Source organism: Ixodes scapularis, unplaced genomic scaffold, assembly GCF_016920785.2.
Source record: "Ixodes scapularis isolate PalLabHiFi unplaced genomic scaffold, ASM1692078v2 PGA_scaffold4__175_contigs__length_147842914, whole genome shotgun sequence".
Taxonomy (NCBI): domain Eukaryota; kingdom Metazoa; phylum Arthropoda; class Arachnida; order Ixodida; family Ixodidae; genus Ixodes; species Ixodes scapularis.
In genome coordinates, this window is record NW_024609879.1 from 90,695,959 (window position 1) to 90,840,137 (window position 144,179).

The 144,179-nt window shown below is 44.6% G+C and overlaps 1 protein-coding gene across 1 annotated transcript; it reads right to left on the reverse strand.

Annotated features, from left to right (window-relative positions):
• Positions 1–9,829: 9,829 nt before the first annotated feature.
• On the reverse strand, positions 9,830–120,887 carry LOC8023303 (glucose dehydrogenase [FAD, quinone]-like). The gene is made up of 11 exons (XM_040223565.1): positions 120,755–120,887; positions 38,480–38,682; positions 34,800–34,989; positions 32,415–32,546; positions 28,907–29,028; positions 26,144–26,314; positions 23,305–23,458; positions 22,567–22,730; positions 21,424–21,601; positions 11,871–12,093; positions 9,830–9,992 (listed from the first exon to the last, which is right to left on the reverse strand). The coding sequence occupies exons 1-11, from the start codon at positions 120,885–120,887 to the stop codon at positions 9,830–9,832; spliced, it is 1,833 nt and encodes a 610-aa protein (XP_040079499.1).
• Between the last annotated feature and the right edge of the window lie 23,292 nt (positions 120,888–144,179).

The following is a 144,179-nucleotide window of genomic DNA, read 5'->3' on the forward strand; positions in this document are numbered from 1 at the left end:
ATCCCTAAAACAAAAACAATTTGTTACGTTGATGCGCCGTTTACGCATGTAAGCTATTTACATAATAGTTGCAGCACTGAATATAGGACCAAATATAACAGTTATTTTTATCAAACATACATCCACAATTTGTGCAAACACAAAATGCACAAAAAGTTCGCGCCTGTCGATTTCCGCACAACACTCCGAGAGCCAATCGTTGCAACCTGCGAAGTCCTCTCAGCGAATGACGACGCGGAACATACGTTTAGACCAAGAAATGCAATCTGCGCTGTTACATTAAGCAAAGCAAGCGGGACGTTTTGCATTCCCTGATGTCGCAGACAGCATCTTTGGGTCTAACCAAATGTTCGGCATCCTCATTAGTTGAGCGGTGCCGTAAATTGCAGTGATTGGCTCTCAGAGTGCCATGTCCCTGGCCGGTCAAAAACAAAAACGTTTACAGCACCTATTCGCTCACGTTTATTGGGGCCATAAATACGGATACATTAGCTAATTAAAGCCCGGTAACATACGTTGTTACATTTACGAAGAGATTTCATTGCTCATTTCATTCGCGCTGTAAATTCGAAGTTCTGTTCTTGAGATCTTTCTGGCGGAAAGCTTGAACTCAGCATTTTGTCATATTATATATAGTCAGTATTGTAGTAATGAAATCAATGTTCGCTTCAAAAACGTTTTTTTCTTGTGTAGTTCAACATACAAGACTGTAAAATAATGTTTTCTTTTTTTGCAACGTGCTTGTTTGGACAACTCCAAGTTAAAATAGCATAAAAACAAATTTCAAACGACAAGTAGCTTAATTAATAAGAAGCCGCCCCCTGTCCTACTTATTCTGCCTATGCATCAAACAATTTCCGGCCATTTTAAGCACTACTGTACTTATAGCAATTTTCAAGATAAATTATAAATATTGCCTGATTAGAAGAAGTTTTACCTTGAAATGATAAACAGGCCGATTGCAGTTCGTTTTCAAAAAGCCACCAGCAGACGTCTCCAATCGTCCATGTGCTCATGTCCGCTGACATGTTGCAAGTGATGGCTAAGAGGAAAGGGAGGAAGGTACTTCCTTCTAGAGCTTCAAACCCAAAGGGAGAGGAGGTCAAACATTGTTCCGATCCGCCACTCGTACGAGCGAGTGTGGCACTCCCTCGAGCAACGAAACTAGATCCTACCGAAGAAAGGGTAAAAGCACAGGCGAGCTGGTGAAGAACTTCCATCGTAAACCGGAGACACGAAAAAATAAAAAAAACGGACAAAACAACAACAACTAGATCCTGTTGTCTCCAGTGACCTTCAGCGACCCATTCCTGTTCACCGCTAAGCTGACAGCGCGGTGGAAGCTACGTGCTTGCCGGACCAATTAGTCGCCTGGTTTTTATCACCTGACACCTTTCTCTGCGGTTGTGATCACATGGTGCAAGGCAGAAGGTTCACTGGTCAAACGAGCATGACGTTCCCAACGAACTGTCAGCCTAGTGGTGAGCAGATTAGCCCCCGAAACGTCGCTTTTGAACACATTACGGCTTATGTTCTGGGGTGCCGTTGAGCTGACTGAACCATGGTTCGCTGGCGAAGATAATATGCAGATGTCATCGCTTTTTCGTCCTTGTCTGCCAGGAAACACGGCGATCACGTCACCAAGCATGTCCGTCAGCCGCCGGTAAAATTGTTGGCAGTTCACTCTCTTGCCAAAAATAAACACAAAATAAACAAGAGCGAAATTCTCGATTCGGCGTGACACCTTCCGGCAACGGAAACAATCAACACACTGTGTTGAGCAACGCGTGTTGGCCTATTTGGTGGCTGAGCGACTTTTGTGCCGGCAGTACGACAACGCACCTAGATTCGATGATTCAGTGTCCGGTCAGTGACGTGTTTTTTATAGGAATTTATCAAAATAGAGGGCTTGGAAACAAGATTGAATGATAATCGAGCCTATTTTGGAACTCGAAGGAGAAGTGATAATAAATCAATCAGAGAGAGCGAATTGATGTCGCTGACAAAGAATTTTTCTTCCAATCGGAGCCACCTCCGAACCGTCGATTGCCATTTCTGAACAAATATTCGCTCAGTTAAGCGCCACGTCACGGAAATGCTGGGCGTGCAGGCGGCGCTTATCCCTTTTACACTAGAAATGGGAATCGAAAACATAGAACCAACCCAAAAACCGGAAAAATGGCCCCGGACCAAATTTTTCGAATAGAAAACTCGGACAAAATGGTTCAAATAAATTTTTTTCGTATTTTTTCTCGCTCCTTATTTTTATTAGCTTTAATTGGTACAATCCCAACATATAAAAAGATCAATATTCGTATAATGCAATGCATTTGTTTGTGAAATAAACATTTCATTACACAAAGAAACTAGTTGTAAATGTGTGCTACGTTTGGCTTCACTCAAAACGTCTTCTTGTAGCTCTTTTCAACAGAGCTAGAAGAGGGAACTCCTTTAAAGTAAAACATCAAGTTCACAAAATGTAACTGTACGGCATCAATTTAAAGCTTCGAGCGGGAGATCGGAAAGAGTCGTATCAAACAGTAAAATAGATTGTTGGGCTAGTTGGTTGATCGGCATAATGAAAAAGAATGCAAAATAAACGATACAAAGTCAAAGAAAAACACGCACGAGACAGGTGCCTGCCCTGTGTGTGTGTTTCTCCAACATTGTCGCGTCTATATTGAGCTTCTTTTTTTTTATAGTCTCTACAAAAGTTGCATTATAAGAGCATTGAATGTACTTAACAGAACTTCAGAGTAGCACCTTATTAAAAGATGAGTGTCTAAAAATCACTTGGGACCATTCTCTCCGGGATTGCACTTGGGACCATTTTGTCCGGGGCCGTTTCGTCCAGGGCCATTTCGTCCGAGGCCATTTGTTCTGCATCCTATCATGCCATATTGCTCGCGAAAACTACGAGAACAGCAACGACCACGTTTCTGTGTTGTTGTTTTTTCCTCATGCCATCCCATTCTCCTAACTCTTGGTGGGCGACCTCAAAGTAGCGAGCGGGGTTCAACGGCGGACGGAGCACTCATTTCTTACACTGCACATAAATTTGAACGCACAGCATATCGAAGTTTAGTTTTGCTTCACTCAAAACGCACTTATAGAATATGCCTATGGGATTATTTCGGGGTATCCTTCTAGACATAACTGCTCCTTGAAATCGAAAAACCACCATTTACAGACTGATTTATTTTTGAAGATAAAGATGACTGCAACACATCACTTGAACCTTCCGCGCAGCACGATTTTTGATGCCCCTCGCGGATGGGTCCCAACTCTATTTGTGCGGCTCGACGCGTGCCGCGAAACAATCAGAGGCGCCGTATTGGGAGACGGGTGGTGTCATGACTCATGACCACAAGCTAGGACAACTGCATTCTATACTAAAACAAAAAAACCAAAAAACGTTCCTCTGTTCTATTTTTTTTTTTTTCATTCACACGCGCAGTTATACGTATATTGTTTAAACACGAAAGCAAGTTAAAAAATAGCTTTTGTTACAAAAAAAACACGACGCCGCTTAATCACCGTATCACTCATTCATCGCAACATGCACTTTTTTGTGTGTGTTGCTCATTCATCGAAGTTTTGCACCTTTAAAAATTTGTATGCATTGTTTGGGGGTTGGGGGAAATAAACTACACAATCGATTTCCGGAGGTACAGATTTCTTCAAATAAACTTTAATTCAATGACCCGTTTGGTTTATACAAATGAGTACCTAAGAGTAGCTTTATACTAACATTTCTTACTAAATAAAACACGGCGAGCAGTTACGCTTGCAAACGAACGCCTGTGTTCAAACCGCTGAAGCAGGTGGCCCTCGAGTCAAAGGCATCGAAGCCTGTTTCATCTGTGGTCCGAGGCGAAGATTATCTCGGTGTGGTAAACAACACAACGCGACTTGGTAAATAACTACGACATTCCACCTCTCTAAGCTTTCAAGGACTTGACAGCTCGCACGGGCAGCTTTGTTTCCACAGAATGGCGCACCCAATTTCTCGCGTGCAAAGCCTTTCGAGCCTGGTCATTGTGTCCCTCTATCCGGTAGAAGACTTAAGTGACCTCCTTTTTCCAAAGATCGCTTTATCTCTTTCCTGGCTGCAACAAGAACCCTTTTCGCTCTCTCCAGGCCGGAAACTAGCTCTGCATTTCTTTTTTTACTTTGCGAGGGGTGCTTTTGGTTGAGAAAGCACGCTTCTAAAGGATCTTCCCCGAAATCGGTTCTTGTTTAGCGAAAAGAACCCTTTTTTGCTCATTTGGCTCCTTTTTTTCTGAGAGTGTACTTCGCTTTTTGCGAGTCAGGTTTTGCTCTGCTCGTAATTTGAGAGCTGTGCGGAGGTGATCGTTTGCCTAGTCGTGCATGATACATTCCATGACACTTTGGATCTCACGGGAAAGACGTTCTCTGTAGTAAAGCATCCACAGGGGGCTGTGAGTCGATGGACGCCCGTTATAACAATAGCCTATACTTGGTTTCAGCTTCAGCTTAGGTCCGAGCGTGGCCGTTGTTACGAGCCGAAGGTCAAATCAAAGAGCGCAAAAAGTGCAACGTCATGGCGTTCTCCGCTCTTGATAGGACGAGCCGGTGGAGGAGCACGATCTGAAAGACCGCGAACATTACTGGTCCTATCAACTGCGGAGAGCACGCCATGACGGTGTGCCTCTCTTGACGTTAGATTGGCCCTTCGGCTCGTAACATGGACCGCGCTCGGACCTAAGCTGAAACAAAGTATAGTCTTAGAATGGATGCTTGGGCGAGTTGGATATACATGTTGCAGGAGAAGCGCTAAAGTAGACTCACTCACCCTCACACTCACACTCATACCAGAAAAACGGTCATTCACGTCGCGCTGACTTTCAACTCAAATTGTATTTCCGTCTTCTTTCGTTTTTCTTTTACCCGTGTTAAATTTGTCACCTCACTTCTTTCTCTTCTGTACAAAACCATTAGCAATGTCTATCGCACATTACCTTCCAGATTCTAGATATAACAATTCTTTTTCCGTAAGCGTTATGGATGGACTACTAACACAGGTGTCACTCCTTTTTATGATGTTAGCTGCCTCTATTATCTCACGTGTTAACTGATGATGGTTCTTTCCGATTATGGTGCTATTTTTGAAGTCCGCGGCGCACCCACCGTCACGGCAGTGAATGCCCAAGAGTCCTGAGTTTGCTAATCGGGAGTTGTTGTTGTGTTCCCTTAATCTGACATTAATATATCTTCCAGTTTGTCCTATGTACTGTTTGCCGCATGATAGGGGAAAGGAATAAATCACTCCTTCTGTGCAAGGTATGTATGGGGTTCTGTGCTTTTTAGTGCAGACGGTATTAGTTTTTGGTGTGGCGTTAACTTTTTTACATAGGCCTGATAGTTTGATGGGGGCGGAAAAGACTACATCGATATTTACGCGATTCCCAATCTTCTTCAGGTTATGCGAAATGTTATGAATGTAGGGGATGACGTCTCTGGTTACTAAATCTTTCGCGTGGCTTGCGGGATGTGATTTGACCTTTTTTAATCTGTTTAAGGAGACTTTCGGCGACTGAAGTTAATATATGTGTAGGATATCCCGCACTTAGTAACCTAGATACTTGTCCTGTGAAGCTTGTTAGGCCTGAATGCGGGTAGGACTTGAAAATGGAGTTTTTGAAGCACTGATTAACTATGCCTCTCTTTACCAATTTGGAATGCGCTGGTTTTGCGGCCGAAACGCCCAAGAGCGAGTGCCATCAGCTTTTTGTACATGTAGGGGGGGGGGGGGGGGGGGGGGGGAGCGCCCTCAGCGTTTCTTTTTTTTTTTTTTTATCCTTTCGAGATATGAGTCCTGCATGGCCTGGCGACCCTTTCGGTGCCCCCCTATGAATGGCGCCCTGTGCGGCTGCACAGGTCGCCCACCCCAAAGGCCGGCCCTGCCGCATGTCGAATAGAAATCGATGAGGTCGTACCCAATCAATTTGTCGCTCAAAGTCACGACTCTGGATCACTGCCCGACCGTTTGCTTGGGAGAGCGGTTCTTTTACTTTTTATTCTTTCACCACCAAAGGAAAAACAACGGAATCGCCGTGCACGCGCTGCTCCGCAGCAGCAAGCACGGCACAAGGAGCGTGAGAGCGCGAACAGAGCGCTTCTGAAGCGCTAACAGAGCGCTGCTGAAGCGCTAACCGAGCGCTACGTCCCGCGCTAGGAAGCGCCACATGAGCGCTCCTTCGTGCGCTCACGTGGCGCTAACTTAGCGCTCCTCTGTATGTGTGAACCGGCCTTTATAGCCGGTTCACCTAACAGTCCATCGCACGCCTCACAGTCCATCGCACGAAGTACACAACGAGCACATGATGAAGTCCGAAGCACACCTTGAGCGCACGGCGCTCAGGCGGTGACACCACGCTCCCCCAGTGACATCATACTCCCCCATTGAGCAGGCGACGCGACCCCACCGGCTTCACGGCTTCCGCAATGAAGCATCTGCGTTGCTGTCCTTTTCCTCGTGTTTTATTTCTGAGGCGCGTCCGCTTTGACCTTGAGCGCACCCGCCGGCTCCTGTGACCAGGCATCTGCGTTGCTGTGCTTTTCTTTGCGTTTTTTTCTGAAGCGCGTCGGTCATTACCTTGAGCGGCGCGTGCTTGATGACGTATTTTTATGGCCATCTTTCGGGCACAACGCCGACGTTTTTTTTTTCGCGTAAAGGGACCTATAAAGCTTTCCCCAACAAGTCTGGCTGCCTGATCAACTTCTAGTTTGGCTGTTATGGATATGCAATGCCAGGCTATATGTCAAGTCCCCCGAACCGCGGCGGGGCATATTACGAACTTATTGCGAAAAGCGTCATGAGCCGAGCCTGCCGTCAAATTAAAGCACGGCAGGTGCCATGTCTACAATACATAAGTCCCGTTTGTTTCTAAACTATTTCGACACGCATTATGTTGCATATCCCGAATTATTTCGGAGTAAACTTCAATTGCAGCAGCCATTGTGCTCCTTGAACTGCACAGATATCACTGCAAAATGTGATTTTAGAGCCACCGGCGTAACCGTAAGGTCACGTGACTTCGGTCACGTCACGTGGCCCCCGGTGACGTCACGTGAGGTCACGAGGGTCACGCGACGTCACGAGGGTCATGTGATTTCACGGTTACGCCGACACCGCTCGGAAGGAGGAATCGCAGGCAGGATGAGGGGGTGAGGAGGAGGGAGGAGGGGTATACCCTCTCCTCAGTACCCTTCCCTCCTCCTCCTCAAGAGCTGCGCTCTAATTCGGCGTTACAGGGAGTTGTAAACGGCTTTCAGTTTTTTTTTTCTAAAAAGGTAATCACAAATAGAGCACCTTTCTTGCTTATTAGCTTGAAAAACGTGCCAAGTATCTTTAAACGTAATTCAATCACTTTTTCGAAGTACTTATACTCTACTCAAGATAGATTGTACTAAAAGCAACTTGACTACTCCTCTAAACAAATTTTCAAATGGTTATTTAGTACCTTATCTTAAATACTTTTGTTGTGTATTTGGCACAACACTGGATAATAGGTAATTGAATGAGATAAGACGTTTCCTTAAATTTAAGTACCTATAGCTTCAAAATAATTTTGTTACAACTAAAAATCATCTTTTTCAGCTCCAGGAAGTATTCACAAAAAGACAGTGCAAAATACCACCCAAGAAATTTTATTAGATACATCTCTGTTTAAAACAAACAATGCAATGCGTTTGTACAATGAAGGCTTTTGCAGTTTCAGTCTCGCGATTGTGGCACTATGTTGATGTGGAATGCAGTGTCGTCGTCTCCTATGTCCATTGCTGACGATGTTCAATAAATATTTTGGCCTTAACTAAAACAAAAAGTCTAATGCTGTCATTTTATATGCGTAATGGTTCATTTAGTTAGACGCACATGTTGCACATACGGGTAGAAACGGAGGGAGAGGAGGATATTTTAGAGCACTTCAGAACACCGAGCGCTGGTTGAAATGATTAGTGAATAGGCCCAAAAGGCCTTTATCTCTACTACTTTTTCGAACGCGTTCGAACGACGAATGCCGGCGTCCGGCACTCGATTTCGAAAAGGGAGTAGAGGCAAAAGAAGCTAGCGATTCGCGTCTACCTATTAATCATTCCAACCAAAACTCGGTGTTCTAATGCCCCTGCGTGACCTGATCTGTTCCTCTCCCTAGGTTCTCACCCATATTGTGTCAAATCGAACCAATGTAATTTTTGCTTAATTCAAATATCTAGTTTTCATACCGGATGAAACACATTTTACACATGTTGTTTACGCATATCTTGAAAGTTTTATATTTCCTTTTTTTTTTGGAGGAAACTGTTTCATTTTGAGTTAGTCAGCCTTTGATGCACATGGGACGATAGAACATTTCTATTTATATGTACGTTCGCTGCCAGATGACAATTTTATAAGCTCTAGCACAATTTAAAAAAAAAATCAGTGGCTTGCAGCTAATTGCGAGCGATGTCTGTGCTGTTTTGTTGTAATGTTATATAGTCTACTGTTGTCACTGAATGTACTGCAAGCGATGTCATATACTGCTAAGGCAAATATTCACTGTATTTTCAGTTATTCGAGCTATTCATTTTGTTGTGAACCGCACAGAACCGGCGTTTATTTATTGTCCCCCTAGATCTAATCTCTCTTGCTTATCTAAACAATTTTATACGAATCTAGGAATGACACCAAATGTCGAGTGCTTTTTCCAGTCCCTGGGGTTAACAAAACTGTCTCATTTAGGTTTACATTCAGAGTAGGGTGTCAAACTTTGACTTTTTCAATTCTCCAAGAAAAGTGACAGCTAGTTGGCCATATAAGTCGCGTGTGATGCAAATTTGAAGATGTAGTATTGTACATAATGGTCAACAAAGTAATCATTAAGAGGTTAGTAAATATCAAACCTACATAACATGAACAACACAATGACTTAGATTGCAAAACTGTGCTCCTCTGGAAAACCTTTTAAACAACATCATAAAGCTTCATATATCATTCGAGGTGCTTTTTCCTGGTTTTTGCAATCTTAATAAATCCTTTCACAGTGTAACCTTTTCCAGCAAAAGGGGGTATCATTTTTACTCGTGCCAGTCTTAAATATGTCATTAGGCCACAAAAAGTGCAACGTGATTTTCCATCTATAGCGATTTCATGGCACCCAAAAATACATCGCTTAAGAAAACTTAACTTATGTTGGCAGGCAAGTTGTGGATCTACATGAATAAAACGATAAAAGAGCATGCCGGTCAATTCATTGCTGCATACCCTATAAATATTCTGCACTTGGCTAAGTTTTGCAATAGAGTTTTGATTTTGGAAAAAGGAGGTTCCTTACAATGCTTAGTGTATTATAGAACAAACAACAGTTTCATGCAACCAGAAACAGGTTCAAACACCAAAACATTTCCCTCTAAAACAAAATGATTTTCTCATCACTTAGGTAGAAGGGCCTCCAATCACGTTCTTTATGTCAACATTAGCATAGAGTTAAATATACCTCCAGAATTCTAACAAATAATATCTATGAAAATTGAGTTAAACCTTCGTTATATCGCAACCATTTTTTGCCATATTATATGTGAGCACCCACATACAAGGCATTTGCGATTTGCGATTCATCGTACTCATTTTCGCAATAATCTCATGCACGCCAGATGCGTCCATTTGTTTTTCACTTTCATGTCTGGAAGTTCAGCAGACACAAGCACCTTTATCTTACTGTCCGCACTTGAGTCATGTCAGCAGACGTCGGCGCACATTGAGAACAGATCTTTGGCAAACAAGGACTCAGGTTTCCCGTAGCTTCCTACCCTACGGCTGATGTCACCTCTTCCTGCTTCCGAATAGGGAGTGGACGCTCCAGTCGGACTTAACAATGTCAGCACCCTTCTCTCCAATCATTATGGAGGGTGCATTTGTGTTCCCGGAAACGATGACAGGCATTATTGAAGCGTCTATTACTCGCAGCCCGCCCACACCTTTCACTCTGCAAAGAGGAAAACAGCTCATTGTAGAGAAGGTACACTTCATGTATGAGCATTCAATTATGAAACTTGCATTCCTCATATTATTCAAGTAATATTCTCATAAGCCAACCAGCGCCATTGTCAAAACAAGTACATAATAAGAATGTTTCACAACACCTGTCGTCTTTGCTTTTTACACAAGTTAGTTTTTGCAGATATATATTTACAACCGTAGTAAATAGATAGGAAAGAAAAATCATCATCGTTTTTTTTTTATTTTCTTTGGAAATTCTCTCTGAATGCCATTGGAAATGACAAATACACATTGTAAACTCTTTTATAGCCATTAACATTATAACTAAGTAAAACATGTGTTGTATAACACCACACATGGAACGTTTGCTTTGTATTTTACAGAAAATTAATATATATATATATATATATATATATATATTTGCTTTCTCTTATGAGACATCAACATACTTCTAACGCTGCTACGTTTTCTTGTGTTTAATTTAAAAAGTATGCTATAGCAGTAAAAACACCGCACTGGCACGGCGTCTATTTTTCAGGCTCAGCGACTCACAGGCAATATGGTATCCATAATATGGGTCGTCCACAATAAACGTGTTCCTGAAAATTTTTTTTAAGCGTGCCATCGCAAATTTTACCCTCAGGTAAGTTTATACTTCCAATCTCTAGCACACACAGTAGCAATGCAGCATTCTATGGGTTGGAAAGCAAGCACTGCAGGTACGTGATACCATTTGTTGGTCTCCTTATTCTGCCACACCTTTTCATTGAACATGCGCGTCTGTAACACAATGTCTCTTTGTCCTAACACGAGGAACAACACGGTGCACGAGCCAGTATAACCGTTTGTTTTGTAAAAGTATTTTCCCTCTACCAGGGTAGCCGAAAAATAAAACCGCTTGGCGACTTCAAAAGTTGGAAGAATATAAAATTTAAAAAAAAAAGCTGAAGGAGCATGACGGATAGCACCTTAAAAATGTGAGGCCAAGAAAAATTGAAATAAGTTATTCACGCACATAGCTCTGTGTGTGTTCTGTTGCTTCCGTCGTCTCCTTTTTTTGCTCAACTTTCCGGAATGATGAAAGTTCAATAGCTCGCATCTATTTTCAAATATATAAAAGCGCCAAAAACGACACGACAAAGAAGAGTGGATATAACACAAGGCGCAGTCTTTTTTGTACGTTTCTCTTGTTCTTGCGCAGTCTTGTACTGTCCACTCCCCTTTGACCTTGTCATTTTTTTAGCTTTTATATATATTACTATGAACCAACTTGCTTAAATTTCTACTTTGCCTTATTTTCTTTGCTATTTTCTAGGGCTGGAATATTGGTCGATTAACCTTACAACTAACCGATTAATTTTTTAATCGCGGTTAGTGTGTGTAGCCACTTAATCGGTTCGGCTCTGAGTTAGAAATTTTGAGGACAAGGTAAAAATTGGCTTAACTTAGGACGCATTCATTAATTTTAACAGGGAGAACTTAGTATTCTACGGCAATGAACTTTAGCAACCACTGCGATCAATATCGAGAGTGAATACAAGGTTTAAATAAGAATTTAGAAAGATTTATTTCTAAAATTTTATGCGTGTGTTGTTGTTGGTTTTTGTTTTCTTTTCTTTTTTTTTTGTTAGCGGTACGCAGTAAATATTATATGAGGCTGTACGTTCCAGCAAGGAAAAAGAAAAAGAGAATTGCATAGTTTTTATACTTTTTTTAATTATTATGCCTTAAAGTCACCCGGGCCAATTTATCAATCAATCAACTAGACTCGAGGGTAGTGATGAACCGGGTTATAACTTTTAATCGACGCCGAGGTTTAGGATTATTTCTATGGCGAGTCAATTATGTCCATCCTAACCGGTACCTGAGGTGAGGATCCACCACCGTGGTTGGATCCCAGGGTTGACCCATCTTGCACGTTCCAACAGGATGGTAGATGGTGTTGGTGAAGGTGCGAGCCATGCACGCCAGGTACTCGTCGCCCAGAAACTTGTAGTGGTCGCAACCAGGAAAGACTTTGTCCCACATTTTGACGCCATATTTTCTGAAGGCCGGTGCCTGTCCAACCGCTATTGAAAACTTCATTCCTGAAAATAAAATCAAGAACTTCCTCAGCGATACATTTTGGGAAACAGGCTTTGAGGAAATTCGCTCTGTAGTAACTACGAAAAAAAAAGTTTGTGCGCCATACGATGTTATTTGCTATGAGCTATTTAATTGATGAATTGAACGCTCGGGAAGAGGGACGTCCACGATTCCATTTAAATTAGAAGTCTGACTTATGAGTCATTCTGAATAATATTATAGGGAACACTACCCAAAAAACACTATACTATCCACCAACATCTGGAGGGTATTCGCAGAAAGTTAATTTGTTTACACTGCAAAAATTTTTTCCAAATGATTTTCAGCCCAGCGCTGCTAAAGAAAAAAAAATGTACAACGATCACCAACTAGCCCAGCTTTCAACCTTAGTACTAAAGAAAATGTGCAGGTTCGAGCGCTTTGAACGAGTTTTTTTCCCATTCCAATAAAACTTTTTTGGATGTAGCTGGTTCATTTCATCTAAAAGGTTAAAATCGCGAACTGAAACACAGACGAAATAAGAAACACGTACGGCAAGGACAGGCGCCTGTCCTTGTGGTACGTGCTCCTTGTTTCGGACCGTGTTTCAGTTCGCGCTTTTAAACTTTTAAATTTCTCCGTTCCACGCTTTGACATAAATTTCACTTAATACGACTATTATTTCTGCATGAAACTATCCAGCAACTTAATTTTTTTTTTGGTCATATACAGAAATTTAATGGAGCCGGTTACCATGGACTTCTTGATTTTGCATTTTCATTTTCTTTTATTATGAAAGAATGTAATTTGCAAAACTTAGTAAGTGTGGGGAAACCTTCTTTAATTATTTTTGTTCAGCATAAGAACACATTTTTCGTTAAATTTACTCTCATAGCAACCAGCAACAAATGTTCGAGTATGCATTCCAACAAAAAAAATATGTTGTTATGAGCACCATTTCTCAAAGTTTGATTCACTGGGCAGATTCTATGCCAGGTCATAAATTACTTGGTTCTGGGCGTGTGGTACCGCTTAAAATTGGGTCACAAAGTTGAAACGTGGAATGCGCCCCTTCTATATGGCTACAAACACTACCTCCAAATTTCACGCAGATTATATGAGCGGTTCAAAATTTTACAATCCCAAATGCTATTTTAAGTGGTTAAATTTCAGTACTTTTGCGGCGACAACAGGGGTGAATCATGTCATTGTTTATGGAAAGAATGCCGGAGTTCAAAGAGCAGGAGTGGTATTTGTCGTGATGAATCGTGCACGATGTAATTCTTGAAGACACTGCACTAGGTAACTATTGCAGAAATATTAGATAGGTCTTCGGTCTGCTTACTTAAAGCAAGTTCAAAGCTTCCATCTCCACAAGGTAATCAACGTTGTCTTTAAGATCTTTAAGATCAAAATAAAATATGTTGTATTCCTTAAGGAGAGTGTGTTTCATTTCAACACAATGCAATTGAAGAAATATCTGGTCACAACTGGAGTGTATTCCCAATTTACATATCACAATAGAAAATAACACAGTACAGAAAAGGAACATATAGGTTACCTTTGGAAGTATATCCCCTTTATTTATGATACAGGATGCCCAACGTAAATTGAGCTAATGTTAAAAAATAGTTCGATGCCTTTTAAGAAGACGAAACAAAAGGAACATATGTGTTTATTGTTTGGAGAAAGTCAGGCTTTCTTTTAAATTTTGCTCAATGAAAGAATCCATGACCTTTTAAAATATTCTATTTTCAACGAAAGTTACATTCATAAAGATGTATGGCGTCTTAATGGGCACAGTGGCATCGTCAAGATGGCGCCTCTCAACTAAACTTTGTGTTCATTGCCCAGATGCTACTTCCGCCGCTGCACCAGGATATGGGATTCAGCGAGCACTATAAAGCGGCATATCATCGCGGCGGCTTCGTCGTTCCAACCGATAACGCGCAACCAAGTGTGACGGATGGGGGCAGCTTTTGTTTTTGTGGAACCTCAACGGACATTTGGATTACCCGCGGCCAGTATCGACGGGGACAGAAGCTACTCCAGCGACGCTGGGAACTATAAAAGACTAACCACAACCTGCACTTCTTCGTGGGCATGGTGGCATTGTCGAGACGACGCTTTTTGACCACTTTGTGTTCATTGCACAGGTAGGGAAACAATATCCTTGTTGCCTTTGTAGTAACAATATTTGTCTTCCTCTGCTACCGTGCCCACAGAGTTATTTGCGTGTACTGCATGAATTTAGAATGTTGCCGAAAGACTACTTTTGTTGTGTGTTGACTTTGAAGCAAATCCCCGACCAACTGAACTAGAAAGGATACTGGAAAAACTAGATATTTTCTCGGCTGGCGTCAAGAAAAACAAACTGAGTCAGGCGGAAACAAAATCCAGACCAGAGACCATAGAGTTGCAAATTAAAAGCCATGAAGGTTAGAGGTCCGCTGTGAACGAAAACCCTGACAAGACAAAACAACTCGAATCTACTGTTGCATCACTCGTGCATAACATTTATGACATGGAAATTCGCAGTAGAAGAAATAATGTTATTATTTTTGGTCTTCCTGAGCTGGAAAACGGAGAGAGCAGCAAACTTGAAAGCGAGCAACAAAGGAGGTTCTTGAGGATAAACTATCCGTATACACCAACGGAATCGAATATATACATCGCCTGGGGAAAGCAACAAAGGGAAAAACTTGTCCAGTGATTCTCAAACTAAGGCGGAGGGCAAGTTCGTCTGCTTCTTGCGCAGGGGCTAGCGGTGACGTCACAACGCCGAGCCCTGATTGGCTGATCGCGACCCCCTATCTGAGCGCCGTCTGCTCCTTTGCAACGTCGTCTGCGTCTGTCTTACCTTTCCCGCGACTTTCGGAAGTGCAGGTCTTTACGAGCGAGCTCGACTTCGCCTTTCAGAAAGGGCAGACGAAATAACTCGAGCGGTACGTTGTTTTTGTCTAACCAGACGCGCACCAAGGACAGAAGTGAAAGAACTCACTGGCGAACTGTCCCGAGGTGCCGAGGTTTGTTTGCTAAGAACTGAGAGTGAAGGTGGTTAGTGTCCGCAAGTTCCCTCCCAAATACATTTTCCCTCCTTTCGTGTGCAGCGAGACTCCTCAATCTTTAACGGCGTCGGCGGGTTGGCGCGGTTGGCGCAGTTAACGTCGTCTGCTTTACGTCTGCTGGTCAAAGCGATGGCTGCTTTACCTTTCCTGCGTCTGTCGGAGATTCACCGTTTTCTCACCGGCGAGAACGCGGCCTTCCAAAGAGGCGAAAAGAAATAGCTTTCTTTTGGGGTGAAGGATTTGACTCTAGTTGCGAATGTCCAGGCGTCGTTTAAGAATTGTAACTACGCGGTAAAGATGACGCTCTCCGGTAAAAGTGATATTTTAGATTCATTGTGAGTGCCCTCGCGGGGCTGCAAAGTGCAGTCACATGGTGGCTACCGCACTTTACGCGGCTCTATATGGACTGTCCAAGACGGACCTTCCACAGCAATGGCTGCAACGCCCCAAGAGCAGCATGCCGCGTCAGATCGCTCGCTCAGGTAAGAAGTAAACGCCATGTTCATCGCTATGTTAAAACATTTAGTTGCACGAGTATCGTGAATGGTACCTCGCGTTTAATGAGTTGTTCAAAGATAATCAGCTAAGGACAGATGACAGCCGATATAGTGACTGTAAATAAACAAATGCGGCTGTGCAATCGGTACAGTGAGCACATCATAGCCCAAAAGTGCTTGATCGCTGCTTGTTGTCACAACTTTCTCGCTCGACTGTTGTCAGTTAGCGTATTGGGGTATGTATGTGTGGCATAAACCCAAGTGGCAAAAGTTTGAAAACCTGTGCTAATCTGTGGAAGAGAATCCGAGCAAGATCGATCGTACTACCCGAGTGGCATCAAACTAATTATCGCGGAAGTTATGTCGTAGACTCGTTGACACGGAGAAGTAATTATTGTTATAATGCAATTGAATCCAAAGGTGCAAGCGAGCTCTGCAAGAATGACGAAAATACTTCCCGGAGAAGGGGAACAAAGGACTAACAGAAATATTTTTTCAAGGCCGCGTTCCCGCCGGTAAAAAAGCGGTGAATATCTGACAGACGCAGGAAAGGTAAAGCAGCCATCGCTTTGACTAGCAGACGTAAAGCAGACGACGTTAACTGCACCAACCGCGCCAACCCGCCGACGCCGTTAAAGAGTGAGGAGTCTCGCTGCACACGAAAGGAGGGAAAAAGTATTTGGGAGGGAACTTGCGGACACTAACCACCCTCACTCTCAGTTCTTATTAGCAAACAAACCTTGGCGCCTCGGGGCAGCTCGCCAGTGAGTCCTTTGACTTCTCTCCTTGATGCGCGTCTTGTTAGACAAAAACAACGTACCGCTCGAGTTATTTCGTCTGCCCCCTCTGAAAGGCGAAGTCGAGCTCGCTCGTAAAAACCTGCCCTTCCGAAAGTCGCAGGAAAGGTGAGACAGACGCAGACGACGTTGCGAGCAGACGACGTTGCAAAGGAGCAGACGACGCTCAGATAGGGGGTCGCGATCAGCCAATCAGGGCTCGGCGTTCTGACGTCACCGCTACCCCCGGCGCAAGAAGCAGACGAACTTGCCTTCCGTATTGACTTCAGAGACAAGGTGAAAATTCTACATAAGTGTAATAAATTAAAATATGAACCATTACCTGTCAGTGATGACTACTTGAAACGAGTTCAAAGAATTCGAAAATAGAAAATGCTCGAAAGTGCGAAACCGAATAAGTTTGCCGGTGAAAAGGTCACGCTGATATACGACAAAGTTTAAAATAAACGGAAAATTGTAGATTTGGGGCGAGGTCGAAAACGATAAGATTTTAACATCTGGTATTGCAGTGGCTTCAAGTGCATGACTAAAGCGTATACCCATATCAATTATACTTGCGAATTTCGCCTATTCAAATTAAATGCGAGGAGCATCGTGAATAAAACTGATAAATTCGAAACTTCTACTTTTAATCTCGAACCTAATAGTGTATTAATCATCGAAACGTGGTTGTCGAGCAGCATACAAGATAGCGAAATCACGCCACCCAAATACGCAATCCTGCGCAAAAATAGGGGATCACGTGGCGGCGGAGTCGCGATTCTTGCTTGAAACGGGATTTCATGTACATTTCCACTCGATTCTCGGGGAATTGAAAGCTTATGGTGTAAAATGAGCTATTAGAACACTTGCTGTTTCATTGCTGTTGTCTACAGGACCCCAACACAACCCCAAAGTTCTTCCATAATATGTACGATTATATGTGTAAGAATCAACATGAGTACCAAGAGCATAATCGGAGGAGAATTTATTTTACCTTGTGTTGGTTGGTTCTCTTTAAAACAAAAAACATTATCTCATGGTATTAATATTCTTTCAGAACCATGTTTTCATTATAACCTAACTCTAATTGTTATGGAAAATACTCGTAATCAAGGCTCACACAATAAGTACTTGATTTGGCTTTTGTTAGTGATCAGTACAGAATCGACGTGTTAGATGGTATATCTGACCACGAAATTGTTTTTTGCTCTTTTAAAAAAAGCACTGTAGTTTCTGCTAGGCCGCAGGTTTCTGCAGTTCTGGACTATAGCATAGCAGACGACGTCGGCGTTCTGGATTACTTTGATATGCATATTGACAAATTCTGATCGCTCTCCTGAGACGCTTTTACCCCTACCGATACCCTTTGGAGCGAATTTAAAGTAGTCACTCAGCTCCGCATTTCAAATTTTATTCCAACTAAGACTAAAATAACTGTCACGAAAAACCTTTGGATAACGCGAGAAATCATTCACGTAAAACGTAAAAAAAAAATAGGCTGAGGAAAAAGTGCAAAGAAAGCTAAAACATCTCTTAATAAAATTAAGTTGGTACAGCTAAATACTGAGCTTGGCCTCAAAGTTAAACCAGCTAAATATAGATTTTTTTAATGTAACACTTCAGTTGTCAATGAACGTCACCTTGCAAATTTTGGAGTCACGTTAACCTTAAAACTAAGTCACACCTAGAATCACTTTCAAATGATAAAGCTAATCTTGCAAAAATGTTTAACGAGTATCCTTTTTTCTGTATTTACTACGGATAACGGTAATATGAATTATTTTGTCTCTTGTTCAGCTCTGGCCACATTGGGCGATGTAGCTTCCGAACAAGGTGTGTTGCAGCTTTTACTTAACCTCGAAATAAAAAAGAGTGCTGGCCTTGACAATATGCCCAATGAATATTTTAAAAAGGTACGCGGAATGGATAACAAAGTACCTCGTACTTATTTTAAATTTAGTTTAGTTTATTTTACCCCAAAGGCATTTCACATGAAATGCATTACATGATGAAGGGGAATCATATGACATATTCTGCAGATAGCAGGAGAGTGATGAGAATGTAAAATATAGGAAAACACAAAGCTACCAACTAATAGGACAAATACTAAAACATAACAGGTAGAAAAAGTATTAACAAATAAACCAGTTAAAGATCAACACTTTTCAGGTGTGCCTTGCAGATTTTACGGAATGTCTTCGGGTTAGATTCACGTACTATGGTTTCAGGACGGGAATTCCAGTTAGTAATAGCAAGAGAAAGTGGGAAATTTGGAAATCTGTTAGTTCTCAAGAATAGAGGTTTAACTTTCAGATTGTGGTGATGACGCATGGAGATGTGAAGTGGCAGGTGACAATTGCTATTTCGAAAATCAAAAGAGGAATAGTAAATTTTCTGAAAAAGGACAAGACGAGCAAGCTGAGTTCTTTCAGATAGAGGGCATAGGTCGAGGTTGGATTTTAGTGCATTTAAGCTTGACGCTCGCGAGTAGTCATCTGTTGTAAAACGTGATGCCTTGTTTTGCACCAATTCAAGTTTAGTAATGAGATATGGTCGATGAGGCCATTAAATAAAGTTGGCGCAGTCCAATTTTGATCGGACGAAAGTTTTATAGTCAGTTAGTTTAACACAGCGCGGAGTGAGCTACAGGTTGCGTTTTATGCATCCTAAAGATCTGCATGCACTAGCCACTATAGTGTCAATATGGGTATTCCAAGTTAGATCTTCAGAAAATGTTACGCCTAAATATTTGTAGCACTCCCTTGAAAAAGGCGAAATTCCCAAGGACTGGAAATTGGCTAATGTTATCCCCATATCTAAATTTGGCAACAAAAACAAGATTACTAATTACAGGCCTGCATCTCTCCACCTAAGCTTGCCGTAAAATACTAGAGCACATTATCCTAAAAACACATTTCAGCCTTCGTTGCACACAATATAATAACCCTATTCCAGCACGGCTTCAGGCGTCATTTTTTTTATTTATTTAGTTGAGGACATCCACCGACAGCTAAACGCCTTATCAGTGGCACACCAATAGATTCACAAAAAAAACAATTAATGCCAACACTGCAATAATAAAACTACAAAGACAACAATGAAATGCAAATGTCCTATGTAATTTTCGCATCCACTACGTTTTTAAATCTACTGTTATTCAGCTGACCGAAAGCATTCATGACTTTTTTTTACTGTAATTAACAACTGGGGCCAGGTTGACGTCATATTCATAGATCTACCGAAAGCCTTCGACAGAGTATCCCACACAAAACTACTATTTAAGCTAGAAAATAATCTGAGGGTAAATAAAATACTTAATTAGATAACAAACTACCTTTCTGATCGCTATCAGTTTGTGACAATCAACGCTCATACGTTCTCGAAGGAAAAAGTTTCATCTGGTGTTTTACAGGGATCGGTACTAGCACGTTTCCTGTTTCTGATTTACATAAACGACATAGTTCAAAATGTTAATGTAAAAATCTTTCTTTTCGCTGAAGATTGCATACTCTATTCACAAATCGACAACGAACAGGACCAAATCGACCTCAACAATGCACCTCAGCGCACTGTAACAATTGTGTCACGACTGGCAGATGTTATTGAATTTAGATAAAATCGTATCTATTCCCATAACTAAGAAAAACCACGCGCAGCGCGTGCACCTATACGTTCCCGGCATTCAATTTGATGCTTGGGCAATTCGGCAGGAGGTCTATTGGCGAACGGCGATGACGCGTATGCGCAGCGTGGAGCACGGAAGGCTAACGCAAACTTACAGTGCTTGCGTTTGCTTTCATGCGTAATACAACAACTCCGCAATGACGCGCACGGTTTCTTTACGGATCGGGACTGCAATTCGCCTATTGCGTTGCGCTGTGGCGCCATCTCACGGGCGCGACGAGAAACAATGTGGTTGGCCTCGAATTGCAGACGGCGCACGCGCAGTCGGATCTTGCAAAAGGCGATCGCCTTTTGCGTTGCGCTTGGGCGCCATCTCACGGGCACGACGAAAAACAATATGGTGGGCCAGCAAGTGCAGACGGCGCACGCGCAGTCGGATCTTGCAAAAGGCGAATTATTCGCTATACTTGGCTTCAGCTTAGGTCCGAGCGTGGCCGATCTTGTGAGCCGACATGCAGGCCAATCAAGCAGCGAAAAGGGCATAACGTCATGGTGCAATCTCTATACAGCTGACAGGACCAGCCGCTGTTCGCCGTCTTCCTGTACGTGCTTTTCCGCCGGCTCGTCCTATAAGGCGAAGAGAGCAAACATGCCATGACGTTGCGCTTCTTGCGCTGTTTGGTTGGCTTGTAACATCGGCCACGCTCGGACCTAGGGTGAAGCAGAGTATAGCGCGAATCTGTCAACAGAACACTGTCAACAGTGCCTTATTCAGCACGCGGGCCTTTTTTGTTCCATCCAGAGTTAAGAGTGCTACAATACAAGGCGCGAGAGCGCGAAGTCACGTTTGTTTTCGTAATTCGCGGGCTTTCCTTGAAACCCGGGAAAACAAACCGTGTAAGCGGTTTCTTGATAAATTTCACTGAATTAGATGTTTCTGAGGACGCTTTACAACTCAATCGTTGTAACTTGTGCTCTAAATAAAATATTTATAATGTTAGTTATTTAATTTTAATTAATTACTCCATTGGGCACATTTAAGAAAATAGCCCGACTTGCTCCAAACAATAAAAAAACTTATTCCTCTTTAATCCTTGGATCAGGTTACATGGAACACCCTTTATACAGGGGGGAGGGGTAAATCAGCAGGTAAGTAGGGGACATATTATTTGCATCAATTTAGCAAAAAAAGAAAAAGAAGCTAGGAAAAAAAATTCATAGCTTAATAGGCACACTCCTGAATCATGACGTCTGCAAGCCCCTTTCATTAAAATGGCCGTTTTCATATTGATATCCTTAACAATATAACATAATCTAAGACAATTGAATTAAAATATCGGTCAATAAACAATTATATTAGCATTTTTAGAATGACTGGTCCATACCGTCAACGACGGTCATGATGTCGTCTGGGTGGCTGAAGTACTTGGGGTCAATGATGGGCGGGTCATGAATGTTTCGTGATCTTAACTTGATGTACCCTCTCGACTTCGGCCTCAGCAGCACGGGATACACCGACATGGTGTCTCTGTAGACGTATGGAGCATACACTTTCTCCCAGAGCTGAAAAATAATGTGAAAAATATTAGAATAAATTAAACATCAGGGGGAGGAGATATGTCCATTTGTTATATTTTTAGGTGTTGATCTTAAAGACCGCTGGAAGAGATGACGTACTTTAATGTCACGGACAGCCTATCTTATGACAGTCCAGTCGACATGAAAGAAACATTAAAACTGCCGGCTAAGGGGCATCACTTCAGTGTTTAATGTCTTGTAAACAAAAAATGGCCTAGAGAAGGTCTGGTGTCAGCGTAGGAAAACCCGAGCTGATACTAGAGTCAAAGAGAAATTCGGTGGAGTCGTGAAGAATAAACAAAGGCAACATGAAGCACAAAACAGAAGTTGATTGGCATATGAACAACCCAAACACTGGAAAAATTATTTATATAATTCTACTGTCTTCTCTGTGATACAGTACCACAGTTAAGAATTAACAAAGAGGAATCTGTGTACATAAATTAATTACCTTTTTAGTATAAATTAACACAATGTGAAATGGGCGTTAATTGTAAACATGAATTTATACGAATGAGAGAGTGGAACTAATGTCCAGTAAGAGAGTGACATTGATTTGGTTTCTGAACATTAACCTGTTTCCCCTAAAAAGAATGTATATTTTTATTCAAAATAAACTAACTTGATCATGCTTTGGACCTATAGGTGAGCTTGACAGGCACAAAACCGTAACTATAGTCAATCAGATTTCTATGCTAAATTTCATGAACTCCGTGGAACCTTAAATTGACCATGTCAGATTCTGTATTCACTTTTCAAAGCTTGTCTAATGCATTCCCTAATATAGGTGCTTAATGAGGCAGTAAGTATTGACGACGAATAATCCATATGCAAAAATGGTAATACACAAACTAAATTAGCTGAACACTTGTGAAGTTTGCTGACGCTCGTTTGTTTCATAACACGCAGAAGGACTCAACAATTGAGCGAGAACAAAATAATAAGCATACCTCATCGCCGATCCCTTCTGTTCTTCGGAAGGTCTGCCCACCATCCGACACGGGTGAGCCTGACAGGTAATGAATCTCAATATCTGGCCAATCCATGCTTTTGTTTGCATACTTCGTGTTGATAAATGCCAGCCCCTCTACTCCGCCTAGTAGTGTCAGCGGACCTGATGATGTAAAGAAATAACTCGGTATAAAGCACAACACTTAGATCACTTTCTTGATCATAAAATTGAAAAACAAGCATGTTACCTATGAGACACTTATCAAAGAACCATATTCTATATTATGTGCATTTGCTTAATGAAAAAGTCTCAGGACAGTTTGATGTTTGGACTTGTCTGTTTACCATATCTTGGTTGTCTATTGGCGATATTTTATAAAACGAATGTGGTGCATTATAGCCACAAATATTCTGTATATATTATGTGCATGTATAGGTTATGGAGATTGTCTTAAACCACTTAAACCATTAAATACACTGATATAACTACATAATTTTAAGATTTGTTGTAAATAAATGTATCGTATGGTAACCAGGAAACATGGGCTGTATGGGTGCATATTAATTTTCAGGTAGAGAAAATGGTGTTAGTCTGTTCCATATGTTAATACTTATGTCTAATCGTTTTGTTTTAATTAGGAACGGTTCCACAGTTGCCTTGTGTCTTACAAAAAGTGTTGTGTTGCAATAAGATAAGCGTTTATTTGATGAAACCTGTGTTTTATAGACCAACCTACCTTTTCCCACGGTGAGGTACTTGATAATTTCCTTGAGGTTGAAGACCCGTGGTTGAATCATGGATACCTCCTCCTTCACCAAGAAGTTGAGGCCTCCTGGGTAGATGTGATCTTGAAGGTTGCGCCCAACGGGCAAGTCCGCAAGACAAGGAATCTGAAATATTGAACAGTTCTGGAATGTTCTAGATGTGACAGCCTAGACTCTTCTTTCAGAAAATTACGCGTTCAAAACAGAAATCACGGTAGTCAGATATGTAGGCTGATAATATCTAAGGACAGCTTGCAACCAAAGCCTTTGTGGGTTTGTCTGTAGTCTTTCATCTACAGGGTGCGGCCGTAAAAACTTTCACATTTGGCACGCCTAGCAAAAATCGAATTTCAAACATACATACCTGAAATTGGGCGCACGAACGTCGTTTATTCCAAAGTTTTTTGCCTATTTTTTTCAGACGTCAACTCTGGAGTAGCGAATTATTAGAAAGATAACAAAAATGGCAGACGTGCATTTCCTGTGGCCTATACCCACCCGTTCGACGTCTGCTATCTGGTTCGCGACGCCGCTCCCAGGTGGCGCACTGAACCCAAAAACGCAGGAAACCCGCTCGAAAGGCTAGTGTTGGGCGAGATAATCGCGATAAAAAGTGATTTGAACCAAATATATGAACAATTGTTGAAATTACCTGTTTCAAGTCAAGTTCTGACAGATCGTCATGCAAGCAAGAAGACACCATGATGCGACGAGATCATTTATTTACAGCTGCTCGTCTTGTTGACAATCGCGGGTCGCTCTCGAAGACAGCAAGCACCGCTTCAATGAGCTCCTCATTTTTCAGTAGGCTCTCACGTTCACTGACTGGATTCTTCTTTTTACAGTCTTCTCCACTCACAAAACGATCCGCCCAACTCAAAACAGTTGGGCGTGAAGGCGAGGCGGGCGTTTATGAAATGCAGTGCGAAATTTTTGTTGTGCTGTGGCCACCGAGTTCCGCTCCACGTATACCACTTGACTGCCTGGGCACACTCACTTGCCGAGTATTGCGGCATCGCAGGGCGGCGCAGAAAATGTTTTGATAATAACTGCAGAAGACAGTGCAACAAAAGCAATAAATAGGAACAATCAAGATGCCTCAGCAGCGGCACTCTTGACTCCAAAGTTGAGCTTTCACCGGGAACGGACCCGTCAACAGATAAGCAGACGACAAATGAAGACACACGTTCGTCGGCTTTAGAACATATTTTTATTAAACGAGGGCGTCCGCCAGTTTCTAAATTTCAAGTAAAAGGGCATAATCGTTCACATATTTCGGGAAAATCACTTTTTATCCCGATTATCTCACCCAACACCAGCCTTTCGTGCGGCGTTTCCCGCGTTTTTGCGTTCAGTGCGCCACCTGGGAGCGGCGTCGCGAATTAGATAGCAGGCGGCGAACGGGCGGGTATAGGCCATAGGGAATGCACATCTGCCATTTTTGTTATCTTTCTAATAATTCGCTACTCCTGAGTTGACGTCTGAAAAAAATAGACAAAAAACTTTGGAATAAACGACGTTCGTGTGCCCAATTTCAGGTATGTACGTTTGAAATTCGTTTTTTGCTAGGCGTGCCAAATGTGAAAGTTTTTACGGCCGCACCCTGTATATAAAATGTAATCCTAAATATGAAAAGTAGTGACCTTCCTAAACGATATCTTTTTCTTTTTTTAATTCCGATCAATAAATCATGAGACTAAAATTTTAATGAAACTAAACATGCAATTCTGCCTGCTTGGGCGTAGAGCCAAACGATGAAAAAATACTAAAATTTTCAACTTAGGCATGTATCTTCTATTAAATTAGGAAAGATATGAGGATGAAAAAAAAAATCATGTTTTTTTTTCGGTCATAATATAATTTATTTCTGATATCTTCCATTTGCGACCACCTTAAAGGTTTCTGCGGTGAACATCAAGGAACCTTTGTTCTTTTTTTTTGCGCGCGATACGTACTATATCAACGCAGATGTCTTGCAATCGTCTGCCTTTTCAGCTTTTGGAATAACGCAGATAAACCGTGTATTAGTTATGCTTGTAAATGTTGTACGAATCATGTGCTTATAATTGGAGGTTTATTATTGAAATTGTGGTAATTATTTTCCTTGCGCATGTTTGCCACATTAAACATTTAGCTATGTCAGTTTATCACCTCTCCTGTCATTTGAAACATCTTAATTGCGCATCGCCTGCATAAATTCTTGTGTAAGTTCCGTTATCTTTACGAGGCTACAAAACTATATATTTCATTGTTTGGCTGAAAGCTGAAATGGTAGTATTGGTACCCCTTAAATATTTTGTGCCGAAAAAAAGACCCGCTGGAGTATGGTTCATTAGTTATATATCTAGGCACCAAACAGTAGGGTTACTTTATTGCTGCGACCAAGCGTAACGTCCCGCTCGTGAGCTTTTTTCCAACTTTAGAGCCGCTTGCACGAGAATACTGCTTTTACGGAATAAATTGGCCAGCATTGCATTTTATCGAAGTCGATTGGAAGCACTTAAAAGTTGTTTTCGAATATGCCTTTGAAGCTATGCTTTTTACAAAAGCGGATCCTTAGCACACACTATTAAATTGTGACACAATATGTATCATTGTATATGCATCAAGCGCTCAATCATTCAGGAAATGCAGAAGAATTAAATGTACAACACACACACACACAAAAAGAAAAACGCCTTCGTTTTTGGTAAACTGTTCTCGGAAATTGTTGATATCCCTTGCCCAAAAATATCAAACAGCTTGGTAAGGTGTTTTTTTTTTTATATAATAATAATTTTGGTGTGTAGCTTTTTGTTTCTCGATACTTACGCCCAGCTTGTGCAGTTCGTGTTGTGGTCCGATTCCCGAAATCAAGAGCAGCTGAGCAGAGCCGATTGACCCAGCCGACAGGATAACTTCTCGTCGTGCATACACCATGTGGGGAACCTTGAATCTCTCAAATTGCACAGCTCGAGCATGATTGAATTCATCAAAGTGTATCTGTAAAAGAAGATTGAAAAATGAATATCATCGTTGGAAATTCGCGCATGTTTGTGTTGCAATAGCACTAATATCACAGAAATCACTGTGGTGTGCAAAAATGTTTTAACACGGTAAGTGTTTTATGGACCACCTTTGATAAGAAAATTGTAATTAAAAATCGTCATGAACAAGCGTCATGAACGAACGGCACGCAATTCTTTTACACCAATCCAGCTTCCAGGAGAAGCTTGACGTCACGTAACCTTAACAGCAATACAATTTTCCCGCTATATTTGCGTGAAAAACCAACATCGTGCGTTCCTATATCATGCGAACAATAAAATAATTCACTTTCTCCGCTAACAAGAATAAACAACAAAAAAAATTATTGTGTGGTTTGTGCGGGATACTTTCTCATTTCCCTGGTCTCAGTCAGCCAGATTAACCTTCCGTAATCGTATTTGTTTTAAAAATTTTGTTTGCAGTGCAATTCCTGCAATCATTCATTGCAAGTATATAAACTTGGAAGCGTGTTGGTATTAGAGAAAAACGACATAAAGAAGTGTACATCGTCCCTTTGTGCTAAGCGTGACATTCTTTCTGTCGTCTTTATTCACTGCAAGCATCAGAGGAATTTTATCGAATTACTGAAGTCGGCATAAGATTAGACCTTAAAAATAAAATTGTCAAGAGCGTGACCTGCCCATTGCTGATTGTTGCTGCGCTCACTGAATTATTTTGGTGTAATTGAGATCCGAGCTTTATTTATGTGAATAATGTATTTGAGCATTATTTAAGTAATGTTAATTTTTTGAAAACAAAGTTATCCACATAAAATCTCTGCATCGAAAATTCTTGTATATCCTACCGTTGCGGTCAGCTAAAACAAATTGCTCATTTCACTTTTCTATAAATTATAAAGATTATTTCAACGTAGTAAGCAACGTGAAATTTGAAGTTTAACTAGCGCTTTTGAGGCGCATTATGTGACAGGCCAAAACCGCTTTTGTCTACGTATCACGCTGCGATTTACTACAGTGGTGCAGGCAGGAACTGGAGATTTACAGTGAAAAACATCATTGAATGAACTCATTTTGTTCGAAAAAAACAGAAACCTGTTCTGGGAAAAGTCTACGCCGCCGCTTCGCGCACGACACACGCGCAGTTAGAAGTGCTGCCGACAGATGGCGTACGCCGCTTCGAGAGAGAGGGGAAACGCCAGTAGATTCGGGTCATAATAGGGGACGATCCCGCAAAAGCTCCCCAATCGACCGGCGCTCCCTCCCTCGACGTGGCGTACGCCATCTGTCGGCAGCACTTCTCGCAACGCGTGCATCGTCTGCGAAGTGGCGGCGTATAGATTGCCCAAAACGAGTATCTGTATGTTTTTTTTTATTGAGGAAGTTCATTTGCATTTTCACAAACGTTCACCACCTTCTCGCGGCCCTTGGGCAAATTGCAGCTCGATAAGTTGAGAGACCGCTTTTTGCGGTCCGTAAAAAGTTCCTTAAAAGAGTTAGTTCACACGTTCTAAATCTTGCTCTCGCGGTGACCAAAATTAAACCCCTGCTCTCGTCCAAAGGCCGTCGTCTTCAAAGTTTCCTTTGTTGTCTGCTAAAATTGGTTTAGAGTACATTGCGGCCTTGACATTCCTTTCAACGCCACGGATGGCTTTGCACGCTTTGCAAAAGCAGAATTGCACTGAAATAAAATGCTTAGATGGGCCAGTTGGTACATCGTGGGAAAATAAGCGCCAAAAAAACACGGACAAAGAGTAGATTGACAACGACACAGGGCGCTCTGTGTCGTTGTCAATCTACTCTTTGTCCGTGTTTTTTTGGCGCTTATTTTCCCACGCAGAATTGCACTTGGGCAAATTGGTCGTAGATTGTAGAGAATTTGCAAAATGCTATTTGTGCCCGGGGTTGGTCTCCCCATATGTGAACTAGCAAATTCAGCACTAGCCCTTGTTACCTCGGAGATGTTATGTAACAAAAGTGATGACGTCACAGCCTTTTTGAAAGATTTCCCCTTTGCATTGTGGGTAAAGCCGAAACACCTCGCGATTTTATTTTATTCGTCCAATTAATGACAATTTGCCGGCCTTACACGTTGCTTTACTAAGAAGCGACGCTTAATATGCGCTAGTAGCAGATATTATTTTGAAAAAAATTTACTAGTCGTAGATACACTTGTCATCAAAGTTTTCTTTTCTAACACAATATTGAAGATGTTCTTCTTATCAAAAATTTATAAAGAAAAGTTCTCGTACGAATGGTTATTAAGCGATATACTTTTGAGTATTAATAACATGTACCTACAATTTAGATGGCCCTAATAGTGACTTTGCTGCTGATTATGAAGACAATATGCATTGCAGTATTTGGCTCTGCAGTCTAATCTTCCGGGAGTTTCGTGGGTATCCCCAAGATATGATGCATCCGTGCTACAAAAAAGATGACTCTCGGTTCATGCCAGGACCATCATCTTCTCAGTAAATGTATCCCGTTATCATTAGCTCGGGCAAAACTGAGCTCTCTCGGCTTTAAAAAAGACGGAAACTTCACAAGGAAAATATTTTGGAGTCCAGCAAAGAGAGCGAAATCTTACCTTTGTGGCCACAGAATAGAGCGTAATGTGAAGGTTTTTCCTGTGGCGAATGGGTTTGACAAATGCCTTGCTTGTGCTACACCGTGCACCTCTTCGTATTGTACCTTGTGGTATCATGAATCCTAGAAGGAGAGGCGACATATGTAGGCCACATTATTGTTACGTTCATCACCGACAGTGCAATTATAACTAAATGGTGATTCCCAAAGAGAAAATAAAATTCAAGAGATATGTAACAAACTTCCACAAGAAGCACAATGCTTTCGTTGGTGCTCGCAAAATTTTTTAACGTGTCAAAGCACCAATTTTTGCCACGTAATAATCGCGGCTGGAGTGAAACCATTCACACACACATATATATATATATATATATATATATATATATATATATATATATATATTGTTTTTTTTTAATTCTTTTAAGATACAACAGAATTTCACTTTGTGTAATGGCACTGTGCAACAATGGCACGTAGCCGCAGCTCGTCATTCATGCGTAATTCATAGGATCTGTCGCACTACACTCCGTTTCGTATTAAGTCCAACCGCAGCCAATACTACGATCGAATCAAGACGGTTTAAGGAGCGCCAAAAGCGCATCGTCATGGCGCTCGCCGTTTGAAAGCGATATTAAAGCGTCTGGGCAACCTGGTGATCCTCAGCGTCCGACCAGGTTTCCCGCATGTTAAATCGGCTCCCAGTGTAAGATTTTCTTCACTGTTACCCGCCTCGGAGAATGGCATAACGCGCTGGTTCAATAACACGAAGTCACATATTAACTGTTATCGCCCGCGCCGCGACCCAGAAAATCCCCGCACGTACTTGTGCGCCGTCCTTTTATTAGCGGCGGAGCACCGCCCGTGTGGCCTAGAGTTCCTCGATATGCTCCCCCGAAGGGGGATCAGAGTTGCGCATTTGTTTTCCCCTCGCCGCAACGCCGCAATTCGCCGAGATGCATCACGTGAGGAGCAAAGCACCCACGCCGTGCAAGAAAGCCACCTTTACGGTCGCCCCACCGACGTTTCTCGCGCCCCGGCGTATTTTCCCCTGCTTTCCGCCTCCTTTTCCTCCTCTCCTGTTTTCCGTGCGCGGCGGCGCGCGCGGCGCCGCTATTCGTCAAATTTAGTCACGTGAGGAGCAAAGCATCCATGGCGTGCGGGAAAGCCGACGCTACGGCCACTCGCCGAGGCTGAATGCGCAACTCTGCTACCGTAGGTAGCTATACAGGAACTCTAGTGTGGCCGATTACGCTTCGCCACCTCGCGAAAGAAATGATGAGAGTCGATTTAAGGTGCCGGAAACCTGGTCGAACGCTGTGGATCACCAGGTTGCCGACAAGCGGTAGGTTTATCGGGCCAACCAGCTTCAGGAGTCGCGTAAGCGCGACATGTGGAGGTCGGTCAGTCTACAACCGGGAAGCGATCTTGGAAAAGAAGGCAACCGGTGCCAGGGATCGAACCCCGATCACCGGCGTGGAAGTGGAGTGCGCAGCTGGCTGAGCTAAGGGCCCAGCACGCAGGAACAGGAGGAGTCGAAGCAGGTGGTGTGAGAAAGCGCGCGAAGCGGAGAAGGGTGGAAAGGGCAAGGGGGAAACGATGATCAGAAACAGGCGGTGTAGAAAGAGCGTGCGGAACGAGGAAGAATGAAAAGGGTAGGAAAGTGCGCTTCTGGTCTCTTAACGACCCAGAAAATGTAACGCAGAGGCCTTGTATACGGGTGGTGCTGAAGGGATGCATGCGCAACGTCATAAAGAAACAATGGTGCGACATAATCTGTTTCCGTACAAAGCCATGTCTTAGGCACCACCTGAATTAAAAACACCACCCACCCCAGGCACTGAAAGGCTAAGGGTCATCTTGCACCAGGCGCCACCCGAATTAAGAGTACCACCCACCGTGTAAAACTACCGCATTAAAACGCTTTTAGCTAAATGATCAAGCATGCGGTCATTTTTTTTTTCCATTTGCTATCACCGGATTGAATCATCGGGCACAGAAAAAAGCGCAAGATCACGGCGCATTTACTGTGCGTGATTGCGTTTAGCCGATGATAAGCAAACGCACAATGCCGACAATCGCCGTCACGACGCACTTTTGGCGCTGCCTGAATGACCGCATCGTGTGGACTAAAGGCGCATTCACACTGGCGGTTGAGCTGCGTTTGCGAAGCGGTGGCGGATGCGGTTCGCCCCAGGCATGCAGACACACCGAGACGAGCTTGGCGGTTCCTCAACGATCACTCGTGATCTTTTGAGACCTGCGTTTGGCAACACTGTTTTGCAATCCCAAATCCAGTTCAATCCACGATTTAAAGCCAAAAAATCGCTGTTTTACAACACTAAAGTTTTTTTTTTTTTTTTTTTTTTTTGTTCTTTGCACGTGGTTTGCAGCCATCGCGAGTTCAAGCGGCGAAAAAGGAGACATGGACCCGCAATATTGCCTGCGATTCCCTCGACTTCGCCCACAATCAAAGCCCAGCTAGGCGCGCCTTGCTGACTCCGAAGAGGATACCCCCGACCCTTTCTTCGTAGTGGACCCTTCCCGCATGAATAGCTGACCTGGCTTTCGGGATAGAGGGCGAGTTTCCCCCTTCGTCGTTCGTTTTATTATTTTAGGAGTAGCGATCGACACTGGTGGACCGTGGTGCGGGAAAGTGTACGGTGCTAGCCGCTCGTGGCTTCGTTAATGGCGGGCTTTACTCTCATCATTCGGACGTCGATGAAGTCTACTCTTTCTTTGACATTAAGCTGAAATAAACGCCGTATGCATTATTTCTGCATTGTCTGGTACATACACTTTATTTCTTGAATATGTTCCTTTTATACTTTTTGGTAGGAAACGTTACAGGTCGAGCTAGCGCAAGTAGCCAGCCAGCTCCGCGGTAGTGTGTTGGCTACGCAATTAGGCTCACGACGTCTCTATCGGCCTCCGTGGTGGCCAGGCACGGTGTCGAAATCTTTCATTGGTTCACGCGAGTGTATTAGTGGGTACAAAAGTAGCCATTTCAGGCGATCAAGGGCGGGTTCCGACGTTCTACAGGCAAAAACTAACAAGGCAACGAGCGGCGGGCTTTGGTAACCCCAATAATAAAAAAAATCTTTTACCCGAACCAAATCACCGGAGAGAAGCCAGTTAAGATTAGGACTCAACTCTCTTCGCGGCGGGTTCAACTGACGGACGTGAATATTACGTTTCTTCGTTGATTTGTCTGCTGCATCTCTATAGGACTACAGCGCCTTGAACACTTCACCAGCGACAGGTGCCATCTTGTTTCGAGAGCCACCGATGTCACATCACCGTCGCGTTTCGCGGTTCGTGAGAGTGGTTGAGGCAAATCGGTCCCGAAGCGGTTGGCAAAAACGCGCTCGCACCGCTCGATCCCAGCCGCTTTGCGGTTGAGAATGCGTGGATCCGCTATGCGTTTGCGAATCCACTTCCAGTGTGAACGCGCCATATGAGTCGGCAGTGGCCGCTCACGTGAAAGGGTGTGTGTGGATTTCCGAGTATACCTGTCTGCGTTGCTCCGTTCACGTCCACGTTGGGGTAGCCCATCTGCAGGCCTGCCTCAATGAAGGCGTGCCCCAGAGGCGTAGCATAGGGAGGCGTGGAGACCGTCAGATATCCTCCGTTACCGTGATGACCTGCATTTTAAGGGATGTTTGAACAGGGACTAAAGTAACTGTATTTGATTGGTAATGAACACTAAAGCATCAAACGGGTTCCAGTAACTCTGATATGACATTCATTTCAAGTGGACGAAGGCGTCCACCTGAACCTGGAGAGTCTACTTCGTCTACTGGGGTAAAACTACACATTGATATGTGGGGGGGGTGATATCGCTTTTTTTTTTTTTTTTTAGAGGGTCAAGAATTTAAAAGAGTGTTAAACTAGCATTATGCTTTTTTTTAGCCCTGGAGCTAAATTAGACGCCATGCGGGCCACTAAAAAAGAGGCAAGATTGGTTAGTTATCTAGCCAATCAACTAAATAGTCTTGAATAACTTCTAATATTTTTGGTTTTGGGGCGTAGTGTAGTTGTAGAAACCACGCTCAGCCTCCCTATTGTCTAGCCGTGACGGGGCATTTTGATTATAAAATTTGTAATTGGCGCTACGGGATGAGAAATGTCATTTTATGTACACAGCTTCATACCGAAATTAATCTGCCGAAGCGCGCCTGTAACGTCAATTATTACGTTCTTTTCTTGCGTCGCATTGTCAGCATTTGAGCTAAGCGCTCCAGCATTGAAGGGGTTGCTTCTTGCTGAGAACATTCAGTAAAATTTGTCGATGAACTCCAAGTACTTATTGGTTCTAGAAATTCTAGAACTGGACTTGGAAGCGTCCCTATTGACGCAGTACTGGCCTCGGCGTAGCTGTGGGGACCAAGCTCCATGGAGGTCAAGAGAGTCCGGTATTGAAGGGGTCGATCTTGACAGGAACCGCACATTTTGCAGTTAGGGTTGTCCACCAAAGTAAGAAGACTTCAGCAATTAACCCGTGGCCTTAGTTCGCTATATAATTTCAAGTATAGGTCTATTGTGGTGGTTGATGATATTATTAAGGTATATCAAACTTACGAATTTAATGCAATACATTCGGGCAACGGAATTGCTAGGATTTGTGTAGTCTTAGCGATGAAGAAACAGGACGCTTCGAAGAAGCTATTTCGCTTGTTGCTGTTTTTTCTTTTTCTTGTGGATTTGTTTGGCATAAATTTAAGTGCCACTGGCTGATGAAAGAAGCAGAAGAAAATACAAAAAACTACATCTGTCCAACTTCGTAATGACATCAAGTTGTTAGCCACTCAGTGGTCTTTAGAGAATTGAAAAAGGGACATATGTGCTGTTTACCTAGAAAGATTCAATTTGTCTAAACATGAGACAGTGGACGTAAAAAAGAATCACGGTGTGCTACGCATTTCTCATCCCTACTACGAATAAAAAAAATATATTACCTACCAGAAAGCTATGTAGCATATATCTATAATACTTATAAAGACGCCTACTTATATATTTCGATAATACGTTTTCAACCTATCGAGAAAATTAATAAAGTCAATTTTGTCCGAGTATATTCGGCTATTATATTTGTCGGAGATCAATGTATTAACCAATTAATCGGTGGGTTAATTCATTAATTTATAAGCCCTAGTCGCAATGTATTGTTTGCAACACTGTGCGACTTGGGCACTGCAAATATGCAGGAGTCACGAAGACTGTAGAGAAGGGGTACTGCGTACATATCATGGTTTGAGTTCGACAGGGTTCGACCTTTATTTAAACTTTTAATGCAAAGTTCGTCAAAATTCGAACTAAAATTTGACTTTATGCGCATGCGCGAAAATTGAAAGCTAGCTGACGCCACCTGCCGAAGGAGGTAACAGGGTAACTAAATCATAACAATGTTAAACTTTTTTTTTTTTTTTTCAATATTATGTACGCATCAGTAATTGTTTTCTTAAGCTTAAACTAAACTCCTGTATAAGTGAATTTCTTTTTCGATTTGAGACTGTTGGGCAAAAACTTCGCAAAGTTGCTTAGATGCCAATCTTCGTCGAAATTCGGCAAACGTTCCTAAGTTCGGCGAGCCAGTCAAAACTGAAGCTTCCGCGTCGAAGTTTAGGTTAACCGTGATGAAGGTTAGCCATGATGAGTTAGACCCGAGTCTGTGGTATGAAAAGAAAACATCCAACGTTTGAAGAGAGAAAGAGGAAGAAATCTGGGACACTGCGAAGTCTCAATACCGTCGCATTGTCCCTTTCTTTCTTTCTATTCAACTGTTTGGTGTCTCCCTTTTCTTACCGCAGTCTCAGGTATTATTCATAATGGTTTACTTTATGAGGCATTCCTCTAGTCTGTGGTTTCATTTGGAGCACTTAGAAGGCCAGGGTTACCATTTTGGAGGATAGCGGCGTCTCTGTTGTCTTCCGACTTGAGGAAGTAGGGGTAGACGTCTTTCCAGGACCATCCCGTCGCTCCCATCTCTTCCCAGGTGTCGTAGTCGTGTCGATTTCCCCGAACGTAGATCATGTAGTTGAGCACGCTCGAACCACCGAGTACTTTGCCGCGGGGCCAAGGACTAGCCTGCGTGAACCGAAGACAGGCACAGTCAGGCAATCATAGTCTTAACCGGAACTTCCAGATTGATCAGAAGCAAGACTAAAGCGGAGAATTCAACCTAAGAGGGCACAAAACTTGCCATCTTCTAGTTCTTCAAAGAGCAGGTCGAACGGTTGGCAGTTTAGGAAGCGCGAAGTATTGCTTAATAGGGGGGGGGGGGGGGGGGGGTCGCGCTTGTAGTCACGTTTAGTTTAAAGGGGTGCAACAATATTCAGCTCGGGTGTGTTTTGTTTTGCTGCCTTTTTTTTCTTTTTTTTTTCGCTTTAAAAAAACGACGTAACTGAATAAAAGACCTCATGAGCATTGCGTGAGCGCTCGATTTGGACTCGCGACGATCAATAGCTCGACAAGTATTCTGGTAGTGGGCTAGTGGACCTTTCCAATCGTTGCAATGACGACAATAGCAGAACCCTAACAACCTCTGGAGCTGAGCCCGTGTCCCGTGTTTATGATCAACATTGGCGGCATGTAATCGGCTCCAGATTACGTGGCCGCTTGTTTGGCTGGGAGTGGAGTGGCTGCTCGTTTTAAGGCATGAAATGCTTTTCAGCTCTACTTCCAATCCCAAAATTCTGTCCGTCCGTCCGTCCGTCCATTGGTCCGTCCGCGCGTTTTCCTCTCAATGTAAAGGGAAAAGTGACGCCACGGGACATCACCTTACCTATACACCTTGGGGAAACGAACGGCACGTGACCTGTGCTTCAACTTAGTTTTCCCGCGAAATTTAAAGGGAAACTTAACGTGGCAAAGAAAAAACAGCATCAAATCAGTTTCCTTACTGCATTTAGCGAGAAATCGACGTCACGTGTCTAGACACCAATTCAGTCACCCGCTAAATTTAGCGGGAAAGCCCACGTCTCGTGACCCAGACATCAATCAAGTTTCCCCGCCAAATTTAGCAGGTAAATATACGTCACGTGATACACTAAATTCCTCACCAGTTCCTTATGAAGCATTTCATGCATTATAGTACTTTAAAGCTAGAGATCGCTGCTCTTTTTTAAAATTTTTTGGGCGACTATTATTGCACGAGGACAAAAACTAGCGCGCGTTTTATGGATTCTGAACGTGAGGGATTCATTCTAAGTGGCATCTGCGCAAAGTACACACAAAGCGCTCTGTAGTAAATGGCATCCGGCACTACCTGATAAGGACGCCAAATTCACGAAGCAAAAAAGCGAGAGCACAGTAAGCCACGCCCCGTATTTGTTAAACTCTCAGGGATCGGAGCGAGTCGTTCTTAGACGCTTTTATCGACTCGAGCCAAAGTCGTATTGGTTTCGGAACAATTCATAAGATGCTCGGAACCTGCTCAGGCTCTACGTTTCTCAATTAATCGGTGACCATAGCTCTATATTCACCAGCGTGGTAAAAGGCGACCTCTGAAGAATGCGAAGGTATATATATATATGTATATATACCCTCGGAAGAAACGAGGGGCATGTAAAACTGTTCCAAGAGTAAAAACGCTAAAAAAAAAATGGACAAGTGAGTGTGACGGACAACACAGAGCTTTGTGTTGTTCACTTCTTTCACGTGTCCCTTGTATTTTGGCACTTTCACCCGGGAAACTATGACTCACCAACGAGCCAAAATGATTTCCCTCTCTATACCCTCATCGAATCAAAGCAAATGCGATACTTCACTGCGATATAGGGATTATGCCGTTGCTACGCAAGACGCTTTTTTTTTTTTCTTTACACGGCAAAACGCTTTTTTTTTTTTTTTTTTTTTTTACACACTAGCGTTAAGGAATTTGTTTCTCAGATAATCCGGCGTCGGGAGATCCTGATTGGTCGATAGAGTCATGACGTCTTAGCGACATGAACTTGCGCGGGAATTTCAAACAACCCACAACGCTCACGCAAAACCTGACGTCGCGCGTGGAATGAGAGTCGTTCAAACATGACGTGTAATGCGAATCAAAGGTCACCGCGTGTTTCAAATGAGTTTACTTTATAAAGTGATTCATTTTCCTTAAAGAAACGTTTTAAGAATTTTAGGTGGGATTCGATCCACGAGCCTTCCTTCGGTTGAGACTTGACAGCCAGACACGCCACTGATTATAGGCCAGGCAAGGCCCGCTTGCAAGGCGAATGAGAAGGCGATGCGAACGGGGCCCGATAACGCTATCGCATTCCACTCTTAAAGGCAAAGCTTAAGCGTCCTCCAAAGTTTTTTTTTTTTTTTTTTTATGTATAATTGCCGACATTTTAAGGAACAGAATGTTTATTATGGTCACGTTTTTCGCTTCGTAATTAGATCTTCGGCGTTCTTAAAAGCGAACATTACAGTATCATTGACAGCTGCGAAGCAATATTAAGAGGCTCGGTATCCTCCACGACTTCAGACCAGACGTTGCCGTCGCAAATATTTCAGAAACACTCGATTCTCGGCCAAACTTCTGCCGCGCGTAGTGTGAAATATAGGTATCTATTATTTCGGACGTTTGAATTCCACGTCCGATTTTAGACCAATCTTTCCTTCCAAGTGAAAAACAGTCCCACGTATTTGTCGATTGTAACGCCCCTAGCAACTGTTTCTTTGGAGTGGTTCACGTCACACTTTCGTGGTACACCCCAACAATTCTACATCACTCCTTAATCTCTCATGGAGTTAAAAAAAAATGAAAGCTAAGTTTTGCGTTTTATGAAACAGTTTAGACCAGCACTTTCTTAAGAACAGCCAGGTACGCTGAAAAATTATGAAGGACTGTTGCAGCCGTTGAAGCTCATGTAGTCCTCGAGAGAATGGATGGATGGATGGATGCTAATGGCCGTATCCTTTATAACTGGCGGTAGCTTGCGCCACTTAACCTGGAACCGTAATCAGAATTCATCTCCTCGGAGTTCCGTTGAAGACTCCAGGCTAATAGCCGTATACTAAACTGATCAAAGTGTTCAATACAGTGGCGACACCGACCCCATAAAAGACACCATGTTGTCAAATCCTCTAGGAAACAACTTTGATAAGTTTGACTATACTCCACAAACCGCTCATATGTAGTGTTAATAAAAGTGCCCTTATAGTCCCCGCATGGCAGAAATTGCTAAATTTCTGCGAGAAAACGAAAGTCATTCGCTTCCCAGGGGGTTTAAATTCTGGACTCTCAGGCAAAACTATTTTGAGCTTGATTGCACTAATGTATGGTACTCTTAAGGCCTTTTAATATCATGAGACAATGTGTTGAGGCAAGTGAACTTGCAGGCCATGGCCTACAAGCAGGTTGCGTGCACCGTTCACTGTCTTTTAGGGCTGTGTATACACCGTTTCAGCGCTTATCACCCAGGCGCAAAATGGCGGGCCACTGGGCCGTCGGCGCATGCGCGGTGTTTACTATCCCGAAGGAGAGAGCTGCAGCGCATGCTTAGAACGCGTTCCGCAGACCAGCAGACAAAGACTACAGCGCGCAGAAGGCGATTGTTCGAATGGTTTATAACAGGCCGCAGCTTACCCGACCCTCCAGACCAAAGCACGACGTTTCCTGTGGTTCCGTGCGATACTTCCAGTCTAGTGGCGACATCTGCATAGTTGCCGCGATGAGGGGTATGTCGGACACTTCGTTCTCGATGCCTCCTGCTTCTATGAGTAGAATGCTGACTCGGAAGTCTTCGCTGAGCCTGTTCGCCAGGACTGCCCCGGCGGAGCCTCCTCCAACTACAAGAAAAAAAGTGCAGAGAAAACAAGATGAGCTTCACTGAAGCTTCTATAATAGAAGCCACTTAGGACATCGGTACTTTTTGTCAGAAATATCAATAAGCATGAGCTACTGTGACGTACACGTCAGGCTTAAGATTTTACTACAAAAGGGTTTGCTCCTGGTAATCCATACACCTCAAACCTTACCAGCTAGCTTGATGCTCTTTGTAGGTTGAAATATTGCACCTCGACGTTATTTGCCCTCTTCGTATTTCAATAAAGACACTCCACTGCTGCCTCCCACTTTCTAAACCGCTCGTTACCAGATATCCACAAACTCCGTAAGAGTAGGAGTGGAAATTAAAACCGACATGTCCTATTTTCGACGAAAGAAGGGAAAGATAAAAGAGCCTTGAGAAACACCGAAGAACATAAACGTAGTTCAGATTGGTCATTAAAAAAATTAAAATGATAGCACTATGATAATTACTTTCAATAGTAATATTATTAAAATATCACATTTCAATTCACTTAGAAAAAACTGCATTTGGAGCCTCATCGTACCTGCCAAAGTTACCTCAGTCTTTGATGTGTTGAACAAAATAAATATATAGTGCTTAACCTAATTATGCAATTATTGGTAATGCAAAATCTATAGACAAGTGCTCTAATTTCTACACGCGTGACCACCCTTCCAAGTAAAATAATATCGTATTTGAGAACAAGGAGAATTGCGGATATTAGTCCGCAGAATGCGTATACGAGCCAGTTGTGCTGTTTATGGTACCGATGAGATACAAACAAAAGAACATCAATGCCTTACAAGAATACTTCGACCTCTCGTCTACATTTCTGATCCACAGAATCCGAGGCTATACATGAGCAATAATTTGAATCATATGTTATACGGAAAAGAAAATGTACTAATGCTTACTGTTGTAAAAAAAAAAAAAAAAAAAAAAAAAGCCGCATTTAGTTGTAGTTTTTGGGGATCCCTAGTTTCAAGCACAAGCCCCATTCCTCTACACTGCATATACGGTCAAGGAAGCGAGCACAGGAATAAAAAAGGTGTGATTATACCAAGGTGCAAGTAGTAAAGAATGCCACCTTTCACACGTGAAATTCAAACTTCGTCGACACAATCTTCAGCCTTTCCCGGCCGATGAATACTTACGTTCACCATCAATGAGGCAAAAAGAAAAGAGTACCTTTCTTATTGAGCCTCACAGGGCTTTCTAAAGCAGGCGAAGTGAATTCCGATGTCAGAGGATCACGCTCGATTGTACTCAACTGCGTGTCTGAGCGGAAGGGTTAACGGCGGTGACCTGAATCGCGACGTTGGCCCGCCATGCAGCACTGCGGGCAGATCAACAAAACACTGATTTCGTTGACATGTTGGCCGTCCCCACTGTCTTCTGGAGTTGAAATTAAACTCTCTTCCTGGGTCAAATATAGCTCCGGCAGTTTATTTATTGTTTGTGTTTGTATGAACATAAGTAGAGCAGAGCTACTGCTTCTGCAAAAGGAAAAAAGAACGAAAAATAAACGATGTAAAATAATATTACAAAAATTAGATGACATAAATCAATTTAGAATGTCATATGTTGTACCACTATCATTTTCAAAATGAAACAGTTTGAATTTTTGTTTTTATTTTCGATTTGGCTAATTTTCGTATCTAAGATAAAGTCAGCGTGAAACGATTTTAACACTCGTCAAAAACCGATTATGCAGCGGCAGTCACAAAAAAAAAATTGTTTGGCCTTTTGACTCTGGTGAAGAAGAAAGACCAGCCAAGCTGTACTATGGTGGGCATGAGGTAATGGCCGGCTTCAAGTCGGCAAGCTAGAGTGGAAAGGCACAAAAAGTTGCCTCCATCTATGAGCGACGGCGGCAACCAGCAACCAGCAAGCCGGTTGTCTGGTTGCCGCCGTTGCTCATAGATGGCGGTAGCTGTCCAGAGATTTGAGTCATCATTTCTTTCCTGGCGGACACGATACGGGGAAAACAGGCACTTAATAGCTCCGCTGTAAAATAAATCGAGCATTGCAGAAAGCTTAAGCTCTGATGAAATCTAATCCAGTGTGTTGGAATAAGTTCAGGCACGTAGCCAGAATTTTGTTTCGGGGGGGGGGGGGGGGGGGGCGCTAATGACAAAATGCTGTATGAGGGGGAGGAGAAAGAGGAGGTCCCAGCAAAATAGAAAATTTTAGGAAGGGGGGGGGGGGGGGGAGGGCCCGGGCCCCATGCCCCCCCCGTCTACGTGCCTGGATAAGTTGCAAAGGTTTTAGTACTCAGCGTTTTCTAATTCATGAGTGTATGTGAAAAAGAAGAATTTCAGTAAATGGTTGATAGTGCGGCAGTGCGTGTCTCCTTTTCTTCGCTCCTTAGTTTTTTCCCTCTACGTTCAGCTGGAAACCTTCAGAAGTTTTCTAACTGATAGTTACGTGGGATATTCTTATATTTAGAGTTAAAAAATATAGGCCAGTGGTGCCCGCGATTGACTAGAGATCTCTATAGCTATTGCTGAACGCCTATCCATTCTCATTGAGAATTTAGGCAAACCGCTCCTACCTTTTGAGTTCGATAACTTTAGCACAAGCAAGAGGGGACCGGGCTTTCAGCTATGGGGAACACACTTTTTTTCTTTTTTTGCGGAGAAGGTGCGAAAAGGGAAGGGGGGGGGGGGGGGGGTGTTGATTTTTGTAACGATAGTGGATACTCGCTTATCATAGACGAAATCGACTAATTCGCCAATATTACCTCAATAGTAGGTATGCACGGTATTCATCTGAAACTATTTCACTTAGTACAAACTTTTATATTGTGTTTTAGATGAAATTTACCTTCAATACTGTTTAAATTTGTTGGTATTTGGGGACACATAAGAAATATCCTCAAACGTGTCCCCCCATGATACGCTGCTATTAAAAAGGTTTTATCTAGATTTTACTAGGTGCTTGCATGTGGCAAAATATATAAAGCTGAGAGACGAATAAAAATGCAAAAAGCTCCAGCCCCGGCCATAAAAACAGTGCTTATGAAATACACAATTAATGATAATGTTCAAAGGTGATGTCTTAGCTCTGATTTTTAATAATATATTCGTTAAAGAGACACTCAAGAGTGTTCTTCGTTCATAACAAACGTTTAGTACGCTTAGACGTTCCACACTATTCTAAGCAAGTAAAGAAGCGTTTTTCGTCTGTGCGTTTATTCTCGTTTCCCATAATAATACTCACCGTTGATTAAGAAAGCGTCTGTGTTATTCTGTTGCCCTTATATAAAGTATATATAAAGTAAGAATAAATCCGTCATATAGTCACTGTATTAGAAAATGTGCTCAATGTGAATGTCATAGAGATTTAAGAATTCAAAACAAATTGCAGAACATTTGTAAACAGTGACTACAATTATTTTATATGAACTGGTATATTTTGTTTTGTGTTTTATTGACGCCCCTTCTGTGTTGAGTTGTTTTATTTTTTATGTGTCCACTAGATTAATATTGTTATGTGGTGATTTCACTCTTTTTGTTATGTGATATCATTTTTAAAGCGTAAAAAGAGCAGTTTTATTTTCACTGGCACCTTTTCGGACGCCGTTATAAAATAAATTGTGAAGTTATACAATCTTCAACGGAGAGTTGCCCCGTTCATATGTCCTTGTGAATTTTAAGGTGCTACTTATTGTTATGATTGACTCTTAAATATGTCTTCTTCGTTTCTATGTTTGGTTACTCCCAGTGAGACAGACTGACGATTTTTTGTATTTTTATGTTGCTATAATGAGCATATGTGTAACTAGTTTTTCTTTTAATTTTGAATTATTTTAACCCCTTCGGTTACTTGAAAATATATCGTAGGCCCGCTGAGCTGTTATGTCTGATATGCTAGTTTGAGTAATATTGCGACCAGTATTTGTTAAATAAATGCAAACAGAGCAGTAAACAAGTAATGTAACGCGGAATTTTCTGAGACTTTTTTAATTGGGTTCAGAGCTTGTCCTTTTCTTTTTTGTTAAATGTCTATACTCCTAACTTCAGGCGACGGCAAGCACGCCTCCTCCTCCCATTAAAGGACCAGGCACGTAGGGGGGGGGGGGGGGGGGGGGGGGGGGGAGGCGGAGGCATGGGGCTCGGGCGTTTCTCGAAATCTTCTATTTTGCTGGGACCCCCTTTCTCGTTTCCCCCTCATACAGTATTTTGTCATGAGCGCCCCCCCCCCCCCCCCCAAAAAAAAAAAAAGAAAAAAAAAATCCTGGCTACGTGCCTGTAAAGACCACATATGAAATGAAAGCGCAACACGATTTTATACATACAGGGGGAGGGGGGGGGGTTCATAAAGGTAATATTATCGGCACCGAAAATCGAAAAAAAGGTGTACAAAACAGGAATCCACGCGAGCTTGCGCGTCCCTGTTTCGTCGTAGTATAAACATCGCGCACTATATATCCGCTCTAAAGAGTCGAAGCAGGAATGCCACCGCCAGTCGGGAAGGTCGAAGCACGTGCAGTGATCCGTTTTCACCATTTGAAGGGAAGCAATTCCAAGGAGATTCATTCCGAGCTGATGGTGGCGTTCGGGCACTACTCCCCAGTCTAAAAAGTTGTGGTTAAATGGCGCATACGCTTCTAGCGTGGATAAACAAGCCTGAGAGCATTTCAATGATGACGACCGATAGTGATTGCTGAAGTGGAGCAAAACCTTAACACTTAAAACGTGGAGTTCTATAACAGAGCCCCCACAGAAACTCTGTAATAGGGTATCTCCGACAAGTTGCCCATCGATTGAAAAATGTGAGTGTCTTTTGGGTGGCGAATATATAGAGAGGGATTGAACTTTCACGTGGGCGTCTTTGCTGAATAATTTCTATTTATTCACGTCAATATTACGAACTTTTTGAACGCCCCTCGTAGAGGCGCGCAAAGCGAGAAAAAAAAAAACATTTGGAATCAGTGAAATCGTCTACGAGGAACTTCCTGAGACGCAGAAACGCCCCTTTTTATGGTTTCGTCTCGGCGAAATCCTCTTCGTGACCCGCGTCAACTCCTCGCGTAACATCGTAGACACATCAAAAGCGAGGCCTAAAGTGCGCACATATTTGCAGCCTCTAACGCGGTCACTGCCACATTCATGAAGCCAAACCTCTTTCATGGCCGCGCTCCGCCCCGGGGCAGACAGGTCTCGAGACTCTTTGAGGTCATCAGGTAAAGGAGGTTTGACTGGTTCCTTTCGACATTGGAAACCGTTCAGCCGGCAGCGAACAAGTGAAACTGTAAGAATTACCTGAGTGTTACTAAAACTGCGAATTTTATTCCTTAATAAATGGTCGATGCATTCACCTCGCGACGAAGACAGAAAGACGACGAGCGCCATGACGGTGCACTTTTGGCGCTGTTTGATTGGCTTCACTGAACTGTAGCCTCACCTGCTGTTGGACTTAAAGTAAAACGAAGAATAACGTTTCGTTATACGTCCAACCGCAGTGCAGACAGGAACACGTACAACCACGAACATACATACTAAAAGAAATAGTAATAACCTGGCCTTCCCTGTACATGATCGATTAGTTTACCGATGATAGAACACCTGTATACCCTTTTTATGGAAAACGCCACCAGGTGGTACCCCAGTCTCTGACGTCCCAGAGATCTTCCGGTTTATAAAGACGACGGAAAAAGGCCACCGTAACACCGCTACTTGAAATGTAGATGAAGCGTTTAACCACCAATTCTCCAGGCGAACGCCCAAAGAAGGAAGGAGTGCGAGATCTGTTAAAATGTTTTGAGTACTCTTCCACGGCCGCTCGATTAGGACTGATCGAGTAGCCGGGATTCTTGTAAACCAACTTGCCTCCTCTAAGATGTAATATTGTACAGCAGTAAAGGTTCGTCCCTTGGTTGTATAGATGATGACTGCCCGGCGGTGTCTTGCGGGGCCAATCGTTTGATGAGCCTTGTTCGGTGGGTGATCAGAAGAGTGCGACAGATGCGGGAGGACTTCGTCTAAACTGTTTATTTAGACGTTACGAGCTATTGTACACAGTATATACAAAGCAAAGGGAATTCACCGTCCTCCAAATTAGTCCAAGTCCAAGCCAGAAAGGGCTTCTCTCTCCCCCGTCACGGACTTTTGAAGACGCTGACCCCCTCACTCTCGGGCGAGGATCAACCAATCATTTCAAAGTTTTGCTGGAGCCACGTGATATCCACCGTCCAATAGTTGGCAAGGGCGTCGATACACATTCGTTAACTTGCCAACGGACTACAGCCGACAGCTCCGTAACTTCGTCCGTGCATCCCGTTGCAGACATAGCGGCGCCTCTCCGGAACCCCCAGGTTGAAACCCAAGAGGCTCCGTAGAATGCGCAAGCCTCCAGATTCAAAATAAAAAACAACATCTCTTCCCGAGGGGTCATCCCGATGGGGGAGACACAGGAAGACGCTCTCCAGGGGGGCCGCGACGGCAGAAAGGCCCACGCGGTCTCCCGCTAGAAAAATAAAACTACACAAAACGACCGGGGAGGGAGCATCATACACGCCGCCGGACAAGACGACCGTCGCCCGACCGATCGAGAAACCAGCCGTCTTTCCCAGAACCCTTACAACAGCCAAAGGCCCTCGTTAAATCTCCAACTTTGTTGTCCGTCTAGCATTTATGCTTTCTAGCACTAATGACATAAGCAAGCTCAACAGGTTCGCAGAGACGGTGCAACCAGAAGTCGCTTGGGACGCAAGCATAGATTTATTACAATAAACGCTAGAGGCTCAGCTGGCGCTAGTGTCTACGGGACTTCCGGTTGCAAATTGAAGCAGACAGCATGCAGTCTACATTTCCAGCCTTCCTGTGTATTCCTATGGGAAAACGGGCGTGAATTTTTTCTCTTCGGTGGAAAATAACATGAATAACTGTTGTCATTTCGGTTGTACCGGATAGCATGCACATTTATTGGTATTGTGAAAGTGTAACTGCTTTAGTTACTGCATTTTTCTTTACTACTGAATGATGTTAAATTTCGCTCTATTTCAGGCCCAAACCTCTGTTGCAAGGAAGCTTGTATGAAAAAACGAGCGACGATTCTAAGCAAACTAACGATCGAAAGGAATGTAGATTGTGTTCAAGGTTTGCTAGCATTTCGGTGGTGCTTATATATTGCCAATATGCCCGTACTGTGATTAGATGAAAATTACTCCGTCGTGCATCTTTACGATCGGTTAAAAAAAACATCCGAAAGCAAGAAACAACGCACGTGAGCTACGAAAGGTGTGTCGTTTTATTATTTCCTATGTAGGGCAGTTTTTATCGGGCACCTGCTCGATCTCAGGCTCCCCCTATTTGCAAAGATTTGGAGCGTGCGGGTGATGATTTGAACCCAAAACAAGCATCTTCGCACATATCCATGAGCAGAAAGAATAAAACAGTACTTATTTATTGCAAATCTGACAATATTTCGTGGCTTTCAATTAATTTTAAACGTCTGCATGCACAAGGAGTTACTTATCCAGTGTTACTGCGTAGTTCTTGCCGTCTCTCTTGGTTTTCCACATGTCCTTCGTTCATTTGGCACGTATATCTCGCATGCTGGAAGGCGTCGACGCCGTGTTCGCGCTAACAGTGCCCGACAGTGCACATAAATACACGTACGATGCGGTTTCAGCACCGTTTTCATGCCACGAATTTCAAATAAAAATGCTGCAACTGACCAATTATTTCGTCTGCGTGACTGAGAAATTTTCCAATGTGCCTAGTACGTACAAATTATTCGTGATATTTGCTCTTATAATCGAGCGCAGAGAGAAAATGCACTCGCTTTCTCCCATAGAAATGCATTACCGGAAGTCAAGTTCTGACTGCTTGCTGTCTGCTTCAAGATGCAACAGCACATTAGCGCCAGCTAAGCCTCTAGCGTTTATTGTAATAACTCTATGGACGCAAGCGGCACTTCATGTTTGTAAACAGCAAAAGACATTACGAACGCCGTGACGTTGTGTTTTGTACGCTATTTGATTGGTCCCATCGGCTCCTAGCGTTGGCTGCACCCGAACTTATGGTGAAGAAAAGAAGTATACATCAAAAGCCGCATGAAGTCAATGAATATCGTCGGTATGGACTGATATTTTGTGAGGTCGAGATAAACTTGGTGTAAAAACTTCCACATCGGTCTCGAAGGCGAGGAAGAAGTCAGAAGAACAGGGCAGGGTATACGGGTGGATCGACCGATTTTTACGAGCAGCGGGAGCAGCGGGGCAAGCCGGCTCCAACCGTTTCTCCTGGATTCGATGTCCTTCTTTTGCTTGCAAATATTGTATATAAAGTTCGCTGTCGAATTAAACACTGCCAACGACCAGGAGTTCCTTCACTAAGTGTGTAATGATCCCTGCACTCTCAGAGGGTAACTAAAAAGGTTTCTGCGATCGTCAGTTCTTGGTCATAACTGATCCTACTGGCCCTAAGTATCCTAAAAATACAAAAATTAAAATCACGTGACGCGATTTCTCTTTTAAAAACGTGATGAAAGCTCAGGACACAACCATTTCTGAGCAGATTCTTCCGCTCAAAAAAAGGCGGGGCATATCCCTGCAGTGGTATCAGCGCGGTGACGATGGGAGCTCGTCGGCCAATCGCAAGCCGCCTCTCTCGGAGAGGCGGCTCGCGATTGTCTAAATTCACTTGCGGGAAAAATTCACAGCATGCCGCTAGGACATTATCACATGACGCAGGTTGGTAAACTGACTCGGAAGATAGAGAGTTCCTGCATAGGCTCCCTACAGGGGCCAGAGTTGCGCGTCTGTTTTACACGCGCCGCCGTGCCGCTATTTGCCGAGATCCGATCACGTGAGGGACAGACTCAAATGCCGTGCAGGAAAGTAGACGCTGTGCGCGCCCCGCCGTAGGTTTCCCTACTTTTGAGCGCGCCGTGAGGAGCAGACTCCGAACGCCGTGCAGGAAAGCCGGCGCTACGGGGATGAACGCAAAGCTCTGGCTCCCGTAGGGAGCCTATAGAAAACAGGAACTCTAGGAAGGGATGCCGCTAAGCGCTCCTGGTGGGGGAAGCTGGTACTACAAACAGCCCGACCTCCAGAAATTCATTGCGGTTACTTTAGGGTCCCCCCTCGTATTTACTTGTGGCGCCGTCTCCGGATAGGCTGCATCGTAGAAGGGTGCTGAGCTGAGCTAGTTGCTAAGCATTAAACATGGATAAAACTAGAAAAAAAGTGTAGGAAGCTGTGGAAGAATACAGCAGACAGGACAGACGCTGAACTCACAAGTCAATATTTCATTCAGAGGACAAGAACAAAGAAGAGTGACATTTATCAAACAAGCACGTGCTCATGGACCAAGAACCCAAGGGCGTGAGGCTTCAGCCATAACTTCAGCTCATCAAAGCGCTTCGAAACGATATTTTTTTGATTTTTTTAAATACTCCTGCTCACACAGCACTCCCCCAAACCTTGTATAATAAACTCCTCATAAATTTCTCTGGAGAGTTTATTTCTTATATCTACCCATGATAGTGGTACTAGCCAGAGTTGGATTTCAAGAGCAAGCTTGACAGTGCAGGGGTAAATGACCCCTCTGACCCCACCCCTAATGTAAGAGACAGGTTATGACCTCGTAGCCTTTCATTAATACACCGTCGAGTATGCCCTACATGCGTTCTACATCATGTTAAGGCATAGCCTTCTCTATACTCACAAAGCGTGGCTGTTCGACGACGGAGCCATAGAGTGCCCGGTCGAAGATTTGGAGCGCGAGGATCCGGTAGCACAGAGCATTTCTCATGGAGTCTGGTATTCTGCGCACAGCCTTTGCAGCGGCGAGGACCCGAAACATGTTTTTTCTAAACCTGACGAGAAAAGAAGCTGTAGCCCAAGGAACGCGAGAAGCACGAGCGGACATTTCATCGCTCGGGACAAGTGTGTTTCGGCGTCTCGCCGCAGCGGGGCGCCCGTGGCACCATTCCATCAGAGCCGTATATGGGGAGAGTTTGGTCAGTCTATGATCTCGCCGCCGTAACGCTCTCCTCCCGAGCGAGCCAATCAGCACGCGGCGCAGAGCGAGAGGCATGAGCGCATGCGCGCGAACTCCCGGCTGCTCGCAGCCAAGCTCGCAGCTGAGTAGGGAGGGCCGCCATCTTCGATCATTCTCCCGGCGGAATGCGTGAAATCGGCATCTAAATCTCGATTATTGCCTTTTATATCGCTGGCTCTGGCAAGAAAATGACATTCTGTGATTCCTTGGTGGGTTAAAAAGCTAATAAATGAAGATTTTTCGCCGTATGGCCACACACTTTTATTCAGGCGAAAAAAAGCCGGCCCCTAGCAGACGACGCGTAGCCTCAGCAGCGCTCTTCTCCGACCAGTCTCCGACAGCGTTGCTCAAAAATGGCGGTCGTCTCCTCTCTGCTCCCTTCTTTTTCTCTCGCTCCTTCGGCGCTCTCCTCCCTTTCATTTACTTTTCTCCTCTCCGGCGCCTTCGTCGCCACACCCACTGGCCAAACTCTCCCAATATACGACTCTGCATCCCATTTAGCCATGGAGAATAGAAGGGTAGGAGAGGGCATGACGTCGGCCGCGTAGCCTCCACAAGCCATGCTCCCTTGACGCCTCGCCTCTTTCTCATTTTCCTCCTTACTCTCCTCACTTACCATGCCAACGTGCCCACATCACGTGACCGTAGCTAGACTTCGTCTTGCTGTGGGGTACTAGAATACACCACAGTCTAGACTTCGACCTGATAAAACCTACCGGACGGAGCGCGCGCAAGCCTGCAAGAAGTTCTTCTACAATCAACCATCCATCTAGCACGTGACATGTCACGCGCACCAATCGCCAGAGAGATCTGCGGTCACGCTGGGCACAAAATCGTTTAAACTTTTTATGACTAGGCTTCACCAATATTGCAACGTGCCCCCTCCTAGTACTTCTAACCTCCTTGCATTTAGCGCTCTCTGGGCGGCACCATCTTGTTCGACAGCAGCGCCCACTCCATACATCTGGGAAATTCAGCGGGTTCTGCCAATACCACGTTCTGCGGGGTAAAACGAGAGAGAGGGCACGCGCCCGACTTCGCTAGCAGACGACAAAACGGGAGGTTGCCATTCTCCATCTTTGGGCTGTATCGGCGGGCTGTACGGAACATCGAACTCTCGCTCGTGGCTGCCGTTGTGAAGTGGTTCGCGTTTTTAGAATAGTTACGGCTACTTCAAAATCAGCCTAGAGCTCTCTGTTGTTCTACTTCGGTAAATGATCAACTGACATATCTTTTTTCGGTTACTTAAATAGCAGTTGAGTCAGCCGGCAGTACTACCCTCAACTACTGCGTGTATTGCGGCAGGAGAGCACGTTTTATTTATTATTTCAGACATCCACTCATGCTCGCTAAAGGCCTACACCAGTACGAACTTTGTATAGTAAAAAAGGTACAGCCACCGGATTCACTTTTCGCCCGAGAGACCGGCCAGTCTGACAAAGTTTTCCCTATTTTTTTTTATTTGCACGCAGATAACAGCGCAATTGGAATATTTTAGTCTTTTTTTATCTAGCGTAGTAATACACGATAACTGGCATACCAAAATCTGCGCATCTGCGCTTGAAATTCCCAAAATGACGCGATTTTAAACAGATGTTTGTACGCCAGCCGGATGCTAGGTACTGCTCACCCAGCGGAGCAGACGAGATACGGGCGAGAGGGGGAGGGCATTTTTTTTCTCTTTTTACCCTCTCTGCTATTACCCTAATTGAACGGTACCTACAAGACGGGAAAAAGCTGACACGTGCCGCTGCGCCACTATTCGCCGAGATCCGATCACGTGAGGAGCCAGATCAAGTGCCTTGCAGGAGCAGCGGCCAGCACTGGAGCCCTGGACTAGAGGCCCCACACATCTTCGGATATTACCATATTCAAATAAAAGCTTACATCATCATCACGCGCTTCGGCGTACGTCTTACCGCTTTTGAGTGCGCCGCGCGCCTAGAACGCGCTGCGCCGCTATTCGCCGAATTCAGTCACGTGACGAGCGGGATCAACATGCCGTGCAGGGAAGACAGCGCTACGGAGATGAACGCGCAACTCTGGCTCCCGTTGTGAGCCTATACAGGAACTCAAGACTCTCGTCTGCCACTCTACCTTTTCACTTTCGACGGCCGCTTCACGCGACGATCTGCCAGGCTTTGTCAGTATAGAGGAGGATATGGTTTAGGGGATGCTGTACACTACGCACGAGGAATAGGGCACAAAAGGGTTAGTCTGTTTCCTTTATATTTTGGTCGGAAAAGTTTTTCCAAATTTAAGTGGACCTTGAAACAAATTTGTCCATTTTTTTTTTTTTGTGGTGCTGAAAAACAACTGGAACCCCCCATCGTTGGCTAATTGTTTTAATAGATGCGATACCTTGTGCAAGTAAGAAACCACTACTACCCGTTTCTTCCCAAATGCGCTTTTTACTTTATCAAGCTTTTACTTTTTTTTAACCAAGGATCGCACTAGGTCGTTTAACACCTGCCATGGGAACCCGCATGACCGGAGTCTCTCAAACTGAGCCACCTTGAAGCTGTCATTAATGCAATGAATGATTTTATTTTAGGACTGATCAAGACATGAGAAAGCAATACCCGTTTTGAAAATTGTGGGGTGCACATATGCAATGTAAAATACCCTTTTTTGGACGCGGAAAGAAGTACCAGCATATACGGTTGGTGTGAAGTGCTAGCGAGGCCTAGAAATTGTAAGACCTTAGGCTTTTGGAGCCAAAGCTATATTGTCTCCTGTATTCTTCTGCAGTTCCCTACCTTTTCCCCCCTTATTTTAACCATCCTATAGGCTGTACATTGCCACTTTGATGACATAGCAAGAACTGTTACTACCAAAGTCTGTAATTTAAGAATTCCTTAAGATATGTGACGCGTGAAGGTCAACGCAACCGATTATTCAATTAATTAATCGCATAAAGGACAGCAATTTATTGAATAACCTTTTTAATCGACGGCCTTCCCTGGAAGTCTTGTGCGTGTACCAGATCTGCTACAACATCGTAAACAATTGCAGTATTTCAAACAACAAAAAAATGCGTTGTAAGAAAAAGGGGAAAAAAAGTAGACAAGCAAACTACCGGTTGGTGGCCCAGACTGTAGCCCCAACCCGTTAAAGAAACTCGTAGTGGCATTTGTTGGCTTCCACGCGGCGGCCGGGTCGGTTAAAGCGAGTGGAGCGCGGCTTTTTTGTAGCTTTTGAAGGACGACCAAGAAAGAAAACGAAGCAAAGATCTGGTTTCGTGGCGGATGTGTTGGCTGGGTCATCTGGCCACTTGAAAAGGGGGGAGGAACTGGCGGCGAGGGAAGCCCTCGAAGCCTCCAAGTTTCGGAGGAAGAAAACGCTAGAAACGGTGCTGCCGTACTCGGGGCGTGGTCTTTCCAAGAGAATAATCGTAAAAAATAAGTGTAGACGTGGGCGCTGGGAAGAGGGTTTTGTTGGCTTCGCTTGTTCATTGCGCTCGTGTGTTTTGAGGGCTCACGGTTGTTTAGAAGGAGAACACAAAGAAAAGTCATGGTCCTCGACACTCAAAGATATGTTTAAGTATGCCCTTAAATTCGTGGGTGGCGTTTCTTCAAGACGCCATTTAGTGTCGTCCTTTATAAACAAATGGCGTTTTTCTTTTATTGCTGTGCTCTGGCGATTTTCAAGTTAAATAGTGAATGAAATAAGCAGGCTAGTTGGTCAGTTTTTATAAGTTGTACTAGTATTCAGCGCATCCGAAATATCATCAGGAAAGGTAGGCAAATAACTGTCTCCAAAATAAAAACAAAATAGAAAAGCGCTGAGAGACACGGACTAGTAAGTTAAGTGAACACAGAGATTCGCCTTACAGCTGAAGTTTCTTAAAAAACACGACGTAACTATAATTGGACTTTCCCTGACACGCGCATATGTCCCCCCCCCCCCCCCCCCCCCCCCCCCTTAGTTCAATATTAAGATGACTCACATTTCGTCTCTGAATCATCAGCGAAAATATTTTATTCGGGCAACATGTTCTATTTCAAAATTCAACACTATACCTAGGCTTTTAATACTTTTTTTCTTGTTTAACCAAAGGCATTGTGTGCGCCCTTAACGCACCTTCAATTTCCTTGTATGAAAAAGAAATCACGAAAATGATGCTACACACGGTGTTTGACCAACACCTCTCAGAAAACAATGCCGTGGCGCTGGATTGACTACGTCACCAAAAGGAGGCCAGTGTTTGATTGGACTTGAGTGCTGCGTCATCGTTCGGCTGGGACTCGGGTCCTCTCTGATTGGACACGAGCCCCTGCCGAATGCTGACACGGCAGTCGTGTCCAACCAGTGCACCTCGCTGGCCTTCAGTTGCTGACGAAGAAAATCGAGCGCTATAGCCTTGTTAGAACAGGAGGCGTTGCTTGGACACGGATTAACGTGAAAAAGTGACAAGTGGTTCTTTTGTCTCGTTATTTCTGTCTATTTTTTTAACACACAATGCGTTTTATCAGCCGATTTTCATGGAGTTCTGTAACGTCTAATTGTAACGTCCAGCTGTGACAGCCGGCGTTAGAGAGGAACCGACGCCGAAAGGCGTTACACAGGGAACCATGTAAAACGGCATCAGTCCCCTGGCAGGTTGTGAGATTGTGAGCCAAGTGCTTGACCAACTGAGCTATCCAGGGTCGGCGGTTGCTAGCACGCAAAAGGGAACCCATATTGGCGCGGCGCGCGTCTCGCGGGCCTTCCGGGCATGCTGCGCCATCTTACAACAAAAAGGCCACCAAAAATTGAAAAAAAAAAGTGTTTCTTTTTAACAGTCTAGTTCGGACACGTAAAAAATGAATTTTACGTGGGAAAAAAATTAGAGCAATATTGATGGAGCGAGATATATTTCAAATTTTGTGCGCAAAGTTCATAACGTCAGAGAACAGTCATGCAGTCTTTCCACCCCAAGGCGATGGTTATACACACTCTCCACCTGTGTGTGTGTGCGTGTGCGTGTGCGTGTGCGTGTGCGTGTGTGTGTGATTTATTTTTTGACACACGTGTCCCAACCAATTTGTTTAAAAAACTCATTTTTTTTTCAATGGTTCTCGAATCTTCCGTAGGAGGTGCCTTCAGATGCCTTCTTCTTCTTCCCTGGAAGGGCCATCACTCATTCTGTGCATACCATTCTTTGTCAGCATGATCAAGGTTGTATATTGTTGTTCTTCTAAACATAGGTTGTAATTTATGAACCTAAGGGAGCATCCACACTGGCGACTAGCGACATAAGCAAGCGACCACCAACGTTCACATGCGGGTGATCGTCGACTTGCTATCGGCAAGTCGCTTCTCGTAAGTTTTCGGGAGCCCCCGTCGATTCTGTGCACCCAGCCACAGCCCGGGTTTGCGTTTCGTGGCTTTTCTATTTTCGTTGTCTCACAGCCGCACATGCGTCGTCGTTGCCTTATGAACAAGACTCGTTATGATGACAAGGGTCCTTCGAAACCATACAAAGAAGCACAATCGCTAAGTTGGTGTGTACTCGCTCAAGCTACCGCGTCGTGGTACACAGCCGCCAAGAATTGGCGCGGCTTTGCTGCCAGGTCGAGTTTGTTCTCGGGCGCTCGTTCAGATCGTGGTTGCACAGTTTATAAAGCAATGGGTGTTCTTTACTAGCGCTGACCAGAGCCGCCGCAAAGACCTCCGTGGCTCTGTATTCACGGCCGCTACCGCGAAACGAGGCGTCAAACGGACATTTTGGTTGCTGCTTCTCAGACTGAAGTTCGGCGTGCCGGATGTCAACAAACGCGAGGCGCACCTCGTTTCACTTCCGAGGCGCCGCTGATTGGTTAAGGGCCAGGAAACTCGGTGACAAGTCTCGAAATTCAGTCTGGAAGCGACTGCTCCAAACCTGTCGCTTTCGTGACTTCCGACAGTCGCTTTTGCGACAAACGTTGTCGCGCGACAGCTGCGAATTGCCGGTGTCAACGCGCCTTAGCTGTCCGCTTCGTTTACAATTCCACAGTTTTTTAGCAACGTTTTTCTTGTTTTTTTTTATTTTTTTTTTATTTTGTGTGTTTTATTAAGCGACTCAAGTTTATGCCGTCCTACGGTAGGTTACGTATTCTCAAACACGTATGATCTTCCTGCAAATAAGCGCTTCTTTTTGATTTTCTGCTGCAACGAAGATGGTATGAGTTACTGCCACTTCGAATATGGCTTATCTGTACACATATGCGAACCGGTCGACCTCGTGGAATGGATTTATTACATTACATGTTATCTGTATAAAACTGCCTTCTTAGCTTAGAATCAACAATTTAGATTAATTAGGTTTGTATCGGTTATCGAAAGCAATATGAGTACTTCCGCCGAAATGAATTCGCGTCAATTACTTTTTGACAATTGGCATTAACGTATAATTCAATAATTTTACACAGAAGCACGTAAGCTTTAAAGTTTTGAAAGTCTGACGCCTAGCTATTACCGCCGAGAAAACAGTATCAAATTGAGTAAAGTTAGCATCAATAAGGGGGCCGGGAAGTGCCAAACACAAATGTGTACCAGAACAAAATAAAACAACAATATTCGCCATTCATAACTTGACAAAGTGTCGAGTGATTACTTTCAATGTTTCTGTGTGGCGGGTTCCTAGTAGCGAAATTATAGAGATCGATGACAAACTTGAGGCTTGGAAAAAAAAGCCGTCACATGCGGCCGGCATTGCAGACACGATTTATTGTGTTTCTAAATATTTTTCTCTTGTAATACATCTAGCGCATTGCTTCAACTACACTTTCTCAACAGTTTCTGCTCTTCGTAGTATTCGATAGAGTGACGCGCATTATTTTGCTTTCTCTGCTAAATACGATAGAGATCACGCGCAGATAAAGATGTGAAATTGAGAGAATGTACAAACAACCAAGCAGTTAACTGATCTTTAGGGAGCAGTACAAATAACCCTTGTGATTCCGAGTTCACTCATTCTGTCACGTGTGATAAACTCAACAACTGTAGATTGAGAATATCCCATGGTGTGACCTTGGAGTTTATCCATAAGCCTTGTTTTCCAATGAAAACTGCTCAAATGCCTTGGCGGTGCAGGGAGCACTTTCTTTTAACTTCCTTCTGCCAGAGGTCGAGCAGTAGCCTGGTAATGGTAAAATAGAGTTAAAAACAAAAGCACATCAACTTTACCTTTGACTGTCAGTATATTACCAGTCAAGATGGTCTTTAGGAAAATCTATAACTTGACAAAATATTTTAACACGCACTTAATTAGCACCTTTTACATTGACAAAAAATAAACGAATATTAAAGGGGCGGTGCAACAATTTGCGGATTTTGGCTAATTAATTGCGGGAATTGATCCCAGCCACATATGAAACGTAGGACCGAAAACTATTCTTTCCTGCTTGCCCTAGTTTTCACTAAAAAAATAAAAGAAATTGGTATCTCTGGCACCCCTCAACTCAACATTGAAGCGGCACCAGCTTCGCCTGTGACGTCATTCGGAGTGGCGTTGGTTTCCGGTTGGGTTCTTCTGGCTTCCGTTTCCCCAGCGCTCGCCGGCTCGCCCATGGAGAATAGATCGCCAGGCTCGCCGCTCTCCCGCTCTCCCGCCGATTCCCGACCAACATGGCGGCATGGGCGGACGGCCTGAGCGACGTCGAGCGCAAGATGCTTGCGACGCGGCGGGCAGTCGAAGTCGAGGTCGAGACACCAGGAACAATAACGATACTACGGACCACGACCAACGCACTCCGTCGAGCGAGGGAAAGACAAAACGTCCTAGTTGCTCGTGTAGCCGCCGTAGGCGCCTTGGGCGTCGACGGATGACGGCGAGTTTTGTTGGCTTCCGGTAGATGGCGCCAAGAATAATTCATACCCTTTTAGCGGCAATATTAGGCTTTTGAAGCGTTTCTGCATGCCTAAACAACAAGATGTTTTAAACTTAACCTTAAATCAAGCTTACAATTGCCTAACACTATCACTTACAAAACCCACTCCGAATGACGTCACACCACAGGTTCCATTTGCGGCCACCATGTGGCCGCAGGTTGGGAAAAAAAGCGTTTTTTATTTTACGATTACGCAGCGAAATAGAGGTATTTTGGGGTATGGTGGCACTTTTTCTTTTACTTATGCCGAAGTAAACAATATAAAAAATACAAGCTGCACATTCGTTCAGTGTTAAAATCATTGCACCGCCCCTTTAAATGACCTGCAAGCTCCAAGTCAGGAGACGTACCGAGGAGGCAAGGTAAGATTACCTATACCGCCACAGAACCAGATATTCGTAGAACTGGCAGTACTCCGCTTATTACATCTTATAACACCCATAATGGATTGTTATATCTTTGAATTCCGACCTCCAAATTCGAGAAACAACTTCGGCCTCGATTCGCCTTTTTATCTTACTGCAGCAACCCTCAAAGACAAAAAAAAAAAAAAAAATTGCCTCTATATGTTTTTGTTTTTGTTTCTCGCGAGACAGATTGCAAACTGGGTAGACATTCGCTCCCATAATTTGATTCCGGCACAACCGCCTCTATCCTATTTGGCCTCCGCGCTGTCGGGACACTGTGTTTGCGACCCTTTTTGTGGTCCCATGTTCCAACCATAGACCTCTCTGACAAGCGTAACTGGGTTGACGCTCCTTTTACTCGGAGATGCACCCCGTCGATTCGCTATTCATCCACTCTGACGTCTCCAGGTCCGGATTTTGAAAACGAACTGCCCCGAGACCGGCCGGCCCCAAGAGGAGATTTTCGGCGCGACGCTTCGGCGTTGGTCAGTTTAGCGCCACAGCGACTCGTGTTCGGAAAATAGCCTAGGTTGTGAGTGGTGCGCGTGTTCCGACATAACAAATGGCGGCGTGCTTGTCGTGACGAGTCATTTAAATAACACTTCTCGCGCCGCTGACGCAGATTGATCTTGGCGTCTTTCGAGGTCGTGGTTGCTTCTGACACGGGATCCCCCCCTTTAGTACTAAATCAGAAGCTGAAAGCTGTTCTCCTTTGACACGGACGCGTGCAGCCGCTAGTCGCTTCATCTTTAACGTAATACGTCATAGAAAGGAGGACGGAGCAGACGAGGAAAGCAGGACACGGCAGATGTCGCTTGCTGCGAGTTTAGCTTCGCCTAGTTTCCGAGAACGCTGCACACTCAGGGTTGGTCTCGTTCTAATATTTTCATTATCATGAGTCAGTTCACACCCTCATAGCAACGACTGCGAGGCTACCGCGAGAAAATGCGCGACGCATTACTTTCTGTGTCTAGCGTTAACTCGGATTGCTTCATTTATTGTGCCCTCAAGGCACGAAGACATTACCGAGGGGAAAGCAACCAGAAGCTAAAAGCAGTAAACAAAATATAGATTAGGCACACTCAACAAGATGGTAAGGGCACTTTGAAAGAGGTCCGAGCCCGTGATAGCAGCGATTGACCCGGAAAGGCGGTTCCTTTCCTTAGATGTACGAGGGACGAAAGATGAAGGAAACCTTGCATGGGTTAGAATTTGGTATGCCCACTTTGTGTTGATAATCAAGACGAGAGGAAACGTAAACAGGCTGGGTAGTTTGTTTCTCGCTTAGGAGAGAACAAAATTTATGGAATAAAGAAAGACGAGATATTCTTCGACGGAGGGATAAAGGTGGCAATGATAGGGTAGTTTTCATAGAGGTGACGCTTGGAGTACGGTGGTAGTTTGTGAGAATAAAGCGAGCGGATCTGTTCTGAATGGCTTCCAATGCACATATGAGAGTGGCTTGACAGGAACCTCTTACAGGTGCTGTGTATTTTAACTTCTGGGAAATTAAAGCCTCGTAAAACACTAACTGAATTGAAACTGGGGCTAATGAGAAACTGCGTTTGATATAATCTAACACGTGGTTAGCATTAGTTGAAGGCTGAATACTTGTTTTCCACGAGAGGTTCAAAGCTGTGTGCACACCTTAAAATTTTTATGAAGATACCGGCTCTAAATTAGCATGATTCAGGAACTAGTTAGAACAGGTACGAAACTGGCGAGGTACAGATATAGGTTTGCATTTGTTAGAGTTAAGCCTCATAGACCAGGAGTCGCACCACTGATGGATAGAATTAATGTTAGATTGGAGTATGTTAGCATCATTCTAATCTGGAACCTCACGGTAAATGACACTATGATCAACGAGCAGAGAGATAAATGAGGAGAAAATAGTGGGGAGATTGTTACTATAAATTGAAATATAAACGATCTATGAACTGATTCTTGCGGAACTTCTGAAGCAACGGAGAAAGAGGGTGAGTTATTGTCATTTAAAGTGACAAATTCTGACCTGTTAGCTGACAAAAATTGAATCCATGCAAGAACGTTAAGGTCTTTGTTAAGCATAAGTCTGTTGGATTCGTTGGCAAAGACTTTAGCTAAATCCCGGAAAAGGCAGTCCGCCTGGGATCCTCGGTCTAAAATGCAATGTAGATCATAAGTGAATGATTATAATTGCACCAGGCATGAACATGTTTTTTCGAAACCATGCTGGGCAATGCTCAAAAAGTTGTTCGATTCTAAGGAGTTGTCAAGGTGCTAAAATACTGTGTGTTCGATAAGTTTACAAGAAACACTGGTTATTGAGATAGACGATAATTAAGGAAAGAATGTATATCACATGCCTCGTGAATGAGTACCACCTTCCCTAGCTCCCAGTCAGATGGAAGAGTAGCATCTTGAATAAAGGGCTGAAACAATTTTGTTATAATAATAAAAAAAAACGAATCCTTAATTTTTTTTTTTACATTGAATTTAGACCGTTTATTTGCGCTGAAGTAAAAAAATCAATTTTTTCAATAAAACACCCGATACCAACGTAATCATTAAAAATTGGCTCCACGGCCAAATAATCGAGACGATCTAACAACGGAAAGTCGGGAGCATCATCGGCAGAAAATGAGTCGTTGAAATACGCAGTCTAAAAAAAGAAGTTTCCTGTTTAGTACGTGTGAGTAAATAAGCGGAATTTACGGGGTGATGTGAGAGAATTGATGTTGATGCCTCTTATTTTATCGTGCAGAAATGTCACTATGGCTCTTCTTCAGCGCGAGAAATTTCAAGGTCGCTTCTTCCGCTATTCGTAGTATTCACGTCGAGGGAGGGTTGATTACGGCAGAATATGGTCATTTATCAGCTGAGAACAAAACGTTTTGTGGTGTAAAACAAAGGTAAGAAATACATGACTACCCGAAACCATTTCTGTTCTTTTTCTCGGACGGCAGATTTTCCTGGTGCCCTGAGTAGACGTTATCGTATACCGACGTCACGGCGAGCTCTAAACCAGCAGCAGAAAGACGAGAGAAGAAACGATTTTGGTCCCTAGATAGAATCCTTGGAGAAGATAATTGTTGGCGGATTTACAAAAAAAAAAAAATTCTGGTAAGAACATAATTTTAAGGTTGGGAGACGTGAGCGCCAAAATTACCGAAACGCGTTACAATTTTTCAATTCAATTTCATTTCAATTTTTATTTCAAATCAAGTCATACAAAGTAAAGAGCTGACCCACAAAAGCAGAATTCTGCTTGTATCTGGGGCCACGCCCCACATGCAAGTAATGGCGTTAGCGGTAACGCTTTACTTCTTTTGGAAACGCAGTAACGTACTCGTTACAATTTCAAAACAGTAACGGGTAACGTACTTACGTTACTTATTTCGAGTAACTGCTAACGGAGTTACGATCGTCACATCTTTTTCCCAAAACCTGACAAAAAGCACACTTAGAATTTTTTCCTGTTTCTACACTTTGTTTTGCCTCGAGTCCAGACGCAGCCGATGCTACGAGCTGATGTGTCCAATTACAAAGGCAAAAGGTGGAACCATCGTGGTGTTCGTCACGTTTCTTTGCATGTTATATCATCGCTAAACTAATCCTAAACAAAAACAAAAGCCCAGTGAATTGCGTATTTGAGTCGGCCTGATTGGTCCCCTAGCTCGCAGCATCGGCTGCGTCTGGACTGAAGCTGATACGAAGTATGGACCTTTGCGAAATTCGCCTTCGGTGCGCTGCCATCTTTATCTGCTGGGCTGTGGAGCGCCTTCTGAGCATGCGCTGTGGCTCTGCTGTGCGGTATAGCAGACGCTGCGCAAGCGTCCACAGCTCAGTGACTCAGCATTTTTCGTTCGGGTGATGAGTGATTTTGCACTCATTCCACGTACCTTCAAGATGTTGCCTGTCTTTTCCCTAAGCAAATAGTTTCACTTTAGAAAAACCCCAATGCACACGCCCCTTTTCCCAATGTCAAGAAACGCTGCGGCAAAAAACAAAGGGGAGGGGAAAGAAGATAACGCTGTTATTGTTAATTTATAAATAAAAAAGTTACGCAAAAGGAACGTCCGTTACTTTTTATCGGTAACGCTAACCCGTTCCGTCTATATTAACGTAACGTAAGTCGGTAGCGCTTTCCTTTATTCTGCAATCAACGTATTTCGTTACTGCTTTCCGGTAACGCCTACAACATTGCTACCGCTTGAGACCCCGGTATTAGCAGTCGTGCTGCACTGACCTACCGCCAGCCTACAGCGCGAACCAGTGTCACCATACCTCCGAGGCAGACAGACGACTTTTCGCTATCTAAAGTTCTAAACGTTATTAGTATATTGATTTTCTTTTTTTTTTTTTTTTCTTTTCGTGCAAATGAGTTCTTTCCAACCTTCCACAATTAACCTCTGCCCCTCATCCGTGTTTTGTCAGTGGAGTCGTCCACTTCATCCACGTCGGCGACGTGGCCCAGGCGGCCCACGACGGCTGGCAAAGCCCAACGCTGCACACGAACACGATCAATGTATGTACACGCTGCTACACCGTCCATGCCTCACGAAAGTGATGTCTGGAGGAAGAAAAAAAAGATAACGCGGCCTCATTTATCCATTCGCGCGTCTGAATGGGCGTTCATCTTTTTTCCACAGCGTTACTTCCCCGTAACAACCGGCTACTGCGTTCCACCTTTAAGCTGACAGAGGGGTGGAGGCAGCCCACTCGCCGGACCAATCAGCTGCCTCCCTTTGATCACGTGACCCAGGTTTTTGCACGCGGAAAGGGACGAAAGCGTGATCAGGTGGCGAAAGGTGAACGCGCGTTTGGTTTAATGAGCAGGTAGCTTCCATCGTACTGTCAGTTTAGGGGCGAGCGGAGTGCTCGGGCAGGTAACCCGCAGACGAGGCTTTTGCATGGTGTACTACGTGCGCCCCGCGTATGTAGCACATGCACGTGCCCGAAGCGCTTAATCGCAATGTTGCGTCGTCGTTCAACGGGTTCGGAAAGACTGCGTTCAGCGAGAACAAAAACGCGAGGGGAAGACACGGAAAGTTTCTCTCGCTGCCGCAGAAGATATACGGACGAAGGCTGTTTGTTGTTCAGTTTTGTTTTAGTTGCTCGCTTGGCAGCTCCATATGTTACGCCGCAAGAGGGGCGGTTTATAAAAATAGCTCGCGAGCAATGCCGTCGCTCACGCGCTTCAAGTTAGGTTTAGGAGAAATTGAGAAAAAAAGGTGGTTTAAAAATGTTCCCACGTTAAAGGCAGCCTGCATGTGTAGACAGCGCAGCTTTTAGGCAATTACGTACCATGATGTAACTCTCGATATGCGGGCACCGTTTTTTTAGTTTTCTGCAGCAGAAGTAACGTCTAAACAAACAAAACAGGCTAGCTGAAAAAAAAAATACAAGAAGCTTGCACGCGTTTCTGAGAAAAAAAACATTGTATCATTCACTTACGTAGTAAAGTGTGACCAATAATTTCGATTGCGTATCGCTTCGCATGTAGCGGAGCCACTTGATCGGCCATTTCAAGGTGTAACTTCGTCAGTTTTCGTTTGAGACTAAAACCCGGTTGCAATGTGATTTACCATTTGCATCCTTTCTTGTAGCGCATTGCACATTATTTTATTTAATTGTCATACTGTACCTCTCCTGGTTGCAGTGCCCTCACAGAGGCCGCAAAATCTTGTGCGAAGATATATATATATATATATATATATATATATATATATATATATATATATATATATATATATATATATATCCTCGTTCCTCCTCAATTAATTGGAACGAGTTCCAGCAGTTCGGAAGGAACTCTTTGCCGCCACATTTCTAAGGTTGGAACGTGTCGTTACATTGACGTTGCCTTTGTGTATTTTAACGAAATATTGCGCCGAATTATTTGTGAGCGAAATAAAGCGAAAAAGGGAAACCATTCACGTCGAACTACGTGTCGTGTCGCCGCATCTTATCTGTTCTAGTTCTTTGTTTTCGACCAAAAAATGTAAATGTATAGTAAATTCTGGTTATATAGATATATACATATATATATACACAGGGTGTTGTTTTCAATTTTTATTTTTTTCAAATTTCATATTTGTTTAAAGAAAGTGGTTATAGCTACACTTGTACCGTGAGTTATGCGGCCAAGGGGACATAGTATAGGGAGATAGCCGCAACTATCAGTCCGCTAATTAAGTAAAATTTGTTAATTAACTTTTTAATTATTACAAATAGACATATAGTTCCAATTAGAGACTTGCTGAGCATCATCGAAAACTACTAAATATACTCTTTTTAGAAGGATATAACGCCGGGGCAGCGTTCTACGGCGTTCTGTAAAAACACTCCATTTGGACGCGTTTCTAGATTTCGGTTTCTTATCGGAGCGCATCTACGGGCCCGCGGTCCTTCTCCCCAGTGGCTGAGACGCGCAACACACGTGCGCCCTACTTCCCTCCGTTCTACGAAGGAGGCGAGGGTGTGGCTTCGCGGGGGTTCGCTGGAAAATAGGCATTCAGGTGATAGCGAGCGCTGTTGTCTGTGCACATCTTGTGTATCGCCTCTTTTCAAATTGCGCTGTTCCCGTCCTGCAAGATGATCGACCAACTAACCCAACTTTCTGCCCTGTTGAACATGTTTTTCACCCTCCGAAACGATCGGGAGTGAAGATATCCATTGTCGCACTGAGCATGACCTCTCACCATTCTCAGCGCCACTACGCGCACTGCTTTTTTTTTTTTTTCTTGTTGTTTTGTTTTTGTATAATGATATTTCTGGCTTTGTCATTCGCCGAGTTCATCCCTCCGTAGATAGCAGCGACGGGCTCCCGAACGCCTTGCGGTAAACTAGACGCTTCAAATTTGTTATAATATTGTTTCTTTTTCTTTTTTCTTTTTTCTTTGTCACGCACAATCGCATTTACTAAATGACGAGAGAAAAAATATATGCGCTGTCTCATATTTTGACGTCAGTATAATGAGTCCTCTACTCCTCCTCCTAATTTAGTAATTGTCCAGGCCGTACCCGACTGCATCGCGTACGACAAGTCATTTCTCGTGACTTCGACTGCTGCACGACACTCGGGTCTTATATGGCGGGCGAGTTTGAAATACGTCTTGCGTAGCCGAAACCTCCAGCCAGTCTAATTTACATAAATTTATTCTTGGTGTTATTACCGTATATTTGCACGCTACTCAATGCGGTGGGCTTCCAAGAAGGGCACTGCGCCTTCTTGAGCGAAGTAGTTACGCTGCGTTGTCAAATAATCTGGAACACAGAATTCTTTTTCTCTTTTTTTTTTGATTTTGTTTGGAGCTGTTGTAAGCTGACTGTTTTCGGAAGAACACTGTTTTAAAAGAGATATTCTAATATTAAAAAAGGTATCAACTCACTTTGTGTATGTATGTAACGTCAATAGTTATGGACAGGATGAAAGCGGAAAGACGTCCTTCAGCTTTCCCGCTTCCATCGCGAGATTGCTAACTTCAATAGATAACACATCAACGTCTCGTGAGCCTCGAAAGAGAAAACGTATAGCCAAAGCATGATAGAAATCAACAAGCATATGCTGAAGGCCGGACGTTCAAAAGAGACGACTTGGCGCTCTCGTCCTGCCGGTGGCTACATACCCTTTTTTCTGAAGCTGCCGAAAGGAGGCGCCGCTTTTGCATTTTACGTCCCCACGAACTTCCGGTCAAAGGAGAGGACGAAAAATTCCTGCAACGCTCACGAAAAATTTTCTGACAAGTTTCTAAGATGATTAGCTAAACGCCCGGTTAGCGAGATATTTGTTGGAGAATATATTCATACTCCCGTAAAACGACCTATCCTCTCTCATCTGTTTTATAGCACAGCAGAAGGATCCCACAAGATCCCCACCTTCGTGATTTCCGTAGACCTTCAATCGTCCCACGAATTTTGACATCCACGGGCGCAAGTTCGTGTGCTTCTTTTGCAAAAGTTGTGGTGACGTCAGAATGATATCGAGCTCTGATTGGCTCTGATTGAAGGATTGTGGATAGACCTCGAGGCAGCTTGCTTTGAGGTCTACCCACTATCCCTCAATGAGAGCCAATCAGAGCTCGATATCATTCTGACGTCACCACAACCACCGCAAATCAAGCAGACGAACCTGCTCTCCGCATAAGCGTGTGCTGAAGGCCGAGCACTCGAAAGAGGTGCCCCGTCATTTGCAATGTCAGTAATTAAGGAAGGCATACGAATAAACTTTTTTTGTTCTTTATTTGTTATTTGAGTATTAGAATTTGACCACTGCATCTACTGCGTCAGAAGGAACTCGGCCCCAAAGAGCGCTTAATCTGAAGCAATCTCCAACCTATTCTGGGTCGGCCGCTGGGCCTCGGGCATGCGGAAGCTTTAACGGCATAAGTTGGCTGATTGAGGCAGGGAAGCACCAAGACCTAGCGTTTGCTTTAGTGCCCTCCGACGGTGCCATAAAATTGCTGTGAGTTGGGTATATAGGGGCCTTTATTGGTCCGATTGGCAAGTCTCCCGATGCACTCAATGTCTTATGATTAGAGGAACGCTATGTAGTTATTTAAAAAGGAAATATAGAACGCTTTGGGCCGACTACATGTATAGCCGCACGTAATAATATAGATGCATTGAAATAACTATTATGCAAACATTTAGAATCTACGCACTACCGTTTTTGAACCTGTAACTTTTTTTTGTTGCAATATTGGTATTTTGGTTTTAATATATTTGTGTATATCATGCCCTGTGCGCCCATTGTAATTGCCAGCAGCCAACCCTATGTGTAATGTGAAGCCATACATACGAGTTACATAAATTGAGATACATAAAAAAAAGTATGCCAAAGCTTTAGATACATTAGGTTACATTAAAAAAAGAGTATGTCAAATTATATTTTTGTTTACTCTAAGAAAGAGCGAAAAATCCTGTGATCGTATTTGCGCTGCATCATTTTTTACGTCTCTGTCAGGCTGAGTGTAAATATGGCGCCTTTCTTTGCGGTTAGTGAGCATATCAAAGAGTACTTTATGTGGTTTGCATCCGAAGGAAGTAAGCAAAACTAACCAAGATATAACAACGGAGAGTTTAGTTGAACCACCCGTGGATGTTCAGCACGTTACCGAAGTGTCAGTTACATGAATCCAATGTTTCAATGAGCGTTGTAGGCACCTCGACCCTAATTTGAATTCTAAAACCCCCAGGAAGCCTACATCGATGCTCTGTGCCAAATCCTGCAAGTAATATTACAGGGGCTTGTCAGCAGCACCGATCAGATGGCGGAGACGCTGAGTCTGCGGCAAGTCGTGGACCAAATGGATAGGCCAATATACGCTCCCGGCGACGGAAAAGCCCCTCTTCTACCGCACCGCAGTAAATGCGTCCACTTTATCACGCGTCCTCGAACTTGGAACCACGTAATTGTCAGCGTGGATCCGCAGGCACTACTGCCGGAACGTCCACGTAACAAACAAAACAGGCGCTCAGTAAGGAGCAAACAGCCAAGTGAAGGAAAGCAAAGGAAAACAAACGCAAAAAGAACCCGCGGCCAAGTAAAGGGAAAAAGAGCAAGAACACAAGAAAAAAAGGCTTTCGACAGACATAGCAGTTGTAAAAAAATAAACCGACGTAATATATATGTTTGGTCGCCCCGCTGCAGGCTTCTTTCATTTTGATTTCGAAAAAAGCAAAGCCGCGATCGTAATCACGGAAACTACGTGGGGATGGTATCGAGAACAAAATCCAACCCCATTTCGAATATCGAGAGAACGAATGAGTTACCCTTATCAAACCTATAATCAGAAAATGGAAGCGAGATTTCAGAAGCTTCCTTCTTATGAAAACAAATTGAGGTTACCATACACTTTTCTCTTCTTTGAGAATTTCGATTTAAATGCCGTTCTTTTTTTTTTTTTTTTATCAAGTTATAAAAATTATGCATGCAGCAGAATGTCACAGTTCCGCCCGAAATATGTTGGAGCTCAACGCAACTCGACATAGCTGGATCAGCTGTTTAACACTATACCCCGCGACAACTTTCCTCGGCAATGCAGTGGAAGGTAAAGACCTGCATTCCCCCTCCCATTTTGAGTGTGCGCGGGCTCTCCTCCTTTCCCCGGAAATGGGAAGAGGAGAAGAGCCCGCGCACACTCAAAATGGGAGAGGGAACGCAGGCCTGTACCTTCCACCGCATTGCCGAGAAAAGTTGTCGCGAGGTATAGCTTGCCAACTATAGACATTTCTCGCAAGGGCGCCGCCATCTTGAATTGCCGTCACTTCCAGTATGGGCGAAAACATTGTCTTGCCTTTGTCACGCCAATAGAAGGCATTTAAGCTGTAAGCGTAACCGTCGCACATTCTCGTTTTGCCTCCCCCTTATTTTTTTACTATTTGCAGGTTAAAACGTTCGGATATTTTTCCGTCGCCCATACCGGATAGGCCTACTTGGCGGCCGGGGGCGAGAGTAAGCGGAAAAACCTAAGAACGAAGGGCGAGGGTAAGACGGGCCGCAGAGGAGGAAGCAGACGGAACGCTAAAGAGAGAAGGAGGTTCCCCCTCTCTTCTCCAGCGTTCCATCTGCTTCCTCCTTCCCGGCCCGTCTTACCTTCGCCCTTAGGTCTTAGGTTGCAACGGACTATAGGTATACTTCGTTTTACCTTAGGACCAGACGCAGCCGACGCTACCAGCTGACGAGATCAATCAGACGTAGCGTCGAAAGCGCACCATCATGATGTTCGTCATGTTTCTTTGCTTGCTTTGCTTTGCATTGCTGAATCAATCATGGAGAGAAAAGGCCTATAGTGACTTCAACTTTGGATGCTGTACGATTGGTCCCACTCGTGGCGTCGGCTGCGTCAGGACTTCAGCTAAAACGAAGTGTGGAACGTCCCTTTAGCTGAAATTTTCTTTGCGTGGCAATACTCCATTAAGAGCTTGAGAAACACGCAACGTGGATATATCTTCGTTTTTCTTGCCTCGTGATTGGTCTTCCGGCGTTTTTATCAGCTAATGTCTGAACCTCATTGGCTGCAAACGATAAGAGATGATGAGATACTGGGAATCCGACACGCTCTGCGTTTCTCTTGTTTTTTTTTTTTTTAAGGGCGCCGTTATTTTGATTATTGGGGCGCCGAAGACGCCGACTAGCTGCTTAAAACTTGAAATTCCCTGCTGGTTGTGGCTTGTTTTGGCTAACGTCCCTATGCGAGGTAGCGACAAGTCCTCCCCTCCTGCCCTCCTCCCCTCGCCCTTGTCATCTGCTAGGGCGCAGTCCGCCAAGCTCTTCCTAGCTGGCCCACCATGGCAGTGTTCAAAATCTCTCTTGCGACCGAGTAAGACCGAGAGAGACTAGACCGGTTTTTAAGCCTCTTGCGATCTCTTTGGACCAGCTCCGCTGCATCACATCCGCGGTCCTAAGAAGTCGCAAAAGGATTAAAAACCAGTCTGGTCTCTCTCGGTTTACTCGGTCGCAAGAGTGTGAACGGGCCTTTACACCGGCGGGTCATATGTCCCGCTATAACCAAGATAAAACAGCGCCAGACGCGGATAGCTTTTCGAGCCCCATGGTACCAAACAGTTACTCGAGAGTGACGTCGAGTACAATCAGCTTTGTTCTTTATAACCGGAAACGGACCGCGGGCACGGACCAATGAGAGAGTGCTTCGGCACATCAATCGCTGTCGCTACTAATTAGTAAAGCGGTTATCGACGGACTTTGATTGTGCCATCGCAGCTGTCTGGGAAGGTGTAATGAGTGCCACTAAATAAGCTACGCTTCAGAGTAACGACACTTGCCCATCTTGTGGCTTAAAAGCACGGTTGCCAGTTATCTGAAGTTTTATCTGAGATCACAGGAAAAGATTTTCCGTCCTCCACAAATCTCCAAACAGTTCGCGAAATGACAGAGCGAATCAATATTACACGAGCTTCCTGATATTGAACCTAATGCTCAGGAAGTCGCAATTTTGAATTATGATGAGCGGTAGTTGCGTCTGCTTTGCACAAGCACCAAGATGGCGACACCCGCAACAATATCGGGGTATAGACCCATCAGAGAAAAAAGCGCCACCTGTCGTACGCAACAGCAACTAGTGGCAGCCGCCATGCTGCAGGATGGTGTGCGCCGCTGCATACGCTGCGTTGGCCGTAGACGCTAGTCAATTCCTGCCCACGATGCCAACGTACTGCTGCGTACCCCTTTGTAAGCAGAGTAGGTATCTGGACAAGTCTGGCATTAAGGTACGTATTCGGAAATGTACTCGTTATCGGTTGACGGTGGCGTAGCCGCGCAAACGTTTCCCTGCTGAAGTGCAAAAACGGAACACGAACCGTTCTCACGCTACGCTTCCTTAGGTGTTTGAGTCAGGTGTTTTTAATCTCACTTTGTTGCGTTTGGAGGTAGAGTTTTCAAGTTTCAGCTAGCTTGAAGAAATCAAAGCGTCAAATACAAATATAATGTTGCTCGTGGTATCGCTTGTGGACGTGACAGCTTCGCGAGCGCCTAGCTTCAGGTATGCACGAGCTCGCGGTGCTTCAAACTTGCGCGTGTAAATTATACGTTAGGCACGCATGAAGCCATACGACCTGACGCTTTAACCTGCCATACGACCTGACGCTTTAACCATAAAGCACGCGCTCCGCAAAAGCCATACGACCTGACGCTTTAACCATAAAACACGCGCTGCGCAGACATCCGTGCAGCGCGTGCTTATGCAAAGCAACATGCACGCGCTTGCAACTTCTGCTTCACTGCAAAATTTGCTGCTCTACATTTCCCAACTCTAAAATCCCCCTCAAGAAAAAGGGACTCGACGTATCAAGTAGGAACTTGTGTCGAATACGTCCTTTACTGGTTAACTTGCGCATTGAAATTTTAGGTCTTAATTCCAAGTAAAAAAAACGCGATTTGACGTGCGACGAGTCAAGCGACGGCACAAGCTACGAAAGTCGGCTACGAGCAACGAAAATGTTTCACTGTCGCTTGTCGCGTCGCTTGGTGTGGGATTTCTAGAAAACGACGCTCATCGCCTTGGTCGCTCGCTCGTCGCTTTTATGCGGTGTGCTTCATCGCGCGACTGTCCGAGCGACAGCGAAGCGGGACCCCTGCGCCTGTTTTGTCGCACATCCGGAGAGTACTGGCGACTTCTAACTACAGCCCGTAAATTATAACCGGTTCTTATCATTTTTTTATGACATGTTTGATGTCGTAACTACGAAGATCTTAGTAATTACCTTTTTCTTGCGTAGTTGGCCTTTATAGATGCGGCGACCACGAACCCCTCAACGAGAAAGTTGTAACTTCTGTCGAATTGTCGTTCCGAGTCCGATCGGCTCTTGAAGAAGCGATATACCTCATCATCTTTAACGGCTGGGAGCTGGGAAAGGTCGTTTACCCAACCCGTGATCGGGAAAACGCTACCTGCAGCCATACAGAGGCGAAGGGATCGACGAAACAAGAACGCTACAGTCAAAACAACCATGCCGGCCGCAACAGGGTCCTTCCCAATGGCGCCGGCCGCCCAATGTTGTTGGACTCGTTCAGCGGATTTTCGCTGTTGCCAGATTTTTTGAAAGGGGTCTATAGTATGGCGATACTCTAAGCGTAGCTAATTTTGTGGCTCTATGTGCAATGATGTGGGTAGGGAGGGAACTTGTCTAGTCTGGGCTGTGGGGTACAATACCTTGGCTGGAACTTGGCCGGTTCATTCCAGTTGGTTAATGACAGGCCATCATCTTGCCTCTTCGAGAGAATGAGGATGAAGAAGGTGAAGTGTTTTTTTTCCTTATTGAATTTTTACAACTAAGAATTATATGAGCATTTAAATCTCGTCAGTGCAGGTAAGCCATCGGCATTTTATAGCTGCATTATGAGTGGTGGCACGTTGACGCTTTCATATCCTTCACTCGAAGAGGAGTAATAGCGTACCTTGCAGGTGATAACTTAATCGGAACACCGGCACCGTGTTGGAATCAACCCGCTTGCTTATAGACGAAGTGACCGTAAGCATAAACGTGACGATGAGTCCGAGGCAACACCCTCGCGACTCAACGGTCGCCCATCGACCGACTTCGTAAATAAGAATCCTCGCGGGAACATGTGCACGCCCAATAACATAGCAGCCACACTCGCGCTGCAGCTTCTTGTGCTCATCGCACACTTTCCGCGAACGTTCTTGCGCTTGTAAAAATTATTTGTGTACTCGACGACGACGCACTGATAGCCAGACAACCGTATGTTTTCGGAGATTGTAACACGATAAAAAAAGTACAGCATTTTCGCCCATACCCTCGCTCTGCGGTTGCATACCCTGTGTCAGTGGCCAATACAAAAGTGCGCCGGGTCGAAGGCGCGTAAGTTGCGCGCTGGTATGAGGTTATGCAGAAGAAGGTCTATATAGCCTAACCGTAACGCGACAACCTGTATCGGTGATGCCTCACTTGACACGTGGCAGGAGACATCAAGTCGTTCTTGGGTTATTCCCCACCGTCTTTGGCCCAGTCCTGTAGACGTCACTAAAGAAAAGTAATCGATCACAATACACTTATTCTCGGCTAAATAAGCATTTAATTAGGTTACTCGACTACTCGAGTAGAGACGCAGTTGGCCGCTACTTGAAATAGCAACCGCTACCTCTCCGATAAATTATTATTTTCGAAACGACAGATTTTTTTGGCGGTATAGGAAAGCGGGTATTTCGTGCTGGAAAATATTGGATTTTAATCACCGAAATATGAACTACGTATCTCGTTTAATCCATCAATTTCTATAAAGCATTCTCCCGTCCGAGACTTGGTTCGAGCAATCCTTGGTAGGAAACTTGTAGAAACAAAAGGCGCCATTAGAAAGAGGAGGGGAAACTTGAAAAAAGTTACGCCATTTTAGTACTTCTAACTGCAATCAAATTACTCTCGCAATTATTTCTTAATAAATGTAATTTGCAACGAGTAATTTGATTACTTCCAGTGAGTATCGTACAGGTCTCCTTTGACCCGAGCCACGCAACAAGCGTCAATGGCCTTCAACGTTTGTTACGCCGATTCGACGAGGTCACGGCGCTCCATTCGCCATGCTGTCCGCGGTACATCCGCGTGACGTGACAGAAGCCCAGCTGAAGAACTGACATCGCCGAAGCTCCCGAAATTGTCCGTGACAAACGGGAATGTTTCGCCCGAGAGTCGTCCGTGCCCTCGGCGACTTTGAGTCGCGTTTCATTCCGATCGAACGGTACCAAAGCTCGAACGGGACGGGAGGTCATGTCCCGCCCGTCCACTTGGCCGCAAGCTCGTCGGTGGAGACTCGGGCTGTACGTGAGCCCATTCGGGAGCCTTCAATGTCAGAATCTCGTCGACCCAAAATATTTGACGGCAGCGCGATAAATGAACGCCTCGACCTTCACGCGTATGGAGGAACGGACGAAGGGCTGCCGATTGAACCTGCTCTCGCTGTCGAATGCGGGCAATCACGCTGCTCGGCGGTTCGTAAAATCAAAGCGAAGCAACATTTGCATGCCTTTTTGTGACCATGGAGTTTTCTCCAATTCTCTACGCGCGATTGCCTCTATGCGCCCTGCTTTTTTTTTTTCTTTTCTTTTTAGGAGGCTTAGGTGTAAAAAGATGAAAATCTTGGTTGATATCTGCCAATCATATCTGTGAAGGTTAGTCTTCGAAATTGATCAAGCTGCAATTGAAGCCCAAAATGTACAATACGTTAGGAATACAGCTGCATTTTTACAAACGTGTATGGTGAAAGTTACATGCTATATGAGATGAAATACATGTAATAAAGTTTTCATTTACTTAAGAGGAAATATAATGAAACCACAAGCACAGTTGCATGTTCACGAATATATCTAGTTCTAGTTACTCCAGATGAACTATATTAAAAATTGTGCATGGCTAGTTCCTTGAGCTCAAATATAACTATAAGCACCAATACGTTTACAAATACACCTAGTCACAAAAACAGTTGTTTCAGTGATAATGTAATTAATTCACGAATGCAGTTTAATTTGATCAAATATGCATCGTTATAGTTAAAGTTACTTGAGGTGCATTACAATAAGCCACAATTGCAGTTCTTTCACAAAAGTATATTGTACAGTTACCACTACTCGCGCGAAGAACTAAGACAGATTTCAGTAATTCTAGAATATGCCATGACTTTGATGTATACTTCAATCGGTGAGCGAGTCCAGACCGCGACGAAAACATTATTAATTTGTTTATTTGACAAAACAATTTCAAGAAGAAAATGTAAATTAACTAAGCTATAAGCCACCTGAAAATAGAACGGCGTTAAAATATCTGAAATTTCGATGAAACTTGGGAACAATTTGGTTACTGAAATTTTTACTTAATTGCCTTAATTTAACTATTTTAATTAGTTTTTTTTACAACTCTGTATTATAGTGGCAATAAAACTGGCAACAACAAACTGGCAACAACAATTACAGTGGCAACAACAATTGAACCTGGCTCGGGAATATTTATATGATTCGAAGATGTAGCGTAGACAAATAACTCGACATTATATTCCGCGAGAACTTTTATTGGCATTGCCGGGGAGAGGAGGAGAGCCCGCGCACAGCTTTATTCAGCTCTCAAAATGTGAGAGGGAACGCGTGCTTGTACCTTCCACTGCATTGCCAAGAAAAGTTGTCGCAGAGTATAGATCACAAAGATGTGCGATCCCATAAAAAAAAGGTTAAACAAATATACCAAGACTAATATCAGCATTTGTTCCAGTTAAGTTTAATTTTGGCTACAATGTCTCGAACCTATAGAGGTTTGAGTTTAAGTTAATTCAATTTCTTTATAAAACTTTTTAAAGACAAAATTAAAAGAAAGTGAGACTAATGTCTGATTTCTATCCTCATGCACGAAAATCGTAAACAAGCTGGCGCCGTCTGGCGCACGAGAAGGAAAACATTTATCGGGTGTATTTTTTTCTGTATTAACATACTAACTAAATGCAAACCAAGTTTATAAGTGTGCTTTTACATTCTGTACACACATTGGTAATCGTTCTTTAAAATTAAAAAAGAAGTAACTGCGTGCGGTTTAATTTATTCCTCCCTAATTTTTTAAACAATTGCGTAGGTGTGGGACAACACTGCTGTAAAAGTTCCAACTTTTAATTTTCGCCAAAACTTTCGAAGTTTCGCCGATCCAGTCGAACATTAGGCTTGGGCAAACGTTCGCGACATCTCTATAATAGGCCTCGTTTCCAGAACTGATCAGCGCCATCTGTTAGCTGCTACGCGAATTATCCGAGTCGGCCATTGTTTGGGCGTGAACTCTGAGCTCGTATTGGACACGAGTATTACATCAGTGTTCGGCGAGCACTCGGGTCCAATCAGAAGCTCCATGGCCAAAAATGGCGATCGCCAATGTTGCTTGATTTTTTTTTATCAAAGGGTCTATTGTGACTACGTGATCTTTCTGATTTGCATAAAGCATAACCCATGACACGGCTACAATTAACGTAAAACCATTGTGAACCGATTGCTGCGAATAGTAGCCTTGATATCTTTGATACGCGCGCATATTTTGATATTCTGTTGACTATATTGTGCTGCTCTAGAGTTTATTTTCCCATTCATATCTTTGTTCTGCTGTTACATACTAATCGGCAAAGTGCACCACTAAAAAGCCGTCATGCTGTTTGTGGACCACTCAAAATGAATGTATGAATGAATGAATGAATGAATGAAAGAGTCGAAAAGCTTTAACCAGAATTGTTCTCTGTCAGGAGCTGTTTCTACTTCACACTTTACCATTCCTGTCGTTCTTCGTCTTGCCACTGAGTGTTTCAAAGAAAAAAACGTGTTTGTTTGTTTTTTGCTGCGAAAATAATTGGCGTGTCGTTGTATACTAAATCTCAACCCAAATGCGGTGCGATGGGGACTAGATGGCAAGGTTTGAGAAATTATCATTACCTAAATGAAAACTAATAAGCACTTGTGTACTTTTTTTTTTTTTTTAGGAAATTGCGAGAAAACAAAGCTCGCAAATATGCATAGACAAGAATGGCGAACGTTACCAGGAATGCGCCCTTTTTTCTAACTGGAATTTCTCGAAATTCGCCGGTAACCTTTGAATCAGACAGTGCTTAAAATCAGGGGGCTCTCGGGAGATCTCAGACGCCCCCCCCCCCCCCCCCACGAATCTCGACGGGGGGGGGGGGGGGGGGGGGGGAGGGGGGTCTGAACCTTCTATGAGGAATAGATCCAACCGTCGCGCCCCTAGAAGTGAACTTGACAACTAAACCCATGGGTAAAACATGATTTATCTGGACCTGTTTGTGACGGAGCGTTTGACCGTGTCAGCGTTTAAATGCATGGTTTAAATACGTGCCTACCCATTCCATTTGGAGCAATAAACCAGCCTGAACCCTTCACATCAAATTTCCTTTTTTTTTTTTTTTTGGTTGTACATGTCATTGACGGAGGAAACTAACATATTCAGGAGGCAAGGAATGGACGCCAAAGTCGGTCAGTGCAAGGTCCTTGCGGACCTGGCTGAAGGAGAGGGCTCCGCTTTAGACGAGAACAATTCGGTGGCCCAGCCTCGAACGCAGAGGCGGTGCAGAAAGTCTTTGTCTTGTTTTGCAGCGGCGAGCGCTACTCCCGCGATGTGGAACGGAACAGGGTCCCTTCCAGCTTCCTCCAAACGAATTCTTGGGGTTACGTGCACGAAATAGAATGGCGGTCGGCATCTAACATCGGCGCCCTTGTTCGCTTCCTTCTTGGTGCCCTCGAGACGCTGCTTTTATGTAATTTTTATACTTTTATTGTCTAGATCTGAATTTATTTCGCGCGATGTAGACCATCCAGAGTGTAATAGGGGATGAATATGCATTAGGAATTAACTAAATAAGCTATAATCAGTAAGTGTAGTAAGTGTACGCACACCCAAGTTGTCGATTGGTGGACTCCCAGTGTCTTTGCCGTGTACATCTCTTCCTCGTGTCTGTCTCTTTTTAACGCCTGCTCTGCTCATGTCGCAGGAAAGCCAGCCTCGGTGGCGTGGCAGAAAAGCCAACGTCGGTGGCGTGACGCTGATCCTGATTGGTCGATAGCGTCTCGACGTCAAAGTCACATGACCTCGCGCGAAAATTTTAAACCAACCGACAATGCTCACGTGAACGCGTCGAACGAAAGTGATTACGAACATGACAAATAATGAGGATTAAAGGTCGGCACATGTCTCAAATGATTTCACTCTATAAAGTAATTCATTTGTCCTAAAAAGAAAAACATGATTTTTAGGCGGAATTCAAACCGATGGCCCTCCGGTTGCGGCACGCAACCGACTAGGCTACGCAAGGTTGTTTTTTTTTTTTTTTTTATTTATTGCATTTAGGTCACGCAAGGCACGCTTGCACGGCGAATGAGACGGGGATGGTAACGGGGCCTGATAACGCTATCGCGTTCCACTCTTAAAAGCGAAGCTTAAGCGTTTACCAAGTTTAGCGCTGTTTTACCATTTGTTATCATTAGTTCTAGAAGTGTAGACTGCGCAGAGAGACTGTTGGAGTTAAAGAACTGCATTCAAAAATACCGCGTAAATTCTTGATAATTTTATATCTCACCACATTCATACAGGTTTAAAGTTACAAAATATGTGCCCCGAAACAGAAGCTTCAGCTTTGTTTTGTTTTTTCAATTTATTTATATAGTTTAAGATGCTCTCAGTTCCTGATTGCACTATAATCTGAAGAGACATGCAGTTTCTCGTCCCGGTCACATCGTGTAAAATGAGCCAATATGCACATAAAACAGCAACATCAACTTTGTGTATGTCGAAATGTTTTTTTTATATATATAAGTAAACAGGGTGGTGTGAAGGTTTGTACACACTAAAGTCTTTTTTATAATTATATCAGCCACGAAGGTCAACAAACTAGGATCAGTTGACTCGTTGAAATGAATGTATCCAAAGTAAACTGCAGAACGCAATAAAAGAAGAAAAAAAAAAGAAAAACAGATTACCGTCGTCGGTGAGGTCCTCTCGCAATGCCCGGACGTTTCCGGTTGGCCAGATGATTTATTAAAAAGTCGCTCGGGAGTAAAGACAGACCATGTCGCTTCCTCATGTAAATCGGACGCGGTCTTCTCGCAGCGACCAAGCGTGTCGAGGTCAGAACTGCCGGTGTGACGGAAGAATGAGACCACATTCGTATACAGCGGTGTCCATCTATAGCCAAGCTGGCTATAGTAACAGCTCGACTGCTCTGCACAAGGTTCTTGTTCACGTCTAAATGGCTCGCACGAGACGTCCTCGGGCCCTTATGGTGGTCATTCTGACGGTAAATTCCGCTAGTAAATCCGGAACGATTTTCAGAATTCACATCGACGAGCTTAGATGGACTCGTATTTTTGGATTGACCCGCCGGAGACGGCCCGTTGTTCAGAACGGCCGCTGCTTCAACATGCATCAGCTTTAACTCGACAGGCCGACCAACATCTCCGACGTTCGATTACTACCGCCACTGTCCAGCTGCGGAAGCAACACGCTGCCATGGCTTTCAGAAGTCCGCATATATCCTCGAAGGTCTTTTAACTCGACAAGTCTTGCTTCTGGGGGACATCGTCATCTTGAACTATATAAACCAGGCGTACTTACACTACCGGTTTCGTACAATCCACACAAAAGAGGTGACGACGCAACCACCGCTCGACATTCTTGACCCGAAACCCCACAAACACGCAGAAAAAAAAAGCAGACGGGTGTTCATGGCTCGCCCGCGTGCCCTCTACCTCCGTTCACCCCTAAGCTGACAGTGCAGTGGAGGCCACGTGCTCGTTGTACCAGTGACAGTCTCTCACCACACGATCACGGTTTCCGTGCGGGGTTACGGGTCGTTGTTGTTGTTGCTGGAACGAGATCACGTATGACCGGTCATACCAGCGTGTGGCTTCTACTGGAAGTGGCAGCTTAGGGCTGAACGGAGTTTAGGGGTCATCGATCAACACATTCATCCCTCGCCACGTGACAACTTGCGACCCGCGAGCCCTAACGGCCCACAAGGCGTCGTCCATCGCACACACAACGGCGCGTTACCGTGGGCGGCCGTCAGTGCCGCAACTCCCGCCGCCACAATACAAAGCAAAGGGAATGCGAAAACATAAAGTTACGCAAGGACGTTTACTTTTCTCGGGTTCGGTGGGCCCCGCTTCGCACGAGTCGGGTGCAAGGACCTTTGGTCGCCGCGGCGGGCGAGGCAGCCGTGGCACGCGGCCGCCGCTGGAGATCTTAATGAGGCGTTCCTTTTAAATCGAAAAGAAGGTCGCTTCGGTGGCGCGAGGCTGCTGCATCCAGCGCCGCTGCCGCGCGTGAGAGATAACGAAGGCGATAGTCATCGTCGGTGGTGGTGGCGGTCGCTTGGATACAGAAATGGGTTTCGTTTAACGAGCACTGACCTGTGTAGGAGGGTATGCTATGTTCCTCTAAATGCGATCGGTGGCGGCGTTGTCCGGTGCTTATGATATGACCTGCATTTTTTTTTTCTTTGTCTCGTGACCTCTTATTTTTGTGTCGGAATGGCTATCCAGTATCCCTTTCAAAACACAGTGGAGCTTTTCTGTTAAAAAGCTGCTGAAAAAAGTCATTTCTTTTTTTGTGTTGTGACCTTTTTTCTTTTTTTGGAATGACTATCGCAGTGTCCCTTACAAAAAAACCGTGGAGCTTTTCTCTCGAAAAGCTGTTGAAAAAAGATATCGTTTTTCTTTCTCTCGTGAACTATTTTGTTTTTGTGCCGGAATGGCTCAGAATGGCTATTGCAGTAACCCTAAAAAAAAATACTGCGGAGCTTTTTTCTTAAAAAGCTATTCGAAAAAGTCACCTGAGGATATATATATTGTCAAACTTTTCGTCTGACTTTCTCTAGCTTGCCTGTTCAGTTTCTATAGAATATTGGCCCACTTTTCAATGGGAAGTCAACAGACTTTTTTGTCGCCTGCAAGATGCTTTTCCCGCAGCGTTTTTATTAAAAGCTACAGTTGTTCGAAAAGGAGAAAGAAAAGCTTTACAGTTTAGCTATTCGTCCAAAGAGTTTTGAAAGGCATAATAGGGCTTTCCACTTTGTTCCAGATGAACTGCTCAGAATAACAATAATAATAATAAAAAAAACTTTTTTTAGGTAAAACGCCAACGTACAACATAGTTTTTTTTTGTTGTTTTTTTTGCAGCAAAGATACTTTTTCTTAGCGCTCCCTTCTCTTAAAGGCAGACGACCAGGCTCGAGATTCTGCAAGGCAGAAGCTCTTCCTCACCCTGGGGAAGGAGAAAACAGGCAACGGTGGACAGGGTAGAAGGAAGGAGAAGAGGAAGTTGGGGAAAAGTGGAAAGCGCGAAGTGTACGTCGCCTTGAATAGAGAAGGTTTCGCATTCGCCATGGTCAGGGCGAAAGAGGTGGAAGGAGTTTCTACTTTCCCGACTAGTCCCCGGCTAGTGTCTGGACGCACAACATACATCCCACAGATCCACAGGAGAAACGAACACCTGAATCACGATCCTGTATCCACAGCCCGATATACCCTACATTTTAAAAGAAATCACTGGCCGGTGGCCACCTCCGCATTTATTAACGTTCCGAGTAACCCGCCTCCTTCTTCGAAGTCCGTCAAAAAAGAAGTGTTTCGGCGTTCGTAAACTCTTAGCAAAAAAAAAAAACTGGGGCTTTAAATTCGTCAAACACAAGGTTGGAGCCGAAAGTTCGCAGAGCGCGCTGATTGGACGTCGGCGAAAAAAGCGCGAAGTCATCGTCGTGATAGGCCATTCGGTGCGCTCCGTCAACTTCGGCCTCAACTTTGTGTTTGACGAGTTTGGGGGCCCTGGTGCACGCCATCATTATTCGTAACAGTCGCAAAAATAATCTCTACAAAAGTGGCTCCTAGAAGGGGTGTTATTACGTCCCTGCATGTCATCACTCAGGCAAGGCGAGTTATGGCTTCAAAAAAAAAAAACTTCAAAAATATTATTTTAGTGTTTTTTTTGTTTTTTTTGTTTTTTGCTAAATGACTAGATTATTAGAGTCGATAGAGTCACTATAGTCACTGATATGGTGAGAACAAGAGGGCGTGTCTTTCGAATCGACGTCACGTGACCTTTGCACAAATTTAGTTTCCCCGCTAAATTTAGCGGGGACATTGACGCCACTTGAACTATGAACTGATGTGCTCCACCCTTTTGTCGGTGGCGACCAGTTCGTCGAACGATATTGTTTTGACGACCGATATTTTCGTTGACATGGGACGTTTCATCGACAGTTCATTTCATCGGAAGGCTTCTTCTGGCTTTCGTTTCGTCGACATGCGACGTTTCGTCGAACGCAACCTTGCTGTTTTGGCAACAACATCGTCGCGTCTCGCCTGGTTTATCGGGGGGGGGGGGGGGGGGGGGGGGGGGGGAGGAAGAGGGAGACGGGCGCAAGGCTTGGGTAAACACGTCTCAGTGAATCACGCGCTACCTCTAACAGCTTAGTAAAAAAGAAAAAGACATACTTTGATAGAAAAAACGTTGCAGAGCCATGTGTTCACGAAACGAGTTTCCACGAACCGTACAGTGTCGGCGAACTGCGTGTCCATGAAAATATGTCCACGAAACACGCTTTTCACGAAAGATATGTTTCAGCGAAATGATAGGGTTGGGTTCGGTTTTCCTCTCCAAATTATAACTGGTTTCGCTATCCTTCCCGGAAGCCCGTAAGAAGGTTCAGCGCGCCGGTCCCGCTCACCAAATTGGCTAAGGAGAAACGCAGGTCCTCCCGATACCTGTCCACATCTAGGCCGACCTGCCCGGGGAGAGAGGCGCGAAATAAGAGCAACCTTTTTTACGCGGCATATCGGTCTTATTCGTCTGTTTCTCCTCGCCCTCTCAGTAATCGCCACCAAGATAAGGACGGCTCTTTGGTGGCTCTATTGGGGACACGCGAAACGGTTCAAGATCGATTATTGCATCCTACATGGCGTAATTCAGCCCACTTGTGCCAAAAAGTAAAAAAAAAAAAAAGCTGGTGCAAAAAAGAAAAGAAAAAATAAGCTGGGGCGTGCCAAACCGATCTTTACGATCCTGTATTGAGTAAGTCGATATATTTTGAAAGTGAAATGTTCTTTGGCTAGTTGTTTCGAATTTTGTGAAAACGCATTTCGTAAAACCATGGCCCGTGGCCTCCACGACAATTCAAAGAACAAAGAGCGGGTTGATGAAAATATAAGAATCAAAGAATAGGGACTAGGACAGACGGCACGGTTCTTTCAACTTGCAACGAACATTTACTGATGTCACCTTCAATACATACACACCGTACGTATTGAAGGTGACACTAGTAAATGTTCACAAAAAAAAAATCATGTTTTATTTATTTGTTTCTCACCTCCAAAATAAACTATGCATCGCAGAACGCTCATTCTCCACCCAAATGTAGAGCTAAGGGGTCATAACCAGATGCCACTGTTTCAGCACTAACCGTTTCCTTATTAAAAGTTATAATTGATTTTTTTTTACATTTCAATGGGAAAATGGCGGCCGACAGAGCTACCTAGCAAGCGCCCTTCTGTGACGCAGCTGGTAGGATCGGAGCAGACGACGCGCTATGTCAAAACACGAAGTGGCCATGTTAGTTCGCATCTGTGTCCATACGGTTCATTTATTAAAGAAACGCGTACAACGTTTTTGAGAGTGATCTTTCTAATGAATAACAGAACAACAAAATAACATTGTTACAAACGTTCCACTCCACTAAAGGCATTATTATGGTATAGTTATGATAATTATAGACTAGCTGGCTTTGTCCTTATAGCCTCTCTCCAGTACGAGCGTCCGTTTCTGTCGCAGTGTCTCCCATTCGAACGCCGGATTGCCGGCGTTCAACGTTCGAACCCAGGTGACAACGGCAAGGAGGAGGAGTTTCAGTTGCCCCGCCTCCAGCACGATCTTCCTACCTTCGACAACGCTTGAACGTCCCTTCTCGTGCAGCTCGAGCGCGCGCCCGCGCTCGGCCAAAGCACGTCGGAAGCCATATGGAGCGCGTGCTGGAGGCCGGCCGCTGAAAAGACGCGCCCCCTGCCGTTCTCATTTTGTCGGTGAGCCTTGGCGTCTACCCACTAATCCGCCCAATCAGAGCCCGGCGCGCTGCTGAAGGTCCCTTCGCGCTCTCGTGTCCTCCTCTCCTTCAGTTGCTTTCCACTGACAGGTCTGCTGAACAAGCGAGAAAGCCGCCCCGAGGCTGTTTTTCATACGCGTAACGCAAGTTCGTCTGCTTCGTTTGCAGGGGTTGTGGTGACGTCAGAAAGACACCGAGCTCTGATTTGCTTAGGCGACTTTATGGCGCGAAGCGATTCGAGTATTTCTGCCCTCAGGTCGTATTCTCTGCTCATTTCTGAGCCAGCCGCCAATTCTTCATGATGCGATGGCCCACTCTCGAATCACGTGACCGGAGAAGCGCAATACGGCCGGTTGGCTCCACTCTATTGTTGAGAGACGGAATCGGGAAAAAGTCGGATATATCTCGACGACCCTGTATATACGATCAAAAGCATTCCGATCAATGTACCGTACTTGATCGACCGAAACAAAATCTACGAAGTCGCCGAAGGACACAATCTTTTGCAAAACCGGGATTCAAACTCCGGGTCTCCCAATATCCGGTCTGGTATGCTAACCGTTACAACACTGCGTCTTGAATTTTGTGGATTTCCTATCTGCCTCATTAATGCGCCGAAAAGAAATCTATCCAATCAGGGGCGTCATGGAAGCACACGTCGCCGCGTGGAAAGCGTTACCACGCCTGCTGACTCGAGGTACGTGCTCGTTGTGCTCCAGAATTCCTCTTCCTGTTCGTCTCGTCATGTGCTCATGTATTATTTCACGCCTGTGATTTTTTTTTTTTTTTTGAGACACATTATCATCATCATCTGGGAGATTCAACGGCCGTGTTTGAATATATCACAGGCACTAACTCGAACAAATCTTTCAAGAAAATAAAATTTTGAGATAAAAAATCAACCCATGCTCGACGAAATCGCACCGGAACGGAACATGGTATGATATGACTATCTCGGGGTTAAATAAAGCAGCCTTGAACGCTTAAGTAATTATGTAAAGAAACGAGTGGTATTGTGCTCGTGCAGAAGCCCCACATAAAGACTTCCGAAGAACAAAAAAAGAAAAAAAAAAAAGAGGGCAGAACTTTTCGTCGCAATTTAATATTACGACATAGACGGTGTCTACGTAACTCCTCCGGGCTTACAGTTCCTGACGTCTTTTTTTCTCCGTGAAGTGGAACAGTCGTGAAGCAATAAGCGCTACGCGGAAGCGGGAAGGTCAAGTTTATTGCCAGGGCTTCCCCGTAAGAGAAAGATTTTATAAAGGAACAAAATCTGCTCGAGGACAGGCTTTTTCCTCAGGAAGACCTCCAGGGACAGGAATCCGGAAGTAGGCTAGACAGCACACGCTTATCAAATATCCCAAGGGAGTACGGAAGAAAACGACAATTGGTGTGCGTGTTTTTTGGTGTGTTTTTTTTTTTTTTTTTGTATGTGTTGTTTTAACATCATATTGATTCTGATGGGCGGACAAAAGCCAAGTGTACGGTTACCGACAGCCTAAATGAGTATCTTTATTTATTTCATTTGTTCAAAGCACACTAAAGATCCCCAGGGGGAAATTACAGAGGATGCTACATAAAAAAAGATAATGTTTAATAACAAAAACGTAATCAAGAAAACAAAATAAAATGTACGAAAGCAACATAAAACTATGAATAAGATAAACGTAAGTAAAATGCACACGATACAGACGAGAGAAAAAAGGAAAAGCACGTTTTTATCACTACACATTGCATTTTATTGGACGTTGGGCGTTCTGGTAGCCTGATGCAGCCATCTGATTGGTTGAGGGACGATCAAGAAATGCTCGGGGCATCGCCACGGCTAGAGCACTATATAGCTCCTACGGAACAGAGTAGCGCAATCCTTTGATCCGCGTGTTTCGCCGACCACATGGCCGACAGAGCAGCTCGGCGCGAGTCACGTGGTACTCAGGGTTCCAACAGGCGGCCCTCCCTATGGGAGAATAAATGGAGATCGACTCAACGCGGCTGATTAAAAAATAAGCGCCAAGTTCACACTTTTCGAAACTAGTCTGTCGTCAAGTTGGTAAAACACTAAACACTTTATCAAAGTTTTAATAATATTAGATGCGTGTGAAAATTTTGCGAGGGTAATTTTCGAAGCAATGGCGTTTGAAGCAGACGTTTGTTTTACGCAGCGGAGATGGACTTTATGGATTGGCCGGAGCGGGTCACGTGAACGGTGTGACGTCGCCGCGTCGTCTGCTGCATGATGCTGCTCAGGCAATTTTTGAAGAAAAAAAAATAATAAGTTATTCCACGGCGCAAAGCTTAGCGCAAATTATTGTAAAGTATTCCCTTATTGTGTCAAAAACTATTGTCGTTCCATAGATCGCCAAAATAATCGGGAAGCAGCGATTTACTCCCGTTCCCCATGCATTTGTGGCCGGAGTTGGAACCCCCGGGCGTTCGCCGCTAGTCCCCCAGAGACGGCGTTCTAGATTGCGGTACTCTCCTCCGAAGGAGCTATAAGGCCGGTTCTCACATGCAGCGAAGCGCTGATGTAGCGCTCCTCACGTGCCGTCAGCTACTTATCGTCTGCCATGAGCAACAGTTTTGACGGTGCGATACAAAGCTGGTGAACGCTCCCATCAGCACGCGCTTAGCGCGAGGTAAGCGCTATGCTTGTAGCGCTCCGCTGCATGTGGGAACAGGCCTATATAGTGCTCGCCACGGCCTCCGACTCAAAGTTCTTGGACGTCGCCACGCTGGCGCGGTGGCGCTGCCGTCGGCACTGCGCGTGCGCGTACGCTTCCCCTCTCCCGAATTGGGTTTCTGCGCACTGCCCTCACCACACCTGGTGTGGACCGACGCAGGCTTGTTCGTAAACATGTGTGTCGTCATGTGTAGGGGAATTCGTGTTTTGTTCGAGATTTCGTTAATCGTAATTATACTGCAGCGTCACATTTTGGTCATTTATAGTTTGCAAATCCCTGACGGGGTGCGGTATGACAGACATTGTATCGAAGCGAGTAGAAATGGCCGGAGTCGTTGACGGCATTTGAGACGAAAGGCGTGCTCATTATTTTCACGATTTTTGCTGCCTGCATCTTTGTTGTTTTTTCCGCTTTTATTAGATGCTGCCTTAATTTGTTGGATGTGGTGCGCTAAATGTTGCTCGGGGGTTACCCTGCACTTTGTTTCGTACTCTTTCGAGGACTATACTTTTGTTTACCGGATTAATATCGCGCCTCCAATTCTTTTAGCTTGTTCACCGTGAGTTAGACCATAGCCTCCTCTATACTCACAATGCCTGGCAGTTCGACGACAGAGCCCAGACTGCCCGGTCGCAGATTTGGGGCTCGAGGATCTGGTAGCACGTAGCATTTCTCGCGGAACCCGGTCGGCAGCGCGCAGTTTCTCCAACGGCGAGGACTCGAAACATGGCTTCTAAACCAGACGAGAAAAGAAGCGGTAGCGCGAGGAACGCGAAGGGCACGAGCGGACATTCCATCGCTCGGGAGAAGTATGTTTCGGCGTCTCGCCGCAGCGGGGCGCCCGTCACGTGGCTCTCCTCTCATCCGTTGTCTGCCGCTTTACCTTTTCAACTTCGGCGGCCGCTTCTCGTGGCGACTTGCAGGCTTCGCCAGTATAGAGGAGGCTATGGTTAGACACAGATGTACGCGGACATCCACGCGCATTCATATACGCGAGCGCCCGCAAAAGCACGCGAAGTTACACCCATACCCGCATGCATGCATTCGCGCACGACGCAAGAATGCAAGTGCACTAACTTCTGTTAACAAGGACATATGTACCCGCAAGCAATCACACCCACACGCGCTGACCAACAGTCATTCAGTAGATGAAAATAGAAAATATTCTCCAACGAACACCAGATAGCTGGGGGACTAAACTAAACCCGCTCGCGTTTTCTTTTTTTTTTTTTTTATGATTTGCGTTTCGAACATTGAATTTCCATTTTGTTTTAATCGAAACAATTTTTTTTTTTTTTTAGTTTGGGGGCAAGGGATGTCATCATTATTTGTATAGCAACTTCTAGTATTCGTATAGTACTATAAAAATACAGTTGTCAGATCTAGCTCATACGGACCCCGAATCGGGTAAATACATGCGTTTTGTCTCGTCATCGCGGACAACTCACGTCATGGCCTTTTTTTTCAGGGGAAACGGAGGTGTTTTTATTAACATGATGTCACCGTAACAAATATGCGGCGACAGAAAAACGAGTTTTTTTATTATTATTATTTTCTATTAGCGCTGCAAAATGTTTGCGGAATTTCTGCAAACAAAAAAAGATTCAAACAATCTTTAAAAAGTAAAAAAAAAAAAAGCTGTAATTTTATAATATTTAAGTCAACAAAACTATAAAACACGTTGTACATCTTTAGGAACTCTCGCCTTCTACCGCATAACAAAACTATTAGCAGCTGCAAGGTGCGCTTCTCTGTTTTTTTTTTTTTTGTGTGTGTGTTTTATATATATATATATATAGTTTCTTGAACGTAGAAAAACTCGTAAGATATACTTCACGCGGTCTAAGTACCTCGTGACTCCGGTTTAAAAGCGACCACGATCCGGGGAAATTATCCTCCGCGACGAGATAAGCCCTCCCAGATCGAGACGCCTGACGGCATTCCTTTGCTCGCGCCGAAACAAGAAGGAGGACGGGCACGGAAAAAAGCGATTAAGGCGAGCGCTTGGCGCGTACCCTGGCGGTATAATCCCCAGAGATGCTGAGCGTCTCAGGCGCCTTCACCACGAGCACACGTCTACCCTTGTTCGCCGACGACACGACAGGAGTTTTTGTGATTTTGTGCGTGGGGTGTTACAATATTCGTTCAGGTATTTCGTGATGGCCACCAATAAAACTCAAATGAAAGGAAAAAGGGTAGACAATTTGTTTTTGTTGTGTCGGTGACAAGTGTTTGCTGTTCGTTGCTTTTGTAGAACAGCAACATGTACACCAACGCTTTTAAGACAATAGGCCGATTTCACTAGTCAGTTTGACTACGCCACCGCTGCCGCAATGCATCGAGGGAACTTTAGTATTTCTGCGCGTGCGAAAACCTAGCTGGAGCTCTGCGCGTGTAGAGCCCGAGACGGCACGAGCTGTTTTGTGTACAGCAGCCTGCCTCCTGTGACGTTTGAACTAAAGTTATGGCGGCGTCACGCATGCGCAAAAGATGCTTTGTGAGATTGGTTTCTCCGCGTATCGCGCTGCGATTTACTATAGAGGTACAAGCACGTGGTGGAAGTTTACAGTGAAAAAAAATCAACGACTAAACTTACCGTTGTTCAAAATATATTTAAAAAAAATAACAACTGAAACCTGTTTTGGACAATCTCCGCCGCCACGTTGCAGACGATGCACGCGTAGTCAGAAGCGCTGCTGACAGATGGCGCATACCGCGTCTCGAGGAAGCACCGACCGGTTCGGGTTCTTTTGCGAGATCGTCTGTTATCATAACGCCGCAATCTACGGAGGGCGCTCGGCATTCACCCGCGCCCTGCCTGTCTTAAACTTCATGCGACTACTCGAAAGTCCAGCCCGCTCCTCGCCCTCTCGCGGACGAACGAAGAACCTGAGGAGCGGAAACGGCGGCGGCGGAGGCGGTTGCAGGGAATACTGGTTCTTAACGCTGCTGTTACCGCACGATCCTGGTCGGAGTGTTCGTGTAGCGCGCAGTTTTAACGGAAGAAAAGCGACTGCGTAAAAATAGGAATTGCTGTGTTCCGCTTTTTTGCAACTTTGAAACATCAACAGGCCATTCTCTCAACGCACGTCGACGTCTCCGTCACCTGTGATATGCACCTGTCCTGACCACTTCTTATTTGTATAGCCGAATACGATAAATGTAGCACACCGACCTGCGTCAGCGAGAGAGCGCACGGGAAATACTTCAGAATCAATCTATCCCCGTCTTTTTCAACATTTTGGGACTACTGTCCCGCCAGTAAACGGCGTTGGAGTTGGGAATAGTTAGTACCGCTCAGGACCAACCAGAAATAAAAGTTGCTAACAAGTTGCTTCTGTGCGCCTGCGAGAATTCCTCGTTGTTCGTTGCTTTGTTGAACTAGACAGTTCGCAGAGTGCCCGAGATCTGCTCCAAACCTCGAATCGCCTTCCCCTTCACTGCCTTCATCGTCACCACGTTGGCATCGTAACCTGTGTGTCTGGCTTTCTTGGTCAGGTCAAAAGAAATGCAAAGAGAAACATGCCCAAAACATCGAAACAAAACTGGGTATATTACCCTTTCATTTCATGAGAGTTCACCCTTACCAATCATCTGTCCATCGATACGTTGTCGACAATAGCACCACCCAGGGAGTTTCTAAAAGAGTGGCCCCACGCACATGTTTCTCGAGACGTAGTTATTCGTGCGCGCCTCATTCGTCCGCGTGTAGGCCACTCGATATGAAACGCCTGGATACTCTTGCGCAAGGTCGCGATTAAGAACAGGCAATAGCGCATACACACGACGCACTTTCAAGAGGAGGTGGAAGTAGCTTGACTAGAGCCAATCTCTTTTGGATGAAATCGGCTGATCGTGAGTAATCTCCCAAGAGACAGAGGTTGGGGGTCGCGGCCTTTTGTAGACATTCGGATGCGACGCTTCGTGTTCGTGTCATTATTAAAGCGGGATGAATAACTGAAACGAACGTGTGCGATGCTCAGATGACGAGATAATAATGAGAATCTTGGCAATAAAGATGATTGAGCAAGTACCTATATTCACTAGAAATGACAGAACCCAATTGAGCCTCGAGAAGAAAAAATATAATAAATATTATTATGTATTAAAGTTACTGGTACACACTCACGGAGGAAATATGCCGGTGCTTATGTGGGCTAGCGTGTTGATAACTTCAAAGTTATTCCGGCAGATCAAATAGTCCTATACATGCATTATTCTTAACAACTAGGCTTGCCATATGATGCATCACCTATTGCGTTTAACAGCTGTTAATGAACACTTCAAGCGGACGAATCGATGCTCACAGAAGTATAGAAATGTAGCAGAGAACATTTACTGTATATATATAGGAGGTATCAATATACTACGTCGGTTTCCCGAGTTTCGCTACTTACCCAAAAAACCAAACTTGTAGGTAGCGCTTTACCAGCAACACGTTACTTGTATCTAGTTACATTTTCTTTTCTGTAACGAAGTAGCGATTTAGTTGTTTTTTTAAAGAGAAGGAACGAGTAACGTATACCGTCGTTACTTTATGATAGAGTAACGACAAACGGTTTTTATTACTTTAGGAGGGGAAAGTACAATCCGAATAACCCACGTAGTTCTAACACTAGCTCCGGTCTGTAATTTGCACGAAAAGAAGAGATGGACCGTAAAAATATAGGCAGAAGGTACGTCAGTATAACAATGATCCCTGAATGAGCGCGTTAAAAAGGAAGTACTTGTTAACGACGACTAATATTGGGAACGGCCAGTGCGTCCTAAAACCGACACATTCAGAATAACGAGACAGTAACGCTTTACTTTATAGCTGAGCTAACGCGTTCTCTTTTAGTCGCAGTAACGGGTAACGTTCCTAGTTACCTTTTTTATGTGCATGCGCTGTATATTATTTCATAGATTGTAGGAAACGATATCGGTTCGTTGTGGTTATGTAGTTGTGCGTAGTAGTACAGAAGGGATAATACATCAGCAAAGAGATGTGGGAAAGCATGTTTTCTGGGTCCTATATACGTTCGGAATCGCTTAATTTTTAATATGCGACCTTATAAACCACTAGAATGTTTGCAAAATCATAGCCCATCGGGCAATCTTCACAGCTCCGCGCGACCACGTTGAGATCGCTTTGGAAAGCCTGCAAAGAACGCGCCGTACCCACGCACGCCAAAGTAAATAGCACCGAAAATTCCTAATGCCGCATCTTCCTCCCGTATGAGTTATATTGCACACCAGTCACGTGTTTCAGTCATGCTTGTTTGGAATCGTCATTCGCAGACAAAACTTTTAGTAAAGGAAGTGCCAATCGAGTCTTTTCCGAAGTAATGGCTGATGTCGTGAAGGGAAGAGAAGAAAATATTGAGAAAAAAAAGACTGTAGAGAAACCGAAAAAAATACAAATCAGAAAGTTGCGTGTGCACATCTCGCCCAGGTCAGCAATTTGTAACGCTTTGAACCATGCTCGGCGTCGGTGGCATCATCTCTTCCGTGCTCAACAACCAACGCGCTACAAGGGAACACTGATCAACGCTGGTTCAGCAATTATTTTCACATTTTCTTGGTTCTTGTTTACTAAGCCGCAGCTTGTATACAATAGTTTGTAAAAAAACAGTTTGTAACAGACTCAACTTGTATTGCATATTTTGTTTTTATTTCGATAACATAATAATCAGCTCCCGACCAGCAAATTCACATTTCTACCTCCCAGAATTTTACTGCACTTCTAAACACAGTTATGACCCGTAAATATGGGCCCTGTGAGTATGAATACCCCACTTTATATATAAATAAAAATTGCGGACGCGAACCTCGGACACTTTTGACTCATATTGGAACGCCTCATGTTATGAACGATCTTTAGTGGGAACCCAGGTGTTCTTATAAGGAGGCATGACTGTATGAGACAGATCTTATAAAGCTTCCCAATCCATCAGAGAAAGATGCAAGCGTTGTTTGTTCGGCGTCGATAAAAAAAACATACGAATGTCAACCCAAACATTTCTACACCATGTGCCTTGAAATCGCCCCTGGAAACTGGCCTTACAGAACAAAATTTTGAAATTTACCATGCAAAATGTATTTGGGCACAATATCAACACAAAAAATTTTTTAAACAAGTCAGCGGATATGTTGTTAGACCAATTTTCTGTTTCTAAATAGATGCGGCTTCGTCTATAATCACTGAGAACGTAATCAATATAAGACACGGTGCTTATTTTCCCCACTCCTCTTGATTCGTACTGTGTTCTTCGTGGTTCTGACTGGTTCAAAACTGATTTATTGATTGAATTAATTTGGAAGCGTCGCAATTTTATTGGTTAAGGAACAATAAAAAGATATTGGGGACTTACCCTAACGTCTTAATCTGGTAATGATTATATAGCTATGCTTTGTCCTCTTCAAAATCAATATTTTAGTAATACGTTCGTTACAAACGGAACTTCCCGCGTTTTCAAACAACAACAATTCGGTCATCCGAACACTAAGGTTGCTCCCGCCTTCGGATCGTCTTTCTATATTCCACCTCAGAGACATTAGGCTTGAGATTTGCACCACTTGAAAACCAGCCATTTCAATGAACTTCGGCCGAAAAATGTTAGCTTTCCAGTTCCAGTCGCCGACATACCAGGCAATTCTTTATTTTTCACCCCACTACGTGTTTTGGGCATTCCATACCGCATTTACAAGTGTGGCGTCTGGCTACTGCCATTATGAGGTTGATGTACGTAGTGCAGACCTACTGTTGCCAGGTTGGAACTTTTGCAGAGTGTTTCCGCACCCCTAGCAGTGGGCTTAACAAATACGCTTCATTCATAATTTCTAGATAAGGATGTAGACAACTATTTCATTTCAGCACGCCAGAGTTGAAATTTGCGAATCTTCTTAACTGAAAGGTCCACGCACGTGACGTTTTCGTCCCGACGACATTCAGAATACACTAAATCTTTCTTTTGGTTGCACACGCAGCCACGTCGAAGTGGACGGTAGTAAACACTGGGGATTCGGCCCGGAAGGAGTCTTTGACCCTAACCCCGAACACGCACCCCACGTTCGCAATGTCGCTTTCCATTTCAGGAAATGCTTCTCGTCAGTGTTACTTTTTTTTTGGCTCAGTAAACGCACTCAATATCTTGAAACTCCCCCTTTCTATCAATCTCTTACAATTGTCCATTTAAGAACTTTCAGCTTCATCTAGTAACAAAAGAAATACCTGCGCCGCGGTAGACTAATTCTTTCAGGTCATCTCGGATATTTTTACTTCGCATGTTCATCACGAGGGAATGTGCTGCGCTGGTTGCGGCGCCACTTTCGCCGCCCCCCCCCCCCCCTCCCCCCCGGCACCCGCCGGCTCCTCCCATTGACCAGACTCTCTCTATATACAGCTCTGCCATTCAAGATGGCTGACATCTGGATGATAGTCGCAGAACAGCAGTACGAGGTTGGATCTGCGAGGCGTAATTACTAACCAATTCTAATTTTGTGAAATACGAGCAATATAAGAGCCTTACATAACGGTTCAATGTTAGGAAGTATATAAGGAAGCACCCTTTTTCCGAAGCCGGTATTTCAGGAGCTAGAGAGCACCAATATCACGCAGCGAGTACCACCACTATTGCTGAAAGTTGCGAAATGTCGGATGTGTAATAAAAACCCTTTTCAACCGGCCATCATGCAACACTGGTGACCGCCATATTGTGGGCATCGGTTCCTGTGCGAAACGTGTGATTGGATCCGAACTCTCGCGGAGTGCTGAGACAATTAACCCTCGCGTAGCGTACCGTAATATCCAGAGAATACGCCCACCTAAAATCGAGGGCAAACCGGGTGAAAATAGGGATTTGGCTAACTTTCGGTGTACAGCCGAGAAAAGTTTAAAAACTCAATTTTTAGATCATGTTTTCCTGCCAAACTTGTTATCGCGGAGAGGGACAATACAGCAAAGGTGACTGAACTACCGGACACCATATGAGCGTAAATGCGCCTCCGCTTTTTGCCGCGGAGGCGCATATTGTTTCCGATAGTACTTCTTAATCAGCAATGTTCGCTTATATCCCGCCATAGCTACCTAGCCACATTTCAGCCAAGGTAATCATTGATCTGAATACTACGATTAGAGTGGGCTATCTTTCAATGTTTACAAGAAAATAACAAATCAAACTAAAAATAGAGGTGGGTCATCTTTCGGGGGTGTGGCGTCTCTCGAGATATTACACTATACATTTAGATCTGAGCACGCGCCGAACACTACCCGCAGCGCTTATGTCCAGAGCATGCCGACAGCGAATGCCCGAATTATGGTTGCATCGACAATCGACGCAGCGGCTACAGGTAAAAGTGGCGCCATTCATTGTTGTAGAAATGCCCGAGGCACGTGCCGAGCGCCACTTCTGGAAAGAACATGGCGTGTGAAATCTAACTCAGTACTGCGCTGTGCCGCCATGATCTTCCCAAGGGCTGCACATTGCACGTGTCTCGTGCATCGACGGGACGCACCTTGCGCTATTTTTGAAACATGAAGGGGTTTTAGCTACAGGAGGTCGACGCGCAAGTTTGAAAAGGGTTTTTTGTTACAATTACTACGGCTAGGAACCTAATCAAATAACATACCGATTAATTGATTAAAGCTTTAATTGGGATTAATGTTTGACCGGTTAATCGTTACATTTTCACTAACAAAAAAAAGTAAAATACAACGCTTTCAACACGCAGACGTGGACGAGTACACCTGTGTGAAGGTAACCTTTGGGTAAAAGTTTGACCTGAAGTAGACTGTAGGGTCGAGATTTGTAACTCGAAACAAGTCGTGAAGGTTATACGTGTCTCAGCAACTTGAACGTCGTGCGAGTGTCCGTTTAGAGCTGTACAGATTTTTGTGTCCAATCAAGGGAGTTCACTATTGATAGAGAAAATATCAACAAACCCGCTTGCTTCTTCGGCTGAAGCGATCATTTTTGAGTGTGGATATTTTTTTTTAAATTATTCTCAACTACACCCCAAGGTTGTTTTCAAATCTAAAATTGCTCATTAGGCCTTTTATCACGTAATCAGCAAAGACAAAAAAAATGTTGATTTGACTTTTTTCAAAAGATTATGAATGGAAATGTACGATACTGATGAATCGATTAATTAATAGACTTAATAATGGCAACTAATCGGGTTGAAATGTGTAACCGACGCCCAGCCTTAATAATTGCGTATGATACACAAGAGCACTGTGGAAAGCAACCGGATTATATGAAGTAGAAGTTACTGAAATTAAATAAACCGCCAACTGCACGTCATCATTCCGATACAACACAGTAAAAATCAATTTCATCATAAAAAAAAAAAAACTAGTAATCAAACGTGGAGAACCACTTATGGGAGTCTAGATTCCAATACCGGCACATGAAAAAGAAGTTTAAAACAACAAATCCGCTCTCAAAGAGTACACGTAATTACCACAGTGTATATGGTTTACGTCCGCTTTTAACGTAAACCAGTGTGCCAATTTATTTTCGCATCATATTTTTTTTTCTTTTTTATTTGTCTCATAAAATAGGTGCATGGACGAAAACAACGAAGTCCCTTTAAATGCACCCGCTCACGGAACGCACGAACGTAAACCACGCTTCGCTGACTTCTTGGGTTCTCGCGAGCAAGAGCACGTCCTCGTCTGGCTCGGAATCCCACACCGAGCCGGCAAGGAACGAGGGATCAAGGCACGTTCGTGGGATAAGGTCTAACACTGCACGGCTCACTCCTCTAAGCTGACAGTGCGGTGGGAGCTACGCGCTGGCAGGAACCAATCAACCACCTCCCCTTCCATCACCTGACCCTCCACTCTGCGAGCGGATATGGGCTGGCGCGTGATCACGTGGCGGATGATAGACATACGTCTGGTCCAGCGAGCACCACTCTCAGCTTTAGAGGTGAAACGGGGCGTAGAAACGGTCGGCTGGAGGAGGCAAGACGTCGAGTGAACGAACGCTTTCTCGTTGTTGTCGTCGCTTGGGCGACGGCAGCCGCACTACGCGAGGCCTTTCTTTCGCGTTCTCCGCTTTCCGATGGGAGGATGTACGTGACGAGGAGACGCCTGAGCGACGACAAAGCGAAGGCAGATCACCGCTGCTGAAACGGGGACAAAGGGTGTCTTTTGCGGAGAGACCGGGGAAGAAGGTGCGATCGTGAGAGACGTCTGCGGTGCATGAATAGGAGATCCCTCCCCCAACGCTGTCGTTGCCACCTTTCACGCGAGTTTCCTGGGAAAGGAGCAAACTTGTACAGTACTTAATACACGTAATCAAACGATTTGTAATCGAATACTTTTTAAAAGTAATTTAATAATTATCTGAAGAGGTATATTAGGAAGTAATCGCAACAGCAGTCTGATTTGTTTTGGAAGTACACTAAGATTAGTTGAAACGGTCACTCCGCCCCCTAATGGCGCCCCTTGTTTAAACTAGTTTCCCACCAAGAAATCCTCTATCCAAGTCTCCCACAGAAGAATGATTGATCGAAATTCGTAAATTAAGACGATGAGCAGCTGATAGTTTGTTGACTCTAATTCAATAATTCACAGTGCAAAAGACCCGCTGCCGGGAATTTTTTTTTTAATTTAAAGTAATCGAAAAAGTAACAATCTCTATTTTTCAAGTAACTGCCAATTACTTTTCGTCAAAGTAATTAAGTAGTGTAATTAATACCTTTCAACCGAGAGTAATTGTAACCATAATTAATTACTTTTCTCAAATAACGTGTTCAAGACTGCTGAATTCTGGTTAACTTATAGCTTTATACTAGGTGCCGACATCTAGCTCAAGGAACCTGAGTCAAATTTAATTCCCCGAATTTGTCGAGAGCAGTCTATGGGATTAAAATATTATCATAACATCTTTTATTTCCCCTGGATGAGGCAAAAGGCAAAACATGCTGCCTCACATTTTCATTCTACGAAGGCGAGATCGCTCAAGAAACGGGAGAGCGTACGAACGTAGAACGGATGACTCTTTCTCACAGAAATGAATGAGTGGAACTCTCACCAGAAATTTTCTTCCTAATACTATATAACATAATTTTCGAGCATATGGCAGGTACCACGTCTTGAAGTGGCGCATACTTTGACGTGTTCACACTTTTATGGTCGCCCACCATGTAACACAAACTTGTGATGTGGCATGCGTGCTGATTTCTCACAATCATATTTCCTTTTCCAAGGAACATTTGAAACAAGTTATCTACAAACTGAACATGTATACGTTACTAAACAAAAGTAGCCAAGTACTGCGCGGCCACGGGGTAGAAACTGCCACACGGGGACGCGGCACTCCAAGTCACGATGTCGTTAAAAACACTGGCTAGGTGGCGCATGCTGCCACCCGATCTAAAAAGTTCATCAGTACGCGTTCATCCATTCATGGCAGTGCGATAGAGGTTAAGGGATCGATCAACCACGCGGGTTTCCTCGAGGCTCAATGTTCTGGAACCTTTTCAGTAAGAACTCCAAACCCAGGGTTCGTGAAAATATTCCTTTCGTCCTCTCCGAGAGACCATTCAAGACCCAACCGTACTGGAGAAATATTGATTAGGCCTTGCCGTTTAAAAAAAAAAAAAATATATATATATATATAAAAAAACGTGGGTTATTGACATCTTGCTGCTTCCATCCTAGTTTTTAAGATGCAAAAGTATAAAAAAATAAGATGCTACTGGGTTACCATCTGTCTCCACCTTTAAGACGCTTACGCTACCGTATTCACGCTTCAGTGACTTCGTCGCGCAAAAACAATTCAGCATATTAAAAAAAAAATTAAACCGCACAGTGACGATAATAGGCAAAGTGTGCAGCGCGACGCCGTAACGAAAAGTAGAACGACCATGGGCAACAAAGACATCCCCAATTATTCACAGCTCGAAGTCGTTGAACGCGTGACAGATTTAAGATGGATATACCGCACGCCGCCATTGGTGGCTGGCGCCCGCAGCTTCAGTCATTTTAGCACCTCGCGCTTGGCGCGCCCCCAATTTCCACAACAGAGGTACAAAGAAGACCTGAGGCAGTCGACCGAATCGAAAGCAGATTGTTCCAAAGGAAAGCGGCATCTCTGGAACCGAAGGAAAAGTCAAAGCCTTGTTTTTCAATTGCCCTTGTCAGCGGCACGGGCAGTTTGCTATACACGCATGGGGTCCCATCTCGCGTGGGAACAATGTATACGCTGGTTTAAGAGGAAACAAACCAATTACAACCGAGACTCAATGAAAGTAAGCCCGGTGGAAGTGCCACCGACGGGAAGCGCGGCGGTGTAAAATCTCAATTCTTCAAAAGGGCAGGTTGTAAAGAGTTCGGCGAACTTATTGTGCGGGGCTCGTAAGGCCAGTTCAGTTGATGGCACCAACTCAGGCACCAACGGTGGAAACTAGAACTTCTGTGTATTGCGACAGCACTGTCGCCCCTAAGCTTTGTTTGAGAATAACGCCACGGCGCTGACAATGGCTGCAGGACAGAGTGCCTCAATGTTGCTGGGCTGGTGGCCCTCACAGAATGGGCACGACTATGTCGTCTGCTAGAGGAGCCGAAATCTTGCTGCCCACTCATGTGTAGCCGTTTATGATCTGGTGACGCACTTATTGGGCATTTCACCACTGGTTATCCTGCGTCATTTCACCACTGGTGAAATGACGCAGGATAACTCTAAGAACATGTAACGTCACGCGCCGTCAAGTATTCGTTTGTTTTAGGTGCAGCGTCCATTGATAATACGGTAACCAATAGTACAGACTGTTGAATTGACACGTTTCATCGCATCATCGAATCTAGGAAGCTTCTACTTGGAATAATTTGTACCGACATCAACGAGTACTTCCGAATTCGATATTTTCACGGGGACCAGCCAATCCACCGGTCTCACGTACTTGAGGTCAAAACATCGCGGGAGGAAAAAGTGCTGGCCGTAGCCGAAAAGGCGGCGCTTGCACTCCCAAAGGGTGTCACAAGTCCAGCAAGGCACAGCCAGCAAGCAACTCTGAGACACTCTGTACTGCGTGAGACATAAAGGGGGGTGGGTGGGGGGGGGGGGGGGGGGGGGGGGTTCGTTTGAAGCGAGGGAGACTAATTAGGAAGTAGAATTCGAAGGACAGTTGAGGGAAATGGATGAAGGAAGATAGGCAGGCAAGATATTTAGGTGCATGTATATGAGCAGCGTTGACGCAAGGTGGAGAAATCAAACCCGCAGACTTGCGCCAAGGTAGTTTTATAACACGGGGGAACAAGTACGAATAGGGTCAGTCAATAATACTGTGAAGGAAAGGCAGAGGGAAATGTAGGACACAAGCATGCAGAAGAAACTAGGTTAAGAATTGTACAGTACGAAACGAATCGAGATTAAAGCGAAGAAAATGCTCAATAATCAATAATTCTAGAGAAATTTATATACTTCATTTGGGGGTAGCACAAGGGTTTCGAGGACTAAGACGTAAAGGGTCAAATATAAGGAGATGAATGCAACGTGCATTATACGTGGCGGAGGGAAATGGGGCCCCAAAGCATGTTATAGTGGAATGTAAAACTTCTGCATCCCATAATAACATGATCTGGGGTTTTACACCGTACTCAGGCACGTACCCGGGAAAGGGGGGGGGGGCATGGGGCCCGGCTTTCTCCCTTCCCCCCTCCCCCGAGATCTTTTATTTTGCTGAGGCCTCCTCTCCCCCCTCCGACTAGTAAAGCATTTTGTCATGGGAGTGCCCCCCCCCCCCCTCCCCCCGAAACAAAATTCTGGCTACGTGCCGGACCCTACTCATTACACGTACAGTGCTCATTGCAAGTAATCAAAGTACTTGTAATCGACTACTTTTCGGAGTAATTTTGTAATTATTTGACTACTTCTATTGGGTAGTAACCACAAGAGAAATGTGATCACTTTTAGAGGTAATAAAGTTACTTCTAAACATTCCAATTTGTTTAACCTCCCCCTCCCCCCCTCCCCGTTCTGAATTTACGACTACACCACGGTTTCAATTGAAACTGCTACGATTTGTCCATGTAATCAACTTCAAGTCCTGCGATTAACAAAGAATGACACGATTGTTACTGAGCTGTACGAAAGGATGTCAGGCTCCTTGTCTACTCAATTTATACGGTGGTATCTTGGGTTTCAACATGGCACCGTGAAGTCTGACTTCTTGACAAAAACCTTTCGGTACAAAGGTTGACGATTGTTGGAGCATTTGCGTCTTTATTCATGGTTCCAACTGTTCACCTCTCCCTAAAAAAAGAAAAAAAAAAGGAGAACAAAATTAAACCTGGCTTAAAGTATCTCTACACTCTGGTGCCTCCCGAGATAATCAAAATCAGATAATTTCAAAGCTGAGGTGTGAGAAAAAGCGTTCGGCGTTCCACAAGAACGCGTCATTGTCCAAATTCAAGTTTTAGTGTGTGTTTTTTTTTTTCTTTGTAGAGTTGGGTCGCGACAAGCGAGTGCGAACGTTTCTTTGAGCGACAAGGCTAGATCCTGTTGTTGTTTTTTCCTTTTAGCTACTGCGACCTAGATAGAGCTCTCGAAACATCGCTTTTTTGCCCATTCTGGCTCATATTTCGCCCCCAAGTTAGTCCAAATAAATTTTTCTTCCCTTCTTCCTAATAGCGCCCCCTGTCTCCACGAGTCTCCTTCCGCGGAATTCTTGAACCAAGCCTCCGACAGGGGGTTACGCTTCACCGAAAGTGGTGGATTGAGAAGGTGAGTATGGTTTGTCATCCGGTGATTATAATTCGAAATTAGACAGTACGAAAGGCGCGTTTTAAAACCGACAAAAGATCTGCAGTTTTTTTTTTTTTTTTTTTTTTTTAGTAATCGGAAAAGTAATGTTAGTGACTTGTTCGAGTGATGCCCGATTACCTTCATCTCAAGTAATCAAGTACTCAAATTGAATACTTTTTCACCGAAAGTAATTGTACCTGCAATCGATTACTTTTCTTTTCTATTTTTTAGTAACGTGTACATTATTCTAAGAGGTTCGGCCACCCCAGGATACCACGCGAAGAAACCGACTTCCTCAGAACCCCGGGATTCGACGAGGACGGTGAAACAAATCGCTCTCCAGAAGTAGTGATAAGAAGGAGATCATTAGAGGAATGCTGGCTGAAATGAAGGAATGATGAAAATTACATCCAATTAGATTGGCTTAACCATCATTTATCGCGGTACTAAGAATATATACCCTTTCTAGTAGGTGGCGCAAGCCGCCGACCGATCCGATGGGAACAGCTGCCACGTATTTATTCCTCCTTCCAAATGGCGGCCCTTGGCAATTATATTGAACAAGGGTTGAGCGGTCCAAAGAACTTGCGATATATAATGACAAGGTGGTTTGTGTAACATTAAAAGTTGATATTCCATTACGTGTCACTACTAGAAATGTAACTAAGTTGTGTGTCTGTCTAGACGCCAGAACGATGGTCAGCCCGAAGGCCGTCTTGTGTCACGTCTCTGTAATGAGAAATTTGGCCAGTGCAGCAGCACCACTGCTAGCCATTGCAGGGGGCTTTGACACGTAGTAAGCAGTATAGTGACACACAACCACACTCCGGTGCCCATGTCCAGATCGAAGCAGTCAAAGATCGGGATTAAACCCCAAAATTCCTGGTTTCTTCAGCGTGCGCTTTCCCCCCACGTGCACTCCGTCCTGCGGCGCACTAACACACTTGGCCACCGCTCCTCGAGAAAAGAAACTCCCCCTACTGATAAGTGCCAATCTCCACAGCTATGTGGTCTGAAATTCGGTTGGATTTCGTTTATTTCGGAGAGACAGAAAGCGGATAAGATATCTCCCTCCCGCCCTTTTCCAAACACTCACAAGAGCTTCAAAGGCGGCAAGAGATATGACCCTACACTCAAAACGGTTTGATGCCCCGTAAGAAAGACGCTCCCACGCTCTCGAATTACGCCGCTCAAAAGACGCTTCTCAGCACGTAACCCAAGCTCGACGCCACGCGTGAAACATAACAATAGGTGCTCTCAACTTTTTTTATTTTTTTTTATTTTTATTTTGTTATGTATGTTGCAACGCGTGTGTACTGCCATGCTAGAGAAAAAAGAAATTACAAATCAGAAGCGATGAAAAGAGGCGATGGCGAGAGCGATATGTTTTTCATCTTGGCACTACTTTCGAAAGCGGAGCGCGGCGGCGGCAACGACATCTTCCTGAAGCCTCGTACATCTTGCGCTCTCTCTCCCGTTGCGGTTAGGGCGGACGTGCGAACGTGCAGGGTCACACTAGGCTGCCCAAAAGGCACACTGCCACCACAGTGCGTGTCGGGCGCGTCTCGCGTCAACGGACCTCTCGGAGGCACGCGGTATTTGCGGGGTGTGCTTCTTCGAACAGCACGCGGACAAATTGAAAACGCGGAAGAAAAAAAAAGGGAACAAGGCCAACAAACCAACGCACTCGCTTTCGGGCCCAGGTCTAAGGTAAGGGGAGGCTTCACTGATCGGTTTTTCGAAGTCGCGTTCGAGATTGATTGATTTTCTTGGCGCAGCGGTCGCCAGTGCCGGTGAAGCTCTGCTGGAGGTCCCTTTGGCATTCTCTTCAAAACCTCGCGGGCTGCAACGTGTCTCGCTTTAACGGATAAATTTAAGTTCACAAACCGTGACCGGAAACCATTCATTTTCGTCGACGGGGACGCTCTTAGGCTTAGAGGGCCCTGTTGCATGTAATTTTGTTCCGCAAAAGTTTGCACGCGATTGGGACGTGGAAGAACAGAGAAGTTTGCTCGGAGGGATGACCAAATTTAGTGATGACGCGATCTTTGGAATAGAAATGGGGTTGGGGTAAGGGGGGGGGGGGGGTGATTCAGTAATGATAGAGCAAATCCATGGCTCGCTATTAAAAAAAAAAAGAAGTAATTGTGTTCTGTGTGTTTGTTTAGACAGCAAATAGTCCCAGTGGGCTTCTGGTGTCTCAGCTGTAGGTTATAAATTTAGCCAGTGCCAGCCTGGGGCATGCAACGGTAGTTACACATAACCGCACTATGGTACGATGCTCAGTCAGATTGAAACGGGCAAGGATTGACTACAGGATTGCTGGGATGCTGCGCGAGCTTCGTTTGCCTTTTTTTCGGAAATCACGCCAGCTGCAGTGTAACGATTGCATTCTTTTTTGTCCGGGAGCATAAAACGGCACACAATACACGTATGAGAACAACCGCGCTTCGAATGTTATAGCTTCGCCACCACGGCGGTGAAAATTCGATCTGCGCAGACACCGGTCTGGCCACTGTGGGAAGGCTTAGCAAAGCTAGGGCTGGAGTCTTGAGGGTCAGGGAATATCTTAAGACCGAAAACACAACGCCAAAGGTCAGATATCATACTCTCACACAGGCGATTAGTACGTAATTAAGGACAGACTATCTCTTTTTTTTTTCTAAACATACTGGATCAAGTTTGCAGCAGTATGACATAGTTATCCTAAAGCACGCTGAAATAGCTACGGACCCACTGTTTCCGTAATCCTTCCTTCTCTCGAGAAAAGAATTACCGTTAAAATAAAACCTACAGAAAGCACCAAACACTCTATTTTGACCGTGCTTTATGATGACTTGCATCGGTAGATGAGAATTCTAGAAGTCACTACAATATTTATTCATTGTGACAAGGACGTGTGACGTATAAGAATAAAATAAATTAATTGCATAAAAACTTAATTAGTGTTGAAAAAGAGCCGACAATTCCTCCATTAATTTAATGAGTATGGGATTTAACATTCGATTTTACTTACTGTTTACACTTTTAAAAAGGAAACAAAAAATCTCGTAACGTATCGAGCTCTTAGAAATTCAAGGAGCTTCGGTTTCCAATATATTTAAAATTTCACACACTACACACGGCACTGAACAATTCTTATTTCCTCGTGTGTCTCCACGGACTTGTCACACGACGCGTTTAGTTGGTTTTACCCATATGGTAATCCCAACGCTGGGAACGACCCTATTCGTGCGCCCTATACACTACAACCAACTTCGTTGTACATGCAAATTCACGGCATATTCCGCTTGCGACCGCAATTAAAAAACAACAAAATAAAGTATATATTGTGAATTTCTTTATGCCCAAAACAGAATTTGTTTCACGGCATTATCTGCGACCTATTTTCGATGTGCACTCAATAAAGTTCCCAATAAAAGTGAGAGATAGAACAAAAACACGTTATTACGCCACGTCCTACAGATTGGGTCATTCGGAACTCCCAGTTTATCCTCCAAGACAATGGGGACGTAATGTGGGCCGACCGAATGGAAGAACGATAGAAAAACAATAGAAAAAAACTTTAACATCGTCCAATGACTCGAAACAATAAACGACGACGCCCTGGAAGAACAATGGCACTGCTGCGAGCCACTTTTACTAGGGAAGATGCGCCTTTCTTCGCTTTCCTCCGTTGGCGCAGGAACGAGAATCACGAGCGGCGAGTGAGACGGGTGGTGCTCCGCCCTAAACAAAAATATCTGCGGCCCCTTCCCCCTCCCTTTAGACGTCATCATCCAGGATCCACGCAGAGCCGCCTACCAGCGCATCTTGCGGCGTCGACCAACGATACCGTACGTCACGAACACGCACGCGTCTGCCACTTTACGGCGACATCTTTGTTCGCTTTGAGCGTATTTGTCGCTTTGTGCGGGTCGGGAGTCCACGAACAATGACGTCATGTGTGGGCCTTGTCTCGTAGTTGCTGTTGACTCCGCGCGGCACGAGAAAGCGTGACGTTCTAATGGCCTCCACACTCGCCCCTATAGGTTCCCCTCCGCGCATGTAACAGCACAGTCGGGCAACGGTCGGTGCATACCGTCGGTCAACGCCGTGCCCCGCAAAATTGAGGCGTTTGTAACGGACCTAAACTTGAGGCACGTTCTCAACTGGTACTGTATACGCTCCTTTTGCCTTACAATGGTCCGCGGGCACGCTATATCGGCCCTCCCCGACCAATCGAGCACTGTGAACTGATCACGTAACAACTGTCTCGGGCGCCGTTGCGCCCCTCCCCCGAAGGTCCCGCTGCACTCGCACACCTTTGGTGTGGTTCGGTTGGCTCGTGGCGAGCGCTGTTGTGCGCCATTTAAGGTCCAGCCACCGTCCAGCCACATCGCGTGGCTGGACGGTGGTGCTTGTTTCAATGGCGATTAGGGTTATTCGCGCGCGAGATCCATTTTGCCGATATTCTCGTTGGGAGGTTTCTCGCGCGAGTTCAGCTGCCACTCGAAGGATTGGTGTGTGGCCCAAGAAGTCGAAGTTAATATTATTGGATCGCGATTGTCGTTTTGTTGCTATTGTCGCTGACAGCCACACTTGTTCGTATCTAATCAATTATGTTTATACATTTTGTAATCATTTGGATACATTTATTAGGAAGTAATCATGAGTGTAATATGATTACTTTTAGAACTACTAAAATTGCTTGTAAACGTTACTGTTCTACCCTCCCTTTCCTAAAAATGACCTTTCTTTATACAATTTTCCTACCAAGGAATACCCCGACGAAGTCTCCGGCAGGAGGATGGTTTATCAAAATTAATGGATTATGAAGATTACAGTTCGGTGGTTTTAAGTCAATATTAGGGAGTTTTAGGGAAACGTTTTTGCACATCCGATACTCTGGTCCCTCCGGTACGAAACTGCGAATGCGCTACCACCGAAGACTCGCACATGCGCAGTTCGTACCGGAGGGCCCATCGCTCCGTATCGGGTGTGCAAGGACGGTTCCCTAAAACTCTCCAATGAAACGTGCCCGTTTTCCCTAAAACCCTCTGATGAACCGAACCTGTTTTCGAACGGTTCCCTAAAACTCTCTAATAAGCCAAACCCGTTTTGGAACCGAATTTTTTTTTTTTTTTTACTTTAAGTAATTGAAAAGTGAACGGTTACTTTTGCAAGTAAAGGCCAATTATTTTTCTTTTCGAGTAGCCAAGTAATCTAATTGAATACTGTTTAACAAAAAGTAACTCTAATTGTAAACCGATTGCTTTTCGTCCGTGTATTAACAGGTAAAATGCTAGAGATCTCTATAGTCATTGGTGACAAAGTAATTATTCCATATACTGCTACATTTATATATCACGGACAGCACACGTCATACCTGATAACGTTCTGATAGTCACCCGTACCGCGTGGACGAATCATTTTGGGTACAACTATCGTTAAGACTCCGCTTCCCGTCCCCATTAAGTAAGCGTGCAGCCAATACTATGCGCACCAGGGATCAATGTCTCCGGCAACAGCAATATAAACGTGAATCAGTTTTTGTTTATTGAAAATGTCCATGACGAACGCTTTCCCGACCACGACTGGTTCTGTGAGGCCTTCAGTCGAGTTTGCTCTAAATTGACTGCACACGCAACATCCCGATCACACATCGGTCAGTGTTGGAGCTGAGTGTTCTTATGGTGTATAGATGTTTTCTGTCTCCTGTCGTTCTCAGTCACGCAGGCTCGGTATCTGGTATGTGGTACGAAAAAATAATCAAACAGTTCAACCTGGAATATGCGAGAAAATATAGGTGAGGCAAAACAAGAATGTGTGAGAATCACGCATTTTTTGTGAACACCTTCAAGCGGCGTGGAGAGATCAAAACGATGTTTTACCGCATACCAGTAGTGACGACATTTAAGATGGCTGCGCCCTTGTGGAAAAGGTGTGTATATAGCCATGTGGAACGCATTTTAAGGTTTATTATTTGGCAACGACCTATACGGCATCTCACTAATACGGTGATGAAATGACTGCTGCGAAGCTGATTTCTGCTGCGTGGTACATCTGAAAAACTTCATTTGCCTTTCTTTTTGTGGGTCGCCTATTACTCCCTTTCGCATTAACTCCGACAGCAGCCTATACCAGCCGTCCGAGTCAATCATTCAGCTCCATGCTATCGTCGTCTTTGTGCGTTTGCTATGTCACCGGCTATATCACAGTCACGCAGTAAAAAAAAAAGTGCAGAGTCACACCCCATTCACTGCGAGTGATTAGTTTAGCAGGTGATATAGCAAACGCACAAAGGTGACGAGCGCCATAACGATGCATTTTTGACTGTGCTCTGTTAGCTCCATAAGTGCGAGGCGTCGGCTGAGGTCGGACTCAAAAGCAAAGTTTGCGAGAAACGGTCCATTATTATGTGCTCGTGATTCTGTGATTACTGTGATAATTTGGTTCTGTTACCATAATCACGGTAATTGTGTTTCTGTATTAAGGCTCACTGTATAATGAGCGAAAATTCCCCAAAAAAACGAGAACCGTTTTTGTTTTTTTTCGGCTCGGGGGTAAGTAAACGTTTGCATCGCAGAAATATCGAACTACGTGAGAGTCTGATGCCAAAAAAGTCAACTTCCTCTGAGCTTACGTGCGCCTAAGCCTAATATTGTCAACAAAGAACTCGACACTCTGGGTGCTTCTGGGTTTCATATCAGTGGAAACACTTGTCAGAAAGAAAGAGGATATGCTTTCCTTCTTGCTAACAAGTTATTTTCTTCTTTTTTTTAAAATAAATGTTACAGGCACCCACAATGTAATTTCTCGTTTTGACAACGTTAGGCTTAGGTGGATGTCGCCTACTCATAATTTTTTTTTCTCAATATATTGTTGTTGTTGTTTTTTTTATCCTAGGTGACCTCATGTTATTAAACTTTCGCGTTCTATCCCGACCGCTCGCGTCATATTCTCACAAAGTTTTTGCTTTCTGTGATGCTTAGTTTATTTACTCGGGCAAAAAAAAATTAAGGCAATTCTTGTTTTTTGGGGAATTTCCTGTACATATAAGCACAATGCACTATAGATTCAAGATTAGTACTAGTAGTCGTATTAAACCGGGTAAATTGTTTTACTGGGAGTCAAACCAATATTGCTAAATTTAAAAACACATCAAATTCTGCATGACCATCCCCAGCGTTCAATTCTGTTTTCTTCTGTGGATCAAAAACGCGAAACGTCATTGGCTGCGCAAAATTTGTTTTCTCAGTCTAAAATATGCGACCGGGTTATCGTACAAAAATTATACGAATGTGCAAATAGAACTAGAGCTGTCAATGTAAAAAAACTCCATCGTTCTTGCTACACCTGTCTTTCATTGGTGCTGTTGGGAAGGGATTATATGAAAGTAACAAAGCGTATTTCGAATAATTTATATCCTAGGAATCGTTAACTCACTTTGTGATTTCGTTCACGCTAGATTTCTGAACAGTCTGGGTCAAGCGGAGTCTTCACAGGACCTTCATGTATAAGGGTTCTACGACTCTAGATACTGAGCCCGTGAAACATTTTTCCGATATAAGTTCATGGTACGTGTAAAAGAAAGTTGTTGCGGCAAATACTGTAAACGACTAAATTTTCGTGAGGACCTAATTTTCGCGAATTTCGCGAATCGCCTACAATACGCGAAAAATACATCCGGCGAACAATTCGAGCAATATGTCAACGCTACGGAAGCTACACTTGATTCGCGAAAATTAGAACCCGCGAATAATTTCAACTTTTCAGCTTTGACCCGATTCGCGAAAATTTGAGCCCGATTCGCGAAAATTTGAGCCCGCAAAAATTAAGTCGTTTACAGTATATATAATGCTAACAAAGACTGCCATGGATGTAAAACAGTCTTGTACTCGTTACTCAGGCAAAAACTAATAAATTACAATTACAATTACTCTAGCTCAAATGGTATTCAATTAGATTACTTGATTACCTAAGAAGAAAAATATAATTCGCCATTGCTTGAAAAACTAAACGATGGGTTTTCGATTACTTCAAATTTCCAAACAATCGAGAAATTTTTGCCGGTTTGTAAACGGGCTTTTCGGACAGTTTATTATGAAATTAGGATTCCAGACAATATAAAGTATAGCTATTTTCTCAATCCACCAATGTTGGTAGGCCATCTTGCTGTCGGAGAGTGAATTTCGTTCGAGAATTCCTTGGTAGAAAACGTGTTTCATTTCATTTCATTTTATTACCTTATATACCCTGTTAAGGGTATTACATAAGGGGTGGGGTTACATATAGTAGCATTTTTAACAGACATTTATGTCGGAAGGTGGTTGACGAAAGTCTCCATGACACAAAGGGCGCCATTAAAGAGGAAAGAAAAAAAAATGTTAACGGATACAAGTATTTGTATTGGTTCCAAAAGTAGTCATATTACTCTTGCGATTACCACCTAATAAAGGTAATTGACAATCTACAAAATTAAAACAAAAAGATATCTATTACACGAAATTACATTACTTGCAATAAGTAGCGCGGAAGTATCATACAAAGCTGTGAACTCGCGGCCCTCCAAAAAAAGTCTGTGAGCTCGCTTCCCTGTATAACACCAAGGCAGCCAGTCGGAGCGAAGATTAGACGAATCCAAGGAAACTCGAACCTGAGCTAGAGGCGAAACTCAAGAGAGCGATGTCACTGACAGCTTAGAATACTCCGGGCGTGCACCGAGTCCCGCCGCCATCTTGTATTTTCCCTCCACAGCCAATGACAGTGGGCATTGCCTGATAAGAACGCCCGAGAACCAACCAGAAAGCGAGAAACGTGAACCTATTACGTCTCACCTTGCGTCTCTTAATTAAGCTGTCAGGCAACAAGCAGGGACAATGATCATGACGTTTCACTTGCTCAATGACCACTCGCACATCTCATGTTTCACATCTTATCGTGAGCTCCTTTATTCGCTGGGATTCTGCTTTTTCTTCGGCGTGATTAGATGTATCTGTGTGTTGCTGGAAAGCCAACCGACAAACTTTATTGTGGCTCTATGTTTGTGGCGCATCGGTGACGTGGGGTGCACCCCTCGATCGTAAGGTCAAAGGCTAGCCACGAAGCAAGAAACAGACGAGAACGGACGTGTCCATGTTATCCACTGCTGTGACGCTCGGAGTCAACACCCCCGGTGATATATTCCGAGTATAATTGCCGGCTCTAGCACGAAGCCTCTTTGTTCGCGTAGAAGAAGGTGCATGTAGGTCGCGCGTCGGGTTTACGACCTGAGCGTCTGTGGGGGCGTAATTACATGGGCCTAAAAAATCTCAGGCGACAAATAGAGCGTTCGCAATCACCGCTTTCCAACGTACCCGGCCTATCGGAATGCTGCAGCTCGTGGTCACGAACGACGGGCAGGAATATTTTTCTTCGATGCTATATTGAACCAAAGGTCACTCCTCCGAACGGCTCTGCAACGTACATACACGCAGCGCCATCGGCTGAACCGCCTCAACCGATTACGTTTCGGCCTTGAAAGGGGACCGTGTCACCTTACGCAATCCTTGCTCGTGGCAGAAACGTGCCCGCGTGCGCTCCTCCAGATGCGGGCGAGATATCGATGAAGGTCAACGTGACCCGTTGTTCGAGTCGTGATACATAAAGGGCGATTCGCAGACTTGCGTTGAGTCCGGCTAAGTGCGAGGGTTGCTATAGCAACGGCTGCGTCGGCTCGAACGTAGCTGTTGTTATAGCGACCCTCGCATTCGGTCGGACACAACACAAGTGTGTGAACCTGCCTTGATGCTCGCATGATATAGCTTACCACATTCTAACACATCTGGGTGTCTACTTCCCTGCGAAGCACCTGGGAAAGCCAATCTCTGCAGCTCACAGAGCAAGCTCGTCCAATCACGGGGTTAGAAATATGTGGACTTAAAAATGAGCGCGGTGAAACGTTATGCTCCGTACCACAGCGCAGACAGTTTTATACATCTAAGCATAATTTAGCATAATCGCCGCAAACGTATGCAAAAGCATAAGTTTGCAGCGATTGGCTTTCCCAACTGATTTGAAGGCAGGCAGAGGCCTCTGCAAACCAATTGGCAAAAAAGATCTTCCTAATAAATTTTATTTTAGACGTAAGCTTTAATTATATAAACGTAAATGCCGAAAAAATATCTTTGAAAACAACCAACTGACGACTGGGAAAGCATAGCCCACTTTACTGTGTGTTTCTTTCTGTAACCTAGTTTTTATATCTCTTAATATTAGGTACGTGTTTTTGTTTATTCATGTAGCATATTTCTTGTTAGAGTTTTTTGTTGCAGTACCGATACAGCGAATTGTTGTGTGTATGTTTATACAGCCGGAAGTTAGTCTGCCTCAGTGGGCGTTGGTGTCTCAGCTGTAGATGAGCAATTTAGCCAGTGCGGTACAACCGCTAGCCTATACAGCAGTTGTGAAGTTTGTTCCAAAACTAACAAACCTACTGAACGCTCCCTAAGAAGGACTTATACTGGAAAAAATTTAAAGAGGGCTGGCAGAGTAAACATGTGAAATGTATTGGGTGTTTCAAAGTGCACGGCCATTTAGGGCAAACAAAATTTATCGTTCCGGAAAAAAAACCCAAGTGACCTCGCGGTTTGCCCCCATTCCATCGCGCGGTGGGAGAAATTCTGGGCCTGTTCCAATACACGTTCGGGCCGACACCGACGCTCAGTGAATCCTAAAAGTGGCAGGATTAATTATACCTTACCATTGTAAGTCCGAAAAACACAAACAAAACAAAGAATATATAAACACGAACATAACACGCCATGGTTGCGGTATCATCCTGCCTTCTTTGCGTTCTAAAATTACACAAAAAAAAAACACAAAAAAACGTTAAACCAACATGAACTTCTTTGGTTGTGGATACCCTTCACGTGTCATAGATTAGATTTCCGTATTCCGTTGAGCAGATGGCAGAGGCGCCGCATATTTCCGGATTAATATATTCAATGACAGGCGTTTATTCGTTGGTAGAAACACTCCCTCTTGTACACGTTGTTCAAAATTACAATTTTACTTGGATAAAGACAGTTCGAGCAGATCCCTTAGTTACTCGAAAAAGAAAGTAATTGGCAGTTACTTGAAAAAGTAACCGTTACTTTTCCGATAACTTCAGATTCTCAAAACAAATTTTTCTGCCGGTTTGAAAACGGTTCCCCCGTGCTGTCCATTATTAGTTTAGAATCACCAAATTACTACAATTATCTTTTTAATTCGCTAATCTTGGTAAACCACTCTCCCGTCGGGGACTGGGTTTTTGGGTTTCTAGGTTGCAATCTTTTATATAAAAAAAGAACTCCAGTAGAAATTGGAGGGAGAAATAGTAACGCTTTCAAGTACTTTTAGTACTTTCAAAAGTAACCAGCTTACTCGCGTAATTACTTCATAATAAGTGTATTCAAAGGACTAAGCAATTACTGTAATAAGTCCCGGACAAATATGGTCCTTTGCTAGAGTGCAGTCAGTTCTTAACATGCAAACAATAAGAGAACAGTATTATTTTAACACCCAGACGTGTTCTAAATATCTCAATTTATATGGGGTAACTGGCTACCTAGATCGCATTCGCCATGGATTTTGTGTTGTGCTTCTTGTTTTCTTGTTTCTAGCAGTAATGTATTCTGGAGTGAGCGTACGTAATACTAAGTTTAATATCAAATCGCTATGTATCCGCCATAGTTAATGTAAATGCCAAAATCTCCTTTTTATCCCATTTCGGTTTTCCAAAGTACCCCCCCCCCCCCCCCCCCGAAAAAAAAAATAAAAACAAAAATTGACGGTGCTTCTGGTTCGGTTTTTGCCTCTGCCCGCTTCAAATGGTAATACGCCCGCCTGTGTTTGCGTAATCAGTAATGCTTCGCGATGAATATAGAGGATTTTAGCAGGCATACTGAACTGATCAAAATTATTCTCCTTCACTATGGAACCAATATTCCCAATCTCAGAAGCAAATAGACCTATCGCCGTAAAACTATTCTCAGCGTTCATGTCGTGCGTTGTGTAAGGCGGAAAGGGTTTGGATTTGGGCTAGTTGGTTGAACTTGTTTTGTGGTTAAAAGCGCTAAAAACGACGGACGAGTAGGAGGGACACACACAAAGCGCTCTGTGGTGTGTGTCTCTCCTACTCGTCCGTCGTTTTAGCGCTTTTAATCTCTAAAAATGTGTAAGGTTCTTGAAAATGAACCTACGATGGGATTAATTAACTATATGAGGTTATTACATTATATGTTATATCGCATGTCTAAATAAAAGCAACAGGTGTAGCTACCTGCTGCATTTACTAAACTTTGTTGATAGCTCGAGATCTCCCTATTTATGAGAATTCAATGTGCGATCAGTATAATTATTTGATATGAGCAAAAAAGATATCCAGGTGTGCCCCGGAAATTAAAAAAAAAAGAAGATAGATCAATATTTTTTAACAAAAAAAAAAGAACCTCTCGTTGAGTTCATTCATGAGTAATACAACAATAATGAAGGCACTCCTTGCGATCAAAAGCAAATACCATCACACGAGTAGCAATGGACAGCCACCAGAAGCCCCCTTTTTTCCCAAGGGCTGGATAATTTAGTGCACTTCGGCAGAGTGTACTTTTGTTAACCTAATGTCACTTCCAGTGTCTTGGTACCACACGGGAAAGATATAGCGTTACCCGGAAATGGTGGCAATAACAATGGGTAAAGTACTATTCGGCAGCTAAAACGTTGAAGTAAATGCATAAATGTTTCAGGAATACTTTGACTTTTGAATAAAGACACGTACGGTACAAGAAAACGTCATATTAAACAACGATATGTACACCAATTCGATGATTCTGATCGATCATCACAAGGAAAGATAGAGAAACCAGATTCAACCTTGGCGTTCCGCCGCGTTCCATGGGGGTCTGCGAGGAGGTCCCAACATAGCCTTATTAGAGATCGTGTTGTGTCGACCAGCTACATGATGAAACTTAAGTAGGCTGAATCATTTTCTGCTAACCAAGACGGGATTGGAATAGCTGACTTTGTCGGAGCCTTTTCTACTGATGTTTTTCTCTTTTTTTTTCTGAAGCACACATTTTTTTTATTATATATATATATATATATATATATATTAGAATAAATTTACTCCGCGTTTTTTCTTTTTTATTTTATGTTGTTATGTATTAGTCTTGAAACACCCATCTATCAATGCTACAACCTCTCCCGATTAAAGTGAGTTCGTAAATTCGTTTGAAGCTCAGCGTGTTCTTCAGAAAAAAGCCGTGTGGTGTTCCACACAAATGACACTAAAGGCAAAATGCGCCCGGCTAAAGTGAACCAAATAAGCCGTCTGACAAGGGTATACGACCCAGCAAACATACGATTGTTAGACAGCATAAAAAAAAAAAAAAAGCCGGAAGCTTGAATTTTTGTTTTGGGTATTTCCTCCCGAAGTCAATGCTACTCCTTCCTGACATTCCAGCACCGGTCAGCTGCGAACGACCTTCCTCGAGGGATTAGGCTTAAACTTTTTCAGCGGGTTCCTTCCTGAGATTATAGTTTTCCTGTCTGACCGCGGGCGACTTTAAGCGTAGACAATCTCGCGTTGGTTTCCGAAGCTTTGAGTCTGGAAGGTTCTTTTCCTCCACGCCAACCTTGAGCGAGAAACGCCCCAGGCAAAAGATTAGGAACCGCCCGCCTCTGGGAAAACACCATGTGACATTCATCCCTGAGGGCTCAATCAGGAAGTGTTGAAGGAAGCATAGGTTTCCAGTCAATGAGCTGTATATTAGTGTTTCCTCGGTTTATCGATCTTTTTTTTTTACTTCAGGTAAAATATTAAGCGCTTAATGTATGACAAAAGTGGAATCGTAACCGAAGAATTTGCAGTCTCAAGCTTCACCGATAAATCCTAAATTACGTTAAAACTATATAAAAAGAAGTAGGGCGAAATAAACTTAGGTTATCACATGAATATTCACGTCATTGCCCTTAAAAGGGCGAGAAATCCCCTGATGGGCAACTTGGAGCTGGGCAATGGGAAAAGATCACCAGATAATGCGTCCGGGATCAGTTCGTAATCACGCGAAGGAAAATAATTTAAAGCAGGCACCGTATCCTTTCATATTATTGCAAAGCTATAGGAACCGTCCCTAGCCTTTATTCAACTGATTCGGGCAATTCTTTACACAAAACAACAAAGAGTTCTATATATCAAAAAAAAAAAAAAAAGCACGTTGGATTAACCCGCTTTTAGGTCCTCAAAAAAAAGAATGTAGGATGATACGTGACGTATTTGTCTTTGTTTCCTTTTTTTAAATTCACAACAAAAAGGGGGAATGGATTGTGTCGTTTTCTAAAATGTGTAAAGGGTCTGTGTCGGCTGCAGTCGCGTAAAGAGGCGCAGTCCTGAAACTCTCTGCACCGCGAGCTGCAGTGCGAGACCCCTGCCCGTGACCATCTGGTATTTTCCGGGGAATCTTTCCTTCACTTAAGCAATATGGGATCATAGGTTTTGGATCGGGCGGCAGCTTGCGCCATCTATCCCAGTCTTGGTTGTCCAACTGGCGACCGCGCAGAGCGTTGTCCTTCGAAGGGAGGCAAGAGTACTTTTTGAAATGCGACTGTGTGAAAATGTGCGCAGATGATATGGTGTTGGTAGGAGTTCAAAAACTAAAACTCCAATTAATCCCAAATGCGCCGTTGAACAATCGGCTTTATGGGAAGATTTGGTTGATTGAGTCTGCCAACATCACATCACCTATGCTGACTTGCAAGCAAGCTCGCTCTGCAACCTAACCTGACCACCAAGAGAACAAACATGAGTTACGAGAACATAAACAGAGACACCATGAAAACAAACACGCTGACGTCATTAGATCATCTCAGTTATGAAACTCTGGAACTCTACTCCGGAGGTAACCGTTCCGCGTGTTGCCCGCGAGAGGGCGCACGCTCCGCAACAGTAGATATTATCATCATCATCGCCCATCCTGCTTCGTGCTTTCGGTCACAATCTACGTGCGAGGCAGTTCTCGCATCGTTAAGTTTTGAAAAGATGCTTGTTTTGTTAGCGACGCTGCGGTCTTTTGCGTTTGTATCGAAACACGTCTCAAACCCTTGCCCGCTGGAATCGTAAAAAGAAGCGACTCTTATACCATGACGCATTTGCAGTGGATTACGAGTCGTCGACAAGTAATCGACTATTCGTTTCGGAGTATTTGAAAGCGTAAATTTGGGGTATGGGTGTTTTGTATTAAAAAAGGGCAGCTTGCAGACGATGTGAGACTAATAAGCCGGCAGCGCCGTCGCTAAAAAAAAAGAAAAAGACGAGCCGGCGCGGTATTGAACGAATACTCCTGACTGATGAAGTTTCCGTGGCCATACCGCGATCCTCGCGGCAGTGGCACCGCAAGGATCGTGGTATGCAATGGCGACGTACTTTCATGACGTCATCGGACAAAAATCGAGGGAGCGCTTTCGAGGACTCGATGAATACACCAGTCGGAACCGTGTTCCAGGCAACATTGCTGAAGTGACCTAGTGACGCAGGTGCGGGCCGTCAGAAGCCGCCACCGTCTATCCCTATGCAGTCCCTATACTATACAAGGAAACGAGGGGCTTGATCAAGCTGTTATGCAGCTTTTTTCTTTCCCGCTTCTCCCAATCATGTTCCGGAATAGAAAATTAACTTTCTACTTCTTGGACGACGTGCAGCACCGGCAACAAAATGGCGACATCCAGAAAGCGGGGTCATGTAAAAGTGCACAAGTAGTGCCGATGGAAGGACAGCTTTTCTGCCGGGGCAACGTCTGCCTCTTTTTTGCTGGATGGTAAACAGAAAAAACCATTTCCCTCGAAAGCGAGTGAGCGTGCAGCCGGAAACGTAAACAAAACAACGAAGTGACGGCAGACGAGGAGGACGCTGACGACCGTTACCGTGTTGGGACCTGCCTCCAAGTGAGGTGGGATCCCGGTCAACTTGGGTTGCAGAAGACCGGGGAGAAATGAAAAGTGTGTCATTCTTAATGATCGAGTGAGGGGGATGTCGAATCGCTCGAACGGTTTCGGTGTTTGCACGCAGCCACTGTCGTTCAAGCGGTCGTCCGTCCGGGTCTCCTTCGGCATTGGAGCGCGACCGGACGAGAGACTTTGACAGTTGTCGGACAAAAGACAGCTTTCAGGCAACACTGCCCTTTCGAAGTTGTCAGTCGACATTTGGTTGTCCGAAAGTGGAATGGTAAACATAGCTGCAAATCGACGTGTTTTTTTTTTTTTTAGTGTGTGTGTGTAGCGGATGCGATCGTTTCGTTCGTTTGTCTGCTTCAATTGCGTCGAACGCCGGAAAATGGCGAGTCTACGAAATGGGCTCTTAAGGAGCACCTCATACGTATGTTCGACGGATATGCCTTTGTTAGGCGTACAGTTGCACGGTCTATTGATATTGGTCGCCTCATCGTTTTATTCACCCAGAATGCCGGGTACTTTGATTTGTCATCTGGACTCTTGGACGACTTCCTTTCGATATTACCTGCTATTTGGTATAAAGGGCAATTCAAATTTTAGAGCGCAGCTCTTAGGCGATTCCGTGTTTCGCGGCGTCGGCGTAACCGCGCTAAATTTAGCGGGAAAATTGACGTTACTTACACTCCACACCAATTCAATGCCCCGCTAAATTTAGCGGGGAAATTCAGTTTCTCGGCTAGATTTAGCGGACAAAATCAATTTTTCAGCGGGAATACAATTGGTCTTGAGATCACGTTACGTCAATTTTTCCGCTAAATCCAGCGGAGAAACTAAATTCGTTCATAGGTTGACGTGACACAAAATCATATGCCGTCATTTTACCCGCTAAATTTAACGGGGAGACTGAATTGGAGGAGGTGGCGAGAGGAGGGTATGGAAAAGGAGGAGGGCATACCCTCCCCTCCTCCTCGTCAAAATCTGTGCTCTAATTTCGCATTACAGAGATTTGTAAACGTCTTTCATTTTTTAAAACCAGAAATGAAGCCGCTAGGTTCATACCAACAATATGCGTTCACATAACGCATTTCCTAATACAGTAAACAACAGCTTATTTCCATTTGATTAAAAGAAAAAGTTTTATGTCCAGTATAAAAAAAAAGTTCTCCAACGAAAATACACTTATCACGCTAGAGCAGAAAAAAATAAATAAAGTAAGACCAATAAAGAATTAAAAAAATGCAGCTGGGCCGGAATGAAGACAAAACTCACCAACAAGTTCCCCGATAAACGATGACAGAACCGAGGTACAGGGTCGTTCAAATACTCGACTTTACTCTCTTGTTTCCGGCTTCAACGAGGGAGCAAAAAGCTGACGAGTTTGGTGGCTCATTTGTTCGGGTACGGCTCAATTGAACACTCCGTGCACGTCAGCGCTTCGCAGACCGGAACCATCCAATCCAGATAGAATTGAAAGATAAGAAGAAAAAAAGCTATGGTTCCAGAACCCGCGCTCTGCCGACTAATTACCGTTCAGTCAAACGGAGCGCACTAGCAACTGTCCGCTCTAGTTAATTACATCGTCCCCAAGCAACGTGAACATTGCCTTGTTTCTCCTCCTCTCCAAGAGTGGTGGCAAGTGTAGGACTTCCGCGTTTTCGGCCGGGGCGGGAGCATTGGTGAGAAATCGTTCATTACCGGAGGAAGTCGAGCGCACTCAAGAAACGCAATTTGAACTTTTCACCTTGTTTCAGTGGGGCGCGTTCATTCTGCGTCCCGCGCTCCCAAAATACGTCAGGCACCTCGTGACGACTCAATGAGTTGTGCTTAGCGAGAGCCTTAGACTCTACTGCTATATTGGCATAGAGAACCATTTCGTGGATATGAAATAGGGCGCTTCCTTTTCCCGTTTTGTGTTTCTCAAAAATCAAGGGGTAAAAATCGGGCTCTTTTATCCAAGATGGTAATCGGAAAGAAATCAGATTTTTACATTAATTATTGTGAAGTTCGGGTCCTATTTAGAAATGTAAAAGTATAATTAACAATTAATCGACTTGAATGCAAAAATTATTTTGTTTACGTACCATATACAAGATAGCGCTGAAACATGGTAAGAGCTGACATGACCTATTACCTACAGTTTTCACAAATCCTTGTGGCCTACATAATATTTTGCATGCGCAGCATCTGTGTCCATTCTAGACATGTCCGCTTTTCCAACATATTGACCTATTCCGTGTACGTTCGCACCCAGCCACCGAACAGGCGTATCCGGTATGGGCGACGAAAAAATACTAAAACGTTTCAAACTGTAATTAGTAAAAAAATAGAGGGGAGGCAAGACGAGAATGTGTGACGGTTACGCTTATATCCTAAATGCCTTCTATTGGCGTAGCGACGGCAAAACAATGTTTTCGCCCATACTGGAAGTGACCTCAATTCAAGATGGCAGCGCCCTTGCGGAACAGTATAGAGGACGTTTTCTCAGCATTACAGCTTACGGACATATGACATGCGTAATGTGAATGGATGGATGGTAATGGCTATACGCTTTGTAACGGGCGGCAGCTTGCGCCACCTAGCCTAACATTTCGTCCTATCTCACATTTTGTTTTCTCTTTTTGTTTTGCGAAGGGTAAAAAAAAAAGAAGGGCAAAGAATGTCACACAATGGACATAAGGGAAACATTTGAGGGATCAATCAATATCACTAAAGTTCACTGTATCCTAACGAATCTATTAGGATTATTTCTCAGGTCCGGAGCCAGCGCACGTGTCCCTACCTACTCTTTGTTTTCTAGAAAATATTTCCGGAACAACGTAATTACAGTTGGTGACAGACCAAGAACGAAGTGGACGCCCCTCCCACCTCTTTGCACTTTAAGACAGCGAATGCTGGAGAAAAGGTCGTCACCTCTCCAGCAATCGCTCTGCTAAGGTGAAAAGAAGTGGGAGGGGCTTACATTTTGTTCTTGACCTGTCACCTACTGTAGGAAGATGCTAGAATTCAGCTTCCGAATTCTGGGAAAATTTAGGTGTAACTTGAATTTTCAAGAAACATATTGCGGGTGTAAATATCGGGTTTTACCTGAAAACGAAAGACCCTACACTATATGGGATGTCTAGTTGAGAGCACGTCTGTATTTAGGCTGGCGACGTGAAGCCAATTTGTGGCAGGTTGTTCCTTTTTTTCTTACTTGCTCCAGAGGGGGCCTCAAGAGAGCGTTCAGAGCTGAAGTTCTCATCTTGGGTCAGTGTTTTGCTTGTATTGTAGATTATAATAAACTCTTTCTTTATTTTTTTTTTTTTTTGTAATCGCGTGATATCTTTACGCCAAGAGGGATCCGGTGCGTCTACATTATTGCAAAGCACTTGGAAGAACCAATCACTGCAAACTGCGTAATAAGCTTCGACCATTGACGAAACTAAAAATAAGCTTAACTTTAGACCTAAGAAAAAACAGTCTACCCTATGACAGGGACCGTAACATTTCGCGTGCTTATGACATGCTCAGTCTTTCGGCGCTGACTCATTTTTGTTCTTTTTTAGCTCGTAAAATACTTTGAGCCTCGTGTGTCACCGACCTCTCTCCGTATAGATTGCCACAATCGACTCTCCCAAGCCCTGTGTAAGAAAGGACAGGCTCCGGAATTCTTAGAGTTCACCTGGCACAATAAAGTGTGTCGCAACCTAAAACAAGACCACTGAGGCATACCGTTAAGGGATAACACCAGGAACGTGGTTATAATTAGGCGACACTGCGTGCATTGCCGCTGAAAAAGTCTCGAACCACATCTTCGTAGCTCTGAACAGCTATAAGAGCCACGAAGACACGCCGAGAAAAGAGGTTCTTAATGCAGAGTGCAAGTTCGTCTGCTACTTGTACAGGGGTTGCGATGATGTCAGAACGCCAAGCTCTTATTGGCTGACAGAAAAAGAATAGTGGGTATAGACCTCAAGGCATCTAGCATTGAGCTCTACCCACTTTATCCTTTCAATCATAGCCAATCAGAGCTCGGCGTTGCCCTGACGCCACTGCAACTCCTGCGCAAGAGGCAGACGACTTTCTCTCCGCGTTAGGAATTAAGGACCACGAGCCTAGATGGGGGGCTTTCTGTAGACTCATTTTGCAGCTGAAGCCCATGTTGTTCGAAACAATGAGGTTTATGCACGATAGCAGACTGAAAAAGCACGACTAACATTAAAGAAAGCCCCAGAAAGTCTACTAACTTCAACGTATTGTTTTTTTTTTCTCGAAGCAAAGCGCCTAAGAAAAAAAGATAGAGGAAAATAGGTGCAAGCAGTTGTCCTCAGAGCATCTGATCTCTTCTGTCCCTGCCTGTAGGCGTTTTACCCCAGGAATGTGCGAGCAACTAGCCCAACCTGTCGTCTTTAGGCTTTCGTGCGTAGTCCGCCTTGCGCCCCTCCCCTGTGATTGTGCAAAGCATTCAGAGATTCTAACAACTGGCATGTTCATTGCGAAGGGGGTCTAGTGATGTTGGAGGGAGAAACATATTGAAGTACGGTACGTACTTCCAAATACGCAATGAGGAAAAATGAAGACACCGTAACCAGACTAAAATTCGGTTATCTTCTTGTTAATAGAAGAAACCCCGTCGAAGTTACTCGTCCACAGCACCCTCAGACAAATAAGAAACTTCATGAATGATCTTCAGGAACCATAATGAACAATGAGCAACACTGTCATGGCTATAGTTTCATTCACCTTAACTGAGGCCAAAAACTATGGACTACAAAAATAACGTGATTCTTGCTTTAGATTTAGAACAAGCCTCTCCTGTACAAATGCCCGGGAGCTGGATCTTTCAGCAAAATTTAAAGCCTCTGTGTCGAACGTAGCTATAAAGCTAAAGAGGCTAGTTGCTTCATTAAACTCTGTATTGCTAGTTTGCTAGCCTTCGCTACTAATAATACGGAAGATGCTGCAATCAGTAATTCTAACGTCCTTCATAAGCGAAATCAAACAATGATGGTATACCATTCAAGTAGCTCGACACGTTTGTAACTGTGACACCACCATGAATCGGAACCACTAGATGCCCATAAAAATAATTTAAATCGTATATTTCAACCCGTAAGTTCAAACATACCATCGAAACTACGAGCATTAAAGTTCTCAACTCGTTCGTCTAAAACAGATCGAGTCTAGCTCAGCAGAGCCGTTCTGACTGTGCCATACGGTTACAGAAGTACGGTTACCATATCACTATTGTTCGATGAAGCTGCGTGAAAAACTTTTCAGACAGATCAACCATTCACAATTGCCTTGAGATTGTTAGCTATACATCAAGACTTCGAGATGGATGGAAGAGACAAGCGTACGTACCGATCACGTAGTCGTACTCTTTCCTCAGATGCTCGCTCTGAAAGGGTACCACCCTCTCCCCGAACCGCACAAACAGGAACGCCGTGAACGGGATGATGGCCGGGATGAAGGGAATATCCAAGGCAATCGCCATGGCACCGCCGCTACGTTCGCCCAAAATGCGACGACGCTCGCCCCAGCCACTCGCCAATTCACACGAAACACACGGACCAATCGAGTACAGGCGGCGGAATCGAACCTTCGTTGTCACCACTCACTCAAGGCGGTCATTGCGGACGTCGCCGCCGAGTTTTCGGAAGGCCGAGAGGCACGCGTGACACATTGGGGTAACCGTGGCGGGGAGGTGTCGTTGCACGGTGAAGCCAACAGAGCACGGGGAGCCGGCGTCTTGCTCTCTGAAGCGTTCTTGCCGAACTTGACCGAGAAACCAGGAGAGAAGCCGGCGACGAAACTTCGGCGGCGGGAAGAAGGGCCACCGGCTCCCACTACTTCAGACGGCTGAGCGAAAACAGAACAGCATCTACCCGCTGGGCGAAGCCGAAAAACCGGCGAGATAAACGTCGACGAGGATTTTTCGGCCGGGTCCTTCTCTTCCCCGCGGCAGAGCCACCCGCTTCTTTCTGGTTTGCTGGCCCCCCTCCCCTCCCCCTTCTATCCCCTCTCCCTCTTCCGTCTTACTTTGGCTCTTGTTCGCCTTGTGCAAATAAGGCGAGGGCGAGCGACGAGAGGGTAGGGTCCTGTCCCAGATTCAGTAGGGTGTCTCTTCAAGATGGAAAGGATGGCGCTGGACGTGCGCTCGCGCACGTGCCAGCGGGGCAATCGGTGTAGACCTGCTTGCATGCTCTTGAAAAGTGCAGAGTTTTCGAAGAGGGTGGGGGGGATGAGTAGTTGGGTCTACTGCAGTGCGATGGCCTCCCCTCCTGGCTGCCTTGGGGCGCGGCTGTGTTCCTGGTGACCTTGAGTAGGCACAGCCGTCGTGTGTCCCTCCGGCGAAGGGGTCACGGATGGTTCGGGGTCTGATAGCACCTTTTGTTAAAACTACTGTGGTGGTTGGGGGATTAGGAATGGAAAGTTTCTTGCTTCTTTCTGTTTGTGTGTGCCGGCTCGCGAGACGCGGAGAACAAATCTGGCCGGTTTTTCTGGGTTTTTTTTCTTTGCGCCGAGGACGACGGGGTTACTCGACTTCGTGTGTATTTTCCCCGGCTTTTGTTATATTTATTTTACTTTTCTTTTTTTAACCAACACTGCAGGACCTGGACCGAGGAAACTCCAGAGTAGCACGACTATTCTTTTCTCGCATAAAAATATTTGGTTAGCTTGGGGAACTAATTACAGCGATGACGAGCCAAGACACATCGGTAGAGGGCTACGGTTTCGGTGAGCCGCTCGGGGTGTATAGGGAGAAGGAATTATGCGCGTGACAACGTTTTGCCGGAATGCACTCCACATGGGGAGAGCTGTCGTGTGCATCGGTCGAATTGGCTCACGCGAGCGTTGACTTATTTTTCTCTGCCGAGTTTTGCGGGAATGCGGTAGCGGAAGTTCTATTGTTTTTAGGTAGGCTAACTCATTTTACTGCATTGATATGCTGTTAAGTGAATCACTTCACTGTGTAGAGTAAGTTAATTACTCCACTGAGTATAGTAAGTCAGTTACTCGACTGAGTTAATTGCTTCACTAAGTTTAGTAAACAGGATAGCTGGGCGAGTTGGTATGTATTCATAATGGAACAGCGCAAATTTTAAAGAACCAGGGGAAGGAACTGGACAGGACGAGCGCTGACTAACAACTGAAAAGTTTATTATCACTAAGTTCGCACACATAAAAAAAAGAATAAGCATTCTTTTAGCTTTTGTGATTTTCTGAGTGACGGGTAAAGCATAAAAACCATTGTATTCCCATAGACAAAATTAATCCATTTAAAATAAAGAGAAGAAATAAAACAACCCTGAGAGTTGCTGTGGCGTCTACTCTCCTAAAACAATGGTAGTGGTAGTAAAAGCTAGAACATGGATCTGCACCAATTTTACGACAGGAAGCGGAAGATCTCAGCTGTGCATGACTGGCTGTACTCAGGTCATCGAGTCCTGTTGCCGCAAGAGATCACTTTGAAGGACATTGCTAGCATTAAAACTTGGGTTTGGACTAGTTGGTCCATTGCTGTATAAAAGATTAAAAAGCGCGAACAAACGGGGACAGTGAAGAAACACGGACGACAGGATAGGCGCATCGCTCTCAACTGGTTTTTCAACTGGTCACATATATATACACACAATCCGTGCTCTATCATGAAGCAGCGCCCAGTCTGCCCAATGCAGACTCTGCCGCAACTAAACGGTCTTGTACACCAGGCTGGTGACACACGTGGTATATCGCAGCGCGCGTTTCTTGGAACACAGTGCTTTTTTTCTGCCTTGTCAACATCGGACAGATCCTAGCACGTTTACACAATGCCGAAAAGACCACAGTAATGTCGTATGTGACAGGTACATTTTCTTAGATTATGAGACACGGTATGCATGTAGGGAATGACGTGTACTCGTTTCCCTTCTTTACTTGCCTCGCTGCCTTTTTTTCTTCATTTTAGCTTTTGAAGAAGGCTCTCGCAACAGTTAGAGATTAGGTTTTAGGGGGTATCCCGCTCCTTTTCACCTTTGTGTGCATGCATTCCTTGTCTCATAATCTAAAAAAAAGGTAGCTGGCAGATACGATATTAACGTTGTCTTTTCGGCACCGGCTATAAATTTGCTAGGATCTGTCCGATGTTGACAAGGCCGAAAAAAAAAAACACCGTGTTCCAAGAAACACGTGGTGCGCAATATATGGCGTGTGTCACCAACGTGGTGTACGCGATTCCGTTTAGTTGTGACAGAGTCTACATTGGACCACGGCCGGACTGGAAGCGCGCGCTCTTCTTCTCTTCTTACGGCTTTTGCAACTGGGGCAATCGCCACCTCCCACCGCAATTCGCGGAAGCGCTGTCACCTCACCCCTGGGCTACCCTTTGCCGTTTGCACAGAGCGCGTCTGACAGTGTATCTCAGAGCTGTCGCAACTTGCGGCCGAGATTTTTATAGCCTTTGACACCTGATCCTTACGTTTAGACCTTCAGCCATTATCTAATGCGCTTCTGATGGGCCCATAACGGTGAATATGTGACGCACACCTCCGACAGATTCGGGAGTAAAAAGTGGTAAGTAGAGACAGCGAATGCAATTGCGGAAAAACTATACTCGTCTTTACTTCCAGGACTTCTGTTGCAACTCAAGAACAGAAGGAGACGGACCCCTTCTACGTGGAGGAACTTTAAATGATAAATAATTCGTACACTCTCGTGAAATGTAAGCAGGCCCAATCTATATATTGCCGTGGTCTGCATCATCGTTTCGTAGGCCGCACATGAAGTCGGTCAGCTGCTCTAGACGAGGGTGTATAGTCCGTATAATTTTCGCACAGTGCATATTATAGCCTAAAGTGCTTCCTTGAGGGCTTGTGCACATTTCCAGCTGATTCTTCGTTTTTGTCCGTGACCGTCTTTGCATGGTTAATCAGAAGTATTCTGAGGAACCGTTGCCAAAACAACAACCTACGAAGCTCGAACACCAGCGCAAAGCAGCTCGAAGGGACTCTCCGAGTGGGGTGAAGTGGGGTGAGGTGGTTAAGCTCCTGGCGGCAAGCAAGTGAACTACATACGGAGAAAAAATGCCATTGACTCCCGGGCGATTGCAAAGGCCGTAAGAAGAGAAAGAGAGCGCGCACTTCCAGTCCGGCCGTGATTGGGCAGACTGGGCGCTGCTTCAATGATAGAGCAAGAGAGCATAATCTGTGTGTGCACAACAACGCGGGGGACCATTTTGCTCATCATACTAGGCGATGTGCGTGTAAAGGACCTAATTTTTACGAAGTGTTTAAGAAAGGCAAAAGACAAAACGGAAAGTGAGATTAGAGAGGCACTTTACACACACACACACACACAAAAAAAAAAAAAAAAGAAGAAGCAATTGCGTCACCGCCTTGTCTCTGTATTCTGCTTCAGAGTGAAATGGTGTTTCTGGACGGTTGCCTTTGGTTGTGGCGGTTGAGTCCGATGTGGTTTGGGAAATGTTTGTATATATAGGTGACGATGGTGACAATAAACAAACAATTGAGAGTGAAGCGCCTGTCCTCTCGTCCGTGCTTCTTCATTGTCCCCGCTTGTTAGCGCTTTTTAACCTTTTTTTATTCAGTACTGCTAGGTCTTGAAAATGCAGGCATTAAACACTGTGAAAAACCCGAGACTTGGAAAAATAGTTACCAGTCCTTGTTCTCGCGCTTTAAGACGAAAAGATAGAGATAGAGAAAGAGAGAGAGACAGCCGTTTTATTAAAAGAAACACGAAATCCGGTGTGGGTTATTCTAGCCGATAAGCCGGCTTTGACAATAAATGTAGGTAATAGTTCTTCTCTGGAGTACAGTAGAAACAAAATGTCGGCCTCTCAGAAAGCAGTAGTTAATTACTTTTGATTATAATGTAATTAATGGAAAGGTGCAAGCGAAATGCACGAGGATGACAATAACATATCCTGGAGAAGAGGAACAAGGGGACAAAGGACAAACATAAATCTCCAAACACAGTTAAATTTTTGGTGCGCGGCCGATAATATGATTATTAACTTGATTATTTGTAATACTGGCATCAGTGAAGGTCAGTTATTTTCTATTCTATGGAAACGTACATGTTTCAAACGTAAACAGGATTTACTCTTGCTTATCTGAAATCATATATTTTCTAGGAAGTACTTCGCTCTGCGTATCAATTAATATATATATATATATAGAGAGAGAGAGAGAGAGAGATTTTTTTTACAGTCTGTTTTAATTTTACAGTATGTTGATATTTCGTTTTGCATGTACAAATATGGCTGACTGTGGGCCGTAAACACACACCTTTAGGTTTATTTTTTAGTTCTTAACCCGTCTAGCTCTTAATGTCTACGTCAGTGCAACATCGCAAGGCACTTGTCCAAGCTACAGTTCGTTTCAGCTTCGGTCCGAGCGCGGCCGATGTTATGAGCCGAAGGGCCAATCAAACTGCGAGAGGCACAACGCCATGGCGTGCTCTCTGCAGTTGATAGGACCAGCCGGTATTCGCCGTCTCTCTGTGCGCGCTCCTCCGCCGGCTAGTCCTATCAAGCACAGAAAGCACGCAATGACGTCGCGCTTTTTGCGCTGTTTGATTGGCCCTTTGGCTCATTACATCGGCCGCGCTCGGACCGAAGCTGAAACGAAGTATAGACCATTCCATTTAGCGCTCTCTGGGCGGCACCATTTTGTTCGACAGCAGCGCCCTCTCCGCACATCCGGGAAGTTCAGCGGGTTCGGCGGGGTAAAACGAGAGAGAGGGCACGCGCCAGACTCCGCTAGCAGCAGTGTTGCCATTTTAGCGATTTTGTCGCTAGATTTAGCGATTTTCTATACCTTTAGCGACGGATTTTTTTTATTTAGCGGCTAGCGACTTTTTTAGCGACTTCGGTGTTCAACCGTAATCTTGTTATTTTGAACAATTTTAGAGATGCTCGCGGGCTAAACCCTTTTGCTCCTCTAGCCGAGTTTGCTTTGGATATATGCTCAATTTAGCGGCGCGCTTAAAAACAATGTCTACACTGTAAACAATGCGGACCTGCAGACCATCTCTCCCGCGCCCACGTACCCACGTGCCCTCCGCCAAACGTTGAGAAGATTGTGGAACTGTTTAGGGAGGTGTCAGGTGGACATAATTTTACCTGGGAATTGCCTGTGAATAAGTGCATTCAGTTTTCAGACATTTTGATCCTTTCTTTTAAGAACATGGCTGTTGGCAGTATTGTCCGCACACTAAGAAAAGCCTGGTTTTGTTTGAAAGTGCTCACTCTAAACTGGTAAAGAGGGATATAGCCTTGACAAGTGCGGCTCTGGAAAAAAAGTTGCAATCAGCAGATGAAAATCAGTCCTGAACGACAATCAAAAAGGTTAAGAGAAATTACAAATATTATAACAAATAAAAACCGTCCTATTTGTTTTTCAGTGTAAGTTTAACCTATCAAAATACCTGAGATATGGTTATTTAAGGTGCACTTATTTAAAAGGGTTTAAAAAGCTTTTGGAATTCAGCGAATATTTTAGCGACTTCCTGGCGAATCTAGCGACTGTTTACTGACTTCCTGGTCTCAATTTAGCGGCGCGCGCAAAAAAAAAAAGATGGTAACACTGGCTAGCAGACGACAAACCGGGAGGTTGCCGTTCTCCATCTTTGGGCTGTATCGGCGGGCTCTACCGAACATCGAACTCTCGCTCGTGGCTGCCGTTGTGGAGTGGTTCGCGTTCTTAGAATAGTTGTGGCTACTCCAAAATCAGCCTATAGCTCTCTGTTGTTCTATTTCGGTAAATGATCAACTAGCATATATTTTTTCCGTTACTTAAATAGCAGTTGAGACAGCCGGCAGTACTACCCTCAACTACTGCGATTATTGCGGTAGGAGAGCACGTTTTATTTATTATTTCAGACCTCTACTCACGGTCGCTAAAGACCTACACCAGTACAAACTTTTGTATAGTAAAAAAGGTACAGCAACCGGATTTTCTTTTCACCAAAGAGACCGGCCAATCGGACACTGTTTTCCCTATTTTTGTTATTTATTTCCACGCAGGTAACAGCGTAATTGGACCCTGTAAGTCTTTTTATCTAGCATCGTATTACACGATAACTGGCATACCAAAATCTGCGCGTCTGCGCTTGAAAGTTCCAAAATGACGCGATTTTAAACAGAGTTTGCACGCCAGCCGGACGCTAGCTACAGCCCACTCGGCGGAGCGGACGAGATGCGGGTGAGAGGGGGAGCGCATTTTTTTCTCTTTTACTCTTTCTGCTATGACCCTAATGGAACGGTCATGACGTCATGTGCAAGGAGCCTATAAGGCTCCTTGCACATGACGTCACTTCCGATACCCTCCAGAGAAGAGGGGGAGAAGGAGCTCCCCTCTTATCAGGACAATCCTTTGTGCCTTCCGGATTTGCACAGGCGTCGCTATTCTCCTCCCAGAAGATTATAGAAGATTAACCCGTCACTCAAAATTCTTACAAAAGCAGCTTCCCTCTCCTCCTTTTACTTGGTGTGCAAATGTGTGCGATGTGACGTCAATGCAAGGAACTCAACTCTCCGACGTCATGCCGCGGTGGTGGCGCGCCGGACGCACTTCCGGTCAGGGGCGGTGGGCAGAAGTCGCCGTGCCAGGCACGCATTCTTGTGTTTCCTTGGAAGAAACGAGACAAAAAACCTGCCTTTTCGTCAAAATGCTGCGACGGGGGTTGTACCAAGAGAGTCTGGAAAGGTTTGGAGATCAGTTCTCATGTGTTTTTGCCCCCTCCGTTCGTCCGAGAACGTGGATAGTTGCTGTGAAAAGGGCAAACCAGACGCTGTCGAACTACGATTGTGTGCGCAAGCAACACTTTGTGGTCGCCAGATGTATTTGGTTTGTTCCAACATAAACGAGAGAAAACCGCCAAGTTGTCCGAACCACCCACGGGTTCAGTGCGTCTTCAAATTCACACGGCCGCCTGATCGTTCGAACTTCCGTCTGCTCTTTCAAACGTCTGCTTCTTGTCGTCTGCACGTTCAAACAAAAGCGGCCCGTATACCAAACTTTGACCCGGTGATTGCAATAAGAAGTAATTGGAGGCCTCAAGAGACCTAAGTAGGCTCGGTGTAAACAGTAGATACACGATGTTGATCATTGGTACCGGTGGCCATCACCGACTTGTTACGATTGGTCTGTTCCCGCTTCCGATTTTCAGTATCGACGTCGATCGTTGCCGCTATACCTTCTACAATTTTGCAACACGAGCGACGTCGCTACCGTAAATAGCTGGAAGAATCTCATCATGGTTTTGGCGTCCATTCTGCGGCGTTTATGCAAATGAATCGCCGCACGTCAAATTATTTACGGAAAGTTTAGCGACGTAACGAGCCTTGATAATTTCGCTTAGGCCATTAAAGTGGTAAGACATTGCGATGAGGACGTCGAATCGACAATTCCAATACGAAAAAAAGTATGCAGACTCACACAGACGCCGACAATGTGACATTCGAGTGGTTTGTTGATGCGGGACGCGGTGCTTCTTGTCCGTACCCCATTACGCATGCGTTCGAACTGCCGTCTGCTCTTTCAAACTTGGCTGCTTCTTGTCGTCAGCTCGTTCAAACGACAGCGGCCCGTAAACCAAACGTTGACCCCGTAATTGCGATAAGAACTAAGTGCAGGCCTGAAAACACTTTTGAAGGTTGGTTGGGGTAAGTAGGCTAAGTGTAAACAGATACAAGAAGAGAGAGAGAGAGAAAACATGTTTATTGGAAAGATGAAGAGGTTATCCCGCGGGAATAGACCGATCTCACGAGGGGTTGCGCGACGCCACCGCTGCCGCGGTGCATTGTGGTACCTGTAGTTCTCCCCAGTTTTCGGGCCGCGTCGGCGCGCATTGTACGCCCGGCGTTTGGAAATTTTCGGGTTAGCACGAGACTTTTAGCCAGGTGTTGACTCATGGTTTTCAATCGGTGGCTTCACATATTGTATGCCACGGAGCTATAACAACAGCACCAGGCAAAAAGGCCTCGGATATTATGTCTTCCCGCAAGAAGCATGGCAAAGAAAGGTCGACAGAGCCGGACAGAGCGGCAGGAAAAATTGAGTTTTACGATTTGTTTCGCGATTTGCTTCATAATATATATCCAATTATTGCACGTCAGCTAAAATATGCAAGATTACAGGGCACGAGACATACAGCGTGCCGAAGTGTTCCGTAAGCTGGAATCTCTCTGACCATTTGCTCCATAGCGGCCTATTCGTTGGTCTATCTCAAATAGGACCTCCGCACTGCTTTGCGGAGGCCGTTTTTAGTACACTTCTTACTCGGTGTATTTTGGTGGTTATAATTGTTATTGCGACGACATGTTTCAAGCACAACTGTGCTTTAAATGATCAGGACAATCACTAAAAAAGACCAGCGATTCCCGATTTGCACCACTTGATATAAAACAAATTTTTTTCGGAAGCAGCCTTCATTTGTTTTTTTCCATACCAACGCGAAAAGATTACATAATGCAATTTAGAAGTGCAACACGTACTTACCGCCAAAAATGTAACAAACGAACCTCATCCATTTTGTGGTGGTCTATTAGGCTGGTGTTACTGATCCATTCCGCACAAGCACCAGTCGAGATTGCAGAAAAAAGCCTCCCCCGTCGGGCATTGATAGATGCCAATTATTACGGCGCGTCAGGCATGGCCTTTCTGTAATCAGTTCCTTGTGTGCAGGCCTCTCCCGCTGTTCATCTGTACTCTGTCGCACAGGCGGCTATCAACGAGAATGAAACAACTTTTAGAAAACTATCGCTGAGCCAGAAAGTCTACTTAGCTCCTCTTACTTGATGGCTGATTAAACGTTATGCACAAGACATGAGCACCACCAAGCTCAGTTTTTCATCCCATTTGATGCTGTTCCGTGGTGCTACACCGAGCCGATGGTCCCTCGAATTTTCTTGTTCCTTGCTATTGCACTAGACGCTCACTTGTTTGCAAGGTAATTGAGATGTCCGAGGAGTCAGAATGCTCGAGTAGTGGCGCCGTTGTTTTTTTGTTTTTGTTTTTTCCGCGGCCGCAATGGAATTACCCCGTGAACGGCAGTGAGCTCACGCGTTCACGAAGACGAAGAAGCAGACGACGACGAAGCAGAAGACAAAGCTATTCTAAAGCGATAAGACGACTGAAACTGCTTTTCTGCACTTGCTGAGGAAAGTAAGGCATCACAAACAACACAATCTTATGAAGTAAAAACATGCCAGAGAATCAAGGTGATACCGTGGCGTGCCAAATGATAATCTATGATGATGTACATACGCGCAGCGGTATGTAGCCGGGAAGGGATGACTACAAGTAGCATGGCGGCGGCACCACTTCCGGAATGCGCGCGCCTGCGCAGTTCGCTTGGTGACATCGGTCTATTTCGCAGGATTGCTACTTCATACATGGGAAAGGGAGAAAGGGGCAAGAAAGACAAAAAAAGAAAAGGAAAGAAAAAAAATTTGAGGATGGCTGTCAGTTACTTTTAGAGGGTGTCCTACAGTATTTTATCAAGTTGAGTCGTTTGGAGAAAACGAATCAATGAACTCGTCGGCTTGACTCCTTGCAATGTTGATGGCCATGGCCCAAGGAGATGATTGAGCGTGAGCGGTTCTCCGTTGTGAAGAGTCAGGGAGCTTATCATTTCCTTTCTTTGGTCAGCGTAGAGGGCGCAGTGACAAATAACGTGTTCCAGCGTTTCTACGACGTCACAGCTCTCGCAGATGGAGGAGTCCAGCTGACCGGTGAGATTTAGATAATATTTTGTTGAGGCCACGTTCAGTCGTATTCGGTGAAGAGCGGTTTCTGTCCGACGTTTGAGCCCCCGGGGAGGGCGAAAGGGGTCAATGTTGTGAAGGTGTCTGTAGTGATATAATGGATTCGCCCAGAGGGTGTTTACTAGAGCCGCAGTAATGCGGTTGGTTGTAGCTCTGGTGTCTGAACGTGAAAATGGAATTAAAAGTTTGGACGTAAGATGATGTGCACTCTTGGCTGCCAAGTCAGCACTTTCGTTGCCTCTAATACCGCAATGGCTCGGGATCCACTGTAAAATTAGTCTGTGACCATTATTTATAGCCTCTTTATAAATTTTTAGGATCTGATGTACCAGCTGAGCATTAATGTTCTTGCTTTTGGTAGATTTAAGGTTTTGAAGGGCTGCCCTTGAATCAGTAAAGAGTGACCAATTGTTTGGGCCATTCGTAGAAATAAAGTGAATTGCTTCTCTAATCGCTACTAGTTCTGCTGCCGTCGATGATGTTACATGGCCTAGCTTTCCCTGGAGTATTTTGTTTATTGATGGTATAACAAAGCCGTAGCTCGAAGTTTCGCGAGTAGAAGACCCATCAGTGTACACATGAATTCGGGAACGGTGTTGCGTATTAATGGTTTCTAGAGAATTTTGCCTCAATACCTCCGTTGGAGTATGCTTTCTTGAATGTATCCCTGGAACATCTATTTTTATAGAAATTACTGGATATATCCATGGTGGTAACAACGAGAACTCTGCATGGTTCAAAGTCTCGTGGAAGATTCGCGTTGTCAACATTCACGATTTGGGAAAAACCAGACGCGCTTCTGCTGTTTCCGATATCTGCTAGATGGTGGTCTTTGTGCCTTGTGAGGTGGCGGAGATGCGCTCGAAGGGTTTCTTGAAGTCTTAGCGCGCCGATCGGAACAGCCCCTGCCTCAGCTACAGTTCCGACATTTGAGGTGCATCTTGGGAGCCCTAGACAGGCTCGTAGAGCCTGAGCCTGCATACCTTCCAATGCTCTTATATTTGTACGGCACATTCCATGAAGTACCGGTAGGCTGTATCGAAGGAAGCCGACAAAAAGGGCGGTATATAGTTGAAGAAGGCGGCTACAGAGGCGCCCCACTTAGTGCCACTAATGAATCGAATGAGCTGAATAATGCCGAGAAGCTTTTTTTTCATTTGTTTTATGTGCGGTGTCCATGTCAAAGACTTGTCCAGAACTATTCCGAGGAATCTGTGCGTGTTCACATATAATATGGGATGACCATCAACTGTCAGACAGTACCTATGAGTACTCTTTCTGGTAAAAGCCAAAGTAGCTGACTTTGATGGCGATAGAGGTAGTCCACGGTTTTGTAAGTAGCTGGAGATGATCTCAAGTGATTTCTGTAAGCGGATTCGATTAAATCGCTGCGTAATTGATGACGTCCATATGCAGATGTCGTCCGCGTAAAGTGCAATGTTGATGTCCGTCCCGGGGAAGTTTGTTTACGAACAGGAGGGTAATATTGAAAAGTGTAGGACTGAGAACTCCGCCTTGCGGCACGCCTCGAAACACTGTATGCTCAGTCGTTTTCCCGTCTGCTGTCAGCATGTGAACTGTTCGATTATCTAAGTAGCTTAATATCCACGCGTAGAGACGTCCTTCTATTCCTGCATAGCTTAGGGCGTCACAGATAGCCTTGTGACTTATTGAGTCAAACGCGCCTTTTATATCTAGAAATACAGCGGTAGTGACTCGCAGACACTTCCTTTGTTCTTGGATGCTAGTTGTGAAATCAATGACGTTGTCCAGGGAATTCCTCCCTCGTCTGAAGCCTGCTATACACTCAGGGTATATCTCAGACTGTTCAAGGTACCATTCTAGTCGTATGTGAATAATTTTTTCTATCACTTTGCCGACACAAGAAGACAACGCGACTGGACGGAAAGATAATATGTCCAGAGGTGATTTACCTTGCTTAAGGATAGGTATGATGCGCGATGTTTTCCACTCCCGGGGTACCTGGCTAGTTTCCCATGACATGTTGTAAAGTTTTAAGAGTTTCTGTCTACCTTTGTTACCAAGATGAGCTAATGCTGAGTAAGTTATACCATCCGGTCCGGGAGAAGACGAGTAGTTCAATCCGAAAAGTGCATCTTCCAGTTCACGAGCATCAAATAATACGTCCATGTGGTTACACGCTCGGATCTGACTATGAAGTTTAACATGTGTTGCCACCGGATTCGCAACATTTTCTGTAAGTTTTTTGCAATAGGCTTCAGCCAAAACTAGTTCCGAAACATCTTGTTTGAGTGCAAGTGCCCGGAAAGGGTGACGTTGTTGAGGTGGTGTCCGCAAGCTCCGTGCCAGGTTGTATATCTGAGAAAGAGGCCTGCGCTGATCTAAAGTTACGCAGTGAGCCCTCCAACGGCGCCTAGCCAGTTTGTCTAGGTGACGTTTTATACGTTTTTGTTGGCGTCTCGTTTTGCGCAGATCTTCAGGGTCGTGTGTTTTTCTAGCCTTCCGCTCGCATCTTCTTCGAAGCGCGCGAAGTCGTTCATATTCTGCATCGATGACAGGGTAGGTTCGAGGCAAGTTATATGTTTTCGTGGATTGCTTCACAGCCTCTTGAATACCATTAAAAAACTCTTCGTTGCTGTCAAATGAATCACACGCGTTTCCAAAGTTAATTTTAAAGAGAGACCAATCGGTGCGCCTAATTGGAGAGGATTCATTATTTGACCCAAATCCCTTGAGCAGAGTGTAGGTTGGAATATGGTCACTCCCATGGCATTCGATGTCTGTGAACCACGTAATTAAATTCGAAAGACCTGCGCTAGCAAATGTCAGATCCAAGCAGCTACTCATCGTAGTTCCACGGAAAAAAGTAGGACTTCCATCGTTCAGCGAAAAGAGGCCATGCTGATGGGTAAGTGTCGCAAGTGAGGTTCCCCGTATAGTTGTCTTCACACTTCCCCATAAGGGGTGATGGGCGTGAAAGTCGCCCGTTAGGATGTGCGGAGAAGGAGTGTTGTCAATAATAGAGTTAATACGTTGGGTGTTAAAATGAGTATTTGGCGGAATATACGCCGCGATTATGGTGAATATACGGTGATCGTTTTTGACAGTCAACGCTACGTACTCGTTGTTAGCGTCTGGTGGAAGGGCGTGAGAAATATAGGTAAGGTCTTTCCGAACCGCGACTAGTACTCGGCTTGGAGCTGTACCTCGCGTCGAGTGAAAAACCTCGGAACCGGATAGACGAAAATCACTAGCAATGTTTGATTCCGACAAGGCCATGACAGGAAATCGGTACTTATGGCAAAATTGTCGAAAGTCAGATAGTCGGCTGCGGAGACCCCTTGCATTCCATTGGGAAATGGTTGCTTGTGTCCGAATTCGCTCTACTGATAACATATGTAGGCTAGGAGGGAGGGCTTGGACAGAGCATAAAGTCAATCAAAACCAAAATTGTAAGCGCAATACTTTCAGGCGCCGTGCCTTCCATACCTTGTAAAATAGATCTTTGCGGTTTTAAAAATAAATAAATAAATAGGTTGTGGTAGTACATGTATGGTGAAAATCGGTAGTTGCCTTAAAGCAAAAATGTCTCATTGAAAGCCAGAGTGTTAGCTTGTGAATCAAGAATACGGTAACAAAATTTAAAAATAAAATTTAAAAAAAAATTACGAAATTTTTGTGCATTTTCCTGTAGTCGGGGGTTTGCTAAAGTCTGTTTTTCTAGCGATTGAAGCATAACATGACCAGTGTTCGTTTCTTCGGGTGAGGCGAGAGTGGTAAAACTTCAGAGTACCCTTACAATAAAGGACTCTAAAGAAAGGATCGCTTCAATCGCGTGATGGAACGTTGATGCCGGTGGAATCGTTTTCAATATTTGACGAAGTGTGGTGAATACCAGTGGTATTATGGTTTTGAAAAACGATGTAGTACCTGTTTCCCCAGCCTGGTTTGGTGCCGAGGTACGCGAATCGGAAGGCGCGTGTGAAGTGATGTCTTTGATGTTTTGTTTTTCCCAAAAAGATGGTCTTCGTGCTTCTCTGAGTGCGGCTGTTGTAGTAGTCGCTACAGCTCCAGGATCGTCGCTTTTGTTCTCCAGGTTCTTAAGAGGAGGGTGCTCCTGAGCATTTAGTGACGGCACACTACTGGTGGTGATTCTGGACGCTGGTTTGCCACCTTCAGCCGTTTCCTTGTTTGCCTGACGTTCAGCGTGCACGGCATATTTTGCCTCGCGAAAAGTGGTGTTGTGTTCTAGCCGATACCTTGTAACTTCAGTCTCTCGTACCTTGACTGGGCACTCGGCTGAGTTAGAGGCGTGCTGTCCTTGACAGTTAACGCAGTTGGGATTGGCTTCACACGTGCCTTCGTGACGCAGTCCACATCGATAACACAGTTGAAACTCTGCTGTGCACGCAGCTGCAATATGGCCGAACTTGTAACATCTATAGCACTGCAAGGGGCGTGCTCGGTAGGGGATCACCTCAGTTCTTACAAGCCCCACTTTGACGCGTTGAGGAGCAACTTTCCCTGTGAAGGCGACTCGCACTACGGGTGACGTCTTCCCAAGTCGCTTCACCTCTGCCACGCCAACGGAGGACTGCAGATGTGTTTTAATGTCGTCTTCTGTGCAGTCAGGGTCAATGTCTCGCAGAATGCCAAAACAGTTTGAGCGATCTCTCGGCAGAAAGGCTCTGACCGGTACTGCGCATAGCTTCGACAGCTTGAGCAGCTCTGCTTTAAAGAGAGGTCACTTCACATCGACTGCGACAATGTTCCGAGCTTTGTTAACCCGGACAACACTCACCATGCCTGGAGCAACGTTGTTCAGGTAGTCTCTGAGCTTGAGTTTGCTGAGCGACTCGACCTTGTGGTTCTCAGTCGGGATGAACAATACGGTGCATCCAACTTGTAGGTTGCCTTCATCCTTGAGAGATGAAGCATGACACCGTGGGTCCGTCTTACGTCTCTTCTTTCCCTGAGCAGTCTCGAATTCATCGTCGTCGGGCAGCATGTCGTCGTCATCGCAGGCAGACACAATTGTAGAGGAGGTGCAAGTCATTGCATCTGTTGTCGGTTCCTTGGGCGGAATTAGATAGCCGTCTTTCAAAGACGTCCCCGAATCTGCTATGTCTTGCAGGGCGGCGAGCATCAGTTGGTCTGTTGATTCAAAGTTCATTTTTGCAGGAAGCTTGGCCTCCCTGAAGGGGGCCCTTCGCGAAGAGAGGTCCGATACTTCTCTGCTGTTACGTAATCGGTGGATACAAAGTGCAGGCCCGCTATTTAGCAAATATTTGGTTATACCTCAGAGGACACTAATAGAATTAGCAGAAGCAGTGTCGTCATCGTCGTCTTTCACTTCGATACAAGAAGATGTTTATCAGTATTGTTACCGGTGACCATCACCGACTTGTAATGCCCGATTCTACTTGCGGTTTTTAGTATCGACGTCCACCATCTCAGCTACGGTCCATGCTTTTGCAGTCCGAGCAACGTCGCGTCTGAAAACAGCGAGCAGAATCTCATCGTGGGAGTCAGGCTTTAGCGCCCATTCTGCGGCGTCCACGTGAAATGAATCGCCGCACGTCGCATTATTCACGCAAAGTTTTGCCTCGTTAGTTTTGCTGAAGCCACTCACGTAGTCAGACATTGTTAGGAGGACGTAGCATCAACAATTCCAACGCCAAAAAGAGCACGGGGACTCCCAACGACGGCGACAACAACGCAATTCAATTGTTTGTTTCTCGGCGACGGCGGGCTTCTTGCCCACCATCCACCGCGCATGCGCGGCGCCAGTGGCGTCCGCTAGGGGCGCTCCGGTTTGTTTGTACACATGAGTTGGTGTATAGCGAGTAGTGTGGCTCACCAAACGGATACGAGGTTAAAATTAATCACAAGATACGAGGGTTGTTTTCCTCTTTTTTTCTTCAGTCTACGATGTATTGGGTGAAAAAAAAGCAAGGTGAATTAAAAATAATTTAACAAGCAAAAATTAGATACATACTACAGCTACTGATCGCCGGGGAGATTTAGGCAATTATCATGCGTGGCGTGGCGCAAGATTTTGGATGCCCACGAAAGGTGGCCGTCAGGGTTCCCGGTCATTCCATCACGCGTTCAACGAGGCCGTCAGTCGCCGCATACATTCTTCCCTGACCCCCATCATTATGGACGTCTGTTCGCCCTCTCCCCGTAACTTGATGCGGTTTCCTTCCTACACATTACACGTCCGTGGCGACTGACAATCTCGTCGACGCGTGATGGAATGACCGAGGTGGCGGTCTTCTTTGAGGAGGGCATCTAGAAGCTCGTGGCACGTCATGATGAGCGCCTAGTTAACCTCCTCGGTGATTATGTGTAGAAGTAGCTACAATACGTGTTTATGTGATATTAAAACATCCGTAACTTTTTTTTTTTTTTTTCCCAATATATTGGAGGTTTAAGAGGAGCCGTTGTCTACGGTTGTCCTTGTTGTCAGCACGCGACTATTCTCTGACGATTGCGTATTTTTTAAGGATATAGCATTTACTGAGGATCAAAATACGCTAAATACGAGTTTACATTATATAAAGGAATGTTCTAAAATACTCCAAATGTCTGAATCTTGAAAAAAAAAATGTCTCTTTTAGAATCACGAATAAAAATAGGCCTCTTTCTTTTCAAGTACAGTATTATATGAAGGGTTACAAGTTTGTCGCCAAGGTAGATCATGCACCTTGGACTGACAAACGACAAGCGTTTGAACTGTTCAAGGCACAAAGATAACATTACATCTGCTGCTTTTAGAAGGCGTGGTTATATTACGCACGAACTGAAGAATACAGCAGCTATAACGTGAAATTATTAGGCCACAATACGCTCGTGACACCTAAACTTTAATATGGAAGCATAGTGTGGTATGCTTTTACTAATAACGCCATAGGTAAGCAAGCAAGAAAGAGTTCGAAGTTCAAAGGCGGGCAGTTAGATTTATTTACAGTAAATTCAAGCGGTCTGACTCTCCTTCCTCCCGGAGGCAAATGAACAAAATTGAATTGCAGCGGGATCGAAGGATAATAATATAGCTTAAGTTTTTGCTTGTTCTGGCAAGTGATAAGCTTTCTACTAATCGAAACGCATATCTAAAGCCCACCACACTGGACAGACCAGACATTACCAGCCATATTCACTGACTCCTTACTTTGCTCACACCAATCTTTTTTTTTTTTTTTTTCAAGGACGAATAATGATTGCAATACTCTTCCTACTGAGGAGCTTTGTGTTTCCCATTTCGTGATAGCATAAATTTCTTACTGATACTTGACGTTTTGCTGCTGGTTGGTTCTTGTGTTTCTGTATAATTTTGTTTTGTTGCATATTTTTGTCGAAGATTTTGTGGTGTATATTTGCTTGTAGTGCGAAAAATATATTTTGCTGTATTCACTTCTGCTTTTGACCATCATGGTGTGCAGTATGTTACAAATAAAATACATGAATAAATAAGAAAAATAAAAAGGCCGCCCTGATACTTTTTTTTTCAAAAATATATACTATCGTTTAGAAGCTAGATTTAGATGTCGGTGGGGGACCGGTGTACGCGTTTAAAGTTTATTCAAATTTCTCCTCGTTTTCGAATTTTCATTGGTCATAAAGATTACGTTTTATGGATACCGTAATTAATATTGATAAAGCTGCGCCGTACAGACGGCTTAACACATCGCGGCTCTTCCGAGGTTTGTGTATTTATCGTAGCTGGCATAGGAAAGGAGGGAGAGGGAAGCCCCAAGCGGCACATCCTCAAGCATATTTTCCTTTAAAATCATGGTTTAAATTTAAAATATATTTGTTTTTCCACCAAATATGATTAAAGCCAAAGTTTCATATCATATAAACCTGTTAAAAAAACACACACAAAAAACGCGTAACGCAAAAGTGTAGCAAGCTAAACGTAGCTGCATTTCTTCCTGGTAAATTTGGGTGAAAGCGGTTCTCTACTAAATTTGGCGGGAAACGCTTCCCAGCTAAATTTTGCGGGAATCGATTTCCAGCTAAATTTGGCGGGACATTTTTACTGGTGTATCTTTCCCGCTAAGTTTAGCGGGGAATCGCCGTCGTCACGCTAGTTTACGCTAAATATAGCGGAATTTATCTAAACTCCTAAGCTAAAAAACTCATTAAAAAAAAACGCGCTGCTCATTCTCTGTTTCCCGACTTAATGTGTACGATGAGGCTTCCTTTTTTAATTAATTATCGTTGGGTATAGGTATCGATATAGATCGCGTGTCCGTCGGACACAAAGTCGTTAACTGGTTAAGAATTCAGGAGAAGCTCCTCCCACTTCTTTCCACTTTAGCAGAGCGAACGCTGGAGAGGAGGTCGCCTTCTCTCCAGCCCTCGCTATACTAAAGTGGAAAGAGGTGGGAGGAGCTTCCCCTGAACTCAGTCTTCACCTGTCATCGTCTACAGGGTGAAACAAGGAGACGGCAGGCTCTTTAAATCAACCGGAAAATTCGGTTTCTTAACCTATCGCGCTACGATTTTCTGCAGCGTTGCCCACAGATGGTGCATTTTTTTTTTTTGTAAAATTTGCAAAGAGCAAATTAACCTGAGGAAAAAGTAAAGAAACAAAAAGGCTTAGCTCCTATGAAAACGCAATGACACCACCAGTCTTCAAACAACACGGCGCAGGTTCGCACGGGAGACGAGATGGCGCAAGCCGTCGCGACGCCAACTGCCGCCAACGAACGGGCAGACGACGCCGAGAGCCGGCCCTTTTGCAGACAAGGAACTGCAGTTCCTTGCTGTTACCGTGCCTGTCTTTTTTGTTTCTGCGACTGTCGCCGCCTGCGGAACGCGCGCCGCTTTTGAGTCGAGAAGATCGTCTGCTAAAAAGGCCTGCTCTCGGCGCCGTATGCTCGTTCGTTGGCGGCGTTTGTTGCGCCATCTCTTGTCTGCCGTGCGAAACGGCGCCGTGTTGTTTGCAGACCGGTGGCGTCGCTGCGTTTCCATAGGAGCTAAGCCTTTTTCTTTCTTTACTTTTTCCTCGGGAAAGTTCGCTCTTCGCAAATTGTACAAAGAAAATGCACCATCTGTGGGCAACGCTGCAGAAAGTCGTAGCGCGATAGGTTAAGAAACAAAATTTTCCGGTAGATTTAAAGAGCCTGGCGTCTCCTTGTTTCACCCTGTAGTTTGGCTTCCGTGCCTGATTGATTGCTTGAAAATATTTTTTTTTATCGTCGTGACCCTTGTCTATTTAAGTGCTACGGTCATTCGCCGTTCTACCACGTGTTTATTCCGTGTATGTATGTATAGATATATATATATATATATATCCTTGTACCACTCGCGGAGCCAGGTACAAGGCTGGGGCTTGATAAGAGGCGGAAAAATCGCGCGGGCGCCTTACCGCAATCGCTAGCCTTGTACCTGCTCCACCAGTGGTAACTTTCTTCTCACGCGCTCAAAGTCTTTCTGAAAACGGCTAATTTAGTGGTTTTCGATAACGCTCAGCAACTTTCTAACTAGAACCATATGTCTATTTCCACTAATTAAAAAGTTAATTAACAAATTTTAATTAATTAGCTGTCTAATTAGAATGTTTTTGGCAATTCCTTACGTCCGCCGTGGCTGATATAGTTTGTTCTCGAATACAGTGTCTTTTTTTTTTAACGGCCTAACGTTTAGGATTTTTGAGTCTACGCAAAAACACCCGGTATGTATATATATATATATGTATATATATAACAAAAAAAATCTTTTTACCAACTCTACTTTTCTATGCTTCTTACTGACTTCAAATATATGCCAACCATTCAACCCATTTCCGGGTCTTCGCACTCAATGCGAGGTGCTACAGCCAATACACAAGAAGAGTCTCACTCGCTACACGACTTCTAAATGCTTGTACCTTAGCTATCTTCCAAGAGCCACGTGGTGGTGAGCCTGGATCCACGCGAACACATATACGCTACCCCTTTGCGAAGACATATGCTGATGTAGAAGAGTTTTCCGTGCGTTTGTTGTTCTATTTCTTAAAGGGGCCATAAAATGATTTTTCAACTTCTCCCTCCTTACTTTTCCTCCTCAACTGTCAAAGCACGCAGCGTTACCAAAGGTACAGGGGCGAGAGTATACCGCTAGCAGTTGAAGGCGGGAAGGAGGAACTCCACTCTTGCTCGGACCCTCCTTTGTGTACCCGCACGCCTCGCCATTTTTCCCCCTAGACCTAAAACATTATGGCGAATTCGGGTGGTCAGTTGCCGGCGAGAACGAGCCGGCGAAACCGGCAACCAGAAACGCGCCGGCCACACACCACGTGGCCCTCACCACCCGAACACGAAACGCCAGACGGTGGCAGTTTACTTCGCCTCTTGCCCGCGCGACACCGCTAGCGAGAGCCTGTCGCCGCCGTCACTCATGTCCCAACGACTTGGATTGACTTTCGTAGCGGCTGCTAAAGTTACTTTAGATCAGTTTCGTTCTTTCGTTCATTTTTTTTTCTCACTGACCTTCTCTCTCATTTCGGAAGTGACGACACCGGATACAGTCTGGCGCCCGCTCGCCCGGCCGTTCGGAGCTCGGGCGGAAAAAGCGCCGGAAAATTGCCGGTGCTTGCCGGAGAACCACCACCCGAACGGTGCGCGCCGGCCAGAAACTGACCACGCGAACACTATTGCCGGTTTTCCGGCAAAATAAGTTGCCGACGGTTGACCACGCGAATTCGCCATTAGACTCAAAATTCGGACAAATGTTGCTTTTCCCCCTCTCCAGCCCGTGACTTCCGCAGTACTGGAGCGCAACCGCCCTCCGTTCACCCCTAAGCTGACAGTGCTGTGGAAGCTGCGTGCTCGTTGGACCAGTCCCAGTTGTATCTTTTGCCACGTGATCACGCTCCCTCGCGGATACCCGGGCGCAGAGAACGGGGTCAGGTGATGAAAGGGAGGTGGCTGATTGGTCCGGCAAGCGCGTGGCTCTCACCGCGCTGTCAGCTTAGTGGTACACGGAGTACTTTTCCGTTTACTGTCGGGCGTCCCCGGCCACCTAAAAGGCGTATCCGGTATGGGCGATTGAAAAATAGCCAAATGTTTGAACCTTTAAATAATTAAAAAAAAAAAAAAAAAAACTAGAGTGAAGGCAAAACGAGAATTTGTGATGGTTACGCTTGTATCCTAAATGTCTTCTAATGGCGTAGCGACGACAAAACAACGTTTTCGCCCACACTGGAAGTCACGAAATTCAAGATGGCGCCGCCCTTGTTAAAAAGGGTCTGTAGCGACGCAGTGCTCGTGTCCAGTCCGTGAGCTGAGACCGGATGGCTTCATTTGGGTACCGCTGATGCATCATAGTGAAAAGGCGGAAAGCATTCGAAGGAAAGGAGCTACGAAATAGCCCGCTATGTTTTCACATTTTCGTACCGTAACGGAGGCTTTTGACTCGCTACGCTCTTGCTTTTGGCCCACTAAACGATGTGCTATTGGTGAGGTCCCAATCTAGCTTCATTTGTCCAGCCCAATTCAATTAGCTACGCAAAGGGACGATTCATGTTCTCAGCCGTTTGCTTCCTTCCCGGCTCGGCGGAAAACGCCCCTCCTCGATTTATCATTACAGGCGCGTTTCATCAATAACGTGCACGCTTTACACATTCATGAGGGCGAGGCGCACACCCCAGTCCTCGCATGAGCGTGAAGCCGTGAACCATGGTAGCTCGAAAAACAGTACGCCTGCATCCGTGTTGCTGCCCCCTCCCCCCAAGAAAAAGAAAAAACAGAATACAAATGGAAATACAAAATTCATAGTTCCCCGCGTATGGCGTCGTGTCGCTTCCCTCCTTGCCAGAGATTTTAAGCGCTTCCACATCTTTACACCGCAGGTCAGCGCGGGTCTGCTGGCATCAGGTCATACCTGACACGAAGCTCCGCTTAACACACAAACACACACACACAAAAGAAGAAAAAAACTGTTTTTCTTTTTTATGGCGCGCGAGCTTAGCAATTTGTGGCCCTAAATTACGCGCGTGGTTCGTTTGACCGTTGCCGACACCGCGTGTATGTCATTACGCCACCATTGTTGCCCGAACTCGTTGTGGAAGGAGCCGGTACAAGGGTCGTCTCACTTCCGTCGCCGTGCACGAGGTGGCACTGCGAGAGCGAAGCGGACGTAGAGAGCCCTGGACTCAAGAGAGGGTTCATCTCAAACCATGGGGAGCGTTTGCAATTTACGTCTGCTCACGGTCGGCACCTTCTTTCTTTTTTTTTTTTTTCTCGGGGGGGGGGGGGGGGGGGGGGGGAGGGGGGAGGGGGCATGCCTCCTCGAAGCTCACGTTCCAAATACGGCCCACAAAATCCACGTGACCCCCTATCGAGCAGTTGGAAACTCTCTGTCATCTAGGCTCTCTAAGCAGACATAGAGTGCCGAGATCTAAGAGAGGAAGCAACTCGAGACACAGAGAGCGTTTGCTGCGCTCTCGTGTGGCGAGGTGGAAAGCGGCCGGACAAGCTGATGGACGCACAGCGCAACAGTTTGATTCCTCCTCGCAGCTTGTTGTATTGCAAACGCGGTCCATACACCACGTGATCACGATCGAGCAGACGGGAACACTCTGTAATCAAGGCACACTACGCAGACTCCTAATGGTGCTGTGACTTGTGCGAGGGAACGGTGTTGCGCTTTCGCCTTCCGATGAAAGAACCAAATACAAAGGGCGGGGGGGGGGGGGGGGGGGGGGGGGTATCGTATTCGTTGTTTGGCGCCGAATTAGGCACGCTCTCTTTCATTAGCGCCGCCGAAGCGATGTGACCCTTGACTTGGGAGTCGCGGCCACTCGCAACCCGGAACTTCAAAGACTAGGAAAAAAGAAATCGTTTAAGCAAGACATTGACACAAGGTTCGTTGCCAGAATGACTTAATAGAACACTGAATTCAACTTACACAGCATGGATTATAATGCAATTAAATGCAAAGGTCAAGCGAGCTGGACAAAGAATGACGAAAATAATCCCTGGAGTAAGTGAACCAGAGGGACAAAGGACAAACACAAATCTCCAAACACAGCTAGGTGACTGG

Bases quoted from the DNA above. Each gene is read 5' to 3' on its own strand.
- LOC8023303 (XM_040223565.1), bottom strand. From the start codon at position 120,887: ATGGCGATTGCCTTGGATATTCCCTTCATCCCGGCCATCATCCCGTTC. The intron at 34,990-38,479 runs GTAAGCTGCGGC...CGGTTCACGCAG, and splicing joins GCTTTGGTCTGGAGGGTCGG to GCTAGTCCTTGGCCCCGCGG. The intron at 32,547-34,799 runs GTAACCCTGGCC...CTTAAAATGCAG, and splicing joins CGCCGCTATCCTCCAAAATG to GTCATCACGGTAACGGAGGA.